This window comes from Oncorhynchus mykiss, chromosome 18, assembly GCF_057628025.1.
Source record: "Oncorhynchus mykiss isolate SJ-2025 chromosome 18, ASM5762802v1, whole genome shotgun sequence".
NCBI lineage: Eukaryota > Metazoa > Chordata > Actinopteri > Salmoniformes > Salmonidae > Oncorhynchus > Oncorhynchus mykiss.
In genome coordinates this window covers 40,693,233-40,823,814 of record NC_143039.1, presented here as the reverse complement: position 1 = coordinate 40,823,814, position 130,582 = coordinate 40,693,233, and the positions used below count along the sequence as shown (strand labels likewise).

Below are 130,582 nucleotides of genomic sequence, written 5' to 3'. Positions count from 1 at the left end.
CAGCTTGCTATGACAGATGATGTATGATGAGTTGCCATGGCAACCTTGTGTCTCGTTGAGAGCAGATTTGGCCATAGCTTGTCTCTTGCTGTGCTTGGCATTACATCAGCAGAAGTGAAAGGTGTTTTGGCCGAGCGTTTGTTTCCATGCCCTCTCTTGCCACCCACTCAAAGGGTTAATCGGGTTAGCGAACACTGTGATTGGAGGGCTGGGGGTATGGAGTGATGGGTTTAGTATTATGCAAAGAGTTATCATGTGTCTGTGTGAAATATTATACTGTGCCCGTTAACAATGTTAAAGGGCAAGTGGAATTGCATGGTGATGTAATACCAGAAAAAAACTGTGTTAGTGTGTATGTGTGTGTGTGTGTGTGTTCCAATTAGGGCACACCAGGACACAGAATGACTCAAGTGTTTGGTTGGTTGGTTGGACATTGGCTATGAGTAAGACATTTAGAAATGGAAAGTCTTTCATTTCTTTCTACCTCAGCCCCTACGTTAATACTATTCATGAGACATAGGCATAATGAAAATGCCTCTGTCTCATGAAGTCATGAAAATGCACACAATATTGTATACAAACAAGATACTGTTATTTTGCCATTAGCCAGAATTCTCCAATTAATGAGGCATGTACTACTATGTTTAAACAGCAGCTCTGACATCATGTGCTGATGCTTTAGATATGTGTGAATGTCTTATAGGACAACTCTGCCCTCTACTGGGGGAAATGCACATTTACAAGAAGACCAAATATCCTCAGTCAAATTTCAACTAATTAAATTATTTAATGAAATAATTATATTTGCAATGAATATTGCCTTGATTAATATCCTGCTTCTATTATTGGATACTTTTTATTTTTCATATTCTCACTGTGAGATTCCTCCTTCAAAAAAGTCTTCGAGCTACTTCAACATGCAAAACATGTCTGATGTTGATTGATGTAACACATGAAGTAATGTTCATATGATGAAGCATAGGCTGCAAAAAGTTTTACACAACCTTGCTGGATCATCGCATCAACATGTATTCGTTGATCGTTAGGTTGCAATTTTGTTACATTGGTTAGGCTTGTTGCAGACACTGGCGCACATAACTATTTGTGCGTGTTATGGTGCGTGAATGAGGACCCAAAAGCGAATTAACAAACAGAGTACTTTAATGACGAACATACGTGGGCTCAGATGGACAGGTAGATTCCGACAGGACAGGACAAGGTTGCAGCACACACGATGATAGTCTGGTTCAGGCATGAGACACACAAACAAACAAACAAGAATCCGACAAGGACAGGAGCAGAAACAGAGACAGATATAGGGACCTAATCAGAGGGAAAAAGGGAACAGGTGGGGAACGGGGTGACGAGGTAGTTAGGAGGAGACAGGGCACAGCTGGGGAAAAGAGGGGGAGAAAAGGTAACATAACAACGACCAGCAGAGGGAGACAGGGTGAAGGGAAAGGACAGAGACAAGACAACATGACAGTACATGACAGTACCCCCCCACTCACCGAGCGCCTCCTGGCGCACTCGAGGAGGAAACCTGGCGGCAACGGAGGAAATCATCAATCAGCGCACGGTCCAGCACGTCCCGAGAGGGAACCCAACTCCTCTCCTCAGGACCGTACCCCTCCCAGTCAACTAGGTACTGATGACCACGGCCCCGAGGACGCATGTCCAAGATTTTACGGACCCTGTAGATAGGTGCGCCCTCGACAAGGATGGGGGGGGGGGGGGGGAAGACGAGCGGGGGCGCGAAGAGCGGGCTTAACACAGGAGACATGGAAGACCGGGTGGACGCGACGAAGATATCGCGGAAGAAGAAGTCGCACTGCGACAGGATTAATGACCTGAGAGATACGGAATGGACCAATGAACCGCGGGGTCAACTTGCGAGAAGCCGTCTTAAGGGGAAGGTTCTGAGTGGAGAGCCAAACTCTCTGACCGCGACAATATCTAGGGCTCTTCGTTCTACGCTTATTAGCAGCTCTCACAGTCTGCGCCCTATAACGGCAAAGTGCAGACCTGACCCTCTTCCAGGTGCGCTCGCAACGTTGGACAAAAGCCTGAGCGGAGGGGACGCTGGACTCGGCGAACTGAGATGAGAACAACGGAGGCTGGTACCCGAGGCTACTCTGAAAAGGAGATAGCCCGGTCGCAGACGAAGGAAGCGAGTTGTGGGCGTATTCTGCCCAGGGGAGCTGTTCTGACCAAGACGCAGGGTTGCGAAAAGAAAGACTGCGTAAGATGCGACCAATAGTCTGATTGGCCCGTTCTGCTTGACCGTTAGACTGGGGGTGAAAGCCGGAAGAGAGACTGACGGAAGCCCCAATCAAACGGCAAAACTCCCTCCAAAATTGAGACGTGAATTGCGGACCTCTGTCCGAAACGACGTCTGACGGAAGGCCATGAATTCTGAAAACATTCTCGATGATGATTTGTGCCGTCTCTTTAGCAGAAGGAAGCTTAGCAAGGGGAATGAAATGAGCCGCCTTAGAGAACCTATCGACAACCGTAAGAATAACAGTCTTCCCCGCTGACGAAGGCAGTCCGGTGACAAAATCTAAGGCGATGTGAGACCACGGTCGAGAGGGAATAGGAAGCGGCCTGAGACGGCCGGCAGGAGGAGAGTTACCGGACTTAGTCTGCGCGCAGACCGAACAAGCAGCCACGAAACGACGCGTGTCATGCTCCCGGGTGGGCCACCAGAAACGCTGGCGAATGGAAGCAAGCGTACCCCGAACGCCAGGGTGGCCGGCTAACTTGGCAGAGTGAGCCCACTGAAGAACGGCCAGACGAGTAGGAACGGGAACGAAAAGAAGGTTCCTAGGACAAGCGCGCGGCGACGGAGTTTGAGTGAGTGCTTGCTTTACCTGCCTCTCAATTCCCCAGACAGTCAACCCGACAACACGCCCCTCAGGGAGAATCCCCTCGGGATCAGTGGAGGCTACTGAAGAACTGAAGAGACGAGACAAAGCATCAGGCTTGGTGTTCTTAGAGCCCGGACGATAAGAAATCACGAACTCGAAACGAGCGAAAAACAGCGCCCAACGCGCCTGACGCGCATTAAGTCGTTTGGCAGAACGGATGTACTCAAGGTTCCTATGGTCAGTCCAAACGACAAAAGGAACGGTCGCCCCCTCCAACCACTGTCGCCATTCGCCTAGGGCTAACCGGATGGCGAGCAGTTCGCGGTTACCCACATCATAGTTACGTTCCGACGGCGACAGGCGATGAGAAAAATACGCGCATGGGTGGACCTTGTCGTCAGAGAGGGAGCGCTGAGAAAGGATGGCTCCCACTCCCACCTCTGACGCGTCAACCTCGACAACGAACTGTCTAGAGACGTCAGGTGTAACAAGGATAGGAGCGGATGTAAAACGATTCTTGAGGAGATCAAAAGCTCCCTGGGCGGAAACGGACCACTTAAAGCACGTCTTGACAGAAGTAAGGGCTGTGAGAGGAGCTGCCACCTGACCGAAATTACGGATGAAACGACGATAGAAGTTCGCGAAGCCGAGAAAGCGCTGCAGCTCGACGCGTGACTTAGGGACGGGCCAATCAATGACAGCTTGGACCTTAGCGGGATCCATCTTAATGCCTTCAGCGGAAATAACAGAACCGAGAAATGTGACGGAGGAGGCATGAAAAGTGCACTTCTCAGCCTTCACGAAAAGACAATTCTCTAAAAGGCGCTGGAGGACACGTCGAACGTGCTGAACATGAACCTGGAGTGACGGTGAAAAAATCAGGATATCGTCAAGGTAAACGAAAACAAAGATGTTCAGCATGTCTCTCAGGACATCATTGACTAATGCCTGAAAGACAGCTGGAGCGTTAGCGAGGCCGAAAGGAAGAACCCGGTATTCAAAGTGCCCTAACGGAGTGTTAAACGCCGTCTTCCACTCGTCCCCCTCCCTGATGCGCACGAGATGGTAAGCGTTACGAAGGTCCAACTTAGTGAAAAACCTGGCTCCCTGCAGGATCTCGAAGGCTGAAGACATAAGAGGAAGCGGATAACGATTCTTCACTGTTATGTCATTCAGCCCTCGATAATCTATGCAGGGGCGCAGAGACCCGTCCTTCTTCTTGACAAAAAAAAACCCCGCTCCGGCGGGAGAGGAGGAGGGGACTATGGTACCGGCGTCAAGAGCTACAGACAAATAATCTTCGAGAGCCTTACGTTCGGGAGCCGACAGAGAGTATAGTCTACCCCGGGGGGGGGTGGTTCCCGGAAGGAGATCAATACTACAATCATACGACCGGTGTGGAGGAAGAGAGGTGGCCCTGGACCGACTGAACACCGTGCGCAGATCGTGATATTCCTCCGGCACCCCTGTCAAATCACCAGGCTCCTCCTGTGAAGAAGAGACAGAGGAAACAGGAGGGATAGCAGACATTAAACATTTCACATGACAAGAGACGTTCCAGGAGAGGATAGAATTACTAGACCAATTAATGGAAGGATTATGACAAACTAGCCAGGGATGGCCCAAAACAACAGGTGTAAAAGGTGAACGAAAAATTAAAAAAGAAATGGTTTCACTATGATTACCAGAAACAGTGAGGGTTAAAGGTAGCGTCTCACGCTGAATCCTGGGGAGAGGACTACCATCCAGGGCGAACAAGGCCGTGGGCTCCTTTAACTGTCTGAGAGGAATGTCATGTTCCCGAGCCCAGGTCTCGTCCATAAAACAGCCCTCCGCCCCAGAGTCTATTAAGGCACTGCAGGAAGCTGACGAACCGGTCCAGCGTAGATGGACCGACAAGGTAGTGCAGGATCTTGAAGGAGAGACAGGAGTAGTAGCGCTCACCAGTAGCCCTCCGCTTACTGACGAGCTCTGGCCTTTTACTGGACATGAAGTGGCAAAATGACCAGCGGAACCGCAATAGAGACAGAGGCGGTTGGTGATTCTCCGTTCCCTCTCCTTAGTCGAGATGCGGATACCTCCCAGCCGCATGGGCTCAGCACCCGAGCCGGCAGAGGAAGATGGTAGTGATGCGGAGAGGGAGGCGACGGAGAGCGCGAGCTCCTTTCCACGAGCTCGGTGACGAAGATCAACCCGTCGCTCAATGCGAATAGCGAGTTCAATCAAGGAATCCACGCTGGAAGGAACCTCCCGGGAGAGAATCTCATCCTTTACCTCTGCGCGGAAACCCTCCAGAAGACGAGCGAGCAAGGCCGGCTCGTTCCAGCCACTGGAGACAGCAAGAGTGCGAAACTCAATAGAGTAGTCTGTTATGGATCGATTGCCTTGACATAGGGAAGACAGGGCCCTGGAAGCCTCCTCCCCAAAAACAGATCGATCAAAAACCCGTATCATCTCCTCCTTAAAGTCTTGATACTGGTTAATACACTCAGCCCTTGCCTCCCAGATTGCCGTGCCCCACTCACGAGCCCGTCCAATAAGGAGAGATATGACGTAGGCGACACGAGCAGTGCTCCTGGAGTAAGTGTTGGGCTGGAGAGAAAACACAATATCACACTGGGTGAGGAACGAGCGGCATTCAGTGGGCTCCCCAGAGTAACACGGCGGGTTATTGATTCTGGGCTCCGGAGATTCGAAAGCCCTGGAAGTGACCGGTGGATCGAGGCGGAGATGGTGAACCTGTTCTGTGAGGTTGGAGACTTGGGTGGCCAGGGTCTCAACGGCATGTCGAGCAGCAGACAATTCCTGCTTGTGTCTGCCTAGCATCGCTCCCTGGATCTCGACGGCTGAGTGGAGAGGATCCGAAGTCGCTGGGTCCATTCTTGGTCGGATTCTTCTGTTATGGTGCGTGAATGAGGACCCAAAAGCGAATTAACAAACAGAGTACTTTAATGACGAACATACGTGGGCTCAGATGGACAGGTAGATTCCGACAGGACAGGACAAGGTTGCAGCACACACGATGATAGTCTGGTTCAGGCATGAGACACACAAACAAACAAACAAGAATCCGACAAGGACAGGAGCAGAAACAGAGACAGATATAGGGACCTAATCAGAGGGAAAAAGGGAACAGGTGGGGAACGGGGTGACGAGGTAGTTAGGAGGAGACAGGGCACAGCTGGGGAAAAGAGGGGGAGAAAAGGTAACATAACAACGACCAGCAGAGGGAGACAGGGTGAAGGGAAAGGACAGAGACAAGACAACATGACAGTACATGACAGTGCGTTCGGGGTGAATCTATTTCATCATCCCAAACCACACATATTACCCCCAATTATCCAGATGAACCCCGAAACTATGAAATATGACCATGAAGTGTTTAAAATATATATATACATACATTAGACTAGCTGTATTTTGCTTAAAATGACCATAATTTATTTTACACAGCTCTTAAAACAATAACATCCCGGGAGTTAAATAAAGTTTTTCAAAATATGTTAAACAAAATTCCCTTTGCATGTAACAACAGTTTCTCCCGTATTTTTTCGGCATTCCGGTAGGCTACATGTGTCGCTTAAAAAAAAACTATGCAAATTCGGTTAGTCACTCATTTTGGCATTTGACGTCACGCTATTGAAAATAAATGTTCTGTCCATAGATTTAGAATAGTTTAATAGGATCTCTATGGTTTGGTTACACATGCATTATTGTCATTAATTTTGCCCTATGACGTTACGCAATTTAAATAGGGCCTGAAACATTAGCTTTATGGGTGTTGTGACATGAGTATGAAATTGTAATTCTGGTTGTTTAATGTTTTAGGGACTCCTGAAACAACCAGCAAACCAGGCTGTCGTCTTGTGAAACAGTGGATGTAAAGAATCTAGCTAGCTAAAGCATTTACTGCAAATTCAATGTGCAATTTTGTAAGCTTTCTTTGCTGATATTTGCCATGCAATGCAGATAGATTAAATAACGTAGCTAGCTATGCTATTGCTTATTGTGCAGTGGAGGATTTAAAAAAAAAAAAAACTGTATGCCTATGGATGTGTAACTAGCTATCTCGCCAATCTGTGTATGGAACCAAACGTTCGGTATACTGTACATATTTGTTCAGAACCTAGCTATGAACCTCAGCTATCGTAGCCAGTTATATCAAATTCAAAACAGTCTGAATGATATTAATGAAGCCTATGGATTGAGTAGAATGTAATATAACTTTGTGCCAAGTATGCAAGTCCTATATAATGTAGTTATTTATTTTTATTTTTATTTTTTTAAGGGGTGGATCAGCTTAATATTGCGGAAAGAATATTGGTTCCATCAATGTAATTGTCTGCATCATTTCCAATCCCCCATATATTTTTTGGGTAAATATATCCATACACGCATGCATATATATACACATATATACATACACATACCTAAATAGACATTTTTTAATAATTAACCTTTATTATTATTCCCGCAAACCCTACCGCTTTTACCTTCAATTTATACATCTTATACATATTTTACATACACAGTCTATTTTACAATAGTTATTTTTTGTTTGTTTTTATTCCTTCCTCTATTTCTAATATCCATCCAGTTTGATTTCTATTTGTAACTGTGCTATTTCACAAAAGCTCTGAACATAAATACATTTTACAGATCTCTCAACATCATCCATTTTGGATTTCTATTTGCCATATATTTTTCAACTGTGCTGTGATGCTTCACAAACTAATTGAACCTTTCTATTATCATAGCTTCCACAGATTGTAAATTAAAAATAAACATTTTTGCTAAAATAATTATTATATAGCTGTAATCGCAGCAAAAGGTGGTGCTACAAAGTATTAACTTAAGGGGGCTGAATAATTTTGCACGCCCAATTTTTCAGTTTTTGATTTGTTAAAAAAGTTTGAAATATCCAATAAATGTCGTTCCACTTCATGATTGTGTCCCACTTGTTGTTGATTCTTCACAAAAAAATACATTTTTATATCTTTATGTTTGAAGCCTGAAATGTGGCAAAAGGTCGCAAAGTTCAAGGGGGCCGAATACTTTCGCAAGGCACTGTATATATGAACTCCAGTCATACTTTATCAAATGCCTTTTCAAAATCAGCTATGAAAACCAGGCCTGGTGTCCCCAATATTTCATAGTATTCTATTGTTTCCAGTACTTGTCTTATATTATCTCCAATGTATCGTCCATGTAAAAAACCTTTCTGATTAGGATGAATAATATCTGACAATACCTTTTAAATTCTATGCCCCAAGCATTTTGCTAGGATCTTTGCATCACAACACTGAAGTGTAAGAGGTCTCCAATTTTTTTAATGGACTGGATCTTTGTATATACCACTTGGGTCCTGTTTCAGTTATAATGATATCAGACCTTGTTGCGTGTCTGATAATCTACCATTTATATAGGAGTGGTTAAAACATGCTAATAATGGTCCTTTGAGTGTATCAAAAAAGGGTTTGGATACTTCCACTGGTATGCCATCCAGCCCTGGAGTTTTCCATCCTCAAAGGCCCCAATTGCATCAAGCAGTTCCTCCTCTGTAATTTGGACTTCACATGAGTCTTTCTGTACAGATGTTAATTTTACAATATTATTAGGAAGAAAATCCATACAATTAGTTTCAGTTAGTGGAGATGGAGGAGCCTGAAATGAAAACATATTCTTAAAGTACTTTACTTCCTCTTTCAAAATATCATTTGGTGAATCATGAGTGACTCCATCATTTGTAACAAGTTAATACATTTTTTTTGGTAGCATTTCTATATTGAAGATTGAAAATAATTTGGTGCATTTTTCCTCATATTCCATCCAGTTCACTTTATTTTTATAATATATTACACTGGATCTTTCTTGAATAAGTTCCTCCATTTCTTTTTGTTTTTCCTCTAACGTATTCAGTGCTTCTATGATACCGTTTTTAAGGCTATCTAACTGTACTGGTAGTCCTTCAATTTCCTTTGTTAATATGGACTCTTTTGATCTAAATTGCTTTTGTTTTATTGATGAGTACTGAATTGCATGGCCTCTAAAGGCACACTTAAAAGTGTCCCATACAATAAGGGGATCTGCTGTACCTATGTTATGTCTGAAAAAGTCTGTTATAAATTCTTCTGTCCTAGATCTAAACAATTTATCATCTAGTAGGCTTTGATTAAATTTCCAATATCCTCGCCAACGTGGAAATTCCGTAAGAGTAATATATATGCCAATTATGTGATGATCCGACCGCATTCTGTCCCCTATCAACACTTTTTAAACTTTTGGTGCCAGAGAGAATGGTATAAGAAAGTAGTCAAGCCTCCTCCATGTATATCTCACTAGGTCAGGGTATTTAAGTCTCCATATATCCACTAATTCCAATATATCCATGACATTCATGATTTCCTTAAGTGAGGGGGATAGTTTGTAGTGTGATTTCCTTTCCGGTCCATAGAGGTATTTAAGACCGTATTAAAATCTCCCACCATAATAATAGAGTCTAGTGTTGCTTGTAGAGTTGATACATTCTTATATATGTTTTAGCCAGGTAAATACTGATTGTTTTTTCTTATTATCTGCTAAGCCATTACAATTGTAGCTGGCTATACTTATTTCACCACTTACCATAATGAGACACAACTTTCAATTATATTTATCAAAATATATGTTTGTAAACGTACCATTAAAAATTAACATGATGATTGAGTGTCTATATAGCTGTACCATGATATTTGCATTGCTACTAAGTAAACCTCCAATTGGTCCCCACCATTCCACCCGCTAAAAGCCCTCCTCATCCCGAGCTGGGCCGTCATCCCAATGCCCGGCAGACCACCTCCGACCCCCCGCATCCCATTGCCCTGAACAGACTGGGATCCATCCTTCGAAAAGAGCACACAGTTCCATTTACCGAATTTAAGTAGATCAACTGACAAATGCACTTCCATCGCCCTCACCTCGATTTGTATTATATATACAGTAGCTGTGGATAATCCTCTATTGTCCCTAACATCTTTTACTCCTCCGCAACAGTTGCGGGATACACACTCAACCCTTTCCCCCCACACAACCATAAACTCCCATTCTCAACAGTTTCACCATCTGTCACGCCCTGGCAATAGAGAGGCTTTTATTCTCTATTTTGGTTAGGCCAGGGTGTGACTAGGGTGGGCATTCTATGTTTATTTTCTATGTTTTGGATTTCTGTGTTTCGCCGGGTGTGGTTCTCAATCAGAGGCAGCTGTCTATCGTTGTCTCTGATTGAGAACCATACTTAGGTAGCCGGTTTTCCAACTGTTAGTTGTGGGTGGTTATTTTCTGTTTAGTGTTGGTTGCACCTTGCAGAACTGTTTCAGCTATTCTTTTGTTATTTTGTATTCAGTGTTCAGTCAGTTGAGCTAATAAAGATGAACACGTACCCAGCTGCACAATGACTCCTCTTCTTCCGACGAAAGCCGTGACACCATCCCAGAGCCCAACTCAAGAAAGGTCCTGATTTACAAATGCACTTAAATGGGCAGAAATTGAGAGATTTTATTCACCATCGTCACATCCTAGATGATATACATGTAGTTATTACCATGCATGAGATCCCCACATTGTGGCCTGTACATTTAATGTATTCATTGATCATGTACTCTACCTTGGTAAATAAAGGTGCAGTTCAGGTATGAATGTCTTTGAGAGAATTTTTCAGTAATATCCATTACCAAGAGTATCAAATTCCAGTCTTTGAATGATGCTGTGTCTGCATGTATGTATTACAATTATACACATCCAACAGATTTTACCAATCTTGGTCCTGGGACATCAATGGTTACACAATTTAACTAATAGATTAGAAACAGGATTTAACAAGTTAAAGGCTGATTTGTAATTCATATATACAGAAATATAATTTTCAAAATGATACACTACACTTCCTATTGTCACGGTCGTCATATGGAGACCAAGGTGCAGCGTGATAAGCATGCATTCTTCTTTTAATGAAGAAAGAACACAGAACAAACTATACAAAACGAACCGTAAAGCTAATATGGCAAGTGCAGACAGGCAACTAAACATAGAATAAGAACCCACAAACTACCCAAGGAATATGGCTACCTAAATATGGTCCCCAATCAGAGACAACGATAAACAGCTGCCTCTGATTGAGAACCAATGTAGGCAACCACAGACATATAAACACCTAGACTTACAAAAACCCCTAGACATACAAAAACTAAACAAACCACCATTGTCACACCCTGACCTAGCCAAAATAATAAAGAAAACAAAGAGAACAAGGTGCGGACTCCCGGCCCCAAACCTAAACCTATATGGGAGGGTCTGGGTGGGCATCTAACTTCGGTGGTGGCTCTGGTTCTGGACGCCGCCCCCTTCTTTACACTGATCCCTCTGCCCTTGTAGCACTGACCCGTGGATCATCGCCGGAGGCTCTGGACTGCGGAGCCTCGCCGTAGGCCCCGGGCTGGGGACCCTCGCTGCGTGGATCATCTCCGGAGATTCTGGACTGGGGACCGTCGCTGGTGACCCGGGGCTGGGGACCGTCGCTGGAGACCCCGGGCTGGAGATCGTGGCTGGAGGCTCCGGACTGTGGCCCGTCGCCGGAGGCTCCGGACTGTGGCCCGTCGCCGGAGGCTCCGGACTGTGGCCCGTCGCCGGAGGCTCCGGACTGTGGCCCGTCGCCGGAGGCGCCGGACTGTGGCCCGTCGCCGGAGGCTCCGGACTGTGGCCCGTCGCCGGAGGCGCCGGACTGTGGCCCGTCGCCGGAGGCGCCGGACTGTGGCCCGTCGCCGGAGGCTCCGGACTGTGGCCCGTCGCCGGAGGCGCCGGACTGTGGCCCGTCGCCGGAGGCTCCGGACTGTGGCCCGTCGCCGGAGGCGCCGGACTGTGGCCCGTCGCCGGAGGCGCCGGACTGTGGCCCGTCGCCGGAGGCTCCGGACTGTAAACTGTCGCCGGACGCTCCGGACTGGGTACTGTCGCCGGACGCTCCGGACTGGGTACTGTCGCCGGACGCTCCGGACTGGGTACTGTCGCCGGACGCTCCGGACTGGGTACTGTCGCCGGACGCTCCGGACTGGGTACTGTCGCCGGACGCTCCGGACTGGGTACTGTCGCCGGACGCTCCGGACTGGGTACTGTCGCCGGACTCTCCGGACTGGGTACTGTCGCCGGACGCTCTGGACTGGGTACTGTCGCCGGACGCTCTGGACTGCCGAGGCGCACTGTAGGCCTGGTGCGTGGTGCCGGTACTGGTGGTACCAGGCTGGAGACCCGCACCTCAGGGCGAGTGCGAGGAGCAGGAGCAGGACGTACTGGACTGTGGAGGCGCACTGGAGGGAGAGTGTGAGGAGCAGGAACAGGACACACCTGACTGGGAAAGCGCACTTGAGGGAGAGTGCGAGGAGTTGGCACAGGACGCACTGGGTCTTGAAGGTACACTGGAGACCTGGTGTGTATAACCGGCATCAATTGTTCCGGAACTTTAACACATGTTTCAGGACGAGTACAGAGAGCTGACTCAGGTGGTACCAAACTGACAACACTTTCTTTTATTCCAAATCCGTGCGTCCTCCACCAACTCAACAACTCCCCCATTTCTCTCTCCTCTGACTCCTCCTTCTCCCAGACTGGCTCTGGTTTACTCCTCGGCTCCGCCGACTGCCCCATGTGCCCCCCCCCAAAAAAATGTTATTGGGGTTTCTGTGGTTGCCTTGACTCGTCATATCGTCACCTTTCCTCCCGTGCTATCTCCACCTGCTTCCATGGCAGGGTCTTGTCCCCTGCCATTACCTCCTCCCAGGTCCAGGATGTCCCCCACTCATCTTTCTCCCGGGCCCAGGATGTCCGCTCCTCATTCACACGCTGCTTGGTCCTTATTTGGTGGGTTCTTCTGTCACGGTCGTCATATGGAGGAGACCAAGGCGCAGCGTGATAAGCATAAATTATCCTTTTAATGAAGAAAGAACACAGAACAAACTATACAAAACAACAAAACGAACCGTGAAGCTAATATGGCTAGTGCAGACAGGCAACTAAACATAGAATAAGAACCCACAAACTACCCAAGGAATATGGCTACCTAAATATGGTCCCCAATCAGAGACAACGATAAACAGCTGCCTCTGATTGAGAACCAATCCAGGCAACCATAGACATATAAACACCTAGACTTACAAAAAACCCTAGACAATACAAAAACTAAACAAACCCCCCTTGTTACACCCTGACCTAACCAAAATAATAAAGAAAACAAAGATAACTAAGGTCAGGGCGTTACACCTATGCATCATGTAAATACTCTAAAAGCAGTTCATCTCAATATCTAATGCCCTTCATCTGCATTGATCTGATAAACACAGGATCGGTGTAGTATTTCATCAAATGAGAGACTTAATTAATTTCAACCAGTAGAGAATGTGAAACGCTTTATTGAAAGAAGTTAATTATCCAAGTGTTATAAATACATGCATTATAAATATACTTGTAATATTATAAATACAAGTTCAATCTGTACTTCAATGCACATCTGTGGTGCATTATAAAAACAGAAGAAGTAAGAGGTGGCGAGAGAGGTGTAAAAGACAGAAAGGGAAAGAGGTAAGAACGTAGGAGCAGGGATATGATTAATGAATCAGTGCTACCCAAATATTCTCTCAGTTCATCACAATTACATAAGTGTCTCTAGTCGGCCCGAAGGTTATCTTAAGAGCGGGTGAGGTTATCAATGATGGGACTGGGTGTTGTAATCCTCTCCCATCAAAACATGTCTGCAGATGAGAGAGAGAGAGAGAGAGAGAGAGAGAGAGAGAGAGAGAGAGAGAGAGAGAGAGAGAGCATGTTTCAGCCTTGTGTTTTTATTTTTTATTCTAACATTGTTAGTCATCATAATCATCAGGAGGTGAAGTGCAAAACTGACCTTCAAATCAAATGTATTTATATAGCCCTTCGTACATCAGCTGATATCTCAAAGTGCTGTACAGAAACCCAGCCTAAAACCACAAACAGCAGGCAATGCAGGTGTAGAAGCACGGTGACTAGGAAAAACTCCCTAGAAAGGCCAAAACCTAGAAAGAAACCTAGAGATGAACCAGGCTATGTGGGGTGGCCAGTCCTCTTCTGGCTGTGCCGGGTGGAGATTATAACAGAACATGGCCAAGATGTTTAAATGTTCATAAATGACCAGCATGGTCAAATAATAATAAGGAAGAACAGTTGAAACTGGAGCAGCAGCACGGCCAGGTGGACTGAGGACAGCAAGAGTCATCATGTAGGTAGTCCTGAGGCATGGTCCTAGGGCTCAGGTCCTCCGAGAGAGAGAAAGAAAGAGAGAAAAAGAGAATTAGAGAGAGCACACTTGAATTCACACAGTACACCGAATAGGACAAGAGAAGTACTCCAGATATAACAAACTGACCCTAGCCCCCCAACACATAAACTACTGCAGCATAAATACTGGAGGCTGAGACAGGAGGGGTCAGGAGACACTGTGGCCCCATCCGAGCACTGTAACGTTTATGGTAGTAATTTATTTAACTTTGTCTCCTCAGTAAGAAAAGCACCACTTATTTTTAAAATTAGGAATCCAATGTGCCATTTGTTTATTTCTGTGTTTACGTGACTAATGCTACTACTTTTTGGAAAATGTGTTGTATTATTACAGGAAAACAGGAAGGATATAACCCCACCCACTTTGCCAAAGCACAGCCCCCCACCTTGTATCATTATCTCTGGGACTACTGTATTTCTACGTGACGCTATAATATAATAGTACAGACAACTAGACATAGACAATAACCCACAAATTACCCAAAGAATATGGCTGCCTAAATATGGTTCCCAATCAGAGACAACAATAAACAGCTTCCTCTGATTGAGAACCAATCTAGGCAACCATAGACATACAAAACACCTAGATAGTAAACAACCCCATAAACATACAAAACCCCTAGACAGTACAAAAAAACACATACATCACCCATGTCACACCCTGACCTAACCAAAATAATAAAGAAAACAAAGAATACTAAGGTCAGGGCGTAACAAGAGGTCTGTAATTTTTTATCAAAGGTACATTTCAACTGTGAGAGACGGAATCTAAAACAAAAATCCAGAAAATCACATTGTATGATTTTCAAGTACTACTCGGGCCCAGAAGCTAAGATATGCATATTATTAGTAGATTTGGATAGAAAACACTCTGAAGTTTCAAAAACTTTTTGAATGATGTCTGTGAGAATAACAGAACTCATATGGCAGGCAAAAACCTGAGAAAAAATCCAACCAGGAAGTGGGAAATCTGACGTTTGTAGTTTTTCAAGTCTTTGCCTATTCAAGATACAGTGTCAATTTGGTCCAATTGCACTTCCTAAGGCTTTGACTAGATGTCAACAGTCGTTAGAACCTTGTTCGAGGCTTCTACTGTGAAGGGGAAGTGAATGAGAGCTGTTTCAACCAGGTGTCTGGCAGAATGCCATGAGCTAAGTCATGTGCGTGGTCATGAGAGTGAGCTGTGTTCCTTTTCATTTCTAAAGACAAAGGAATTGTCCGGTTGAAACATTATTGAAGATTTATGATAAAAACATCCTAAAGATTGATTCTAAACATTGTTTGACATGTTTCTACGAACTGTAATATAACTTTTTTGACTTTTCGTCTGAACTAAGCGATCGCGCATTGAGCATTTGGATTGCTGGGCTAAACGTGCAAACAAAAAGGAGGTATTTGGACATAAATGATGGACTTTATCGAACAAAACAAACATTTATTGTGGAACTGGGATTCCTGGGAGTGCATTCTGATGAAGATCATCAAAGGTAAGTGAATATTTATAATGCTATTTCTGCCTTCTGTTGACTCCACAACATGGCGGGTATCTGTATGGCTTGTTTTGGTGCCTGAGTGCTGTACTCAGATTATTGCATGGTGTGCTTTTTCCGTAAAGCTTTTTTAAAATCTGACACAGCGGTTGCATTAAGGAGAAGTTTATCTATAATTCCATGCATAACACTTGTATCTTTTATCAATGTTTATTATGAGTATTTCTGTAAATTGATGTGGCTCTCTACAAAATCACTGGATGTTTTGGAAGCAAAACATTACTGAACATAACGCGCCAATATAAACTGAGATTGTTGGATATAAATATAAACTTTATCGAACAAAACATACATGTATTGTGTAACATGAAGTCCTATGAATGCAATCTGATGAAGATCATCAAAGGTTAGTGATTAATTTAATCTCTATTTCTGCTTTTTGTGACTCCTCTCTTTGGCTGGAAAAATGGCTCTGTTTTTCTGTGACAAGGTGCTGACCTAACATAATCGCATGGTATGCTTTCGTCGTAAAGCCTTTTTGAAATCGGACACTGTGGTGGGATTAACAACAAGTTTATCTTTAAAATGGTGTATAATACTTGTATGTTTGAGGAATGTTAATTATGAGATTTCTGTTGTTTGAATTTGGCGCCCTGCACTTTCACTGGCTGTTGTCAAATCTATCCCGTTAACGGGATTTCAGCCATAAGAAGTTAATGATGGTTTTGGAGTTGTGCCTGGCCGTGCAGTCATGAGTGAACAGGGAGTACAGGAGGGAACTGAGCACGCACCCATGCGGAGCCCCCATGTTGAGGATCAGCGTGGCAGATGTGTTGTTATCTACCCTTACCACATGGAGGCGGCCCGTCAGGAAGTCCAGAATCCAGTTACAGAGGGAGGTGTTTAGTCCCAGGGTTCTTAGCTTAGTGGTGAGTTTGAGGGCACTATGGTGTTGAACGCTGAGCTGTAGTCAATGAACAGCATTCTCACATAGGTGTTCCTTTTGTCCAGGTGCGAAAGGGCAGTGTGGAGTGCAATAGAGATTGCATCATCTGGGGATCTGTTGGTGGGGTATGTAAATTGGAGTGGGTCTAGGGTTTCTGGGATAATGGTGTTGATGTGAGCCATGACCAGCCTTTCAAAGCATTTCATGGCTACAGAAGTGAGTGCTATGGGTCAGTAGTCATTTAGGCAGGTTACCTTAGTGTTCTTTGGCACAGGGACTATGGTGGTCTGCTTGAAACATGTTGGTATTACAGACTCAGTCAGGGAGAGTTTGAAAATGTCAATGAAGGCACTTGCCAGTTGGTCAACGCATGCTCGGAGTACACGTCCTGGTAATCCGTCTGGCCCTGCGGCATTGTGAATGCGGAGAGCGTGATCACACAGTCATCCGGAACAGCTGATGCTCTCATGCATGTTTCAGTTTTACTTGGTTCGAAGCGAGCACAGAAGTTATTTAGCTGGTCTGGTAGGCTCGTGTCACTGGGCAACTCTCGGCTGTGCTTCCCTTTGTAGTCTGTAATAGTTTGCAAGCCCTGCCACATCCGACGAGCGTCAGAGCTGGTGTAGTACAATTCGATCTTAGTCCTGTATTGATGCTTTGCCTGTTTGATGGTTCATCGGAGGGCATAGCGGGATTTCTTATAAGTTTCTGGGTTAGAGTCCCACTCCTTGAAAGTGGCAACTCTACCCTTTAGCTCAGCGTGAATGTTGCCTGTAATCCATGGCTTCTGGTTGGCGTATGTACATACAGTCACTGTGGGGACGACGTCCTCGATGCACTTATTGATAAAACCAGTGACTGATGTGGTGTACTCCTTAATGCCATCGGAAGAATCCCGGAACATATTCCAGGCTGTGCTAGCAAAACAGTCCTGTAGTTTCTCATCCGCTTCATCTGACCACTTTTTATAGACCGTGTCACTTGTGCTTCTTGCTTTAATTTTTGCTTGCAAGCAGGAATCAGGAGGATAGCATTATGGTAAGATTTTCCAAATGAAGGGCGAGGGAGAGCTTTGTACTCACTGTTCTCTGTGTGTGGTGTAAAGGTGGTCTAGAGTGTTTTCCCCTCTGTTTGCACATTTACCATGCTGATAGAAATGAGGCTAAACTGATTTAAGTCCCCGGGCCACTAGGAGCGCCACCTCTGAATGAGCGTTTTCCTGTTTTCTTATGGCGGTATACAGCTCATTGAGTGCGGTTTTAGTGCCAGCATCGGTCTGTGGTGGTATGTGGACTCACGATCGTCGTAAGAAGTGGACCAAAATGCAGCGTGGTATGTATTCATGATGATACTTTAATTAAAGAAAGCACTGAACACTGAATACAAAACAGTAAACGAATAACGACCGTGAAGCTATAATAAGAACTGTGCTGACACAAGCAACTAACATAGACAATCACCCACAACCCACAATGACAAAACATGCTACCTAAATATGGTTCCCAATCAGAGACAACGACTAACACCTGCCTCTGATTGAGAACCATATCAGGCCAAACACAGAATCAGACAAACTAGACATACAACATAGAATGCCCACTTAGATCACACCCTGACCAAACAAAACCTATTAACATACAAAGCAAACTATGGTCAGGGCGTGACATGGACAGCTACGAAAAATACAAATGAAAACTCTCTAGGTAGATAGTGTGGTTTACAGCTTATCATGAGATACTCTACCTCAGGCAATCAAAACCTCGAGACTTCCTTAGATATCGTGCACCAGCTGTTGTTTACAGGATGATGCTAAAGGCAGGTTAGTCACTCGTCGCCTGATCCTCACAAGGCACCCTGATCTTTTTCCGCAAAATCTCCATTTCCTTCTCCAACAAATGACGGGGATCTGGTTCTGGTTGGGTGTCTGTAGTAGTATATTCCTCCCGTCCGACTCTTTGAAGAAAAACTTGTTGTCTAATCTGAGGTGAGTAATCACAGTTCTGATGTCCAGAAGCTCTTTTCGGTCATAAGAGATGGTACAGCAACATTATGTACAAATCTAGTTACGAACAACGCGACAAAACAAACAAAATAGCATGGTTGTTTAAGACACGATAAGACGGCAGCCATCCCCTCTCGCGCCATCACAAAACTCCAGGCCCCAGGGAGTAAAAATTGTCCCAAAGCTCTGGGACCTATAGTGGCACCAGTCTGCTTGCATTTGTCAGTTATCGTCAGGTATGTGGATGATCAGGGCTTCATTTAGGAACGTTTCTTGGGATACTTTGATGTGTAAAGTGGGTGAGATGCGCAGTCTGTGTTTGACTTTGTGAATTTTGAGATGTTTGAGTTCATAGAGAAACTCATTGTCCAAACCTATGATGGTGCAGCTGTAATGGAATGTATCTGATATTTGTATTTTACAGCCAAGTCCTCTCCAGTTCCCTGAATAAGAGGTGATGACTACTCCACTCCACTACCTTTATCAACTTTCTCCTGACATGAACTGAAGCCACTTCTCATGTGCCCGCTCATCCACTGGCACATTGAATGCTTACCCTCCATGCACTGTGAGTACCCCTATACATTTTCTCTCATTCCTGTATGTAGTCAATCACATACACAATCACATTATTACAAATCAATGATTTTACTCCTTGCTTGGACTAAATCATTCTTAGCTCCTTTGTCTAACTGTGTAGTGTCTAGTGTTATAGTTTTTTGTCTTCCCAGTCAAATCCTGTCCTGCACTGGTCAAGTCTCTGAACACCTCAACTCATTCCTCATACCCTCATTCAATCACTGCCTGATCTCTTTCCCACACGGTGTAAGTAGCTCTCTCATTCCCATTCCCCATAATATTGTAAAATAAATGTCTTTATTAAATGCTTTAAGTTAAAATCATTCGTTTTTGCCGATTTTTGAAACACACTTTGTCATCTCTGTGCGTTACGTGCCTATAGCGTGGGTCTCCCAGCCTCCTCAATTTTTCAAGTCACCAGCCTCCACTGGTCCCCATGAGAGACAGAAAACTAAGGCAATCACGGCGCAACGCTCTGTATTTTCTGCTGGTTTGCCCCACCACCACAGAAAGCACTATGCTAAGCTGAAACACCTGCATTTTGGAGACTCAATGATATATTTATTTTTTACATTGGCTGCGAACTGATATGTTGACACGTATTAATAAAAAAAAGGCAAGCCCAAACATTTCTGGGATCTTTTTTTTGTTGCTAAAAATATGGGGCCCTGCCCTGAATGACGAGTCGCCACTGCCAGACAGTGTTTCTTGAGACTAGCAGAACAAAAATATAAACGCAACATGTAAAGTCACCAGACAAAGTGACAAATGTAAAGTCACCCTTACCTGTTCCACAATGGCCTTGGTCACACCTGTCGGTGGATTTCTTAACTGATCGTCCACCTTCACAGGGTAACACCACGATCCTGGTCGTTGTGGATCGTTTTTCTAAGTCCTGTTGTCTCCTCCCTTTGCCCGGTCTCCCTACGGCCTTACAAACTGCGGAGGCTCTGTTTACACACATCTTCTGGCACTATGGGGTGCCTGAGGATATAGTGTCTGACCGGGGTCCCCAGTTCACGCCAAGGGTCTGGAAGGTGTTCATGGAACGTCTGGGGGTCTTGGTCAGCCTTACCTCAGGTTTTCACCCCGAGAGTAATGGGCAGGTGGAGAGAGTTAACCAGGATGTGGGTATGTTTCTGCGGTCTTATTGCCAGGATCTGCCGGAGGAGTGGGCGAAATTTGTGCCCTGGGCAGAGATGGTCCAAAACTCACTACGCCACTCCTCCACTAACCTTTCTCCCTTTCAATGTGTATTAGGGTATCAGCCGGTTCTGGCTCCTTGGCATCAGAGTCAGACCGAGGCTCCTGCGGTGGACAATTGGTTCCGGCGTGTGGAGGAAACCTGGGAGGCAGCCCACGTCCACCTTCAGCGCGCCATACTGCGCCAGAAAGTTAGCGCAGACCGTCACCGCAGTGAGGCCCCGGTGTTCGCACCAGGGGACAGGGTCTGGCTCTCGACCCGAAACCTGCCCCTCCGCCTGTCCTGCCGGAAGCTGGGTACGCGGTTTGTGGGGCCGTTTAAAGTCCTGAGGAGAGTGAACGAGGTATGTTATAGGTTACAGCTACCCACTAATTACCGCACGCATTAACCCCTCGTTACATGTCTCTCCCCCCCCGTCCGGTGGTGGCTGGTCCGCTCCAAGAGTCTGAGGTGCGGGAGGTCCCGGCGTACTCCGTATGATCCATTTTGGATTCGAGACGTCGGGAGAGGGGCCTTCAGTACCTCGTGGACTGGGAGGGGTACGGTCCGGAGGAGAGATGCTGGGTTCCGGAGGAGGATGTATTAGATCCTTCCATGCTAAGAAAATTCCCCCGCCTCCATCCGGATCGCCCTGCGCCTCACCCTCCTAGAAATCGTGACAATATTGAAGTTAGAAGCAAAAGCCTACAACTATTTTATCACCGTTTCGCTCTGCTCTGACACAAGCATGGGGACTGGTCTTGATAAATCAAGACATTTTCACTTAATCTCCATTTGGGTATTGGTTAGACAATAATTTTAAAATTAGGGTGCAGAAATGTTATGCTCTTCGTGTAACCTTTATTTAACTAGGCAGGTCAGTTAAGAACACATTTTTATTTACAAGGACATCCTACTCCTTCCTCCCGTTGTTCAGCGCCATATTTTCCCAACCTAACGGAAACCCTGATGGTTTCATTTTTTGTTTATCTCTGAATAGAAACACCATAATTTTAATCAAATTAAGACAAATTTCTTAAACTCAATCCCATATTCTAAGTTTTTATAAAAAAGGTTATAAATTCTCTGCTAAATCCAATACGGAAGACTATCAAATGCTTCTCAAAGATGCCCTCTGGTGGTCAAACTAGCAATAACTTGCATTATCAGAACAAATTGCTGACAAATAGATAACGTGCCACAGAATGCTGCAGCAGCCCGCAAGGTGTACCACAGTATGACACAACTTTTAAAGAAGGAACCACTGTATGAACTTTATAACCACTGCATAACTCAGTAAAATTGTTGAAATTGTTGCATGTTGAATTTATATTTTTGTTCAGTATATGTCCATTGCGCTGCACCCAATTCAAACTTAGTCTTGAATGATGCATGCCAGAGGGATCGGTAGTGGCTAGTAGGACGGTGACGACGACCGCCGCGCACCGCCCGAACAGGCAGGGGAGCCAACTTCGGCGGAAGTCATGACACCTTAACTGTAGTCATAACCCTTATTTAAACCATCGGCCAGTTCCATACTTAAAATCATTTAAAAAGTGCCAGTGCAGAGTGAAATATTAAAGTGCTAAACAATAAAAGAGTAGACTTTAAATTGTATGGAATTAAATTAATATATATATATTTTTTAGCTCCTTTTTATGCTTTTTTTCTGATAATGTAAGGATCTGTCAGTTTTTGATTTGTTAAAAAAGTTTGAAATATCCAATAAATGTCAACTTGTTGTTGATTCTTCACAAAAAAATACAGTTTTATATCTTTATGTTTGAAGCCTGAAATATGGCAAAAGGTCGCAAAGTTCAAGGGGGCCGAATACTTTCGCAAGGCACTGTATGGTGGTTTTCGTGTATGTATTCTCTGGACTATTTTGGTCCTGTGTTTTGGGCTGGTCAATTGTATGCACCCTGTGTGTTGGCGTGACCGTTTTTTGTGCGCCGGAGAATAAATTGACACTCTACTGAACCCTGCTCTCTGCGCCTGATTCCACCCACCACTCCTAGTATCTCGTGACAGAATCCCGCACCCTCTGCAATGGAATCAGCAGCGTCTCCTCTCCCATCGATGGAGGAGAGGGTCCTCCATCACACCAGCGTGCTTCACAGGATTGGTTCGGCCATGGACCAAATGATGGAGAGGATGGATCGATGGGAGAGGAGTGGCTTTCCCACCTCATCTCCAGCACCCCCTCCTTCAGCACCTCCTGTTCCTGCAACCACATCTGGCTCCGGGGCTCTTCGGCTGACGCTCCCACGGGAGTATGACGGAACGGCGGCTGGGTGCCAGGGTTTCCTTCTCCAACTAGAACTGTACCTGGCTACCGTGCGTCCTGCTCCCTCCGGAGAGGAGAGCGTGAGCGCCCTCGTCTCCTGTTTGACTGGGCGAGCCCTCGAGTGGGCCAACGCAGTGTGGAATGGTCTGGACTCGGCGAGGGATAATTACCCAGAGTTCACGGCTGTTCCACCTGCGTCAGGAGACGAGGAGCGTACAGGATTTTGCCCTGGAGTTCAGGACCTTGGCCGCAGGAGCAGGGTGGAACGGCAGGGCCTTGATAGATCATTTCTGATGCAGTCTCAGGGAGGACGTCCGCAGGGAGCTGGCATGTCGGGACACCACCTTCACACTGGATGAACTCATTGACTTGGCTATCCGTCTCAACAACCTGCTGGCTGCCCGCGGGCGTTCGGATCAGGTCCTGTCGTTTCCACTTCCCAGCCCTCCTGCCCCTATCCCTATGGAATTAGGAGGGGCGGCTTCGAGGGGGACCGGAGGAGGAGTGTCGACCGGTGCTGGAGGAACTCGTCTGGGAGTCGGGAGGGCAGGCGGAGCACTACTCGATCACCCCAGGTGAGTAAGCACCAGACTCACCCAGAGCTTCCTGTCGGTCATATGTATGTGTTGACTTCTTTCGCTGTTTTTTCCCCTCTCTACAGCATAAGGCGCTAGTCGATTCAGGCGCAGCTGGGAATTTCATGGATTGTGGGCTCGCGTTAAGGCTAGGAATTCCCCTGGTGTCGTTAGACCTACCTTTCCCCGTGCACTCCTTAGATAGCCGACCATTAGGGTCAGGAGTAGTTAGGGAGGCTACGGTGCCGCTGGACATGGTAATGCAGGGGGATCATAAGGAGCAGATTAGTCTGTTCCTTATAGATTCACCTGCGTTTCCAGTGGTGTTGGGAATTCCCTGGCTAGCTTAACACAACCCGGTGATTTCCTGGCGACAGGAGCTCTTAAGGGGTGGTCAGAGGAGTGTTCAGGCAGGTGTATAGAAGTTGCCGTTGGTGCGACTACGGTGGGGAGTCCAGACCAGGTTTCCACCGTGCGCATTCCCTCTGAATATGCCGATTTGGCTATCGCCTTCAGTAAAAAGAGGGCGACCCAATTACCACCCCATCGTCGAGAGGACTGCGCGATAAACCTTCTGGAGAACGCTGCACTTCCTAGGAGTCACGTGTATCCATTGTCCCAGGAGGAGACGGTAGCGATGGAAACATAGGTTGCTGAATCGCTGGGACAGGGGTACATTCGGCCCTCCGCATCACCCGTCTCCTCAAGCTTCTTTTTTGTGAAGAAGAAGGATGGAGGTCTGCGTCCGTGCATTGATTATAGAGGTCTAAATTCCATCACAGTGGGGTTTAGTTACCCACTACCTCTCATCGCTACGGCGGTGGAATCATTTCACGGGGCGCGCTTCTTCACAAAACTGGACCTGAGGAGCGCGTATAATCTGGTGCGTATCCGGGGAGGAGATGAGTGGAAAACCGCATTTAGTACTACATCTGGTCATTATGAGTACCGCGTCATGCCATATGGGTTGAAGAATGCTCCAGCCGTCTTCCAATCCTTCGTAGATGAGATTCTCCGAGACCTGCTCGGGCAGGGAGTGGTAGTGTACATCGATGACATCTTGATCTATTCTGCCACACGCGCGGCGCCTGTGTCTCTGGTGCGTAAGGTACTTGGGCGACTGCTGGAGCATGACCTGTATTGCAAGGCGGAGAAATGTGAGTTTTTCAAACAGTCCGTTTCCTTCCTGGGGTATCGTATTTCCACCTCCGGGGTGGTGATGGAGGATGACCGCGTTACAGCCGTGCGTAATTGGCCAACTCCGACCACGGTGAAAGAAGTGCAGCGGTTTTTAGGGTTTGCCAATTACTACAGGAGGTTTATCCGGGGTTTTGGTCAGGTGGCTGCTCCCATCAGCTCACTGCTGAAGGGAGGACCGGTGCGCTTGCGTTGGTCAGCAGAGGCGGGCAGAGCTTTCAGTCGTTTGAAAGAGCTGTTCACCAATGCGCCCGTGTTGGCGCATCCGGACCCCTCTTTAGCTTTCATAGTGGAGGTGGATGCGTCTGAGGCGGGGGTCGGGGCCGTGCTTTCCCAGCGCTCGGGCGTTCCACCCAAGCTCCGCCCATGTGCTTTCTTTTCGAGCAAGCTCATTCCAACGGAGCGGAACTATGACGTGGGGGACCGGGAGTTGTTAGCTGTAGTCAAGGCTCTGAAGGTGTGGAGACATTGGCTTGAGGGGGCGAAACACCCTTTTCTCATCTGGACTGACCATCGTAATCTCGAGTATATCCGGGCAGCGAGGAGACTAAATCCACGTCAGGCTAGATGGGCCATGTTTTTCACCAGGTTTCGGTTTACCATCTCATACCGGCCAGGCTCCCAAAACACCAAAGCCGACGCGCTGTCCTGCCTCTATGATACCGAGGAGCGGTCCGTTGAGCCAACTCCTATCATTCCACCGTCATGTCTCGTGGCACCGGTGGTATGGGAGGTGGACGCGGAGATAGAGGAGGCCTCACGGTTAGAGCCGCCCCCCCCTAACTGTCCAGTGGGGACTCAGTACGTGCCGAGGGGGGTCCGGGATAAGCTGATCCGGTGGGCTCATACTCTCCCCTCCTCGGGTCATCCTGGCATCGAGAGGACAGTGCGGAGTCTTAGTGGCCCACGCTGGCTAAAGATGTGAGATTTTATGTCTCCTCCTGCTCAGTGTGTGCTCAGAGCAAGGCTCCTCGGCACCTGCCTAGAGGGAAGTTACAACCCCTCCCCGTTCCACAACGGCCGTGGACCCACTTATCGGTGGACTTTCTTATCGACCTTCCCCCGTCCCAGGGAAGTACTACGATCCTGGTCGTTGTGGATCGGTTTTCTAAGTCCTGTCGTCTCATCCCGTTGCCCGGTCTCCCTACGGCCCTGCAGACTGCGGAGGCCTTGTTTACCCATGTCTTCCGGCACTATGGGGTGCCTGAGGACATCGTTTCTGATCGGGGTCCCCAATTTGTCCAGAGTGTGGAGGGCATTTATGGAGAGACTGGGGGTCTCGGTCAGCTTAACCTCAGGTTTTCACCCCGAGAGTAATGGGCAGGTGGAGCGCGTAAACCAGGATGTGGGCAGGTTTCTGCGGTCCTATTGCCGGGACCGGCCTGGTGAGTGGGCACGGTATGTTCCTTGGGCTGAACTCGCTCAGAACTCCCTACGCCACTCCTCAACTAACTTGTCCCCTTTTGAGTGTGTGTTAGGTTACCAGCCGGTCCTTTAATTAGCGTCCTTATATAGTAGGTTATCCCACCCTTGTTTTGTGCGGGATTGTTTTTGTTACTCTGTTGTATGGTGGTTTTCGTGTATGTATTCTCCGGACTATTTTGGTCCTGTGTCCTGTGTTTTTGGGCTGGCCAATTGTGTGTTGTCGTGACCGTTTTTTGTGCGCCGGAGAATAAATTGACACTCTACTGAACCCTGCTCTCTGTGCCTGATTCCACCCACCACTCCTAGTATCTCGTGACATAAGGGGATGTTTGGACATAAATAGCTTGTAATTAACTAATTAATTAATTAATTAATTAATACTTTATTATCCCATAGGGAAATTTGTCTGCAACAACATATTCAAATTCCCCTATTCCCCTTCATAATTAAGTGCAAGCTATTTATGTCCAAGCATCCCCATAATTGTAACTCTTATTTAGTCTTTCAGCCAGTTGCACACTAAAAATAATCCAATCCCTATTATAAATACAGCATCAAACACCTTTGCTGCAGTAAAGGGAAGGCAGTTTGCCATAAAACATCTATCAACATAGTATCATGAAAAAGTACCCAGTTGTCATACTTGAGTAAAAGTAAAGATACCTTAATAGAAAATGACTCAAGTAAAAGTGAAAGTCACCCAGTAAAATAATACTGCAGTAAAAGTCTAAAAGTATTTGGTTCTAAAAAAGTAAATGTAAGGCTCGGCGCTGGAGACAGGAAGCAGTTACATGGAATAGACGTTTAATTTAACCAACGAACAGGAGGACAGCGTTAGGACAGGAACACACAACGACATTAATGCATACACGGGGAACACACAGAGGCAACAGACAGATAAGGGGAGGCAATCAAATAATGATAGGGTTCAGGTGAGCCCAATGATGCGCTGCTGCGCGTGATGGTGACGGGGGATGAAGCGCAGGATGCGCGTAACGATGGTGACAGTTGTGCGTAGTGAAGGCGGTCTGGCGCCCTTGAGTGCCAGAGAGGGAGAGCGGGAGCAAGCGGTAAAAGTAGAATATTTTATCATATATTACGCAAAGCATACGGCACCATTTTCTTGTTTTGAAAATGTACGGATAGCCAGGGATACATTCCAGCACTCAAAATATGTATTTGTGTTTAGTGAGTCTGCCAGATCGGAGGAAGCAGGGATGATGTTCTCTTGATAAGTGTGTGAATTGGACAATTTTCCTTCCTAAGCATTCAAAATGTAACAAGTACTTTTGGGTGTGAGGGAAAATGTATGGAGTAAAAAGTACATTATTTTCATTAAGAATGTAGTGAAGTAAAAGTAAAAGTAGTCAAAAATATAAATAGTAAAGGACAGATACCTAAAAAAAACTACCTAAGTAGTACTTTAACGTTTTTTAGTGAAGTACTTTAGCCACTGATAGATCCTATTCTCAGGGCAGCATGCCAAGTTTGAGATGTAGTCAGTAACAAGGCAGACATATGCAACAGGTTTTACTGACTCAAATAAGTCTTCATGTTGATGGACCAACACACATGGGTAAGATTATTTACTTCAGAAATAGACTGCATCCCAAAGGGCTCAGGTCAAAAGTAGTGCAGAATATAGGGAATAAGGTGCTATTTAGGATGCACACTGTCCGAAGGAGATGCTTAACATTATATATAACATATATTATGGCTGCCGGAGGGGATGGGTGCCATTTTATTGGCTCTTAACCAACCGTGCTATTTTGTTTGTTTTTTCACATTGTTTGTAACTCATTTTGTACATAATATTGCTGCTACCGTCTCTTATGACCGAAAAGAGCTGGACATCCGAACAGCAATTACTCACCTCAAACTGAACGAAGATCTTTTCTTTAATGAGTCTGATGTGAAGGATATACTGCTTTGTCAAGACAAGGCCCAAATTATTACGGACTACAAAGGGAAACGCCACCGCGAGCTTCCTAGTGACACGAGCCTACCAGACGAGCTAAATGCCTTTTATGCTCACTTTGAGGCAAGCAACACTGAAGCATGCATGAGAGCACTAGCTGTTCCGGACAACTGTGTGATCACGCTCTCTGTAGCCGACCTGAGTAAGACCTTTAAACAGGTCATCATTCACAAAGCTGCGGGGCCAGACGGATTACCAGTACGTGTACCCAAAGCATGCGCGGACCAACTGGCAAGTGTCTTCACTGACATTTTCAACCTCTCGATGACTGAGTCTGTAATACCTACATGTTTCAAACAGACCACCATAGTCCCTGTGCCCAAGAAAGCGAAGGTAACCTGCCTAAATTATTACTGCCCCATAGCACTCACGCTAGTAGCCATGAAGTGCTTTGAAAGGCTGGTCATGGCTCACATCAACACCATCAACGCCGGAAACCATAGATCCACTCCAATTTGCGTTGTTTTACTTTAATTTATTAAGTCAATATTTTGTTAACTCTATTTCTCTATAACTCTATTTCTTGAACTGTGTTGTTGGTTAAGGGCTTGTTAAGTAATCATTTCACAGTAAGGTTGTATTTGGTTGTATATACCTGTTGTATTTGGTGTATATAACAAATAAAATGTGATTTGATTTGAACAACTTTCCCAGAACTAGACATTGAGGGAGTATAACCGAACAGACTTATTCTGGGGATCCATGTCTGTTTTTCTCCCCAACCGAACAGACTTGTTCTGGGGATCCATGTCTGTTTTTCTCCCCAACCGAACAGACCTGTTCTGGGGAGCCATGTCTGTTTTTCTCCCCAACCGAACAGACTTGTTCTGGGGATCCATGTCTGTTTTTCTCCCCAACCGAACAGACTTGTTCTGGGGATCCATGTCTGTTTTTCTCCCCAACCGAACAGACTTGTTCTGGGGATCCATGTCTGTTTTTCTCCCCAACCGAACAGACTTGTTCTGGGGATCCATGTCTGTTTTTCTCCCCAACCGAACAGACTTGTTCTGGGGATCCATGTCTGTTTTTCTCCCCAACCGAACAGACTTGTTCTGGGGATCCATGTCTGTTTTTCTCCCCAACCGAACAGACTTGTTTTGGGGATCCATGCCAATACTCTGCTGTGGTAACGGGTAAAAGCATGTTTGGACCTGGTATCAAATCAGCGGGGAAAACATCCTCTTTAGTCTCTCAGTGGCTGACTGGTTTTTTTTAAGCTCCAGAGAGGATTGTGTTCACCTGCCTCAGTGCCTCTGCAGATTTAACATAGCATACATTCTTTTGATATTGAAAAATACATGCTTCTCTTATGTTTGGTTTCCTTCTGGCCCATTCTTAATGAAAAACAGTTCATCATTTGTCATCTGTGTATAGCCTCCAGCTTAGTCCAGACTCAATTTGTAATGTCTGTAGTTTAGCCCACACTGTGACAGTGCCAGGGGTGCTATATAACATTCACAGAAACACAGCCAATAAACAGAGGGTCCAGGGATAGAAATGCTCCTCTGAGACCCTCTTTCTCTGTAGCTGCTTAATCACTTGCATGACGTTGCCAACTGCATTTCCACTGAACACAGACATCAATTCAACCTCTATTCCATGTTGGTTATATACTGTATATATTTATACTCCAGAGTCCGACATTGCTCGTCCTTATATTTCTTTATTCCATTCTTTACTTTTTAGTTTGGTGTGTATTGTTGTGTTTTATTAGATATTACTGCACTGTTGGAGCTAGAAATACAAGCATTTCGCTACATCCGCAATACCATCGGCTAAATATGTGTATGCTACAAATAACATTTTATTTTAAACATTGATTCAACCAGTGTGTGCCCAGTGGGTTCATTTCACAGTTCAATGCATTCTTCAGTAGGCATTTTACTCTATTTTAGCCTGTATGCAAATGTATTTTGGAGGGAAAATTAAGCCTTTATTTGTATATCTTAAATGTAATACGACTGCACTTCAAAGCCACGAGTTCTCACCTGCCAATTTCTTATTGATAGCTTGAGAGCAGAGGCTTCTAACCTTGAATTTAGCAAGGCGACGGCTGCGAACAAACCCCACCCTCCGTCTCTTCATTGGTTCTGTAGCACAGAATTCACGTGCATTCCCCAATGAGAGATGATTTGTAGTGGAGTCCGGGCAGCGAGCTCCTTGTTGGCGGTTCGCGTCTTGGCAGGGGAGTGTGTTTTCCACCGTGTTGCTATGGAACACGGGAAACAGCAGATGTAGGTTAGGTTAGACCTGGGCAGCTGCTGCAGAGGCCCATGCAGAGACAGACCTGCACTGTCTGACGGAGACTATCGGCTGGGAATGGGATCAAAGGTCTGTCAACGCTAGGCAGGTTTCAGTGCTCTAAACCTGCTGAACCTCCCACCTCCATCTAACCTAACACCTCACAAACACTCACCAAGGAGTTATGGATGAGGATAAAGAACTGTCACACTGCCACAGTTTGGTTCTACAGAGGTGCAGACATTTGTTTTATATTAAGTGTAAGGTAATGTGAGTTAAATGGGGGATAAATCATGAATTGGAGGTCACCTGTGTTCATGTTTACTACTGTTAAAATGTGGTTTGGCAATATTCAAGTACCGACATACAACCTACAAAACATGTCCTGATATGACCTAAAGGTTGAGCCAAACTAAGTGAGCCTTGTGTTAGTCTGGTAGACCAGTGACAGCATTGGAAACTCTGACGATAGGAAATAGAACTCCACTTCAGAGTGGTAGTGAATGAACTAACATATTACTGTAATGCGGTTTGACTGAATATCCTGTCCGGCAGTAGTCCACACACTGTGAGCCTTCAACACTGTGGGTAGAGAGCAAGCTGAAGACACTGTAGCCATTTAGCCAAAAGAGAATGGACATGAGCTTCCTAAATTTATTCAATCCAACCGGAGACCTAAGGTCAGGTCAAGGTGAATAATAGACAGCAAGAAAAATAGAGTAGAATACTGAACGTCTTTAATTAAGGCTTTTAACATTATACATAGAGGGTTTTTTATAGAGATCTTTAATTGAGAAGGGATCAAGTTCCCTTCCTTGTCATTAAATATCAGCATTCCCCTGGGTTTATTTGTTGGGAATCATCTTCAATTTCATATCTTGGCCCTTTTCTCATACCGTGCTTCCAGGAATGAAACTTTCACCTTGGTTTTTGATATAGCTCCATCCTCCAGTCCCTTTAATCATTCAATGATGCCTTTAAAAATGTCAAAAAGTGCCAGTTGAAAACGGGTAAAAATTGTCAGTCCAAAACGGGTAAAAATTGTATTAGTGTATCAGTATTGACTGCTCTCTTCTTTTTCCAGATACAAATGGTACAGTACCCCTCTTTCCTATAATTGCACTGTATTGTCATCAAGAATATACAGTAACTGAATATACAGTACCAGTGAAAAGTTTGGACACACCTACTCATTCAAGGGTTTTTCTTAATTTTTTACTATTTTCTACATTGTAGAATAATATTGAAGACGTCAAAACTATGAAATAACACATATGGAATTATGTAGTAACCAAAAAAGTGTTAAACAAAATGCATTTTAGATTCTTCAAAGTAGCCAGGTCATCTGATGCAGCACTCCATCCCTCTCCTTCTTGGTAAAATAGCCCTCACACAGCCTGGAGGTGTGTTGGATCATTGTCCTGTTGAAAAACTAATGATAGTCCCACTGATCGCAAACTAAATGGGATGGCGTATAGCTGCAGAATGCTGTGGTAGCCATGCTGGTTAAGTGTGTCTTGAATTCTAAATAAATCACTGACAGTGTTACCAGCAAAGCACTCCCACACCTCCTCCATGCTTCACGGTGGGAAACAGACATGCGGAGATCATCCGTTCACCTACTCTGCGTCTCACAAAGACACGGTGGTTGGAACCAAAAATCTCAAAGCAAGTCTCTTCTTCTTATTGGTGTCCTTTAGTAGTGGTGTCTTTGTAGCAATTTGACCATGACAGCCTGATTCACACGGTCTCCTCTGAACAGTTGATGTTGAGATGTGTCTGTTACTTGAACTCTGAAGTATTTATTTGGGTTGCAATTTCTAAGGCTGGTAACTTATTCTCTGTAGCAGAGGTAACTCTGGGTCTTCCTTTCCTGTGGCGGTCCTCATGAGAGCCAGTTTCATCATAGCGCTTGATGTTTTTTGCAACTGCACTTGAATAAACTTTAAAAGTTCTTGAAAGACCTTCATGTCTTAAAGTAATGATGGACTGTCATTTGTCTTACTTATTTGAGCTGTTCTTGCCATAATATGGACTTGGTCTTTTACCAAATAGGGCTCTCTTCTGTATACCACCCCTACCTTGTTAGTTTGTGGAATTGCATTCCATCTTAACAAGGCACACCTGTTAATTGAAATGCATTCCAGGTGACTACCTCCATGAAGCTGGTTGAGAGAATGCCAAGAGTTTGCAAAGCTGTCATCAAGGCAAAGGGTGGCTACTTTGAAGAATCTCAAATATATTTTGATTTGTTTAACATTTTTGTGGTAACTACATGATTCCATATGTGTTAATTCATAGTTTTGATGTCTTCACTATTATTCTACAATGTAGAAAATAGTACAAATAAAGGAAAATCCTGGAATGAGTAGGTGTGTCAACTTTTGACTGGTACTGTACATCATTTGGTATGCATAGCTATTGATAAAGTGCGAACAGTATTTAGTTAAGAGGGCTTTATATTTTCACCAGTCCAGTCATGGCTTTAATCCGTCTTTGGAGAAAATGCTGTAAATATAAAAAATAAAAAAAGATAAATTCCTTGCTGATTGGATTGTTCAGTTTTGTTCCCTTTTACATCCATGACACACAACAGCCAATCTGTTTGTTCCTTGGAGTCACAAGCAGGACAAATAAACGGAGCATATACAAAGAGACTCTCCACTTAAATCTCTCTCAGCTGCTTGGTTGATTGTAGTTCTCAGCCTCCTCGACAGGGGCATTGTAGTTTCTGAGGCATACTTCCTTCTTCTCAATCTCTTCAAACTCCGTCACAGAGATGTCCTGGGGGATCTTCTCCTCTGAGTTGCTGCGTCCAGACAGCTTGTCTGGGTGCTCCATGTCATTGAAGCGTTCGGCCACACACTGTGCAGTCAGCCTGGCCTCGGGGTCGTGGTCCCAGCACTCGTCTATCGTGCCACACACCACCTGGATGCCCTGAGGGAGAAGCAGCGGAGCACAGAGACTTACAGTCAGTAGTGGTACACAGATACTCGAGTCGGAAGAGAGAGAGGTTGGCCCTAATAAAAAATTGCTTTTGTAAAAGATAAATAAAATGCCTAAGGAAATTATGCAATAATCCATCTGAGAATGTGTGCATTATGCATAATGAAAGCAGGCCTTGTTACTTACTGGGTGGTTGATCCAACTGCTGGGGATCTCTGGTCGTCCCCTGTCTCTGAGTACGCTGTCCTTCATACTCTCCACACACGGGTGCTCCCTCACCTTACCGAATGGGGGCTCGTAGTCCTTTACCTCTGTACACAAACACACACAGAGCCGAACATTTAAAACAGGAGCCAAAGAGATACAGAAGTCAAAAGATACGTTATAGGTTTATACAGTAGGTTCATAAACACACACACAGAGCCACAGAACATGGTACTGGTTTGTGAATATTCAAATGTAGCCCTGGCCTCACTAAATGATTTTCCATGAAAGTGGACAATTAAGTATCATATCATATTCTCAAACATGAACAGAGAGATACAGAGGTCAAAATATACATATGTTTTAGGTTTATAGGATCAGGGGCCAGGGAAACGCTGTCTGAGAGAAACGGTCAATATTATTGCATTAGATCTCAGTGAGAATGTGCTTGAAACAACTCACCAACTCAGCGTTGGCTCAGTGTCAGCTATCTTATAACGCGGCATCCAAGATGCTCGTCAAACCCCATGCACAAACAAAGTTTACTCAAGGCAGAATTTCAAAGAGTTGGCTTGGGATGATGCAGTCTGGAAACTTTAGTCAACGGTTTGCAGAGAACTATTTATCTTTACATTGATCTGATCTGTCCGTTTGGGTAGAGCAACAAATCAAACTCAAGTTCACTTTGAAGAGTGGAGTTCTCGTATAAAAACATTTGTTTCAGGAAGGCCAAATTTGGTACCTAAAGTAGTCTGACAAATTCTGTGTAAGAACCAAGCGCTAAATGAAACTAAAAGTCATTTTCCAGATTTCCGACGCAAAATAAATGGTATGCCAGTAAGTAAATTATCCTCAATAGCTCCATATTGCAAAAACATTATTGGAAAATAACATTAAACAGACATGAGATAGGGCCAACTGAAAACAACAGGGTTATTTGGGGGCAATGGCACTGTGGCATTCAGAAATACATCCACAATGAATAGCTGTACTGTACTGAGACGACTGCTTCACTTTTGCATTCGTTTAGTACTGCCATCGTGAATAGAATGAAGACATGGAAATAGTATATGGATCATAATGAAAACCTTTACCATCTCACAACACAATCAATCAAAACAATGATGAGTTGACCTGTTACGTAAGCGGAGTCAAAAGGCCCAGCAGTCAGAAATGTGATTTTCCTGTGTTATATGTATATTTTATGTATAACCAAGGTGAATTTGTGTAAGAGCTGCTTGAAACTTCAGCCTGTTGTGATGGGATGGAGTTTTGGCCTGCCTGAGGACATCACCAGGTGGTAAATTAGTTAATAGACCAATAAGAAAGAGTTCCAAATCTCTCTGCCAATAACAGCTAATGATCAGTTTTCCCCACCTCAGTCAGATGACTCCCAGACGGTCCTAGCTAAATTCTTGCTTGAGAAATTGCTTTTTTTTTTTTTTTTTTTTCTTCAAATTTTTGTTTATTTTTGACCATTTTAATTGAAGTAAGGTATTTAATGGGGCGGCAGGTAGCCTAGTGGTTAGAGTGTTGGACTAGTAACCGAAAGGTTGGAAGATCAAATCCCTGAGCTGATAAGTTAAAAATCTGTCGTTCTGCCCCCGAACAAGTCAGTTAACCCACTGTTCCTAATCTGTCATTGAAAATAAGAGTTTGTTCTTAACTGACTTCCCTAGTTAAATAAAGGTAAAATTTAAATTATTACCCAGAAATGATTTGATATTGAGATATAAAATGGCTGCATTGGAACTTTAAAGCTGATCAGTTATTTCCCTGTACGGTACTGTAATACTGTTCAACTGAATTCTGGCTGACAGATGAGAAACGCACAGTCCCTGCCCAGAAGAGAGGCCTCACAGGAAGTCCAGATGAACACAGACAGGAATCGGATGCTAGGTCACGGCTTGAGCCAACAGCTGACTCTACAGGCAAGAGCTTCCTGTTTTTGACAAGAAGATTTCCCTCGTTTCAGTGTTTTAGCAAAAGTACACCCACCCGCCCACCCATCTGTCATTATTCAAGCGAGTAACGGAATAGAGGTTCTTTCTTTTTTTGTCCCGTGTAGCTCAGTTGGTAGAGCATGGTGCTTGCAATGCCACGGTAGTGGGTTTGATTCCCACGGGGGAAAATGTATGCAATCACTACTGTAAGTCGCTCAGGATAAGAGCATCTGCTAAAATGTAAACAGTTTCAGGGTTGTGTAATGGGAGCCTATAAAAATAAAAAGTTTGTCTTATTTCGAAAACATATGCCATATGAACATTAGGCATATTTTGGGAGCTATTTTGGGAGCTATTGTTTTCGAATGAGACGATAAACAATTTAGTATTTTTTTTATAGGCTCCCATGCTAAGTCCACACTTAAGGTCATTTTGTGGTCTCCACACAAGCAGTGTTTTCTAAAAAGGAAGGAATGGTCAATATTGGTTTAAGAGAGAAACTTTTTTCAAGTCAACCAACCTAACCATTAAACTCTGCAATGGATGAGACGACAACAAAACAAAAGAATGTAGATAGTGGTTTGAGAAAAAAAAGTTTTAACACTGACTGGGTATATTTCTGAGAACTGCTCATGCAAAACAAGTGAGTTACAGTTGAAGAAGTCGGAAGTTTACATACACCTCAGCTAAATACTTTTAAACTCAGCAATCCACAATTCCAGATATTTAATCGTAGTAAAAATTCCCTGTCTTAGGTCAGTTAGGATCATCACTTTATTTGAAGAATGTGAAATGCCAGAATAATAGTAGAGAGAATGATTTATTTCAGCTTTTATTTAATTCATCACATTCCCAGTGGGTCAGAAGTTTACATACAGTGAGTGGGGCAAAAAAGTATTTAGTCAGCCACCAATTGTGCAAGTTCTCCAACTTAAAAAGATGAGAGGCCTGTCATTTTCACCATAGGTACACTTCAACTATGACAGATAAAATGACAAAAAAATGCAGAAAATCACATTGTAGGATTTTTTTATGAATTTATTTGCAAATTATGGTGGAAAATAAGTATTTGGTCAATAACAAAAGTTTATCTCAATACTTTGTTATATACCCTTTGTTGGCAATGACAGAGGTCAAACGTTTTCTGTAAGTCTTCACAAGGTTTTCACACACTGTTGCTGGTATTTTGGCCCATTTCTCCATGCAGATCTCCTCTAGAGCAGTGATGTTTTGGGGCTGTTGCTGGGCAACACGGACTTTCAACTCCCTCCAAAGATTTTCTATGGGGTTGAGATCTGGAGACTGGCTAGGCCACTCCAGGACCTTGAAATGCTTCTTATGAAGCCACTCCTTCGTTGCCCGGGCGGTGTGTTTGGGATCATTGTCATGCTGAAAGACCCAGCCACGTTTCATCTTCAATGCCCTTGCTGATGGAAGGAGGTTTTCACTCAAAATCTCACGATACATGGCCCCATTCGTCCTGGCCCCTTTGCAGAAAAACAGCCACAAAGCATGATGTTTCCACCCCCATGCTTCACAGTAGGTATGATGTTCTTTGGATGCAACTCAACATTCTTTGTCCTCCAAACACGACGAGTTGAGTTTTTACCAAAAAGTTATATTTAGGTTTCATCTGACCATATGCCATTCTCCCATTCTTCTTCTGGATCATCCAAATGCTCTCTAGCAAACTTCAGACGGGCCTGGACATGTACTGCCTTAAGCAGGGGGACACGTCTGGCACTGCAGGATTTGAGTCCCTGGCGGCGTAGTGTGTTACTGATGGTAGGCTTTGTTTTTTGGTCCCAGCTCTCTGCAGGTCATTCACTAGGTCCCCCTGTGTGGTTCTGGGATTTTTGCTCACTGTTCTTGTGATCATTTTGACCCCACGGGGTGAGATCTTGCGTGGAGCCCCAGATCGAGGGAGATTATCAGTGGTCTTGTATGTCTTCCATTTCCTAATAATTGCTCCCACAGTTGATTTCTTCAAACCAAGCTGCTTACCTATTGCAGATTCAGTCTTCCCAGCCTGGTGCAGGTCTACAATTTTGTTTCTGGTGTCCTTAGACAGCTCTTTGGTCTTGGCCATAGTGGAGTTTGGAGTGTGTTTGAGGTTGTGGACAGGTGTCTTTTATACTGATAACAAGTTCAAACAGGTGCCATTAATACAGGTAACGAGTGGAGGACAGAGGAGCCTCTTAAAGAAGAAGTTACAGGTCTGTGAGAGCCAGAAATCTTGCTTGTTTGTAGGTGACCAAATACTTATTTTCCACCATAATTTGCAAATAAATTCATTAAAAATCCTACAATGTGATTTTCTGGATTTTCTTTTCTCATTTTGTCTGTCATAGTTGAATTGTACCTATGATGAAAATTACAGGCCTCTCATATTTTTAAGTGGGAGAACTTGCACAATTAGTGGCTGACTAAATATTTTTTTGCCCCACTGTACACTCAATTAGTATTTGGTAGCATTGCCTTTAAATTGTTTAACTTGGGTCAAAATTCCCTCAATAAGCCCATTCCTCCGCACAGAGCTGGTGTAACTGAGTCAGGTTTGTAGGCCTCCTTGCTCGCACACGCTTTTTCAGTTCTGCCCACAAATTGTCTATGGGATTGAGGTCAGGGCATTGTGATGGCCACTCCAATACCCTGACTTTGTTGTCCTTAAGCCATTTTGCCACAACTTTGGCAGTATGCTTGGGGTCATTGTCCATTTGGAAGACCCATGTGCGACCAAGCTTTAACTTCCTGACTGATGTCTTGAGATGTTGCTTCAATATATCCACATAAGTTTCTTCCCTCATGATGCCATCTATTTTGTGAAGTGCACCAGTCCCTCCTGCAGCAAAGCATCCCCGACAACATGAAGCCGCCAACCCCGTGATTCACGGTTGGGATGGTGTTCTTCGTCTTGCAAGCCACCCCCTTTTTTGTGGCGGTTTTGGAGCAGTGGCTTCTTCCTTGCTGAGCTGCCTTTCAGGTTATGTCGATATAGGACTCGTTTTGCTGTGGATATAGATACTTTTGTACCTGTTTCCTCCAGCATCTTCACAAGGTCCTTTGCTGTTGTTCTGGGATTGATTTGCACTTTTCGCACCAAAGTATGTTCATCTCTAGGAGGCAGAACGCGTCTCCTTCCTGAGCGGTATGACGGCTGCGTGGTCCCATGGTGTTTATACTTGTGTACTATTGTTTGTACAGATGAACGTGGTACCTTCAGGCATTTGGAAATTGCTCCCAAGGATGAACCAGACTTGTGAACGTCTACAATTGTTTTTCTGAGGTCTTGGCTGATTTATTTTGATTTTCCCATGATGTCAAGCAAAGAGGCACTGCGTTTGAAGGTAGGCCTTGAAATACATCCACAGGTACTCCTCCAATTGACTCAAATGATCAATTAGCCCATCAGAAGCTTCTAAAGCCATGACATAATTTTCTGGAATTTCCCAAGCTGCTTAAAGGCACAGTCAACTTAGTGTGTGTAAAATTCTGACCCACTGGAATTGTGATACAGTGAATTATAAGTGAAATAATCTGTCTGTAAACAATTGTTGGAAAAATTACTTGTGTCATGCAAAGTAGATGTCCTAACCGGCTTGCCAAAATTATATTTTGTTAACAAGAAATTTGTGCAGGGATTGAAAAACGAGTTTTAACGACTCCAACCTAAGTGTATGCAAACTTCCGACTTCAACTGTAAATGAGGATGACCTGTTCAGTTGAGGTCAGTTAATAATGTTATAAAGTATTTTTAAAGTACATATCACTTTCCTATTGACTCACATATCTGTATTAGAACTGTTAATGAAGAAATCACCTTTTATGATAACTGACAAATTGACACAACGAGATACATCATACATCAGAGTGGTCAGATGACGCAGATGCTAAGCTACAGGACTGTTTTGCTAACACAGACTGGAATATGTTTCATGATTTTCATCCAATATCATTGAGGAGTATACCACATCAGTCACTGGCTTCATCAATAAGTGCATCGATGGTGTTGTCCCCATATTGACCGTACATACATGTTCCAACCAGAAGCCAAGGATTACAGGCAACATCTGCACTGAGATAAAAGGTAGAGTTGCCGCTTTCAATGAGGCGGACACTAATCCGGAAGCTTATAAGACATTCCGCTATGCCCTCCAACGAACCATCAAACAGGCAAAGTGTCAATACAAGACTAAGATTGTATCCTACTACAGATGTGGGAGGCTTGCAAACTATTATGGATTACAAAGGAAACACCAGCCGCGAGCTGCCCAGTGATTCAAGCCTACCAGACAAGCTAAATGACTTATATGTGTGCTTCAAGGCAAGTAACACTGAAGCATGCATGAGAGCACCAGCTGTTCCGGATGACTGTGTGATCACACTCTCCGTAGCCGATGTGAGTAAGACCTTTAAACAGGTCAACCTTCAAAAGGCCGGATTACCAGGATGTGTACTCAGAGCATGTGTTAACCAACTAGCAAGTATCTTCACTGATATTTTCAACCTGTTCCTGATCGAGACTGTAACACCTACATGTTTCAAGCAGACCACCATAGTCCCTGTGCCCAAGAATGCTAAAGTAACCTAAATGACTACCGACCTGTAGCACTCACGTCTGTAGCCGTGAAGTGCTTTGAAAGGCTGGTCATGGTTCACATCAACACCATCAATGCCAGAAACCCTAGACCCACTCCAATTCGCATACCGCCCCAACAGATCCCCAGATGATGCAATCTCTATTGCACTCTACACTGCCCTTTCCCACCTGGACAAAATTAACACCTAAGTGAGAATGCTGTTCATTGACTACAGCTCAGCGTTTAACACTATAGTGCCCTCAAAGCTCATCACTAAGCTAAGGACCCTGGGACTAAACACCTACCTCTGCAACTTGATCCTGGACCTCCTGACGGGCCGCCCCCAGGTGGTAAGGGTAGTCAACAACACATCTGCCACGCTGATCCTCAACACAGGGACCCTCAGGGGTGTGTGCTGATTCCCCTCCAGTACTCCCTGTTCACCCACGACTGTGTGGCCAAGCACGACTCCAACACCATCATTAAGTTAGCCGACGACACAACAGGGCCTGGTCACCGACAACAATGAGACAGCCTATAGGGAGGAGGTCAGAGACCTGGCAGTGTGGTGGCAGAACAACAACCTCTCCCTCAACGTGATCAAGATAAAGGAGCTGATCGTGGGCTACAGGAAAGGAGGGCCAAGCACACCCCTACTCACATCGACAGGGCTGTTGTGGAGTGGGTCGAGAGCTTCAAGTTTCTTGGTGTCCACATCAACAACAAACTATCAAGATCGAAACACATCAAGACAGTCATGAAGAGCGCACAACAACGCCTATTCCCCATCAGGAGAAAAGATTTGGCATGGGTCCTCAGATCCTCAAAGTTATTCTGCTACACCATCGAGAGCATCACCGCCTGATATGGCAACTACTCAGCATTTGACTGCAAGGTGCTACAGAGGGTAGTGCTTACGGCCCAGTACATCACTAGGGCCAGCTTCCTGTCATCCTGGGCCTCTATACCAGGCGGTGTCAGGGGAAGGCCCTAAAAATTGTCAGACTCCAGCTACCCGAGTCATAGAATGTTCTCTCTACTCCCGGCAAGCGGTACCGGAGCCTAGGTCCAAAATGCTCCTTAACGTATTTTACCCCCAAGCCATAAGAATGGTGAACAGTTCATCTGTACCCCGCACATTGATTCGGTACCGGTACCCCCTGTATACAGCCTTGTTATTTTAATGTTATTGTGTTACTTTGTTTTTGTTTAGTTTATTTAGTCAATCTTTTCTAAACGTGTATATTTCTTGAAAGTGCAATGTTGGTTAAGGGCTTGTAAGTAAGCATTTCACTGTAAGGTTGTATTCGGGGGCATTTGACAACTTCAGTTTGATTTGTTTTGAGCAAGTGAATCAAGAAAATGTCTCAACATTCCCACTCTGTAGTTCACCATCGACTTCCTCTTTCTGGTTTGTAATGTTGATACAGTACATTTTTGGCAGCTCAGACATGGGTTTCCATAGGTGTAGACTACATTGCCAGCCTCTCTCTCTCCCTCGTGCTATTAACCATTAGGTCTCAGTCTGGTTTCCTGGTTCAAAGCCTGACCTGTTTAAGTTACTGTGCTACCCCAGTCTTGTGTTTGTTACAATGACTCATTCTAGAGATTCCTGTTCAAACTGTACCCTGTGGTTGAGAAAGCATGCCACCACCTGAGTATATCTGAAGTCAAATCAGCTTTATTAGTCGTGTACACATATTTTGCAGATGTTATCACGGGTATAGCGAAATAAATGCTTATGTTCCTAGCTCCAACAGTACAGTAACACCTAACAATACGATAAGATAAATAAATGCTTATGTTCCTAGCTCCAACAGTACAGTAACACCTAACAATACAATTTGACCAATGTAAACCCACAGACATACAGTACCCCTCATGCACATAGGAATGTGGTATTACCTGTATTCATCATACAGTACTTTGTAATGATAATTTTCTAGTACACTATCGGCAGTATAGTAGATACTAGGATTTCAGTCAACTTAAATAATTCAAGAAAACAGATTCTCATAGAGCTAACAAAAGTTTGCTTCTGATCTGAGCCAAAAAAGTAACATGAATCTGTTTGAGATGCTGTAATCTCGACAAGTCACAGCTTGACAATCACACCTGACACTCTTTCCCTGCCTCTTGGAGAACGATAAACTATTCTACTTCTCTCCTCTGATGGTTTTGATTAAGCTGAGAGTTTGTGGCTCTGACCTTGTTTTATCTTCCTCACAGGTTGTTAAAGCCCTGGGTGACAGGCAGGCAGTCAGCCAGATAGGCAGCAAACCAGCCAGGAAGCCAGACACAGACAGCCAGGAAGTCATACCCGTATGAAAAAAACACATGAATTTCATGTAAAGTGTTCCAAAAACACATGTTTCCATGTGATCACGTGAAAAGAAAATGTCACCTTTATTTAACTAGGCAAGTCAGTTAAGAACAAATTCTTATTTACAATGATGGCCTACACCGGCTAAACCCAGACGACGCTGGGACAATTGTGCACCGCCCTATGGGACTCCCAATCACGGCCGGATGTGATATAGCCTGGATTCAAACCAGGTACTATAGTGGCACTGAGATGCAATGCCTTAGACCGCCTCTCGGGAGCCAAACAAATTAATGTTGTAACATGTAAATCAACATGTGATAACATGAAACTACACGTGAAAACTTGTGATCACATGTGAAGTGTTACAAAACACATGTTTTCACATGATTTCAAGTGAAATTTCATGTGAAATCATGTGATTTTACACATGTGAAACCATTTTCTGTAAGGGTACAGACAGACAGAAAAGACAGACAGAGAGCTTGCCAGACAGAATGCCAGACAGAATGCCAGACAGCTAGCCAGACAGACAGGCAAACAGACAGACAAGACAGACAGCACGGGGCCCATTCAGGCTTGAGGTGAGGCCATGACATCTGGATAGCAGCTGCCTTCCTCCACTCTACTCTAACCCTGTCTTCTCCCTCAGGGGAGTGAAGGAATTTATCCTACAGTGGGATGGTCAACACCACTGTTCTCCCATTCCTCCCTAAACCAGTGAACGCCCTCCTCTCTTTCCCGCTCCTAATTCCAGCCGTGCAAATTATATGGGAAAGACATTTCGGGAAAAGAGACGGCCCGGGACGATGTATTTATTACTTTCTCCCATATTTGATTATTTTTTACTTGTCCTTACTTTTACTTTGAGGATAAAGAATGCATAGTGATGGCTGCTGCTGCTTTCTCTGAGGTTGCGACTGGCCCTGTTGACAGACAGGCGCCTTCGTACCGCGTGACAGATCCCAGATCATAAGAAAGGCCCCGAAACTGTGACAAAGTGGCTGACTGACTGACTGCCTGTGTTATGTGGCGGTCTGCCAGGCAAGGCAGCGAGACAACGGGAGCTTCTGACATCTGTCTGCTGAGGCACTGAGGCAGGTGGCGGCTGAGACAGACAAGCCATGGCGGCTTCACCTACCCACTCATTATAATGATGCACTGAGATGTGTCAGTCTGACTGTGTTTGGGGAAGAGGGAAGTGTTTGTGTTTTCTAAGTTGAGAGGAGTTTTATGCCATCTGCTGTGCGTGTGTGTGTGTGTGTGTGTTCTCAGGTGAATAGAGATTTATGCCGTCAATATTGACTCACCGAGCTGGGATGATGCATGGGAAGTTTTTATTGAAAGGATGACAAGTGGTAAAAATACATGTACTGTATGTAGCTGTGTGAGTGCCAGTTTCGCAGACATAGATAGTAGCATTTGTTGAGTTAGTCATTCTAACTCTGCAAACATTTTACCCCCAAGGGAATATCCAAACAAACTGTCAGTGCAGCACAGTAACGTTATTACACAAAATAAGGCAGCTTCTTGCTGTATCAAGGTGGGAGACGAGCTACATTCCAACACATGGATTATCCCAATTGCTTCTCTCCCCACCGGTTCTATTCCCATCCAGGGGTAGGAAGGGGCCGGGCTTCCCCTCTCCCGTAAATCTATGCTATCCTGTCCTCTGACCACTGTCTGTCTACAGTGCCAGCTGGAATAGTCATGGATGGTGGATGTACGTAATGTCATGACATGGGGAGATATATACATATACACAGACAGGACAGACGGGACAGACGGGACAGACGGGACAGACGAGACAGACGAGACAGACGAGACAGACAGACAGAAGAGGGAGGAAGACAGGGAGACAGAGAGAGAAAGAAATCAAGAGAAAGAAAGAGAGAGGAAATTGACTATTTTCATTTCAGAGGTGTACCCAATGGGCACACATACAGTATTCTTTCACCCCATGCCATTGGAAGGAAAACCTGAGAGGGTATAACAGGCTGATCATTTGGCCATGTTTTCCTCTGTGACAGCGCTAAAGGGGCCCCTAGGTACCAAAGGGAAAACAGGAAATGGCTGCGCTGGAAGCAGGCGAGCACCAACACTAACATTCAATCAACATTCTGACACAATGGACAAACAGGATCACCCACAAGACAAAATGGACCACAGAGACAGAGGGAAGTGAACAACAAATTCCTCTATGTTATATCAAATATGTCCCTGTGGCTTGCCATAAGATGCCCATTGGATAATCACCCATTTGTATTATTTGCCCATATCCTGGCCTTGTTGTTCAGAGAGATGACAAACAGGAAGAATGGTACATTAGTGAATAGAAGGCTCTTATCTTTGAGAACTAACAGAGAATGAATTGTTTTTTGACACATTTTGGTTTCTCTGAAATGTTTCCCACACCACAGTAAGTAATGGTGATGTGAGACAGTGGCTGTGTGAAAGTGCACACTTCGGGAGAAGGGTGGAAAAACAGGACACACCCACTCCCTTTACTTCCTTTGAGTGAAGGGCATCATTGGAAAAGGTGACCAATGTGCATAATCGGTGGCCATTACACTATAAACACCTGAAAGCAGTACTACCCGCCCCTCTTAAGGTAAAAACTTGAGGGATGGGACTGGAGAAATCTAACCACTCCCAAATTCATTGAAAGAGCTATGGATGCAAGGATTGACCATCCATGATATCAAAATTATGGTTGTAACCATTTTTTTTTAGGCTATATAGAGTTTGTTTACATTGACTTTGTTTACAAGCATTGGAGTAAACCAAACTTAATGGAACTTTACAGAAAATTACACCTCATCACTTACACAAGGTCACTACTTCAAATCGAAATATTGCCTGTCAATTAGTTACTGTCTAATGCAACTCGGTCACGTGATTGGTCAGACATCATGTGGTGTTACTTTACCTCCAATGGCATTGCACCTGGAGGTGATCTCCCACAGTACCAGGGCCATGGAGTAGACGTCTGTCTGCTTGAACGACTCGATGTTCTCCAGGTTGATCCTGGACTCCAGCACCTCAGGGGCCATGTACCTGGCAGTGCCCACCTGTAGAGGGAGACTATTCTGTTGTATTCTGTTCTACTCCATTCTAATGCTGTTGATAGTAGAATATGCATGATTGCTTCCAGTACCATGTAACAGTACAATTCAACTGCAGTTTTAACTGACAGCGTGGGCTGTTTGTCTAATCACTGTAATAAAACAGAAATTGTCCAGAAGAGGAACCAGTAAGATAAAATGAGCCAGACACTAATGTGTCTGAAATGGCACCTTATTCCCAAAATAGTGCACTACTTTTCACCAGAGCCCTATAAGCCTTGGTCAAATAAAAGAGCTCCTTTTTCCTATATAGTGCCCTAATCATAGAGAATATGGTACCATTTTGGATGCAGCCTAAGTAGAAAGGAGACAGGAGAGAAGAATATATACCTGTCCACTGTTGGCCAGCTCGTCCACGGACAGCGAGTTGTCCAGACGCAGACCCAGGCCGAAGTCACACAGGACGCAGGTGAGGTCCCCTTTCACCAGGATGTTGGAGCTCTTGATGTCCCGGTGGACGATTGGCACCTTGTAGCGTCCGCACAACGTGTGGTCACTGTGCAGGTGGGCCACGCCCCTCGCCAGCGACCCGCCCAGCGCCCACAGGTCGTCCCAGCTGATGACGTGGCGCGTCAGGTACTCCTGGAGGTTGCCCCGGGGGTGGTAGGCCGTGATCAGCCAATACTGTTTCTCCACCTTACGTTCCTCCGCTGTCAGGAAGTGCAGGACGTTCTCGTGGCGCAGGTCAGCGTCCGAGAAGATGTCCTTCTCGTTCTTCCACGAGGCATACTCTTCATCTGCGAAAATCTTGACGGCGACGGTCTCGAAGGGCTCACCGGCTCCCGTGGCGCCCTGCTTCAGCTTGGCCTTGTAGACCTCGGCGAAGCGGCCCTTGCCCACCTGGGCGTCCAGCTCAATGGGGAGGAGCTCCGTGTTGTGGTTGAGGTTGTTGGCGTGCGTGGAGCTGCTGTCCGAGCCGTCGTCATCCATCATGATGGCGCGGGCGTCGCTGAAGTCGAGAGGCGTCTTCTTGCGCTTGGCACCGGCGTGGCGCTGGTGGTAGATGCGGTACCAATAGAAGGATGTGATGACCAGCATGGCCAGAACCAGCAGAGGAACCAGGCTGACCAGGATCACCGACACCACCTGGGGGTCAAGAGAGTCTGAGGTGGAGAGGAAAGACAAGAGAGAAAGAGAGAGACAAGGCAGATGTTATAGATTAGTTATACAATACATTGCATACTCAGTAAAAAATACTGTAGAATATACCTATTCTGTAACATAGAGTAGGCCTGCCCCCCACAATATTAGAACTTCTCAGTGCTCATACTATACTCTAAAAGTTTAGCATATTTTGGCAATAGCCTTTTCACTCTATGAGTAGCTGGACCGGCCACAAGGGTCAAAGAAGTCTGTCTGTTTATTGACCTTAAGTGCCCACTGCATAGAAAACAATGACCACAAAGGACTATGTGGGATACAATGTTTTATTTAACTAGGCAAGTCAGTTAAGAACAAATTATTATTTACAATGACGGCCTACCCCGGCCAAACCCGGACGACGCTGGGTCAATTTTTTGCCAATCACAGTCGGATGTGATACAGCCTGGATTCAAACCAGGGACTGCAGTCACGCCTCTTGCACTGGGATGCAGTGCCTTAGCCCACTGCGCCACTCGGGAGCCCTCAATACATGATGAGTGCAGTAGCCTACACTTGGACATTTGACATTTCAGTTGTGCTTGAACGTCATACACACTATACATCACACTCCAATTCCCTTCAGCGCTAGGAAATCAATAGGAAGTAGCCAAGTAGCTTTATTGTCTCAGAGCATCTTGCTACGCTCAACGTAGCCTGCTCCTTCCCAGCAAAGCAGAGGACCCTAACACTTCCATGAGGAATGTCAATAAGCATCTGTAAGCTACAAAGCCGAAGTTAGCTTGTTGGTCTGTTAAACACACAAATAGGCTGAACCATGCCCCAGTCAACCACATATTGTGTTCCCTTTATAGACCTAGTCTATGTCTGATTCTTATGCTCTTAAGGAGTGATGTCTGTGTCTGCTAGACAGAGTAATCTGGTGAAAGTTTATGCATATGCTATGTTTACAATCCTATTTCTGGGGCTGGCTGAAGTCTCGTAAAAACATAATAAAACACAACAATGAGTCATTAACACGTTGTCTGAACAGGCAGACTACTGTTGTATCAGTGCTGATGTGACTGCTGGTGTTCTATAATTACTGACAGAGATACTGTATTAGGAACATGTTTGGCAGCTAAGGATTGTGTGTGTTCCTGCGTACGTGCATGCATTTGTGTGTGCGTGTGTGTTTATGAACGTGTGTGTGCATACAGTACAGCAAGTGCCCGTCAAGCCCTCATTCGCTTGCTCCTTTTTTTCAGCCAGGAAACCACATGTCTGAAATGTTCAACGTGGCCTCAAGTGGAGTTTGTTTTGGTTTTTCGCAGAGTGAGAGAGAGAAGCGATCTGTCACGTCAAACCTGTCCCTGTGCCATCTCTCAGTGAATACGGGCCCACAGAGGAACGTTTCCTGGTCACTACTCCTGCTTGGGGCCAGGTTCGGGAACATTGGATCATATTAACACGGCGCACGCGCTGTTTTTCACCTGTTATTTCCGTGTGTTACACTACGTACATAATGCTTCAAGTGGGCAGTTGTCATATGTTATGTGGTGAGCATGAAGTTAGACAGTGTGCAGCAGAGCTATCCATCCTCCACGGTGAGGGGAAATGTTTTTCCATGACGTCGTTGATGGCCATGTGCAGATGCTTTCAATTTTGGGCTCTGGAAAGCCAAATGTACCTCTGTGTTGTTACTGCTTGGATGCTGTAGTCAAAATACATTTGATTCCATGGCCAAGATTAGAACGAGAGACTACGGCCAAAATGCCTCCACGATGCAAAATCTGTTTGCAATCTTGTATTTGGAGGGTGTACAACAGTACACACATGTTAACATTTAATACGTGACACCTTACATGACAACCTAATAAGGAATTGCATAAACGTTCATTACTTTTGAGTTACGTCAAAGGTGTTTGTAAACTATATCATCAATTGTAATGCCTAGCCTACATTACACAATCTTAGCCATGACATAACAGGTGACATAGCACCACATATGGACTCACAGAAGGTGAAGAAGTCATGGTCAATGCACTCGTATGACCAATCATAATGCCCACAAAAGGCTATCTTCAGCATGACATAACAGGTGACATAGCACTACATATGAGGTGACATAGCACTACATAGGGACTTACAGGGAGTGAAGAACACGTGGTTGTTGCACTCGTCCTCGGAGCAAGAGCAGATGAAGAACTGGGAGCCCATGCCATTCCTCTCCCTCATCTCACACTTGCTGTTGTTATAGTCCTCCAGCACCAGACCATGCAACTTATGGGCTGGGTTGTGGCATATCGTGTCTATGGTGACGTTGTCGTCTTTCTTCCTCCTGGAAACAAGACAACAGGAGCCATTAGTTCCACTACAATTAAGTTATGAATTACGTTATTGACAGTAATAAAAGGGAAAATAACTTGACGAATTAACAAATTGCAGTCTAAGCATTATGGTAATGATTTGATACAGAGGTAATCCTGAAGGTGCACAAATGAACCTACAAATGGGCTACTCAGGTCTCTTGCTGGGTGGTGTGTAGATTATGTAGTGAAACCCATTTTAAGAGGTGTTGGTCACATACGCATATTTAGCAGATGCTATTGCTGGTGTAGCGAATTGCTTGGGGTTCTAGCTACCAACATTTTTTCAACGAGAAACAGGAGGCCAAATCTAGTTCTCTACTTTTTTAACATTCACATTTCGCAACTATATTTGGGTTAGTGGGTGGGGCACTTTTGGGTTTGGCTACTTAGTTAAACCTTGTTGACAGCAAATGTAGTTTTTAAATGACAAATCACCGAGCAAGATTATGAATTTCCGCTCTGTCACTCACTAACATGGTCGTATTGTGTCACTGAACCCACTACTACTGCTCTCCTAAGGTCAAGTTTAAAGGTCATTCCAGCTCTCAACGAGAGATGATGAGGGGTGCTGTAGTCACTCACCAGATGCTGACACACACATCCTCTGGATGGGGGCAGATGGATGTGATGCTACAGTCGGCCATACAGCTCCCTGTGCCCGTGCAGCTGGTAGACTCCACGTCACAGAACTTACACAGACGCTTCAGCTTCAGCATGTTCATCGACGAGAGCCCTGGGGTGGAGACACAAAGAGATAGGGGGGAAAGACATGTTAGATTGATAGTTTACAAAAAGGGATATGGTTATTTGAGGCAGTCACTAGTTGGTTCATTTAGGTCACTCATGTGTCATCTCATCCAATACGTTCAATCTTTACTGCAGCACTTTGCTTCATGCCAGCAGCATACCACCCAACATCGCACTGCTGGATTGCCTCTGATGCTAAGCAGGGTTGGTCCTGGTTGTTCCCTGAATGGGAGACCAGATGCTACTGGAAGTGGTGTTGAAGGGCCAGTAGGATATACTCTTTCCTCGGGTCTAAAAAAATATCCCAATTCCCCAGGGCAGTGATTGGGGACATTGTCCTGTGTAGGGTGCTGTCTTTTGGATGGAACATTAAACGGGTGCCCTGACTCTCTGTGGTCACTAAAGAGCCCATGGCAATTATCGTAAGAATAGGAGTGTTAACCCTGGAGTCCTGGGAAAATGACCAATCTGGCCCTCATACCATCATGGCCACCTAATCATCCCCAGCTTCCAATTGGCTCATTCATTCCCCCTCCTCTCCCCTGTAACTATTCCCCAGGTCATTGCTGTAAATGAGAATGTGTTTTCAGTCAACTTACCTGGTAAAATAAGGGTTCAAAATAAGAAAACATTTCACTATTACAAATGAGCACAGTTCAATCTCTGAGGGTCTAAAACACAAGACTTTGACCGGGATTTAATTTGATCGTGGTAAATGTTGCAGATGTTGACTCAATTACCTTTAAATGTCAAGCGCACTATATAGCACAGTTTTGGATTGAACCCCGACCTTTGATTGTTGTTATATGGGCCTGAACTGTATTAACCTAACGAAGATGATAACTTTGCTCGACTTGGGAAACTGACATTTCCCTCCAATTACACAGACAAACAAAAAGGCTACAAACACCAGAAAGGTGAACTTTCCCATCTGATATATTAATATGGACATTTCCTACACTGGAAAAGTATGGTCTGTTGAACATCCGCGAGTACAGTGAAACCTTAACCTCATATCTCAGTCCAGACTACGTGAAGGAATGTATCATTACTGAGAGACTTGGCAATTTCACTTTGAAAATAATATGTGAAATAGACAAAACGAATGTTCCTTTCGGTACTATGTAGCTAAGTGTAGTTATTCCAAGAGACAGTTGTTTAAATAAGTGGTACATTATTTTAAAAAACATTCATTCTCCAATCCATTCATTTCAATTTAACATGTACATTCATTTTTCAACCATATGTAATCTATTTTCCCAGGGCCTAAATTCTGCTGTGAACAATCAGCACATTCCGCAGTGCCATCCGTCTACCATGGTCGTGTTCAGACTTAACTTCACACGGGGAGTCCGTGGTGGGATGTGTCCCTTTGTGTATGATAGTCATCTCTACTAAGACAACCGCCAGACAAGACAATAAAAACAAACAAAGGGAACATTGAACATCAGTAGATCTGTCAGTCAATTTGCAAATTTGTGTCTTACCAATACACTTTGTGAATATCAAAGACTGGGACATAATGTTGGAGTGTGTATTTGTGAGAGAGAGAGAGAGAGAGTACCACCACATCACTTCCTTCTTTCTCATTTGCTCTCCTTCCAGACCTTTACCGGCGTGTCTTTAGCATGAATAAAAACAGAACCTGACCGAAATCAGACGCTCTTAATAGCTAAAACAGAGATGAGGTGAAATGAAGCAAAAAGAGATGAAGGAGGGAGAGATCTCACAGACTGAATTGACGTCACTGCCACACAACCACACTAAATCTAAGTGTGACAGACTGCACACATAGGAAGAGAAAGTTCAACCTGTTACTTGCATCAGCAGTGTCCTCGTGACACAACCGATAGTGAAAGTGGGTTATTGGCCGTTAACTGGGCCTGTCTGCATGTGCAGCTCAAGGATTTCCTCTTGAAGAATTCCCGTCGCAGAGAGCCGAGTTCAGCCAAGCGAAATGGGGGGGGTGTGTCCCAAATGGAACCCTATTTCATAAATAGTAGTTTACTATATAGAGAATAGGGCGACATTTTAGATGCAGCCTGGGTCTCCAGGGTATTGGACCGGCTGGCGAGGGGGCGAACCTGATGAAGCCACTTTGTCAGGTCATGTGACCAGCCATGTCAAAACAATCACCCCTCTCTCTAACGTCGGCACAGGAGAGAGAGCAAATTAGGCTCTCTTCCCTCCAACTTACTCACAGTGCAGCAGTATACTCCTTGTTAGAGAATATCAAGGTTACTGATTTAGGAGAGAATGTTGTACTTCTGCTCCAGGACATAAAGCCTACTGTGGCTGCCTGTTCACAATCTGCAGGTTAGAGTAGAGCTGGGGCTTGAAGCAACAGAAATACAACCTGCAAGTCTGAAAACCAGAGTAACTGGAACAGATCTAGTGAAGCCACGTGCACTGCAGGTGGCAGCATTCACACAGCAGTATAGACAGTGAAGTATCCATGGTGTCAGGATATTGCAGACGGATATTAGGCTAAATTCTGTTATTCCTGTTTTTAGGGTGTACTGTACATGTCTGAGTTGATCCATTTGAAACAAACCAATAAAGACATTAAGATTAAGTACTGCAGAGGTGTACAATTTAGAATTTGGCCTGAGGTGAAGATTGTAGTCTTTTATAGAGTTATAACAGAATGGATAAGAATTATCTTGGGCTGAGAGCTGGTGGTAGAGAGAGAGAGAGGTTGTGGAGTGAAAAGTCATTATATCATTAGAAAAACTCCTCTCAAAATGTATGCCATTTAAGCCCAAGGAGACGGGCTATGGTGGGGATGAATGCTGTTAATTGTCACCCATGGCAAAATATAATTGCAGATGTGGGGGAGAGAGGATTATAAGAAACCAACGCTGCTTGGTGCCATTGGGACTGGGCTGGAGTTGGAGACAGGGGCAAATAGATGACAATTTATGATGTGTCTACCTTGCAAATGATAGACCAAATATAATACCCACTTCCAGTATCAACAATGTACATAAGAATGAAAAGTCCCATTGGAAGGACCACCATGCATGTTTTCTACTGCAACAGGTGGTGTAGCTAAACCTCCTCCCACTGTGTCAAGCACTTTAATACATAGGCCTACTTCCCCTTTGCAGAAACATCATGGCACACTCAAATTATTTTCTGATATGTTTTCCTCTTGGAAAACACTAAGTAGTTAGTCATTATGCTCATACAATCATTCCATCCCCACTTTATTAAAACATTTGGATTTGGGTATAAATGTACCACAGTTCCTGAGTTTCTGATATTGAACAACACTGACTGCGTAATTTGCATACATTAACTATTATGCATTCAAATTCGCATTACAAGCCAATCAATATATTTGCGAGTTTTAGCTCAAATGAGGTGAACATTTTGCCTTCCACCAAAATGTAGAGCTGGATTATGTTTGACCACCTGCTACAAAAAAACTGAATGGCAATTAGAAGTTATACTTTGGGGAAACAGAAACACGTGTCAATGTTACTAGCGGTCAATAACCCTCGTACATGTTTCAATAATGACTTCAAGCCAACGATAACACTATAGCCAACCACCAACATTCATAGGCTACTTGAAACAACGTTTTAACTCACCCATCTGTTCTAGCAGAACACTACCAAAGAGTATCGTTCCACACCAGAAAGCAGAAAACCGAAGTAGCTCCATTTAAAGACGGATTACAAACGACTCTTCTTTTCATTTACTAGCAGCTTGATTATAGTAAATATCCAGACTTTAATTCGAGACGTTCTTCGGATTTATTTTTCCGTCTGCCTGTTGCTCTCATGCGTCTCAAGGAACCCGGTGTTAAAGTAAATAGTGCAGTCAGAATTTGCCGCATATGAGTCAGACAGTATGTATGCACTTTCATGAAACAGGAAATCTTCAGAAAGGGCAGGACTCTTTTTTTCTTCTTCTTTAGGCTACTTCTGAACTGCTGGGCTTGTAGCTCACTGGTCTTGAAACATGTTATTATGAGCACAGAGTTTTTCAGAAGGCAAAACTTGAAATGACACGCTCCAAAATAGATGACAAGGATATCGAAAGAAGTGAGGAGAAGTATACATCCAAACAAAACATATGAATTTAACACTTCTCTACTTACAATTATGCAACATTTTGAATCATTCTTTACATTTTTACACACTTCACTGTGCCAGTACCATAGCACACACATTACTGATCAGACAAAATACAGCTGTGTCTGATGTCCACAAACATGAGAACAAATGACATAACTTCTTTACTTGCTTCATTAGCACTTTTTCACACGGACCTCTGAAACAATTTGTAAAAGACTCCTCACCCAAGTCATAGACTGTTCACTCTGCTACCACATACCGGAGCGCCAAGTCACTTTACCCCTACCTACAAGTACAAATTACCTAGACTAACCTGTACCCCCACACATTGACTCGGTACCGGTACCCCCATTGTTATTGTTATGTCAGTTTATTGTGTTCCTTTTTTACTTTTAACTTTAGTTTATTTAGTAAATATTTTCTTAACTCTATTTCTTGAACTGCATTTTTGATTAAGGGCTTGTAAGTAAGCATTTCACACCAGGGTCTACACCTGTTGTATTCGGTGCATGTGACAAATAAAATTTGATTTGATACATTGCATATGTCTCTTCCTGAGGAAAGCTATCATTCATCAGAGGGGGGTTAGTAAAGGTGGTGAGCGCTCCTTGATGTTCCTAGGTTTTGGTTTGATGGGTGGTACTCACGGGTTAAGTCTACTGTAACATAAATAACTGGTCTATTGCTGGGCTGCCAGCATATGTTTTTGCTTGGCATACTCAAACCATGATGTCAGGCTTCAGAACCTGGGGCGCAACTTTCACTGGGGACGGGGGGGGACATAACCCCACCACATTCTGAAATTGCATTTTTGTCTTCCCCCCAGTTTTATTAGTGCACTGTGATGCACTCCGGGCCCCACTTCCAAAATCCCGCGCCCCCCCTGTACACGCGTGCCACGTCTATTTCTATGGGCAATAGCACTGTTCATGACACAAACCATTGACACCCCTCTTCTTGGTGGAGAGAATTTAGCCATTTTAAAGCTTATTTCCTGCAATTCTACACATTTTGTCATTGAATGCAAAGAAAATTGTACAGTTTAAAGCTCATTTTCTTGCAATTATAATCATTTTGCCATGTCTAATGTGTATTCATGTGAGTGACGAAAAAATGAAACAATACTACCTGTGATAAAAACGTAAGTAATAAAACTAGCTGACATGGGGTAGTTCATCTGGACATTTCTGACAAGTTAGAAATAGCTCTCTAATGTATGCAATGACAAGAGGAACTGATTATGCATTACCGAATTTCGAAATTGCACCTTGTGCATTCCAGTATTACAACTTTAAAAATTAAGTATAAAGCTGGAGTGAGTTCCTTTAAAATACAAAAACTTTTCGCCAAAAAAAAAAATAGCGTTAGCTTATGTTTCATCCCCTCTTGACTGAAGTTCTGTCTGAAGTGAATGAACTAGCTAGATAGCTAGCTACCACAGCTGGTTCAGCTCTAGCCTCTAGCTACACTATATATACAAAAGTATGTAGACACCCTTCAAATGGGTGGATTCGGCTAATTAAGCCACACCCATTGCTGACAGGTGTATAAAATCGGAGCACACAGCCATGTAATCTCCAAACATTGGCAGTAGAATGGCCTTACTGAAGAGCTCAATGACTTTCAACGTGGCACCGTCACGGACCCCTAGGGGCAGGACGGGGCGATCCAGCTATGTTGTGTGCAAGATTAGGTCTATTATATGAATTAAAATCAAATATTATTAGTCACATGCGCAGAATACAACAGGCCTTACAGTGAAATGCTTATTTACAAGCCCCTAACCAGCAATGCAGCTAAAAAACAAGAATAAGAAATAAAAGGAACAAGTAATTAAAGAGCAGAGGTAAAATTACAATAGCGAGACTATTTACAGGAGGTACCGGTACAATAAGGGCACAGGGCGAGACCCAGATGTAGACACAGGAGGCAAATGGTTTGAGTCTTTGATATTTATTATATTCCAAGGGGCAGGCAAGAGCATGGTCATGGGCAGGCAAAAGATCATACCAAGGTCAGAGTCCAGGAGGTACAGGGTGGCAGGCATGCTCGAGGTCAGGGCAGGCACTATGGTCAGGCAGGCTGGTTCAGAGTCAAGGCAAGCAAGGGTCAAAACCGGGAGGAGTAGCAAAAACAGAGAAAAGGACAAAACAGGAGCAAGGAAATAACACGCTGGTTGACTTGACAAGACGAACTGGCAACACAGGAATAAGTACCCAGGGACTAATGAGGAAAACAGGTGACACCTGGAGGTGGGTGAAGACAATTACAAACACAGGTGAATCAGATAGGTACAGAGTCAATGTGCGGTGGCACCGGTTAGTTCGAGGTAATTGAGGTATAGTGCCTTGCAAAAGTATTCATCCCCCTTGGCATTTTTCCTATTTTGTTGCATTACAACCTGTAATTTAAATGGGTTTTTTATTTGGATTACATTTAATAGACACATACAAAATAGTCCAAATTGGTGAAGTGAAATGAAAAAAATAACTTGTTTCAAAAAATAAAAACAAAAAATAAAAATGTAAGAGTGGTGCGTGCATATGTATTCACTTTCCTACGAAGCCCTAAATTAGATCTGGTGCAACCAATTACCTTCAGAAGTCACATAATTAGTTAAATAAAGTCCACCAGTGTGCAATCTACGTGTCATGTGATCTCAGTATGTATACATACACCTGTTCTGAAAGGCAGCAGAGTCTGCAACACCACTAAGCAAAGGGCACCACCAAGCAAGTGCCACAATGAAGACCAATGAGCTCTCCAAACAGATCAGGGTTGGGTTATAAAAAAATATCCGAAACGTTGAACATACCACGGAGCACCATTAAACCCATTGTAAAAAAATTGAAAGAATATGGCACCACAACAAACCTGCAACGAGAGGGCCGCCCACCAAATCTCACAGACCAGGCAAGGGGGGCATTCATCAGAGGCAACAAAGAGACCAAAGATAACCCTGAAGGAGCTGTAAAGCTCCACAGTGGAGATCTGTCCATTGGACCAATTTAAGCCATACACTTCACAGAGCTGGGCTTTAGGGAAGAGTGGCCAGAAAAAAGCCATTGCTTAAAGAAAAAAATAAGCAAACACGTTTGGTGTTCGCCAAAAGGCATGTGGGAGACTCCCCAAACATACGGAAGAAGGTACTCACTCTGGTCAAATGAGACTGAAATTGAGCTTTTTGACCATCAAGTAAAACGCTATGTCTGGCGCAAACACAACACCTCTCATCACCCCGAGAACCTCATCCCGAGAACACCATCCCCACAGTGAAGCATGGTGGTGGCAGCATCATGCTGTGGGGATGTTCTTCACCGGCAGGGACTGGGAAACTGGTAAGAATTGAAGGAATGATGGATGTGAATAGGGGTGAATAGTTATGCACACTCAAGTTTTCTATTTTTTTGTCTTATTTCTTGTTTGTTTTACAAAAAAACTGGATAAAAAGTGATTGGCATGTTGTGTAAATCAAATTATACAACCCCCCCCAAAATCTATTTTAATTCCAGGTTGTAAGGCAACAAAATATGAAAAATGCCAAGGGGGTGAATACTTTCGCAAGTCACTGTGACATTTACATGTGGACAGAGTTATTAAGGTGACTATGCATAGATAATAACAGAGAGTAGCAGCGGCATAAAAGGGGGTTAGGGTGGGCAATGCAAATGAGCAAATAGTATGGGTAGCCATTTGATTAGATTCTCAGGAGTCTTATGGCCTGGGGTAGAAGCTGTTTAGAAGCCTCTTGGACCTAGACTTGGCACTCTGGTACCGCTTGCTGTGGGGTAGCATAGAAAACAGTCTATGACTAGGGTGGCTGGAGTCTTTTACAATTTTTAGGGCCTTCCTCTGACACTGCCTAGTGTAGAGGTCCTGGATGAAAGGAAACTTGGCCCCAGTGATGTACTGGGCCGTACGCACTACCCTCTGTAGTGCCTTGCGGTCGGAGGCCGAGCAGTTGCCATACCAGGCAGTGATGCAACCAATGCTCTCGATGGTGCAGCTGTAGAACATTTGAGGATCTGAGGACCAATGCCAAATCTTTTCAGTCTCCTGAGGGGGAATAGGTTTTGTCGTGCCCTCTTCATGACTGTCTTGGAATGCTTGGACCATGTTAGTTTGTTGATGTGGACACAAGGAAGGAACTTGAAGCTCTCAACCTGCTCCACTACAGCCGTCAATGAGAATGGGGGCATGCTCGGTCCTCCTTTATCAGTAGTCCACAATCATCTCCTTTGTCTTGTCTTTGTCTTGATCACGTTGAGGGAGAGGTTGTTGGCCAGGTCTCTTACCTCCTTCCTATAGGCTGTCTTGTTGTTATCGGTAATCATGCCTACCACTGTTGTGTCATCGGCAAACTTAATGATGGTGTTGGAGTCGTACCTGGCCGTGCAGTCATGAGTGAACAGGGAGTACAGGAGAGGACTGAGCATGTACCCCTGAGGGGCCCCTGTGTTGAGGATCAGCGTGGCGGATGTGTTGTTACCTACCATTACCACCTGGAGGCGGCCCGTCAGGATGTCCAGGATCCAGTTGCAGAGGGAGGTGTTTCGTCCCAGGGTCCTTATTGATGATCTTTTAGAGCACTGTGGTGTTGAACGCTGAGCTGCAGTCAATGAATAGCATTCTCACATAGGTGTTACTTTTGTCCAGGTGGGAAAGGGCTATGTGGAGTGCAATAGAGATTGCATCATCTGTGGATCTGGTAGGGCTGTATGCAAATTGGAGTGGGTCTAGGGTTTTTGGGATAATGGTGTTGATGTGAGCCATGACCAGCCTTTCAAAGCACGGGTCGGTAGTCTTTCAGGCAGGTCACCTTAATGTTCTTGGGCATGGGTGGTCTGCTTAAAAAAACATGTTGGTATTACAGACTCGGACAGGGAGAGGTTGAAAATGTTAGTGAAGACAGTTAATCAGCTCTTGCTCACAGTACACGTCCTGGTAATCACAATACACCTCCTTGTGAAAGTTGACCTGTTTAAAGTTCACATCGGCTGTGGAGAGAGTGATCACACAGTCGTCTGGAACAGCTGGTGCTCTCATGCATGTTTCAGTGTTATTTGCCTCTATGCTCGCTGAGAGGTAGTTTAGCTCGTCTGGTAGGCTCGTGTCACTGGGCAGTTCTCGGCTGCGCTTCCCTTTATAGTCTGTAATGGTTTGCAAGCCCTGCCACATCCGACGAGCGTCAGAGCCGGTGTAGTACAAGTGAATTACAGTGTCCTCTGTAATTATTTCGACAGTGAAGCATTTTTTCTTCTTTTGGCTCTATACTCCAAAAGTGTCACTCCCTGATCTGTTTCACCTGTCCTTGTGATTGTCTCCACCACCTCCAGGTGTCGCTTATTTTCCCTGGTTTATTTATCCCTGTGATTCCGGTCTCTCTGTGCCAGTTCGTCTTGTATGTTCAAGTCAACCAGCGTGTTTTTCCCATGCTCCTGCTTTTCTATTCTCTTTTACTAGTCCTCCCGTTTTAAACCTTTGCCTGTTTTTCATTCCCGCCTGCCTGACCATTCTGCCTACCTTGACCTCGAGCCTGCCTGCCTGCCTGCCTTCCATTCTGTACCTCTGGAACTCTGAACTGGTTTTGACCTTTTGCCTCTCCACAACCTTTCTCTTGCCTACCCCTTTTGGATTGTTAATAAACATCTTGGACTCTAACCATTTGCCCCCTGTGTCTGTGTAACGGATGTGAAACGGCTAGCTTAGTTAGCGTGGGCGCTAAATAGCGTTTCAATCAGTGACGTCACTTGCTCTGAGACCTTGAAGTAGTAGTTCCCCTTGCTCTGCAAGGGCCGCGGCTTTTGTGGAGCGATGGGTAACGATGCTTCGAGGGTGACTGTTGATGTGTGCAGAAGGTCCCTAGTTCGCGCCCGGGTATGGGCGAGGGGACGGTCTAAAATTATACTGTTACATTGATGCTGTTGACCCGAATTACTGGTTGCTGCGGAAAAAGGAGGAAGGTCAAAAGGGGGGTGAGTGTAACGGATGTGAAACGGCTAGCTTAGTTAGCGTGGGCGCTAAATAGCGTTTCAATCAGTGACGTCACTTGCTCTGAGACCTTGAAGTAGTAGTTCCCCTTGCTCTGCAAGGGCCGCGGCTTTTGTGGAGCGATGGGTAACGATGCTTCGAGGGTGACTGTTGATGTGTGCAGAAGGTCCCTAGTTCGCGCCCGGGTATGGGCGAGGGGACGGTCTAAAATTATACTGTTACATCTGCATCTGGGTCTCGCCTTGTGCCCTTACAGTACGAACTGGCCATGACAGAGGTAGCATACCTGGACCAGCTCCGCCACGCTGTCTCCCTGCAGGGAGCCACCATTGGGAGGCATGAGGAGCTACTTCAGGACCTTCTGGAAGGGCTTGGTTCACTGACGGAACCACGACCAGGGGTTTAATAGGGATCAAATCCCGTTAACGGGATCGTTTTGACAACATCCGGTGAAATGGCAGAGCGCCAAATTCAAATAAAATTCTTAGAAATATTTAACTTTCATACAATCACAGGTGCAATACACCAAATTAAAGCTTGACTTCTTGTTAATCGAGCCACCCTGTCAGATTTCAAAGGGGCATTACGGCGAAAGCAAACCATGCTATTATCTGAGGACAGCACCCCATCAAACAAACACATGACAATCATACTTCAACCCGCCAGGCGCGACACAAAACTCAGAAATAACAATATAATTAATGCCTTACCTTTGAAGAGCTTCTTCTGTTGGCACTCCAATATGTCCCATAAACATCACAAATGGTCCTTTTGTTCGATCAATTCCAACGTTATATCTCCAAAATGTCCATTTATTTGGTTCATTTGATTCAGAAAAACACAGGTTCCAACTTGCCCGACATGACTACACATTATCTAATAAGTTACCTGTAAACTTTGTCCAAACATTTCAAACAACTTTCCTAATCCAACTTTAGGTATTTAACGTGAATAATCAATCAAATTTAAGATAGGATAAACTGCGTTCAATAGCCGATAAAATTAAAGTGGAGCGAGCTTCAGGTCGCGCGCCCCAACCACAACAGTACACTTGGCTATCCACCCAGATAGGAAATGGCTACTACTTCATTACTCAAAGGAAAAACAAACCAATTTCTAAAGACTGTTGACATCTAGTGGAAGCAATATGAACTGCAACCAAGTGCCTTAGAAATCTTGATCCACATAGAAAACCCATTGAAAACACTGTCACCTCGAAAAAAAAATATTCCTGGATGGTTTGTCCTCGGGTTTTCGCCTGCCAAATAAGTTCTGTTAAACTCACAGACATTATTCAAACAGTTTTAGAAACTTCAGAATGTCTTCTATCCAAACGCAGGAGTGCGAGGAGGTCTGGCCTGGGTCACACTCGTTCATCCGCAGTGGCTCGCTCACCTTCTAAGGAATCTGGAGCCACCCGAGCTCCCTCGAGAATCATCAGCGACGGGTGAGTCAGATACTCCGGAACCTATGCAACTGGGCAGGGCTAGATTATCGCCTAAGGGACGTTCACATAGAATGAGTTCCAACAGCTGTCTGTACTGTGGGGCTGCAGGACATTATATTGCCACCTGACCAGGTAACTGGGCACAAGTACTCTGGTGAGCCAGACTGGGAATCTTCTTAATCCCATTAACCATACTCCCTGCTTTGTTATACTGCTGTGGGGAGACCAGTCTAAAACTCTACGGGTGCTAATTGACTCTGGGGCAGATGAGAGTTTTAATGTTTCTACTCTAGTTTCTGAATGAGGTATTCCCACTCAATTTCTCTCTGTTCCCATGGACACTAGAGCACTGGACGGACGCTCCATTGGTAGAGTCACCCACAGCACTGTTCCTATTAATCTATGGGTTTCAGGAAATCACAGTGAGGTAATACAGCTGCTTCTCATTAAGTCTACGCATGTTCCAGTTGTTTTGGGATTTTCCTGATTTAAAAAACACAACCCCGTTATTGATTGGACCACAAATTCAATCCTGGGTTGGATTCCGTTTTGCCATTCCCATTGCCTCAAAGCAGCGCAGCCTTCACCGAGACAGCCTTCTTTGGGCTTAAGTCAAATCTCAGATTTCCCTACCTTCCCCACAGAGTACCACGACCTCCTGGAGGTTTTCAGCAAAGCACAGGCTACTTCTCTTCCCCGGCATCATCCTTATGATTGTGCCATTGATCTCCTCCCAGGTGCCGGAGACCAAGGCCATGGAGGAGTGCATAGTGGAGTCTCTAGCTACTGGGTCTGTCCGTCCATCTGCTTCTCCTGCCGGCACAGGGTTTTTCTTTGTGGAGAAGAAGGACAAGTCCTTGCGTCTGTGGATTGACTACCGTGGTCTTAATGATATTACGATTAAGAATCGTTACCCCCTACCACACCACTCCTCTCCTCGGCTTTTGAACCTCTCCAGGGGGCCACCATTTTTTCCAAGATGGACCTTTGGAATGCCTACCACCTGGCTCGGATACGCGAAGGAGATGAGTGGAAGACAGCATTCAACACAGCCAGTGGATATTATGAGTACCAGGTCATGCCATTTGGACGCTGTCTTCCAGGCTCTGGTAAACGATGTGCTCCGGGATATGTTAAACCAGTTTGTGCTCGGATACCATGATGACATCCTGTATTTTTCCCGGTCTGCCCAAGAACATGTTCTGCAAGTCAGACAGGTCCTTCAGCGCCTCCTGGAGAACCAATTGTTTGTAAAAGACGAGACGTGTGAGTTCCACTGGTCTAGCTCTATCTCCTTTCTGGGATATGTCGTTGCTGAGGGAAATGTCCAGATGGATCCTGGAAAGGTGAAAGCAGTGGTGGATTGGCCTCAACCCACGTCCAGGGTGCAGTTGCAACGTTTCCTAGGTTTTGCTAACTTCTACTTCTGTTTCATTTGGGGTTACAGCACCCTGGCAGCCCTCCTCTCTGCACTCTGCACCTCTCTCAAAGTACAGTTTACATGGTCTCCTGCTGTCAACAAAGCCTTTGTGGACCTGAAGCATCGGTTCACAACAGCACCCATCCTCATCCATCCAGACCCGTCCCGTCAATTTGTGGTTGAGGTTGAAGCTTCTGAAGTTGGAGTGGGGGCCAACCTGTCTCAGCGATCTGCCCAGGACTAAAAGTTTCAACCCAGTGCCTTCCTGTTCCATCGACTCAACTCTGCAGAAAGAAACTACGATGTGGGTAACCAAGAACTCCTGGCAGTCAAGATGGCACTGGAGGAGTGGAGACACTGGCCTGAGGGAGCTGAACATTCGTTTTTGGTCTGGACCGACCACAAGAATCTGGAATATCTCCGCACAGCCAAGCGCCTTAATTCCAGGCAGGCCCGGTGGGCTCTGTTATTTACTAGGTTCAATTTTACCATCTCCTACCGCCCAGGGACCAAAAACGTGAAGCTGGACACTCTGTCCCTTCTATACAGATCCTCTGCCACTCCCTCTGAATCTGAGGCCATCCTCCCTGCCTCTTGTTTGATGGCTTCTGTTGTTTGGGGAATTGAGGCTCTGGTCCGCAAGGCTCAGCCTTCCCAGTCGGACCTTGGGCCCGGCTAACTGTCTGTGCCTGATGTGGTCCGGTTTAAGGTCCTGGAATGGGCTCACTCCTCCAGGCTTATCGGTCATCCTGGTACTCACAGGACCCTGGCTTTCCTACGTCAACACTTCCAATGGCCTGCTATGGTTCCTGATGTCTCAGCCTTGGTCGCCGCATGCATGGTATGCGCGCAAAGCAAGACTCCGTCTGGCCTCCTACTGCCACTTCCTGTTCCTCATCGCCCCTGGTCCCATATTTCTCTGTATTTCGTCACTGGGCTTCCCCCGTCAGATGGTAACACCACGATTCTGATGGTGGTGGATAGGTTTTCCAAAGCCACCCATTTCATCCCAAGTTACCTTCAGCCAAGGAGACGGCCCAGCTCATGGTGCAGCACGTATTCCGAATCCATGGACTCCCGGTCGACATGGTCTCGGATCGGGGTCCTCTGTTCTGGTCCCAATTCAGGAAGGCGTTCTGCATCCTTATCGGGTCGTCGGCCAGTCTGTCCTCCGGGTTTCATCCCCAATCCAACGGCCAGTCGGAGCGAGCCAATCAAGACATGGAGACGACACTTCGGTGTCTGGTTGCCAGTAACTCCACCACCTGGAGCCAGCAACTGATCTGGGTGGAATATGCTATCAACACTCTTCCCTGCTCGGCTACTGGACTCTCCCCCTTCAAATGCTCCATGGGGTATCAGCCTCCGCTCTTCCCAGAGCCAGAAGTTGAGGTCAACATACCCTCAGCCCAGATGTTCATCCGCCGCTGTCGGTGTACCTGGAAAAGAGCTTGGGCGGGTCTTCTCAAGACCACCTCCAGGTATCGTCGACAATCGGACCGCCAACAGACTCTGGCTCCCTGCTATCGGATCGGACAGAGGGTATGGTTGTCCACAACGGGACTTGCTCACTGTCACGCTCTGATCTGTTTCACCTGTCTCTGTGATTGTCTCCCCCCACCTCCAGGTGTCACCCGTTTTCCCAATTTGTCCCTGGGTATTTATTTGGGTGTTCCCTGTTGGTCTGTTGCTAGTTCATCTTGTCTTGTCAAGTCAACCAGCGTGTTTTTCAGTGCTCGTGCTTTTTCTTATCTCTTTTGCTAGTCCTCCTGGTTTTGACCCTTGCCTGCCTTGACTCTGAACCCGCCTGCCTGACCATTCTGCCTGCCCTGACCTCGAGCCTGCCTGCCATTCTGTACCTCCTGGACCCTGACTATGTTTATGATCTCTTGCCTGCCCGTTGGATTATAATAAATATCAGAGACTCGAATCATCTGCCTTCCGTGTCTGCATCTGGGTCTCCCCCTGTGCCCTCATAACTTTCTCACTCATCTTCATTCACGATTCATTCAGGATTATCCATAAACATGGTAGCATCCACATTCATGTAGAAGTGTTTCGAAACATATTATATTCTTTACAATACAAGTAACCCCAAAAGGACCCCAACGTTGTTTAGAAATGCATGAAATGAGCTTTAGATGCCCATCAACCAAAAAGTAGTACATTCGAGTGTAAACATTGTGAACATGAGAGTAAAAGGAGTATGCCCTACCCGTAGGGTTAGCGATCCTCCATATATCAAATAAGTTAGCATTTTTTATGTAGGTATTCAAGAATTCGCCTGAATAGGAGGTAGGGGTTCGCCGGGTAGAGGATCTATCTAAATATTGGTCTAGCACACGGTTAAGGTCCCCTCCAATGACCAGGTTAGTATGGGAGATATCAGGGCAAGGACTCTTTTGAAAAAAGAGGGGTTATCAATGTTTGGCCCATAGATATTTAGTAGAGTTACTGAAGTAGAGTGGATTTCTCCAATTACGATCACATACCGACCCTCTTTATCTGCAATAGTGGTTTTATGTAGAAAGGGAATTCCTTTCCGTACCAGAATCGCTGTGCCTCTCATTTTGGCAGAGAAGTTAGTGATACACTTGCCCCAACCACCTACAATTAAGTCTGCTATGAGAGTTATTTTTCAGATGGGTTTCTTGCAAAAATATAATATCAGACGAGAGTGCTTTCAAGTGGGCTAGGACCTTGCCTCTCTTAATTGGTTCATTTAAACCCTTGACATTCCAGGAAGTGAATGTAAGCTCCGCCCTCCTCTTGTTTGTAGTTCCTATGGTGGCCTGCATAACATGTAACTTGATAAAAAGGTAAGAAAGCGCACCAAGCCATCACGATCAGCATATGTAGCACCTACATCCGAGCAGTATCCAACCCACCCCTACCCCCTGCAAGCACCTTTACTTCCCACCCTATTCCCCAACACTTACACCCCCCCCCCCCCCCCCCCCCACCAACCCACATTTAACAGGTATGCACAAACAGGAGAGAAAAAAAAGGAACAATAAAAATAATAAACACATTGTCTGGCCGATGCCAAAGCAGCATGGCGCGACCTCGAACAAGAGGTAAAACAAAAATAAAATCCCAACTATACGTTCACCTCTCACTGTCCTAGAACTTCTACTAACATATGAACTGAGAAGGCTCCCGCAAATAAAGTGTTCAGTTAGCATCTAATAAACCTAAACAGAATAAGTTGCAACTTAAACATATTGCGCGCTTAAGCGTCATCCTGGGTCAATCCCAGAGATAAGCAAGATATAACCTCACAAGATTATATTGCTAAGCAATGCCGGTCAAAACATGAACCATCCACAACTGACATAGACAGCCGTACCTTTACATACTGTGGGTCAGGAGAACAAGGATTTTGCAAAATTAGATATACCCCCCCAATAAAAAAAAATATATATATATAAAAAAAGATATATATATATATATATATATACACATACACACACAGAAACATTTTTCCTTTTTAAGATTAATTAATATATATACATACATACATACACACACATATATACACATATACACATACATACATACATACATATATACACATACACATACACATACACACACACACATACACACATCTACACACCCACCCACACCCACACAAAAAAATGCATATATAAAAATACATATTTAAAAAATATGTATATACATCCATATGCACATATACACATACACACATACAAACATTCATACCCCAGAATAACAATCTACACTGATTTAAAATATACACATACATAATACTAAAATGCTAAGAGAAAATAGTAATAAAGTACAAATAGTAATTATATGTACGCACACCTACACAGACACAAGCACTACAGACGGCTGGTGGGAATCTAGTCCGGAGAGCGGCCCACTGCTAGACAAAGGCAGAACGGCACAAAACATCAACTTGCTAACCAGGTGTCTGCGTCTGCCCCTTCCCAACCATCACCCCTAGTCCCCTACAAGCAATAAATAAATGGTATGGTAATAAGAATAATGTAAGGATTGTAAAATAAATAACAAAACAAAACTGGGGGAATATAAGTATATCCATCCGAAGGTGTCAGTGATCAAACCTGGAAGTAAAACTATGCATCGCTCTGAGCACAGCCGGGATGAAAGTGAATTTAACGTTAAGTGAGAGCTCTGACCACCATCCATCAGCGTCTTACATGTTCGGTAGCCCTTGTTGAGCCCATTTAATAAGGTTTCACCCATTATGGTGTAGTATGGATTCGAGTCCATGAGCAGACCCTAACACACAATGACAAGGCACTCTAACCTGTACGGGGGATTGGCGTATATTCCCGGATAAACCTCTCTGCGTCCAAAACCGAGGGGAGCCAAATCTTCTCACTGGAAGGCGGGGTAACTCTTAGTCTTACAGGGAAGAGCAAGGCTGGGCGTAGATGGAGTAGTAGAGGAGTTTGTAGAGTTTGGTCATGACATCTTTGTAGTCGGCGCAAAGCATCGGGCGCATAATCCTCATAGACACGGAATGGGTGCCCTTTATGTGACAGGTTGCCTCTCATTCGAGCTTCACGCAGGATAAGATCCTTGGTCTTGAAACTGTGACAACAGATGATTACTGGGCGAGGATGTTGGCCCGGTCCAGGCACTGGGATAAGGGAGCGATGTGCACGGTCCAGCTGGGGATCCGAAGCCAAAACATCTGATCCCATTGCATCCTTCAATAGCTTGGCGAAGAAGTCGGTGGGGCGAGAGCCCGCCTCCACCCCCTCTGCAAGACCAACAACGCGAAGGTTATTACGTCTGGATCGGCCCTCCAGGTTCACCACTTTCACAGAAAGCCTCTGCACACTATCCTTCAATGACGTGCATAGCTTCTCTAACTCGTCGATCCTACCAGCGTTGAATTCAGAAGCCTTCTCAAGGTCCACAATACTCTGGCCATGCGAAGCGACCGTTCGAATGATGCTCTCGATTTTGGTGTCCAGTTCAGCAATAGTGGCCTTAAGATTGTCAGCTATAGCAACACGTAGCTCCCCCAAAGCCCGGGTAAGTTCTGTAAGTGTCACGTTGTTGCATGTGCCTCCCGCCATGTCTGTCTCGTTGTTTAGTGGGGAGTAGGCCTCCGCTGTGGATTTATTGTCCTTTGGTCGCTTATTACGCAGCATTTTCATATAAAAAGTTACAATCTTGTATTAGAAAGAAACGTTTGTTGTAATTAGTGCCAATATTTCGCAAAAAAAGTTGCAGGAGCCTCTCACACACAGCCGTTCACTCCAACATGCTAGCTCCGCCCCTCGGGTGTGTCAAATTTTCAGCACAGGAAGATGGCCAAGCCACAAGGTGGAGGCCACAGAGGCTGTGAAGTAAATCATAAACACAGTTCTAACTGACCTATGCACGTAGGACAACAAAACGGTCAACCCAGCCTCCTCACTCAACACGACGTGTAAACACAAACCTGTTCTATCTTTCTTTTAATAACTTTATCTACTTCACCTCAATAAATAAAAAAAAATACAACCATGTTCCTAAAGAAATCATACACATCTGTATTAATATTATGCCCTCACATGAGCTTTAAAGAGAAAGGCAGGCTTCAGTTTCAGTCACAGCTTACATTTGCAATGTTTTGTCAAATCAACAAGAAGTAGGCAAACATCCTGAGTGGAATTTTGTTCAATAGCAGGTGCTTGACATTCATGTAAACCTCTCAGGCCAAGTCTGCAAACCAAGAAACCGATGACATATCTCTGTATGCCTTCCTTACTAAAACACTGATGACAAACAACCACAACAAGCACATTTATAGACATTCTAAAATGTCAGCCTCTTTAACACCTCTCTGTCTTAGTTACTGAAGATACTAACTCTCTCCCACACGCATGCAAGCACATGCGTTCACGCAAAAAGTTGGACCCAAACCCAAATGTACCCGACGACAACCAGACCTAGACCCAATTGAACATTAGTTACAAAAAAAGTATGTTTATCAGCCAAGATGCTCTTCTAGTTAATAAATTCCTTAAGTAAAATAATACAAAAGTCGCCATCAAAATCCGCCAGTTTAAGCCAAAGATACGGCCTTCCACATCTGCAGTGGAAGGTGGCCGAGCTACCGTGATGTTTGTCAGACCATGAGAATCCCCTCCCCCAAAAGGCTTAGACTTTTAGAGTGTTTTTATGAATTGGTCTTTAAAATGTTGGCTAGGCCTTCTATAAGTCAATAAATTCACCTTATTAGCGTAAAATGAATATGCTATGCAAAGCCGTGGTCGGGTCCATCAGCTGTAGTTGTAACCTGATGACCCACCTGGGTCGGGTGGGCCGGTGAAGATCTCTAACACACACACACACACACACACACACACACTTATGTTCCCTCCCCTGTATGGCATTCACTGGAATTACGCCATATAGATTACAGGAACATTTAGAGAAACCACTAGACAGCCACCCTGATCCCAGTAGAGAACTATAAACAAAGCTAGATAATGAAGTGTCAGTTCTTGAGGTAGGGGAGCTGACTTACTGGTATGGTTTTATGTAGTTGTTGGAGAGTTCCCAATGAGTTAGCGTAACATGTAGGGCTGCTCCTCTTACCATCAAGATTAATCAACAGTATGGACGCATGCATTTATAGGTTATGAGACGATCAGGATTGAAGCATTTTTATTTGAAAAGCATGACACATCTGGAGAAAAGTACATTACATTGTTTGAAAAATGTCCCCAACTCTCTCTTTTGTGTTATTATTATGATTGGCAAAGAGGTTGTAACAAGGTAATGACACTCCCATAACCTCTTAGGTCTAAAACCTGCTTTAGGGACTGCATCCACACCCTAATATGAACTCCTTGGTGATAACACTCCTGCAGCAACTCAAGGGAAAGTGACTCACCAACACACTACCCTCAATCTACCTTATGTGTCATGCCAATGAGCACTACTTGCAGGGACATAACTCTGCAGAGTTCAACCAGTCAAACAGGAGACTGAAATGAGATATGATCCAGTCCCCTATTGCTGTGCAGTATGTTAAAGTTTGTTCCGTGGTGAAGTAGTTATGTATGAACAATGGTAGTCAATGATTAGGTCTGGTTAAAGATGTTGACTACACCAGCCTATCTTTAATTAGTAAAGCATAATGCAAGTGTGCTTTAGACAGAAACCAGCCATTCTCTCTTTACTGCCCCCATTGGATATCAAGTAGCAACAGCAGCAAGACTTGACCATACCAAGCTCAGTTTACTTATCAACACATCACACACACAACGAACAATATCCTACCTACATCATACATAACTGAGAAGTGTTGTTTATGCAACGCCTTGCCACGAATTGCCCCATGGATTTGCCGTGCATGGGAAGGATGGAGGAAGTAAAGTCTCAGAGAGGTCACGCTGACAACACACCCACTATCTTCTGTTACCTTCCTGAAATGCTTCGTCTTAACATTAGTCACACAGTAGGGCCCGTTTATCAGAGCCACTCCAAAACGCTGCCACCACATCACAACATATTTTTAGGCCATTGTTCTCCAGGGGAAAATTGAGCGGTGTCCAAGAAAGGTCTAGCTTTTGATGGGAAATGTATTTAGTGGAGACAAAACAAACAACTCAGGGCCTGTCGCTGATAGGGGTTTGAGTTTGGCAACATACTGTTGCTGGAAATATGTTGTTTCTCCCTCCGTTTTTATGGTTAGTGATCCAAACACCATGAATGCAGTCAAGAATGTTGTAAAATGTACACAGGTCTACACAGGTCTGTGTTAGAAAACTGTTCAAAACTCTGGCTAAATCGCAACGTCATGTTCCCATTGATAAGAAGTGCAATAATAGAACAAAAACGACAGAACACAAACATGAAAGAATGCGAACCTTGTATTTTCTGATTTCCAGGAAAGCATTTTATGTGAATATTTGTTTTATAGTGCCGAAATTAACAATAATTTTATAATTTTGTAAGAACCCATATCATCATTGTGATCACATCATCATCACTGGGATTATTATTATTTGACCCTGCTGGTCATTTATGAACATTTGAACATCTTGGCCATGTTCTGTTATAATCACCACCTGGCACAGCCAGAAGAGGACTGGCCACCCCACATAGCCTGGTTCCTCTCTAGGTTTCTTCCTATGTTCTGGCCTTTCTAGGGAGTATTTCCCGAGCCACTGTGCTTCTACACCTGCATTGCCTGCTGTTTGGGGTTTTAGGCTGGGTTTCTGTACAGCACTTTGAGATATCAGCTGATGTAAGAAGGGCTATATAAATAACTTGGATTTGATCATTCATCTTCCAACATCCTAGAGAACCACAAAGGCCCATAACCACCTCTCGTTATATCCCCAGGCAAGACAAGAATCAGTGGGGTGGTTTACAAGAAATCTGGATTAAAGAAGAAATCTGGTAGGGTCTAATTGCTTCAAGAGGATTATCTTTGTGTACATGGAGAGTTTGGTTGGACCCGGTCTTGGTATTTGTTCCCAGCCTGTCATTATGTGATGTCTGTGGGGAGAGGCAAATAGAGGGTGGTCATGCCACTCTCCAAACCCAGATTAAAGGGGACTGTTACAGCCAGAACGGTTGAGAGAGCCCCCTTCTTTTCTCTGGATGAAAACAATTCAATATTATGCATCACTGGTGTGAGTAAGGGAAAGAGAATACTTCTTACACAGGGAATGTGCATAGCATGACCTACATCAACAAATACTACAGTATACTATGGAATAAATACTATTGCATTCAATGTAGTGTTTTTTCTGACTTTACTGTAGTATTCACTGTTGTGTTTTTGCGGACTAAAGTCTGCAAAAACACTACAGTGAATACTGTACTATTTACTTGAGTATAATGTAGTATTTACAGTTGACTACAGCATAAATACTGTAGTAAAAGAAAACTGCAGTACTGTATATAAAATAATAATTAATGTGGTGTTTTTGCAGACTAGTATACTGTAATATTTACTGTAGTGCTTTTGTGGACATTACTGTAGCATTTACTATAGTGTTTTTGTTTTATTATCTTTGAAATACAAGTTGAGGCTTTTATATATATACGGAACACAATATGGTCAATAATTGGCATGAAGGTTTCTCAGTTAGAGGGTGGAACAAATTCTACAGTATAGACCTAAGTATTCTACAGTATACTACAACGTTCTGTAGTAAGTACTACACATGATCGAGGGATACTACAGTGTGTAGTATAGTATTCTACAGTATACTACAACGTTCTGTAGTAAGTACTACACATGATCGAGGGATACTACAGTGTGTAGTATAGTATTCTACAGTATACTACAACGTTCTGTAGTAAGTACTACACATGGTCGAGGGATACTACAGTGTGTAGTATAGTATTCTACAGTATACTACTTAAGAATTCTATAATGAGTAATGTAGTATTCTATAGTAAACTGTATAATTTTTTCATGTGGGATATGACCTGGGAAAATCTAATAGAATGATCAGGTCTTTAATCAAGCTGGTTTTCATCATTTGATAGTCGTTTGATAAGAACAAGAATTTCTTCCATTGCATTTAGATTAAAGAAAGGATGTCAAGCAGCACAGGGAACCACACTGTAACATAGAGCGTTCATACTTATAGTTAGATGACTGTTGCAACTAAGAAGTAATCAGGAATCTTGGTTTTATAGCACCAAAAGGACCACTTCCTCCGATCCATAGAACAAAAACGTAGGCCCTGATTCTGACCCGAGTTAAGCGTAATTGTTGCTGGCAATTTTTATTTGTATTTATGTAACCTTTATTTAACTAGGCAAGTCAGTTAAGAACAAATTCTTATTTACAATGACGGCCTACCCCGGCCAACCCCTAACCACGTTGGGCAAATTGTGCTCCGCTCTATGGGACTACCAAGCACGGCCGGTTGTGATACAGTCTGGAATCGAGCCAGGGTCTGTAGTGATGCCTCTAGCACTGAGATGCAGTGCCTTAGACCACTGCACCACTAGGGAGCCCTATAATCATTAGTAACAGTTGATAATATAAAAAAGACATGTAGGCTAATTAAATCGTTATGGAGCAGAGTGCCGACCAAGCCATAACAGTTTGAAACCAACGCATGGTGCAACACTTGGCTGTGTCATCACAATGGTTCCATGGTTAGTGCAGTTAAAATACAAGGGTATAGCCTACTATTGTACACTATTCTCCCTATTCTCCCAATTGTAATTAAAGGTACACCATATTTAAATGGATGGCTTTTGATAAATGTACTGAAACCCTATTTGAATGACAACTGTTGGCTAGCAAGTGGGAGGGTTTTCAGCGGTTGTATTACATTTATTCAGAGCGTGCAAGGGACCCACGCCTGCAAAGCCGGTTATGCCCCTTCATAACACAAGCCTGAATACCAACTACTGAGAAGTGCTTATGAAAGGTGTGTGTAAGAAAGGCACAATTTCCCAAGTTGGAATTGGGTCCTTAATGCCTATTGATTTCCACAGAGGATGCATTGTTAGATCAAGATGGGATGATATGGTGGGTATATGGCCGGTTGCTCTGAAAGTACATCTGTAATGGCATCCAAGAGGCCATGTTCCAAATATATGCAGTCCAGGCCTGTGATCTTGGTCTTCCGAAGAAGGCACTTCTAATAACATTCAACATCAGTTGCACCTGAAAGCATCTGAAAGCATCTGAAAGCATCTGAAAGCATCTGAAAGCTTCCATGGTCCCCGTCCCTCAACCAAATTCCTGGATACAATTCCCATGAGAAAGACCTCACAGATGAAACCAGATTCAGACCAAATAAGGCTCCTCGCCACAATAAAAATGGGACATACAGTCAGGTCCAAAATGATTGACACACTTGATAAAGATAATCAAAAAAGACTGTATGGAATAATTAATACCAGTACTGAGCTATATTGTAATTTTCCACCTTGAGGAATATATTTTCCTTTGTTAATGATTCAATGGAATCAACCAAAACAACACATTTCTAAAATTATATAAAATATAAAAAAAACAAGGGTCATATTTATTGACAGCCTGGTTTTCAACACTTTTTACACCCTCGGCACTGAGCTTTTTCTCTATAATATTGTATGAGATTGGAGAACACATTGAGAGGGACCATTCAGAGGGATTGGGTTAAATGTGGAAGACGCATTTCAGTTGAATGCATTCAGCTGACTAGGCATCCCCCTTTCATTCCCTTTCCTCTGTACAGAATCTTTCCATATCCTTGATATCATTCGGTCAGCACTTATGGACTGCTCTCTTCAATTTAGACCACATGTTTTCAATGGGGTTTAAGTCCGGAGACTGAAATGGCCATTCCAAAGTGTTGATTTTGTGGTCAATTAACCATTTCTTTGTGGACTTTGTTTTGTGCTTGGGTTTACTGTCTTGCTGGAAGATCCACTTGTGGCCAAGTTTCAGCCTCCTGGCAGAGGCAACCAGGTTTTTGGCTAAAATGTCCTGGTACTGGGTAGAGTTCACGATACCTTTGACCTTAACAAGGGCCCCAGGACCAGTGGAAGCAGAATAGCCCTATAAGATCAAATATCCACCACCATATTTCACAGTAGGTATGAAGTTCTTATCTGCGTATGCTTTTTTCTTTCAACGCCAAACCTACCACTGCTTTTCGGGGCCAAAATCTGCATTTTTTCTCATCTCACTGTAGCACCCAGTTCCAATCCAAGTGCCAATGCCGTTTAACAAACTCCAGGTTGTTTCCGTTTGATGTTTGCTCTCAATAAAACCTTTTATTCTGGCGACCCTTCCAAAGAGCCTGTTGGCATGGAGGTGGTGTTTTATTGTAGATTTAGAGACTTTCGGCTCGATTCAATCCGTATCGCGGAAGTTCAGTGTTAAGGTGTGATTGAAATATACAGAAACCCTGCACATGTCGGCTCAATCGGAAATGACCTTTAAGTGTCTATTGTGCAACCTGTAACACTTCAGTCATTTTTGCTCATCTTTATCAAGGGTGTCGATCATTTCGAACCTGACTGTATATTAAATGCTACTCATCGCTGTAGACCTCTGAAGAAGTCTAAGGAGACTTTTGCTTTGAAAATCAAAGGAGTCTTTTTGTAAGGTTGGGACACAAATGACGTAATTAAAAGTAAAAAAACGGTCCTGTACATGTGGTTTTTGAAAGGAACGCAGAAATGTGCTTCTCACACACTAGATTGAGTCTGCTCACTGCAATGTTGTGACTTGGGAGGAGGTTTGTCAAAGTGCAAAATATACATTATCCCTCTCGGTCTCTTCCTCTTTCTCGCTCTCTCTACCGCACCTGCTGTCTCCACCTCTAAATGCTCCTCAATGGAAAACCAACTGACATTAACTCCCGGGGTGCTGACCTCTTGCACCCACTACAACCTCTGTAATTATTATGTGACCCTGCTGGTCATCTATGAACGTTTGAACATCTTGAAGAACAATCTGGCCTTAATGGCCATGTACTCTTATAATCTCCACCCGGCACAGCCAGAAGAGGACTGGCCACCCCTCAGAGCCTGGTTCCTCTCTAGGTTTCTTCCTTGGTTCCTGCCTTTCTAGGGCGTTTTTCGTAGCCAGCATACTTCTACATTGCTTTCTGTTCGGGGGTTTGAGCCAGTGTTTCTGTGTAACCACTTCGTGGCATCCGCTGATGTAAAAAGGGCATTATAAATACATTTGGTTGATTGATGTATTTGTGGTGTAGCCCTTTGAAGATTCCTTGTCTTGAAGTGAAGCCACATTTTGAGAGAAAGTGTTACCACCACTCTCTGCCACCCTCACCCTCAAAGTCAATGATATTCTATCTGATGAAAGAGCAGCACAAAATGATACGGTTGCTCTTCCTCAGCATTGTCCATTGTTCCCTTTATTTTCTCTCTCTATCTCCCACCTCCCCTTTCAATTCAATTCAATTCAATTCAATGGGCTTTATTGGCATGGGAAACACATGTTCACATTGTCAAAGCAAGTGTAGTAGATAATATACAAAAGTGAAATAAACAATAAAAATGAACAGTAAACATTACACTCACAGACGTTCCAAAATAATAAAGACATTGCAAATGTCATGTTATGTATATATACAGTGTTGTAACGATGTACAAATGGTTAAATTACAAAAGGGAAAAGTATTTATCTCCTTTCCCTTATCCCTTCCCACATGAAGCCACCATTGGCTCTCTACAGCTGAAAAACACTAGTGTGCGACGTCTAAATGTGTCCTCTGTCTCTATCGGAGCGTGGTCAGTGTAGATGTGTGGATGCACCAGGGTGTGAGAGAGAGCCTGTTTGGTGGTGTTTTGGGGTGTTCCATACAAGGCAGGAAGCAGCACTCATCCTGTACCACCTTCTGCTCTTAGTTCGGGCAGGAAATACCATGGCAACCCACCGCTGATAAGACCAAGGAGCTGAGGGACGGCCACATGGTAAACAATAGAGAGAGAAACTATACACTGTGTGTGTGTGTGTGTGTGTGTGTGTGTGTGAGAGAGAGAGAGAGAGAGCAGGAATCTATGTACAGTATCTATAGAGTAGGAATAGAGTGCATGTTCGTGTGAGCAGAAAGTAAGAATACCATATCTGTTTGAGCAGGAATACAGGGTGCGTTTGTGTTTCTGTGGTCCATTTGTGTGAGTATGTGTGCGTTCGTGCATGCGTGTGTATGTGTGCACGTATCTGCAGAGTTTGTGGAACGCGTGCTTACGTGCTTTTTGCATTACTATGTGTTTGCGGCAGAATGGACCACATGTTATTGGGTGTGTACAAGTCTTGATCAATATCAGTATAACTACCCATACGGTCAGCCAGCAGAGCAGACGTGTTCTCTTGACTCAGTGGAAAGAGCGGATGCTGTTAAAATGGCTAATATCGGTGACGTCAATAGACCAAATGGAAATCATTTAACGCCTCATTCCTTGGGTTTTCCTCAAGTGGAGCAGCCATTTCCCCTCGCTGCTTAGCAAATTGACCGTGACTGTGAACATGCATTCACATAATATGCACATTCCTTCACCTTATGGAAACGGGTGCAGCTCTAAGTCTGTGCATTGCTTTGATTAGGAAGGGAAAACCGGCACCTTTCATTTCACCGCACGCAAGAGACATTTGCCTCTTAAATTACCAGACTGATTACCTCTAGCAAACATTTAAAGGTGAATGTGTTCAGTGAAAATGGAGGAAAACGCAACTTCTAGAGGACCTATCATCCTTCCACTTCCTCCTCTCTACCTTCTCTTCCTCTGTATCGCTGCTAAATATACTTTATCACACGAAAATGTCAATAACCTGCCTGTAACCCTAGGAAATTGTTTCCACCTTCTCCTCCCTCGCTTTGAAAAGAAGGTTTGACGATATCCACTCCTCATTCACTCAGCCCCACTGAGCCCACTGGTTCCACTCACACATAATTACCCTACGCCCTGATCTCTTTCTCCCTTCTCTCTCCACATGTGACTAGACCATGGTACTTGGCGATGGAGCTGCAAGAGGAACTGCCCCTCCCTATCTTTAGGCTCATACCTTACACCCCAACCCGAGCACTCTGTTCTGCCACCTCTCGTCTCTTGGCCCTTACACCCCTACTTACTATGACTGTGATATGTGGTTGTCCCACCTAGCTATCTTAAGATCAATGCACTAATTGTAAGTCACTCTGGATAATGACTAAAATGTAAATGTAATAATTGAAACCTGAAAAGTATTTTGGCGGAAAACAGCGTTTAATGCGCTAAAGCACTAACCACACAACTTCCTTAAATAATGTTTTCATTTGGACACAAGGGCATACATTTTATGTTACTCATCAATTCTAATGAAGGCTGAATTCAATATGCCTTAGGAGTCAGTGCTCTTTAGAGATTTCTACGGCATTATCCAAAGATGGCCTGCCAAGCTTTCTCGCTGTGAGGTATTTTCTCACTCAGAACACTCCCACCTATTCCCACCCTATTTCTCTGGACAGGGAGATGATTTGGATGTATTAGGAAATCTGACTTAGACAGCACGGTCCAGCTCAGCTCGATTGCCATGAAGACTGTGAGGTGCAGCACCAGTTCTTTGAGTTATATCTCAAGTTCAAAATCTGAATTATGGTTTGTCTCAAGTGAGTTATAATCATTTGGTTGAATGCTTTGACAAATTAACAGTTTGCTGTGTGTTTTCCCACCGTAGTCAGAGCTCATAAAAACAACATGAAGAAAAAATTGCTTGCAATCACATAGTACTAGTATTTCAAAATGTTGATATTAGAATAAGAGTAGGATTTACAGTAAAATGAAACAGATAGTCAAACAGACATAGCCAGGATTAAATGAAACAGAGAAACACACATCTTACCTGTCAGATAACTACCAATACTCAGCATTTTAAATTCAATTTCCTGTCAATGTATCCAAGTCCTTCTGAATGTGATTACACCCACCCTTATATGGATGAAGGAAAAGAGATGAGGTATAAGGAATTAGTGATGGGAGGGAGAAACACTGTTCATCACATGCTAACAAATGGGCCTCAGATGTTAGCAGCTGCCGGGGGAACAATAGTAATATTGTTTGTGATGTGTTGCCTTGTCCCTTTAGTTGGAATAAAAACAGGCTTCGGCCTGATGTAGGCCTCAAATAAAATATTGTATTTGTCACATGCCAAATTCAACGGGTATAGCCCTTCCCAACGATGTAGAGTTAACAAATAATAATACAAAGAAAAATAGTAAAACAAGAAGAATAAAATACACTAGAATGGAGCTAAAACAGGAAGTACTAGTACCAGATCAATGTGAGGCTATATACAGGGAGTACCAATACCAGATCAATGTGGAGCTATATACAGGGAGTACCAGTACTAGATCAATGTGGAGCTATATACAGGGAGTACCAGTACCAGATCAATGTGGAGCTATATACAGGGAGTGCCAGATCAATATGGAGCTATATACAGGGAGTACCAGATCAACGTGGAGCTATATAGAGGGAGTACCAGTACCAGATCAATGTGGAGCTATATACAGGGAGTACCAGATCAATATGGAGCTATATGCAGGGAGTACCAGATCAACGTGGAGCTATATAGAGGGAGTACCAGTACCAGATCAATGTGGAGCTATATACAGGGAGTACCAGATCAATATGGAGCTATATACAGGGAGTACCAGATCAATGTGGAGCTATATACAGGGAGTACCAGATCAATATGGAGCATATAGGTTCTTAAATTATACTTTTAAAAAATTATAATAATTTGCACGATTAAACTGTGCTATAAGGTTAGCAAGTGTTGTATAGGCTCACTTTTTAAAGTATTCCAGGTCTCAATTTTTTTTTATTTTTAAGAACTAACTTGATGGTTTATTGACTTTATTGTATATAACAGGGAGTACCAGTACCAGATCAATGTGGAGCTATATACAGGGAGTACCAGATCAATGTGAGGCTATATACAGGGAGTACCAGTACCAGATCAATGTGGAGCTATATACAGGGAGTACCAGATCAATGTGGAGCTATATACAGGGAGAACCAGATCAATGTGGCGCTATATACAGGGAGTACCAGTACCAGATCAATGTGGAGCTATATACAGGGAGTACCAGATCAATGTGAAGCTATATACAAGGAGTACTAGTACCAGATCAATGTGGAGCTATATACAGGGAGTACCAATACCAGATCAATGTGGAGCTATATACAGGGAGTACCAGTACCAGATCAATGTGGAGCTATATACAGGGAGTACCAGATCAACGTGGAGCTATATACAGGGAGTACCAGTACCAGATCAATGTGCAGCTATATACAGGGAGTACCAGATCAATATGGTATATACTAGTATTTTGTCCCCAATAGAAATGAATGGTAAATAATGTATTGTGTCATTTTGGAGTCACTTGTATTGTAAATAAGAATATAATATGTTTCTAAATAGTTATACTGTAATGTGGATGCTACAATGATTACAGATAGTCCTGAATTAATCGTGAATAATGATGAGTGAGAAAATTACAGATGAACAAATATCATCCCTCCAAGACATGCTAACCTCTCACCATACATTAACAGGGGAGGTTAGCATCCCTCCAAGACATGCTAACCTCTCACCATACATTAACAGGGGAGGTTAGCATCCCTCCAAGACATGCTAACCTCTCACCATACATTAACAGGGGAGGTTAGCATCCCTCCAAGACATGCTAACCTCTCACCATACATTAACAGGGGAGGTTAGCATCCCTCCAAGACATGCTAACCTCTCACCATACATTAACAGGGGAGGTTAGCATCCCTCCAAGACATGCTAACCTCTCACCATACATTAACAGGGGAGGTTAGCATCCCTCCAAGACATGCTAACCTCTCACCATACATTAACAGGGGAGGTTAGCATACCCCCAAGACATGCTAACCTCTCACCATACATTAACAGGGGAGGTTAGCATCCCTCCAAGACATGCTAACCTCTCACCATACATTAACAGGGGAGGTTTACATTTTGTGGGGAGTAGGATATTTGTGCATCTTTAACTTTGACTGTATGGCCTCTCTCGGGCGGGGCAACAAGTGCTGTAATTTCTAAACGGTTCACTCAATATGGATGAAAATAACCTCAAATTTAAGCTGACAGTCTGCACTTTAACCTCATAGTCAAATCCAAAGTGCTAGAGTACAGGGCCAATATTACAAAGAACGTGTCACTGTCCCAATATTTTTGAAGCACACTGTACATGAAGGCAGGACAGGTAATAATACGAGTAAAATAAATAACAGAGTAGCTCTGGTCTCTCTAAAGGGTATTTATTTCTGTCATCCACTAACAAAAATAGTGTGGCTTTATCTATATGTTATTGTTAATCCAAGATGATAATTATATCCAGTTTTTGCACTAAATCGTAACTCTATTAATTTACTTCAGGCCTACTTTCCTTTGAAACAATTTCACTCCTTATAGGCTTAAAGCTTTCTTTGTACTCCATCCATCCATCCATTGTACTCCATCCGACTTTAAGTTGCCCTCCTAAAATGTACTTAAAAAAAAAACAATATTCAAGTTTTAGAGGGGCTTTTAGCACAGATCACAGTTAATATATCTATTCAGCATATTTATTCTGTCTAGGCCATTGTGTGTTCCACTAAAAAGCCCTTTTTTTATCACAGCAGTCAATTTTTATTTGCCCCGCCTGAGAGAGGCCATGTCCTGAACATCTGCACAGGAAATGGACCACACTGCATCTATTTCCAGGAGCTCTGGCATAACCTTATGGTCCAGTCTCGTTAAAACCCACTGCCATTACGGCTCGCTCTCTGGCGCTCCACCAGCCCCAGTTGCAGCCCAGGCCCTTTGTTTTTAGTGCATCTGGTGGATCAGATGACTTTCCTCTCCTCCAGGCTGACCTCGGCGCAGAGGTATTGTTTGAGGTGAATGGGGCGAACGTGTTATATCTGATAAGATGGATTCGAGTGCGAGTAAGCGTCGGCCCATCTGGGCTTATCACGCTGAGATTTTCCAACTGACCCGTCTCGAGCCATGTGATTCGACCACTGGGCAAGCTCCTAGAACAATGATAATAGTTGCTGTGTGCTCGTGGATTGTTTCATTGTATTCACAGGAAGAATGCAGCAGCTCTCCAATGGAAAGTGAATGTGTGGTCAACCCAAAATAAGCCCCACCATTACAGGGCCTGCACTTTACACATTATGGTATTGTACTGGTCCAACGGCACGCTGTGGTGGGAGGAAGGCGAGCTAAACCTCTAAAGACTAAGCTATAGAGCTAAGAATGCACACATATTTCACTAATTTCAAAGAATGTCAGATTAGAATCAGACCTTAATTAAAACTTGGCTTTAAGAGCTTTGACAGGTTGATGCTGCTGTACATGCATGCTAATGGGGTTCCTGTACTTACTTTAGGGAGATGGTAGACTACAGTTTCATATGAGAATCAGATTCCAGTATATACAACAGCTGTCAAAAAAAGACAAATAACTTGGGTCCTCGCCCTCAAATCGCAAAATATCTTACTCTAGGCTAAAGTACCACTGCCTAAGGACACACATATCCCAAAAACAAAAGAGTTTGATTTGAAATAGGAACAACTCCAACCCATCCCCTCTCCTGATGAGTTTTAAACCCCCAGGTGTGTTGACCAATGCAGTTGCAGCAGCAGTATCACCACCAGCCATATTCAACCTCCTCTCCCAGTCATTCCTACGTGGCTGGATTGAGTGGATGTGCGGAATGTTCTGGCGACGTCATTAGCCGCAGCTCTCTTCGCCTCCTCCGTGTTGGCCCTCGCCTGCTGTACGTGTTAATGTTTACCACTGTGTACTCTTGTTGTCGAGAGGGGTGCCATGGCAACCGGGCCCCAATTCGCAGGCCTATGGTGTCTGGAGACACAGTCAGACAGAGGGAAAAGCTATAAGTGTTAAAACGCCAGGCCAGGCAGCCAGCCGAAAGTAGTCCAGGGAAGTGAAATACGAGAGCCAACACTGATGGAGAGTGGGCAAGCCGTTACCATAGCGCACTGTTGATCTTGGCTGGTGCTTCTCCTTGCTGTGACGGAGTTAAGGCCAGGCTTAAGAGCCCATCATTAGCGCTTTACTTTGAGCCGCAACAGAATGTTTCTTGCAAGGCAGAATTAGCTCAAACTGACATAGACTTTATTAATGAAATGTAAGGACACATTTCATTCACTGTAGTGTAATGAAAAACACAGCTCATCAGTCATAGCAACCCATAGATGTTTCAAATAGTGTTGAACAGATGTGCCTGGCTCTGGCTCCATCCCTGGAGCGGGCAGCAGAGAGAATGCAACATGGCTGGGTTCAGATGGCTTTCCCTTCACCACCTGTGAGATCATTGTGTAATGTTTAGATTGTCGTAAGGCACAATGTGTTAGGCCCTTACCAATACAACATAGCACAACCCACTTATCCCTGTGGTACAGTGGGTCTGGGCCCCTTTGTCAACCCTAGATGTGAGCCTCAGCCTCACAATGTGGAAAGCACTAAAAACAGGACTGAGAGTCTGTGCGCCTAGTGTACTATACAGATCCCATGTCAGTTTGTGAGAGGGTCCTGCGACGTGTTGCAGCATCTCCAGGCTAATCTCCTCTGACGGTTGTTTTGCAGCGTTGTGTCGTCGCCCGTAGCCGCGCAGAACCTCTGCTTCCCTGGCACTACCTCCACATGTGGGAACATTTAAGTCCCAGGCCCCCCTCCTGCCCCACCCCGGCAGGCAGATCCAGGCCCCAGTCACCTATGTCTGCCGGGTTCCTTTGCAGTTCAACCACGGGTTAGCCTACCGTAGCCATAACATGTGTAATGTACCGTGACACCGGGAGGAAGAAAAAAAAGAGGGGGAAATGCTGCTGGACTGAATTCAAGGAGGCACAATATCAAGATGGTCCAGACTATAAGTGTTTGCATACGTCTCAGTCTTCCCAGGAAGTGGCCACCGTTGACCCAGAATAAACAACAGTCATTCTCCTCTGCCCTCTAGCCCACAGAGTCAGTTCCCCCCTGGGGACTCTTAATTCAAAGGGCCAGGGGTCTCACTCAGCCACTGCAGATCTTTAAAAGGGACTGCCGGAGCGGTTCCACAGTATTTTTTTGCATGGCATTTCACCCCATGGCCAGTCCCCATCCACCGTACATTGTTACTGTTACTGGCGAGGGCATGACATTTACCGTATACGCAGCACTCTTTCACTACGTTCCCACAACACACGTCTTAATGAGGGCACAAGGTTAGAACTGGCAGAAGACAAGCTGGAAAACAGACGCTGTGAGCCCTGAATTGGAGCTGAGAAATAGGAGGTGAAGAGTGCAGGTACTGTAGCTACAGTGGAAGAAAAAGTGACCCTCAACAATGCAGCATAGCTCCTGAGTTGTTTTGTTTTGTCTTTCAGAGCATTCACTATGCACTATTTTCATCCTGTAATAAACCTTTATACATTTTTTGGGGGGAGGGGGGTTGTGTGAACGCAGACTACCTTATTTAACGTGTTAAAGTATCTTAACGCATCTGAGCCACATAATAATACAATATCTGCAAAGTTCTAATTCTTCGGCACGTCCTTCCCTCAAACAGTGGGAAGCAGTGGTGTGAAGCCTTCAGGGAGCTCTCTCAAATAACAATAACAACACTCAAAAAACAATCCTGCAAATCTTAAGGGGCCACACTTCGGCCCCTCCAGCCAGTGTGGTCCTCTGTCCGTTCTCAGATCTGTGTTCCTGCACCTATAGACTGTTACTCAGATGGCCTAGCTACAGTATATCACTGAGGTCTGTGTAGCCATGTCTATATCTGCGAGTTCTAATGTTTCAAAATGACTGAGGATAAATTCATAAATCTCTAAGCTGTATATCTCTGGGTAAACTGCTTGTTTGAGCATAAATGCTGTCCTACCCCTCTTCTCCTCCCTTTCTCCTCCTTTTCCCTCTTTATTGCGGAGGCTCGCGTGGGATGAGGATGGTTTACATGCTGCTAGGAAGAGAGTGGATAAGAGGATCTGAGGGTTGTTATTAAAAAAATCGCTGTGTTTGTTCCTGCTGCCAACTAGAGGATCCTGGTGCGTACAGTGCCTTCAGAAAGTATTCACACCCCTTGAATTTTTCCACATTTAGTTGTGGTATAGCCTGAATTCAAAATGTATTAAATTGCGATTTTGTGTCACTGGCCCACACACAATACCCCATAATGTCCAAGTGGAATTATGTTTTTAGAAATGTTGAGTCATTAAGTATTCAACCCCTTGTTATGGCAGGCATAAATAAGTTCAGGAGGGAAAAAATGCTTAACAAGTCACATAATAAGTTGCACGGACTCACTCTGTGTTCAATAATAGTGTTTAACATCATTTTTGAATGACTACCTCATCTCTGTACCCCACACATAAGGTTCCTCAGTCGAGCAATGCATTTCAAACACAGATTCAACCACAAAGACCAGGGAGGTTTTCCAATGCCTCGCAAAGAAGGGCACCTGTCGGTAAGAAAAGCAGACATTGAATGTCCGTCCATTTGATCAAGGTGAAGTTATTAATGACACTTTGGATGGTGTATAAATACACACAGTCGCTACAACGATACAGGCGTCCTTCCTAACTCAGTTGCCGGAGAGGAAGGAAACCACTCAGGGATTTCACCATGAGGCCAACGGTGACTTTATAATGGCTGTGATAGGAGAAAACTGAGGATGGACCAACAACATTGTAGTTACTCCACAATACTAACCTAAATGACAGAGGGAAAAGAAGAAAGCCTGTACAGAATAACACATATCCCAAACATGCATCCTGTTTGCAATAAGGCACTAAAGTAAAACAGGAAAATATGTGGCAAAGAAATTAACTTCATGTTCTGAATCCAAAGTATTATGTTTGGGGCATATCGAACACAACACATCACTGAGCACCACTCTTTGTATTTTCAAGCATTGTGGTGGTGGCATCATGTTATGGATATGTTAGTCATCGGCAAGGACTAAGGAGCTTTTTAGGATGAAAATAAATGGAATGGATCTAAGCAAAGGCAAACTCATAGAGGAAAACCTGGTCGTCTGCTTCCAGTTGACACTGGAAGACAAATTCACCTTTCAGCAGGACATTAACCTCAAACACAAGGCCAGATATACACTGGAGTTGCTTACCAAGATGACATTGAAGTGGAGTCAGTCAAAGTGTGAGAATAGCTATTGGATGTCCATTGGGTGACTAGTTGGCCAGAGAACCCAAGCTCTCTGCCTGCCTGCTTGCCTGCCTGCCCTCAATGCCAGTTAATGTTGGCAGTCAGGTCTCCTCTGCTCTGGGACAGGGAGTGATGAGGAAGCCCAAACTACACCACGGAGACCAGAACATCTGAGCATAATGGAGCAGATAACTGTTCTCTTAACAAGGTTAATAAGGGCAATAGCCTTAAAGATTTGAGGTCAATGGCAAATAAGTATTGTGGACTTGCGAGCATAATAGTACTATGGTTTACTTTAAGACCTTAATTCAGACGTCCAAAGTGATCAATGAGTCCAGTGATGTGTACACTCTCTAGGAGGAAGATGGTGGAGTTGTTTAGCAGTCCATACATTCAGACTGTATTGGCAAAACAAAGAACTGACAGTTTGAGTTCCTTCTTGTGCAGATTCAGACGCTTGCCATCAACCCCTGAGCAACGGCGAACGACAGTAATTCTTTCCCCATTTCTCTGCACCAGCGGAGGGCAACTAGCCTTTGCTAAGGGAAACACCACAAGGGGACGCTAACGTAAACGCAACAAGCAACATTGGCTCGTATTTAATCATTCATTTGTGTCTATTTCACAATGAAATGTGATAGTGTGTTGAGTGTTCACATCCTCAATAATCACCTATTGCCATCTGTGTATTGAGAGCAGCAAAAGGCCCTTGGCGCACAGTACAACCTCGGGACTAGAAAAGCCTTGTGTGCAGCATGGCTCCCACGAGATTCAATTGTTCCACTAATGTCATTGTGAACTTCAATGTGGCTGGCCCTGCTCCCAATTCCTGCGATACAATGATAGCAATTCATCACGGGAATATTGAAACTGAGAGAGCTGTCTGATTTAAAGCCACGGGCAGCGTGAGTTATTTGGCGCTGTTGAAGGGGGCCTCGTATTTTCATTGTTCGACGTTGGCGTGACAGCGTGTTATTTATTTGTCCTCCTGTCTTGTCCTTCGGTCTCGGTGGCAGCGTTCGTTCTCACCCTGTTTATCAATTAGACCCCACCGCAGTCCTTTGACAAGGCTCATTCTGTGGGCAGAACAATGCGCAGTCAGACTCGAGCCCTATTGTCTAATTGTTTAAGCTAGCAGCGTGTCTAGACAAGGTTATTTACGCGATACTGCCTCACCAATAGAGGTTAATATGACACAACTAAATTCTGCACTAATTCAATCCATTGAATTAAAATTAGCATAGCGCTGTGTACTGTATATGCAAGCTTGGTTGGCTACACTGCACCTACTCCTAAACACAAGAAAATAGCTGCTAACACAATGAGAGCCAAACCCCATATCATCCTGTGTCTCTTGTGGTGGTCTGTTAGTTTTGGTTGTGGCATTAGATTCCCTCGTAATTTGCTCTCTTACTGGAAAATCAGCTTATTTGGGAGCACCGGGTGCAAGTCAGTTGTGTGCTGAGTAATCACAGATTCTTGATTGAATTTCCACTGATGTGCACCTGGAAGACTAGGGTCATTAGATTCCCGTCTGAACCCAATTGTACAGCTTCCCTTATTCCATTAAGCTGTGTGTAAATCAATTGTGCTCAACTAGCCGCAACACAAAAACAGCAAAACAAGAATCCCCTATTCCCCTAGCTTGCCCCATTCTCCATTGAACAGAAGACCATAGGCAGGCACAGACAGAATGCCAAGCTTGTAGAATAGGTTCTGGAAGGCTATTGACGCTGGCTCACTATTTGGGCTGAGAAGTATCCCAGTTTTAAAGTGCAGTAGTTACTACTTTGTACAGCAGAAGGCACTGTTCTGCACACATAAGGACTCAAGAGAACAGCTGTGTTCATCATGATCATATACACATAGCTGGTACGTATTCCTAGAAGTCAGGAGTAGTTTTTGACTTTCTTTTTCCCTCACAAACGACTACCAAACCATGGTAGGCTTATCACATGAAGGCAATCCCCCCAAAACAAGGTCATCTAACAGTTTCATAGTGACACGTACCTTTAATTATTCAGGAGATGAATGGTAAGTCACGTCATTCTCGCTCAGTGGCGATTTCCTTTCAGTTGATTCCAGTCCCTCCCCTGATGCATCCTCCTCAGCGAGATAACATCTGTGTTTGTCTGCTGCACCCTTGTGGTGTTTGGCTGGAAGGAACATCCCTCCTGTGCACCAGACAAGAGTAGACTACACCGCAGGGCAATTTTGATATTTTTGCCAGTGTTGGTCTTGCGACCAATCAGATCAGACCTTTTGCCAATAATTGGGCAAAAGATCAGAATTGTGTAAACACAGCCAGTATCTAACAAATGCAAACTAATATATAGAGTAAAATGGACTGTAAACTATAAGTATCTCACCTTATATTTTGAGTTTACACATAAACAAAGCGGATTGGAACATCTGTGAATGCAGGCCCAAAGGAGGGCGCCACACTCCCATTCTCTTTCTCTATTATCTAACACATATCAGCCAATTCTTCTCTATCAAGACATCCTTTGTCTTGAGAGGCCTTGAGCTATTAGACATCTTGGCTCAAAACTCCTTGATGAAAAAGGAAACTTGCCTACAATGCTCGTGTCTTTGGCAGTGTATGTCCCTAGGAGGTGACTAGGACAGACATCAATTGGCCTTAATGAGAGTGAAGAGCCTGATTGGCCGGCATTGATTCCTTTCCCTGAAGCCGGCTTCTCTGCCTTTGATTATGACCACTTCACGCCCAGTCAGGCAGGTGCTCTTTTCTATGGGGAAAATCATTGATACTGTAAGTGTTAACTCCATTTCTGAGGCCTGTAATTATGGGAAGATGTGTTGGCTGGAGGTCACCTGACATGGTAGGTGGCAGACTTGGGGCTCCCGAGTGGTGCAGCGGTCTAAGACACTGCATCTCAGTGCTAGAGGTGTCACTACAGACAACCTAGTTTGAATCCAGACTGTATCACAACCGGCAGTGATTGGGAGTCCCATAGGGCGGCGCACAATTGGCCCAGCGTCGTCCGGGTTTGGCCGGTGTAGGCCATCATTGTAAGTAAGAATTAGTTCTTATCTGAGTTGCCTGGTTAAATAAAGGTTAAATAAAAAATACAATTAAAAATTAGAAGGAAGTGATTTAGATGTAGGCAATGTATTTAATACTTCAATCGGACCACACCGCATTGCACACAATTCTATATGGAATACTAGTATTGGGGCTAAGAAGCAGGTGTATTGGTATGGGAGGGGTGAGGTTTTATTACAGGAGATTGGGTAGAGTTAGTAGTTGACAATATGGTGTCTACCACTAGCACTAAAAGAGGCATGTGTATTGGTATGGGAGGGGAGGGGTTTTATTACAGGAGATGGGGTAGAGTAAGTAATTGACAATATGGTGTCTACCACTAGCACTAAAAGAGGCAGGTGTATTGGTATGGGAGGGGAGGGGTTTTATTACAGGAGATGGGGTAGAGTTAGGAGTTGACAATATGGTGTCTACCACTAGCACTAAAAGAGGCAGGTGTATTGGTATGGGAGGGGTTTTATTACAGGAGATGGAGTAGAGTTAATAGTTGACAATTTGGTGTCTACCACTATCACTAAAAGAGGCAGGTGTATTGGTATGGGAGGGGAGGGGTGGGGTTTTATTACAGGAGATGGGGTAGAGTTAGTAGTTGACAATATGGTGTATACCACTAGCACTAAAAGAGGCAGGTGTATTGGTATGGGAAGGGAGGGGTGGGGTTTTATTACATGAGATGGGGTAGAGTTAGTATTTGACGACATGGTGTCTACCACTAGCACTAAAAGAAGCAGGTGTATTGGTATGGGAGGGGAGGGGTTTTATTACAGGAGATGGGGTAGAGTTAGTAGTTGACAATATGGTGTCTACCACTAGCACTAAAAGAGGCAGGTGTATTGGTATGGGAGAGGTATTATTACAGGAGATGGGGTAGAGTTAGTAGTTGACAATATGGTGTCTACCACTAGCACTAAAAGAGGCAGGTGTATTGGTATGGGAGGGGAGGGGTTTTATTACAGGAGATGGGGTAGAGTTAGTAGTTGACAATATGGTGTCTACCACTATCACTAAAAGAGGCAGCTGTAATTGGTATGGGAGGGGTTTTTATTACAGGAGATGGGGTAGAGTTAGTAGTTGACAATATGGTGTCTACCACTAGCACTAAAAGAGGCAGGTGTATTGGCATGGGAGGGGAGGGGTTTTATTACAGGAGATGGGGTAGGGTTAGTAGTTGACAATATGGTGTCTACCACTAGCACTAAAAGAGGCAGGTGTATTGGTATGGGAGGGGAGGGGTTTTATTACAGGAGATGGGGTAGGGTTAATAGTTGACAATTTGGTGTCTACCACTAGCACTAAAAGAGGCAGGTGTATTGGTATGGGAGGGGAGGGGTGGGGTTTTATTACAGGAGATGGGGTAGAGTTAGTAGTTGACAATATGGTGTATACCACTAGCACTAAAAGAGGCAGGTGTATTGGTATGGGAAGGGAGGGGTGGGGTTTTATTACATGAGATGGGGTAGAGTTAGTATTTGACAACATGGTGTCTACCACTAGCACTAAAAGAAGCAGGTGTATTGGTATGGGAGGGGAGGGGTTTTATTACAGGAGATGGGGTAGAGTTAGTAGTTGACAATATGGTGTCTACCACTAGCACTAAAAGAGGCAGGTGTATTGGTATGGGAGAGGTATTATTACAGGAGATGGGGTAGAGTTAGTAGTTGACAATATGTTGTCTACCACGAGCACTAAAAGAGGCAGGTGTATTGGTATGGGAGGGGAGGGGTTTTATTACAGGAGATGGGGTAGAGTTAGTAGTTGACAATATGGTGTCTACCACTATCACTAAAAGAGGCAGCTGTAATTGGTATGGGAGGGGTTTTTATTACAGGAGATGGGGTAGAGTTAGTAGTTGACAATATGGTGTCTACCACTAGCACTAAAAGAGGCAGGTGTATTGGTATGGGAGGGGAGGGGTTTTATTACAGGAGATGGGGTAGGGTTAGTAGTTGACAATATGGTGTCTACCACTAGCACTAAAAGAGGCAGGTGTATTGGTATGGGAGGGGAGGGGTTTTATTACAGGAGATGGGGTAGAGTTAGTAGTTGACAATATGGTGTCTACCACTATCACTAAAAGAGGCAGCTGTATTGGTATGGGAGGGGTTTTTATTACAGGAGATGGGGTAGAGTTAGTAGTTGACAATATGGTGTCTACCACTAGCACTAAAAGAGGCAGGTGTATTGGCATGGGAGGGGAGGGGTTTTATTACAGGAGATGGGGTAGGGTTAGTAGTTGACAATATGGTGTCTACCACTAGCACTAAAAGAGGCAGGTGTATTGGTATGGGAGGGGAGGGGTTTTATTACAGGAGATAGGGTAGAGTTAGGAGTTGACAACATGGGGTCTACCACGAGCACTTAAATAGGCACGTGTTTTGGTATGGGAGGGGAGGGGTTTTATTACAGGAGATGGGGTAGAGTTAGTATTTGACAATATGGTGTCTACCACTAGCACTAAAACAGGCTGGTGTATTGGTATGGGAGGGGTTTTATTACGGGAGATGGGGTAGAGTTAGTAGTTGACAATATGGTTTCTACCACTAGCACTAAAAGAGGCAATTGTATTGGTATGGGAGGGGAGGGTTTTTATTACAGGAGATGGGGTAGAGTTAGTAGTTGACAATATGGTGTCTACCACTAGCACTAAAACAGGCAGGTGTATTGGTATGGGAGGGGTGGGGTTTTATTACAGGAGATGGGGTAGAGTTAGTAGTTGACAATATGGCGTCTACCACTGGCCCTAAAAGAGTTAGGTGTATTGGTATGGGAGGGGAGGGGTTTTATTACAGGAGAAGGGGTAGAGTTAGTAGTTGACAATATGGTGTCTTCCACTAGCACTAAAAGAGTTAGGTGTATTGGTATGGGAGGGGAGGGTTTTTTATTACAGGAGATGAGGTAGAGTTAGTAGTTGACAATATGGTGTCTACCACTAAAAGAGGCAGGTGTATTGGTATGGGAGGGGAGGGTTTTTTATTACAGGAGATGAGGTAGAGTTAGTCGTTGACGATATGGTGTCTACCACTAAAAGAGGCAGGTGTATTGGTATGGGAGGGGAGGGGTTTTATTACAGGAGATGGGGTAGAGTTAGTAGTTGACAATATGGTGTCTACCACTAGCACTAAAAGAGGCAGGTGTATTGGTATGGGAGAGTTTTTATTACAGGAGATGGGGTAGAGTTAGTAGTTGACAATATGTTGTCTACCACTAGCACTAAAAGAGGCAGGTGTATTGGTATGGGAGGGGAGGGGTTTTATTACAGGAGATGGGGTAGGGTTAGTAGTTGACAATATGGTGTCTACCACTAGCACTAAAAGAGGCAGGTGTATTGGTATGGGAGGGGAGGGGTTTTATTACAGGAGATAGGGTAGAGTTAGGAGTTGACAACATGGGGTCTACCACGAGCACTTAAATAGACACGTGTTTTGGTATGGGAGGGGAGGGGTTTTATTACAGGAGATGGGGTAGAGTTAGTATTTGACAATATGGTGTCTACCACTAGCACTAAAAGAGGCTGGTGTATTGGTATGGGAGGGGTTTTATTACGGGAGATGGGGTAGAGTTAGTAGTTGACAATATGGTTTCTACCACTAGCACTAAAAGAGGCAATTGTATTGGTATGGGAGGGGTGGGGTTTTATTACAGGAGATGGGGTAGAGTTAGTAGTTGACAATATGGTGTCTACCACTAGCACTAAAAGAGGCAGGTGTATTGGTTTGGTATGGGAGGGGTTTTTATTACAGGAGATGGGGTAGAGTTAGTAGTTGACAATATGGCATCTACCACTGGCCCTAAAAGAGTTAGGTGTATTGGTATGGGAGGGGAGGGGTTTTATTACAGGAGATGGGGTAGAGTTAGTAGTTGACAATATGTTGTCTACCCCTAGCACTAAAATAGGCAGTAGTATCGGTATGGGAGGTGAGGGGTGGGGTTTTATTACAGGAGAAGGGGTAGAGTTAGTAGTTGACAATATGGTGTCTCCCACTAGCACTAAAATAGTTAGGTGTATTGGTATGGGAGGGGAGGGTTTTTTATTAAAGGAGATGAGGTAGAGTTAGTAGTTGACAATATGGTGTCTACCACTGGCCCTAAAAGAGGCAGCTGTATTGGTATGGGAGGGGAGGGGTTTTATTTCAGGAGATGGGGTAGGGTTAATAGTTGACAATATGGTGTCTACCACTAGCACTAAAAGAGGCAGGTGTATTGGTATGGTATGGGAGGGGTTTTTATTACAGGAGATGGGGTAGAGTTAGTAATTGACAATATGGTGTCTACCACTAGCACTAAAAGAGTCAGGTGTATGGGAGGGGAGGGTTTTTATTACAGGAGATGGGGTAGAGTTAGTAGTTGACAATATGGTGTCTACCACTAGCACTAAAACAGGCAGGTGTATTGGTATGGGAGGGGTGGGGTTTTATTACAGGAGATGGGGTAGAGTTAGTAGTTGACAATATGGCGTCTACCACTGGCCCTAAAAGAGTTAGGTGTATTGGTATGGGAGGGGAGGGGTTTTATTACAGGAGAAGGGGTAGAGTTAGTAGTTGACAATATGGTGTCTCCCACTAGCACTAAAATAGTTAGGTGTATTGGTATGGGAGGGGAGGGTTTTTTATTACAGGAGATGAGGTAGAGTTAGTAGTTGACAATATGGTGTCTACCACTAAAAGAGGCAGGTGTATTGGTATGGGAGGGGAGGGTTTTTTATTACAGGAGATGAGGTAGAGTTAGTAGTTGACAATATGGTGTCTACCACTAAAAGAGGCAGGTGTATTGGTATGGGAGGGGAGGGGTTTTATTACAGGAGATGGGGTAGAGTTAGTAGTTGACAATATGGTGTCTACCACTAGCACTAAAAGAGGCAGGTGTATTGTTATGGGAGAGTTTTTATTACAGGAGATGGGGTAGAGTTAGTAGTTGACAATATGTTGTCTACCACTAGCACTAAAAGAGGCAGGTGTATTGGTATGGGAGGGGAGGGGTTTTATTACAGGAGATGGGGTAGAGTTAGTAGTTGACAATATGGTGTCTACCACTATCACTAAAAGAGGCAGCTGTATTGGTATGGGAGGGGTTTTTATTACAGGAGATGGGGTAGAGTTAGTAGTTGACAATATGGTGTCTACCACTAGCACTAAAAGAGGCAGGTGTATTGGTATGGGAGGGGAGGGGTTTTATTACAGGAGATGGGGTAGGGTTAGTAGTTGACAATATGGTGTCTACCACTAGCACTAAAAGAGGCAGGTGTATTGGTATGGGAGGGGAGGGGTTTTATTACAGGAGATGGGGTAGAGTTAGTAGTTGACAATATGGTGTCTACCACTATCACTAAAAGAGGCAGCTGTATTGGTATGGGAGGGGTTTTTATTACAGGAGATGGGGTAGAGTTAGTAGTTGACAATATGGTGTCTACCACTAGCACTAAAAGAGGCTGGTGTATTGGTATGGGAGGGGAGGGGTTTTATTACAGGAGATGGGGTAGGGTTAGTAGTTGACAATATGGTGTCTACCACTAGCACTAAAAGAGGCAGGTGTATTGGTATGGGAGGGGAGGGGTTTTATTACAGGAGATAGGGTAGAGTTAGGAGTTGACAACATGGGGTCTACCACGAGCACTTAAATAGGCACGTGTTTTGGTATGGGAGGGGAGGGGTTTTATTACAGGAGATGGGGTAGAGTTAGTATTTGACAATATGGTGTCTACCACTAGCACTAAAAGAGGCTGGTGTATTGGTATGGGAGGGGTTTTAGTACGGGAGATGGGGTAGAGTTAGTAGTTGACAATATGGTTTCTACCACTAGCACTAAAAGAGGCAATTGTATTGGTATGGGAGGGGTGGGGTTTTATTACAGGAGATGGGGTAGAGTTAGTAGTTGACAATATGGTGTCTACCACTAGCACTAAAAGAGGCAGGTGTATTGGTTTGGTATGGGAGGGGTTTTTATTACAGGAGATGGGGTAGAGTTAGTAGTTGACAATATGGCGTCTACCACTGGCCCTAAAAGAGTTAGGTGTATTGGTATGGGAGGGGAGGGGTTTTATTACAGGAGATGGGGTAGAGTTAGTAGTTGACAATATGTTGTCTACCCCTAGCACTAAAATAGGCAGTAGTATTGGTATGGGAGGTGAGGGGTGGGGTTTTATTACAGGAGAAGGGGTAGAGTTAGTAGTTGACAATATGGTGTCTCCCACTAGCACTAAAATAGTTAGGTGTATTGGTATGGGAGGGGAGTTTTTTTTTTACAGGAGATGGGGTAGTGTTAGTACTTGACAATATGGTGTCTACCACTAGCACTAAAAGAGGCTGGTGTATTGGTATAGGAGGGGTTTTATTACGAGAGATGGGGTAGAGTTAGTAGTTGACAATATGGTTTCTACCACTAGCACTAAAAGAGGCAATTGTATTGGTATGGGAGGGGTGGGGTTTTATTACAGGAGATGGGGTAGAGTTAGTAGTTGACAATATGGTGTCTACCACTAGCACTAAAAGAGTTAGGTGTATTGGTATGGTATGGGAGGGGTTTTTATTACAGGAGATGGGGTAGAGTTAGTAGTTGACAATATGTTGTCTACCCCTAGCACTAAAATAGGCAGTAGTATTGGTATGGGAGGGGAGGGGTGGGGTTTTATTACAGGAGAAGGGGTAGAGTTAGTAGTTGACAATATGGTGTCTCCCACTAGCACTAAATGAGTTAGGTGTATTGGTATGGGAGGGGAGGGTTTTTTATTACAGGAGATGGGGTAGAGTTAGTAGTTGACAATATGGTGTCTACCACTAAAAGAGGCAGGTGTATTGGTATGGGAGGAGAGGGGTTTTATTACAGGAGATGGGGTAGAGTTAGTAGTTGACAATATGGTGTCTACCACTAAAAGATGCAGATGTATTGGTATGGGAGGGGAGGGGTTTTATTACAGGAGATGGGGTACAGTTAGGAGTTGACAATATGGGGTCTACCACGAGCACTTAAATAGGCAGGTGTATTGGTAGGGGAGGGGAGGGGTTTTATTACAGGAGATGGGGTAGAGTTAGTAGTTGACAATATGGTGTCTACCACTAGCACTAAAAGAGGCAGGTGTATTGGTATGGAAGAGGAGGGGTGGGGTTTTATTACAGGAGATGGGGTAGAGTTAGTATTTGACAATATGGTGTCTACCACTAAAAGAGGCAGATGTATTGGTATGGGAGGGGAGGGGTTTTATTACAGGAGATGGGGTACAGTTAGGAGTTGACAATATGGGGTCTACCACGAGCACTTAAATAGGCAGGTGTATTGGTAGGGGAGGGGAGGGGTTTTATTACAGGAGATGGGGTAGAGTTAGTAGTTGACAATATGGTGTCTACCACTAGCACTAAAAGAGGCAGGTGTATTGGTATGGAAGAGGAGGGGTGGGGTTTTATTACAGGAGATGGGGTAGAGTTAGTATTTGACAATATGGTTTCTACCACTAGCACTAAAAGAGGCAATTGTATTGGTATGGGAGGGGATTTATTACAGGTGATGGGGTAGAGTTAGTAGTTGACAATATGGTTTCTACCACTAGCACTAAAAGAGGCAATTGTATTGGTATGGGAGGGGATTTATTACAGGTGATGGGGTAGAGTTAGTAGTTGACAACATGGTGTCTACCACCAGCTCTAAAAGAGGCAGGTGTATTGGTATGGGAGGGGAGGGGTTTTATTACAGGAGATGGGGTACAGTTAGGAGTTGACAATATGGGGTCTACCACGAGCACTTAAATAGGCAGGTGTATTGGTATGGGAGGGGAGGGGTTTTATTACAGGAGATGGGGTAGAGTTAGTAGTTGACAATATGGTGTCTACCACTAGCACTAAAAGAGGCAGGTGTATTGGTATGGGAGGGGAGGGGTTTTATTACAGGAGATGGGGTAGAGTTAGTAGTTGACAATATGGTGTCTACCACTATCACTAAAAGAGGCAGCTGTATTGGTATGGGAGGGGTTTTTATTACAGGAGATGGGGTAGAGTTAGTAGTTGACAATATGGTGTCTACCACTAGCACTAAAAGAGGCAGGTGTATTGGTATGGGAGGGGAGGGGTTTTATTACAGGAGATGGGGTAGGGTTAGTAGTTGACAATATGGTGTCTACCACTAGCACTAAAAGAGGCAGGTGTTTTGGTATGGGAGGGGAGGGGTTTTATTACAGGAGATGGGGTAGAGTTAGGAGTTGACAACATGGGGTCTACCACTAGCACTAAAAATGCAGGTGTATTGGTATGGGAGGGGAGGGGTTTTATTACAGGAGATGGAGTAGAGTTAGTAGTTGACAATATGGTGTCCGTTTATTTTTTATTGCAACAAAGACCATGTTTTGAAGTTACAAAGATTGAGACATTAGAGTCAAATAACGAGGCACATTCGTGATTTTTTTTCCACATTTTTTTATTGAAAGCATCAGAGAAAAAAACAACTCATTAAAACCGAAGTTTAATCCTAACATCCACAGATGTACAGATATTTATCAAGGATCGTACACACTGAGTGGCGTGCATAAGGCATGACCACATCCTCCTCTGCGCTGACCCAAAGCAAAAATAGAAAAACAACAAAGAACAGAACTAAACAAAAAAATATCTAAGAACCGCTTTGCTGTCCTAATAAATATTCCTCTTTTTTTTTTATTGTATAATAATCCTGACGCTTAATGAAAGTTCTGGAGGTTTCTTCAGCAAATTTGGTTGGCCATTTCTAATGATAGTTACTCAATAGTGTTTGACGTCTCTGGGAGCCATTTCATTCTGAGGAAGGTGTGTGTTAGGTTAGCCAGTTGGCTGAGCTCCTGGGGATGTGCGGCCAATCGATGCCTCCCGTCAAAGGTGAACCGGAGCATCAATTAAAAAGCGTGGGACACATTTTTTTTGGGGGGGGGGGCAATTTCCCCACTGAATTACGTGGTGGTAAGAGCTGAAAGAGTGTTGAGTTATATCGAGCCCGGCGCTCTCCTGTCACACTGCGGGAGTCCCAACTCTGAGGCACTGTCTGTCATAATACAGTCCAGTTGTGCATTGTATGGAGAATAGGGTGCCAATATAGGACACAGTATCCCCTATATAGACATAGGGTCCATTTTGGACACAGGGCCAGTCTTCTCTAAACCACTGTCTAGTCACAACGTGGGAAATCACAAGAAGCCTATGACAATGGGGTATGACATTGATCAACTTGGAATGCCATTGTGGTGAATACGCTCCTAAGGACTTGATAGAAATATGGTAGCTAGATATGACCGACTGGCTTGCTATCTGGACGGAGGCAGTGAGACAGACACAACATGGGACGGATTGGAGGAGTGGACGGCGTTAAAAGGGCAGGGAACTGAAGCAGCTCTGTGCCCCAGCCTGGATAGATACAGTAGACTGAGACGGAACACGGCTGCTCTGGAGATACCAAAGACATCGGGGCGAATCCTAACTTCCACTAAAGTCAATGTTTAAGTTAGTGAATGCATTGATGTCAATGGGAGAGAACGTGAACATTTTACTCACGTGGAAGTTGGCCCCATAGAGCCTAAGTAACTGAGACTATGATGGTAAGCAATGAAGAGCAGAGTGATAACCGTACTCTGATGAAGAGATAATGAGAAGACTAACACACTGACTGAAACACTGTGTGTGTGTGTGTGTGTAATACTCAGAAATGTCTGGCAATAGTGAGTATGTGTGTGTGTCAGCGAATGTAGTAGAGCCAATGACCCTCTCTGGCTGGTTTGTTCTGACACATAGGCTAGCGAGCTAGATCTTTAACTGCAGCTCCCTAAAACGCAGTGAGAATCACTGTACATGTTTAGCAGGCATCTTGCCCGGCCATTGTGCTACAACTAGCCTAGAATAAGAGAGGAGTTCAGTCAGTCTTGATACTGCTATTTCAACCACGTAATGACCTCATCGATATCGCTCTTACCCCATTGAGGGAAACCTCTCCTCACTTCAATGTTTTCTCTTTCTTGAATCTCTGGTAGCAATTTGGAGCGTATACAGTTCTGTTGTGTGCTTTTTTTTGGTCATTTCTATTTGTCACCTAATTTTCCTTGTATGTCATTGCTATTGTATCTTAGACGGTGACAATATGTGTAGCGCGTTGACCTTTGTGATCAAAGGTGAGTGCGGTCAGATTCCTACGGTTAATCAATGGTTTCTTCTTTAGTCTGTCTCTTAAAGTAGCAGCTGTAAGAGTGGTCTATGATGTAGAGCACATCGTTTCAGGTACAGTTTGAACACCATGGAGGTTGAGGAGCAAACGTCGACCCCGACCAATGGTCTAGCTTAAGATCTGGACACCTCCTACTGTAGCAGCTCGCCTGCTCACGAAAAAACCATGCAGCAAAAATCAATGTTATTACCTGGAGAGACGTGCAGAAATGTACACAGGTTGTTGTCACTGGAGTGAAAATGGCACAGACGTTTTGGGTTTGTTTGTCTGTTGGAATTGTAAAGTGGGTGACTTTGCGCATATATCCTGTGATCTCAAAGTTTTCTGTACTCGGAAAGTAAAAGCAGAAGATGAGGGGAAGTGACAGGGTGAGTGAAAAGAGGAAAGAGAGAGGTGTTTGGGGACAGTGGGCAGCTGAGTAGCTCTGGTGTTGGTAGATTGGTGCAGTAAATTTGATCATTGACTTGTCATTGGGATGGAAGACATGTGGGTCGAATGTTTTACGGGACAACAGATTGCCGAATGGTTATATTTTCTCCGATTGCATTGCCTGTGTTACGGTGGTTATGATGGCAGCTCACGATGTAGACCACGTAGTTCACGATGGGCCCGTTTTCTATTGGTTGTGAAAAGCACAACCCAATGGGATGAGCCACTGTAGTAAATGAATGTTGATCGACAATAGCCAGTGCGTCACAGACCAACAGACACAAAGCAGGCACATGCCCAAGACAGCTTTCACTGTAGCACCTTAGAGTAGGTTGTACATTTGTACTAGTTTAGCACAACTCCTTCAAAAATGTACGGTTCCCTTATATAAGATAGCTTTTCCGTGTGCTTTTTTTCTATCCTGTAGATATTGGAATCATTTGGAAGCTTCGTTAAAGGCACTCGATGAACAATTACATTGTTACAGACATTTCTGTGTGCGATGTCATAGCTGACCCATGATGTCACTGCCATCTTTCCCGGAACGCAATGCACAGCCTGCCTTTGAGTCACATGAACTGCTGGATCTCAAAACGTGCAATTGTTAACGGAAAAAAAGAACACCAAAAATCCCTCTTTTTCTCTAAAAAATAGGCTTTGGGGGACACTGGAGCGGATCCCAATGCCCTGAGGGGAGACAAATTGGGCCCTGTCAAGGCTCATTGAGAATGTGACTAAAATTGGTTTTGTGGTTCAGCTCCTGCACTATCCAATAAAGAGGGAAAACCTCACCGAGGAAGAGTGAGAGAAGAGAGAGAGTGAAGCCTGGTCAGATTAGTGGTGCCTTTTTATGGCTCTAGCACCACAGTGAGCAGGCAGGCAGGGACCCAGAGGTGTTGTCCGGAATGGAACCCTATTCTTAACATGGAGCCCTATTTTATGACCAGAGCCCTATTTATTTAATTTTATTTAACCTTTATTTAACTAGATAGGTCAGTTAAGAACAAATTCTTACTTACAATGACGGCCTACACCGGACGACGCTGGGACAATTGTGTGCCGCCCTATGGGACTCCCAATCATGGCCGGATGTGATGTAGCCTGGATTCGACCCAGGGACTGTAGTGATGCCTTTTGCACTGAGATGCAGTGCCTGGTCAAATGTAGTGCACTATATAGGGAATAAGGTCCCATTTCAGACACAGGGTACTGTAATGGGGATAGAGACACACAGCGCTCCAGACACAGGGTACTGTAATGGGGATAAAGACACACAGCGCTCCAGACACAGGGTACTGTAATGGGGATAGAGACACACAGCGCTCCAGACGCAGGGTACTGTAATGGGGATAGAGACACACAGCGCTCCAGACACAGGGTACTGTAATGGGGATAGAGACACACAGCGCTCCAGTCACAGGGTACTGTAATGGGGATAGAGACACACAGCGCTCCAGACACAGGGTACTGTAATGGGGATAGAGACACACAGCGCTCCAGACACAGGGTACTGTAATGAGGATAGAGACACACAGCACTCCAGACACAGGGTACTGTAATGGAGATAGAGACACACAGCGCTCCAGTCACAGGGTACTGTAATGAGGATAGAGACACACAGCACTCCAGACACAGGGTACTGTAATGGGGATAGAGACACACAGCGCTCCAGTCACAGGGTACTGTAATGAGGATAGAGACACACAGCACTCCAGACACAGGGTACTGTAATGGGGATAGAGACACACAGCGCTCCAGACGCAGGGTACTGTAATGGGGATAGAGACACACAGCGCTCCAGACACAGGGTACTGTAATGGGGATAGAGACACACAGCGCTCCAGTCACAGGGTACTGTAATGGGGATAGAGACACACAGCGCTCCAGACACAGGGTACTGTAATGGGGATAGAGACACACAGCGCTCCAGACACAGGGTACTGTAATGAGGATAGAGACACACAGCACTCCAGACACAGGGTACTGTAATGGAGATAGAGACACACAGCGCTCCAGTCACAGGGTACTGTAATGAGGATAGAGACACACAGCACTCCAGACACAGGGTACTGTAATGGGGATAGAGACACACAGCGCTCCAGTCACAGGGTACTGTAATGAGGATAGAGACACACAGCACTCCAGACACAGGGTACTGTAATGGGGATAGAGACACACAGCGCTCCAGACACAGGGTACTGTAATGGGGATAGAGACACACAGCACTCCAGACACAGGGTACTGTAATGGGGATAGAGACACACAGCGCTCCAGTCACAGGGTACTGTAATGAGGATAGAGACACACAGCACTCCAGACACAGGGTACTGTAATGGGGATAGAGACACACAGCGCTCCAGACACAGGGTACTGTAATGGGGATAGAGACACACAGCACTCCAGACACAGGGTACTGTAATGGGGATAGAGACACACAGCGCTCCAGACACAGGGTACTGTAATGGGGATAGAGACACACAGCGCTCCAGACGCAGGGTACTGTAATGGTGATAGAGACACACAGCGCTCCAGACACAGGGTACTGTAATGGGGATAGAGACATACAGCACTCCAGACACAGGGTACTGTAATGGGGATAGAGACACACAGCGCTCCAGACGCAGGGTACTGTAATGGGGATAGAGACACACAGCGCTCCAGACACAGGGTACTGTAATGGGGATAGAGACACACAGCGCTCCAGACACAGGGTACTGTAATGGGGATAGAGACACACAGCGCTCCAGACACAGGGTACTGTGTACAATGGATAGGGGTTTGATGAAAGGCTGAAAGGAGTGGGGCAGAGATATTTACAGGCTACTGAGTCTAGAGGCGGAGAAGACAGGCTTTTAGGCTTGGCTGAAAGGTTACTGTCAACATTATTGTAGTGCACTATTCTGGAAAATAACCCCTTAGGTCTGAGTACAGTAGTGTTTATCCAACCCATAAAAATGGATATCCAAGAGAGATAATGTTTGCTAAAGCAGATAACACTACTATGCTTCCATGTGTTCGTTTTGTTTGTTTGGAGTTCAGAGACATATTAAACACCGAAGCACACCAGGTGGTTAACGTGTCAATGCTAGTCTTGAATTAAGTCCCTGTCCTCCTAAGTACATCGTGCCTGGGATAGCAGGACATGTTTGACTTCCATGCAGACAAACGAGAGAGTGCCGGAGAGTTTTGCTATGTGTTGTCTGGATGACTGGAGAGGGGGGGAAAACGCAGGGTAACGTTGATGAGACTCCCGGGGAGGGGAGAAAACGCGGGGTAACGTTGATGAGACTCCCGGGGAGGGGAGAAAATGCAGGGTAACGTTGATGAGACTCCCGGGGAGGGGAGAAAATGCAGGGTAACGTTGATGAGACTCCCGGGGAGGGGAGAAAACGCAGGGTAACGTTGATGAGACTCCCGGGGAGGGGAGAAAACGCAGGGTAACGTTGATGAGACTCCCGGGGAGGGGAGAAAATGCAGGGTAACGTTGATGAGACTCCCGGGGAGGGGAGAAAATGCAGGGTAACGTTGATGAGACTCCCGGGGAGGGGAGAAAACGCAGGGTAACGTTGATGAGACTCCCGGGGAGGGGAGAAAATGCAGGGTAACGTTGATGAGACTCCCGGGGAGGGGAGAAAATGCAGGGTAACGTTGATGAGACTCCCGGGGAGGGGAGAAAACGCAGGGTAACGTTGATGAGACTCCCGGGGAGGGGAGAAAACGCAGGGTAACGTTGATGAGACTCCCGGGGAGGGGAGAAAATGCAGGGTAACGTTGATGAGACTCCCGGGGAGGGGAGAAAATGCAGGGTAACGTTGATGAGACTCCCGGGGAGGGGAGAAAATGCAGGGTAACGTTGATGAGACTCCCGGGGAGGGGAGAAAATGTATCCGTTTTGTTCAGTTGTCATTGATTCAATGAGATGAAGCGACAGCGTCGAGGCAGAGATCAGGGGGCCAACAAAGCCAGAAGCGAAGCATTAATGACCGAGGAGCGAGCTGCAACATTACCCAATATTTCCTATAGTGTTTACTGTTGACTGGTGGAATGCCCCCATAGTTGGCGAAAGAGTGGAACACGACAGATGAGAGGCGGAAAGACAATTTAAGTGGCAGAGAGGGACATTAGGTCGAACTGCCACTAGTTGCATCACATGTTCAAATACTGTTTGACGTCAGTGTGATAGTTTCGACAACCGTGGAAGGTAGCTTTAGCCAAAACGTGTAATTGTAATGAAAGGAAAAGTACGGACTGGTCCGGCCATCAAGGTCAAATTAAAAACAACAATGACAACAGCAACAACAACAATATCAACAATAACATCAACAGCATCAACAACAAAATCTAACTGAAAAACAACAAAACTCTGGATCAGAGTGTCTCTTCATCTTTGGTATAAAAATGGCCATCCTTGGGCTGCATTTGATCCACAACTAGGAAAGACTACAGAAATTGTCAACAATTTCTTCTATTGCTTTTGCACTGATTGGTTTAAACCGTAAGCTCCTACTCAATCTACGAAGTTTATCACTGCGCACATTTTTTTTCCTACCGTTTTATGTTTGTTTTAGATTTTTTTTTCTTTCTTTTCTTTGTTCTTTTTTTTTTTTTATAGTGTGACAAGCAAAGCGGGCTAAAAACACCATCAAGCTCATAAAAAAAGGTCAAATGTAGCAGATAAAAGCACTAATGTCATCAACAGCAATCTCGCCATGTAAAATAATAATTATGATAATAAAAACAAGTTCAGCATTTGCAACCGACTGCATTTTCTACAATGCAGTGTCTTTTTTCCCCCTCCTCATTGTGAAAAATCTCCTGAAAGCTTTTCTCTTTTCCCACTCTTTTCCTTAGCAGACATCTACTTTTTTCTCTTAGATTTAGTAACCTCTGACATAATGATTTATCAAAGTTTTCTTCTAACGAAGAAAAGAAAAAGAAACTGTTGTCTATTAAATCTGTACAGCTTATGTGATAGACTTTGTTTTAATGTCTCTAGCTCAACCCCTGCAGTATCATGTACCATCAAAGTGGTCCAAGAGACTGATTTAGATCGCTTTTTATTTTCAACGAGACGCCAGACTTTACTCTCTGTAAAAAGTCATCCGACGCCCTTAAAATTAAGGCCATGAAGATTCAAGAAAGAAAAACACTTATTTTCGATTTATATCTAGAAAACTCAAATTTAACAAGAGAAAAAAAAAGTGAAAAGAAATCATAGCTTAATATCTAAGGAAGACAATCTCTGTGTATCTCAAACTTTGACTTCCCCTTTTCTAATTACAAAATAAAACTCATCACCTACCTACCTGCGCATTGAACATTTCCCTATTTATGTTTTATTTTTTTCAGTTGAGTAAGTCAAGCTGAAGCCCAGCCCACCAGGCAGGTTGCCAGACTAAACATTTTCAACTCTTTGCACTGTGCCCAGCGACTTCACCCCCCCCCCCCCCCCCCAACCCACCCTCCCTCCTCTCTTTCTCTCTCTCTCTTCTCTCTCTGTAACTCTCTTAGGCCAGGTAGGAAATGAAAAAGTGTCTCTTTTTTGGTGCCTGGGCAATCTGGAAGCAATCTCTCTTCTCTCCACATTCTCAGTGCAGCCAACCCCCCTGTCTCAAGGCAACACTGTCACAGGAATATTCTCCTCGTCTGTCGCTATCTAAGGAGGAAGAGAAGAACCACAACGAGAGAGAATCAAAGGCAAGGTAATCATCATAATGCACAGACTCTAAAACGGACAATAAAGGGATAGTTCACTCAAATGACAAAATGACATATTGGTTTCCATACCGTGTAGTGTTAACAGTCTACGGACACGGTATGACAGCATTTGAAAACAGTGTCCAGGTGAACAAAACCAAAGCACGGATTGTCGTCATACCCTGTCCATAGACTGCTTACAGAGTAAGGAAACTATATATCATATATTATTTGGGTAAAAATATCCCTTTTAATTAGTCAACAAGCCCAAAAAACTCAATGTCAAAGAACAAAGCAGCAAAGAGTCAGCTACGATACGGCATAACGATAGACAATGACAGGTCTTAGTCATCGTAATGTGTTGTTGATATGTACAGTGAGAAGATGGCAGCAGTACTCACTTGGACTGGTATGAGTAAGCAACATGGTCGCTGGGCCCGTCCACCTGGATCTGATGCTGCTGCCCACTCACGTCATGCGACGAGGGGGCCACTGACTGAGGAGAGGCATCCGTGACCACTCCCTACGGGAAAAGGAAGTGGGTGTGAGACAACAGGAAGTGACATCATCCTCCATGTAACGCAATATAACCGTCTAGTAATATATTGTATCACATCACATTCTATGTGTGTCTCTGCATAATTATGTACCAATCTGTTTAAATACATCTAAACCTAATACCACAGTAGCCTTAAAAAGAAAAACTGCTTTTACAGTCACAAGGCTACATGTGAGAGGGTAAGGGTTTCATTACTGTAAGGTTTAACGTCCTAACCTCACTGAACGTCAGCCATCGTGGTCTCATTTCCCCCATCACCTTAACACGATGTCAAGGACGCTCTCAACACCATGTTTACACATCGTCCTCCGAGACACTCCTTGTCTGCAGCTCATCTCAACACCATGTTTACACATCGTCCTCCGAGACACTCCTTGTCTACAGCTCATCTCAACACCATGTTTACACATCGTCCTCCGAGACACTCCTTGTCTACAGCTCATCTCAACACCATGTTTACACATCGTCCTCCGAGACACTCCTTGTCTGCGACTCATCTCAACACCATGTTTACACATCGTCCTCCGAGACACTCCTTGTCTACAGCTCATCTCAACACCATGTTTACACATCGTCCTCCGAGACACTCCTTGTCTACAGCTCATCTCAACACCATGTTTACACATCGTCCTCAGAGACACTCCTTGTCTACAGCTCATCTCAACACCATGTTTACACATCGTCCTCCGAGACACTCCTTGTCTGCGACTCATCTCAACACCATGTTTACACATCGTCCTCCGAGACACTCCTTGCCTACAGCTCATCTCAACACCATGTTTACACATCGTCCTCCGAGACACTCCTTGTCTGCAGCTCATCTCAACACCATGTTTACACATCGTCCTCCGAGACACTCCTTGTCTGCAGCTCATCTCAACACCATGTTTACACATCGTCTTCCGAGGCACTCCTTGTCTGCAGCTCATCTCAACACCATGTTTACACATCGTCCTCCGAGGCACTCCTTGTCTGCAGCTCATCTCAACACCATGTTTACACATCGTCCTCCGAGGCACTCCTTGTCTGCAGCTCATCTCAACACCATGTTTACACATCGTCCTCCGAGACACTCCTTGTCTACAGCTCATCTCAACACCATGTTTACACATCGTCCTCCGAGGCACTCCTTGTCTGCGACTCATCTCAACACCATGTTTACACATCGTCCTCCGAGGCACTCCTTGTCTGCGACTCATCTCAACACCATGTTTACACATCGTCCTCCGAGACACTCCTTGTCTACAGCTCATCTCAACACCATGTTTACACATCGTCCTCCGAGACACTCCTTGTCTGCAGCTCATCTCAACAGCACTGATATATAGAACCTCACTGATGGTGGCATCCACCATGTGTGGCATTGAGAACGGTATAGGTGAGAGAGACAACAAGAGAACCCTTGGGCTAACGCTCTGTCTCCGAGTCTCTCTCTCCAGCCGGTGACTTTATGAAGGGTGGCTATCTCCTGATTATCATCTCCTCTATGGAGCTGTAGAGATGGATGGTGGTGTCAGGGCGTTGTCAGCTGGGCAGCCGTTTGCTAACCAGGGGCCTGGGGCTGAAGGATGTGTGTGTTGAGCACACGGCCATCCGGGAGAGGGACAGCTCCGCCGGCAGTGTGTCTCAATTCAGCACCTGTCATCTGATACAGGCTGATGCTCCATCTGAATGGGCCGGCGCCATCAGCCCTCCAGACAGCCTTCCACACTCATCATTTCTCAGCGTGTGCCCGCCTGCTCTGAGCTGCACACTCGGCACGCTCAACAGTAGCAAGCCGTGGCAACACGTGTGCTTGGCCGTTCTTATTGAGTGTTTGTGCGTGTGTGTATCTATGTCTATCTGTGTGTGTGAGAGAGTGTGTATGCATTTCTGTCCTTAGGAGTGTTTGTGTGTGTGTGCATCCAGTGTGTGCATGCATCTGTGTATGAGTGTGTATCCATGTGTGTGTGTTTTTTGGTTTTACTATCCTTGTGGGTACCAGAAACCCTCACAAGGATAGTAAAACAAGGAAAAAGTGGAGACATTTCACTGGTCCTCACAAGGAAAAAGGCTATTTTAGGCTTAGGGTTAAGGTTTAAGAGTTAGGGTTACGTTTAAGGTTAGGGAGAATAGGATTTTGAATGGGCATAAATTGTTTGGTCCCCACAAGGATAGTAAAACAAAGGTGTGTGTGTCTGTGGCTGACTTACTTCAACGGGGACGGCTGTCTGAGGCACAGGCGTGTACTGAGGAATGTAGGTCCCTTGCATAGACGCCCCGGCAGCCGCAGCAGTCATGTACTAGAACACACACATCAACAACCTGTCATGTACTGGAACACACACACACATTAACAACCTGTCATGTACTGGAACATACACACATCAACAACCTGTCATGTACTGGAACACACACATCAACAACCTGTCATGTACTGGAACACACACACATCAACAACCTGTCATGTACTGGAACACACACATCAACAACCTGTCATGTACTGGAACACACACATCAACAATCTGTCATGTACTGGAACACACACACATCAACAACCTGTCATGTACTGGAACACACACATCAACAACCTGTCATGTACTGGAACACACACACATCAACAACCTGTCATGTACTGGAACACACACATCAACAACCTGTCATGTACTGGAACACACACACATCAACAACCTGTCATGTACTGGAACACACACATCAACAACCTGTCATGTACTGGAACACACACACATCAACAACCTGTCATGTACTGGAACACACACATCAACAACCTGTCATGTACTGGAACACACACATCAACAACCTGTCATGTACTGGAACACACACACATCAACAACCTGTCATGTACTGGAACACACACATCAACAACCTGTCATGTACTGGAACACACACATCAACAACCTGTCATGTACTGGAACACACACATCAACAACCTGTCTTTTCTAACTTCAACAACAATTAATTGATCACAGGAAACAGAAACAATATGTTAGTTCATTATTACCAATCATATCAAACTGTTGTGACCCAAGTGATTGAACATTATGGTTAAAACAACATCCCACCACATATTCAATTTACATGGGATCCACTCTGCAGGTCAAACACACCCGTTACTAATCTGCTGTTTACACTGAGTGGACAAAACATTAGGAACGCCTTTCCATGACATAGACTGACCAGGTGAACTCAGGTGAAAGATATGATCCCTTATTGTCACCTGTTAAATCCACTTCAATCCGTGTAGATGAAGGGGAGGAGACAGGCTAAAGGATGTTTACGCCTTGAGACAATTGAGACATGGATTGTGTATGTGTGGGATTCAGAGGGTGGTTGGGCAAGACACAAGATTAAAGTGCCTTTGAACCGGTCTGGTAGTAGGTGCCAGGTGCATCCGGTTTGAGTGTGTCAAGAACGGCAACGCTGCTGGGTTTCACACTCAACAGTTTCCCGTGTGTATCAAGAATGGTTCACCACCCAAATGACATCCAGTGAACTTGACAAAACTGTGGGAAGCCTTGGAGTCAACATGGGCCAGCCTCCCTGTGGAACGCTTTCCACACCTCTTAGAGTCCATGTCCTGATGAATTGAGGGCAAAAGGGGGTGCAACTCAATATTAGGAATGTGTTCCTAATGTTTTGTATACTCAGTGTGTGTGTGTGTGTGTGTATATATATATATACACTGATTTTGTTTTATAAACGCAACATCCAAAGTGTTGGTCCCATGTTTCATGAGCTGAAATAAAAGATCCCAGAAATGTTCCTTAAGCACAAAAATCTTCCTTCTCTCAAAATGTGTTTACATCCATGTTAGTGAGGATTTCTCATTTGCCAAGATAATCCATCCACCTGACAGGTACAGCATACCAAGAAGCTGATTAAACAGTATGATAATTACACAGGTGCACCTTGTACTGGGGACAATAAAAGGCAACTCTAAAATGTGAAGTTTTGTCACACAACACAATGACACAAACTCAAGTTTTGAGGGAGCATGCAATTGGCAATGTCCGACAGCACTGTCGCCAGAAAACGTAATGTTCATTTCTCTACCATAAGCTGCCTCCAACGTTGTTTTACGTCAAACGTCAAACCGACCTCACAACCGCAGACCACGTGTAACCACGCCAGCCCAGGACCTCCACATCCTGCTTCTTCAGCTGCGGGATCGTCTGAGACCAGCCACCCAGACAGCTGATGAAACTGAGGAGTATTTATGTCTGTAATACAGCCCTATTTTGGGTGAAAACTCATTCTGCATGGCTGTCTAGTCATGTGAAATCCATAGATTAGGGCCTAATGAATTTACTTAAATTGTCTGATTTCCTTATATGAACTGTAAATCAGCTAAATCTTTGAAATTGTCGCATGTTGCGTTTACATTTTTGTTCTTGTAGTTCCCTTTCCGTCCTCGGGGGGGCGCTGTGAGGCAGACATGTGCTTTTAACATAGCTGTCTGACTATGGGAGGCCAGTGATAGAGGAACAGAGAGGAGGAAGCAGAGGCCCCCTGCTGGTTCTGAACTTCACAGGGAGGCAGATGCCCCCTCCTAAGAGGGAGAGAGAACGGAAACCAGAGGAGTGCAAAACAGAGCACTCAGATCACCCTGAGCTGCTTCAGTGGTTGTGTGTGTCCGCCGCAAGTGTGTGTGTTTTGGTGTGTGCATAAGTGTGTGTGTGTGTACATGCGTGTGTGTGTGTGCACCCATGGCCTATATTTCATACCAGGTCTTTTAACAGAGCTGCAGAATAGCCATTTTACAGACACGCTACTCCTGAGTGGCGCAGCGGTCTAAGGCACTGCATCTCAGTGCAAGAGGTGTCACTACAGTCCCTGGTTCGAATCCAGGCTGTATCACATCCGGCCGCGATTGGGAGTCCCATAGGGCGGTGCACAATTGGCCCAGTGTCGTCCGGGGTAGGCCGTCATTGTAAATAAGAATTTGTTCTTAACTGACTTGCCAAGTTAAATAAATGTATGCTTTTTCATCAGCACATGCTTGTGCGTAGAATGTCTACATAATGTGTAGATCAGTCTATGCCCTCCCACCACCAGTGTACAATATACAGGGTATGTGTGTTTGTGTGAGAGAGAGGCTTTCAGCTATAAGGCCTGATAATAAAAACCCAGCTGGGTTGCCTCTCCTCTTCCTGCTCCTTTTTTTTAGCAGGAACAGGAAGGACGATCCTTCCTCCCTCCTTTCCCTCCTTTCCCAGTAATGAAAAGTGTGACGGTGGCCCATTCTCTTGGCCTGGCGCCCGACGCTTGTGGAGTGTCATTACCGGCATTGGCGCTAATGGATCGGGTACGGCTCCGCCGCACAGCACTAATGAGAGGAGCTAAAGGCCATGGACGTGGGTGATTAACTTACCCCCCTTCTCTCCCTGCTGCGGAGGGCCACCAACACCCTGGGAGGATGGGTGGGGAGGGAGATGTCACACTTCGGATGGGGTGAGGTGGCGTGTCTGACTTCCTGGCTTTGCAACGCTCTCTTTTGGTTCTCCCTCTCTCTCTCTCACTCGCCATCTCTCTCACGCCCACTCTTTCTCTATCGCCCTCCTTCTCGTTCTCTTTCCCTTTCGGCCCACAATCCGCTAGAAGAGTGCTGTCAAATTCACGGTGTGACCTTCTCTGCCCTGGCGAGCGGCGACCGTTTGCATACCAATTCCTCAGGACCTTTTGTCCCCTCCCGCTATCCATTAGCTCACTCTGCTAACTCACCTGTGTCGACGGCATGAAAGCAAATGGAGGGGAGCAGAACTTAATTAGTGATATCAAAACCGATGTGTCAAAAGAGAGACAGTCTTTTGAAATGTTATATCTCTCCGTGGCTTGAAGAGGGGCTTAATAAGGAACTTCTTCAGCTTCTCTGTCCCATTTACATGACCATGACTTTACAGTCACCAGGGAACTGACGTGTCAGGAAGTCGACAGGGACGGGCTGATATCATAGATCATTTTGGACAGTGTTTAGGGCAACACCCTGTTTCGGCCAAACGAAGCTCCTTAAATACACCAGCAACACCTTCCTAATGTTGAGTTGACTCCAATGCTTCACACAGTCGTGTCAAGTTGGCTGGGTGTTCTTTGGGTGGTGGACCATTCTTGATACACACGGGAAACTGTTGAGCGTGAAAAACCCAACAGCGTTGCAGTTCTTGACACAAACCGGTGCGCCTGGCACCTACTACCGTACCCCGTTCAAAGGCACTTCAATCTTTTGTCTTGCCCAACCACCCTCTGAATGGCACACATACACAGTCCATGTCTCAAGGCTTAAAAATCCTTCTTTAACCTGTCTCCTCCCCTTCATCTACACTGATTGAAGAGGGTTTAACAGGTGACATCAGGTGACATCAATAAGACCTGGTCAGTCTATGTCATGGAAAGAGCAGGTGTTCCTAATGATTTGTATACTCAGTGTATATGGGAAAATTGTACACATGTGTTACACGAATGTGTGCACACAAGCGTGCACACACGCACACCAAGCCTCGAGCAGATGGCATAGGTTTGATGAGCGCGAGGCGGCCTCAGTGTGGGTCCTTAATGAGGGTGGTGTGAGTGGACTTCTTAAGGTCCCTCTCTCTGTACTGTCCACACAGCCAAAAGCACCAGCGGGGTGCAGGAAAGACAACTCCTTCCCTCTCTGTCCGTCTGTCTGTCTGCAGAACGTAACGGGCACCAACTCACTGTCGGTAACTACTGGTGGCACAGCATCAGAATGGATCCTAATGAGTTCCACTTTAGAGATAGTCACAAGATGTTCCTCTTCCTCTGCAGGGCATCACTAGCCCGGTGGAACCAGCCTGCTTGCTCTGTTGACCATTCTATTTCACTTCACATATCACCCTGGGCTTAATCCAATAGACAGGCATTTGGACGCAGAGAGAGAGAGAAGCATGTGGTAATCCATCAGAAATGGATATGTCATTGAAGATTAAAGAAGGCATGCTATTGAAATGTCTTGCTGTGCCCTCACATGGTATTCCCAGAACACCATGTAAGGCCCTTCGAGACCAGGTGAAAAATAGACCATTACTAACCCAATCCATTACTACCCAGTCATACTGTACACCAGCATGTCCACTCTATCCATGGAAATGAGGGATGTGGGCTCAGAGTAGTCTTGGTCCATCACTGTTATCCACATAGACTTAGAATTACTGGAACGGGAATCCGTCTCCATGCTCATTTACATTTATTCAGAGCGACTTAGTGCATTCATCTTAAGACAGCTAGATGAGACAACCACATCTCAGTCATGGTAAGTAAGCTGCTATCCACAGAATCAGTGCTAGTAAGAAAAGGACGTGTGGAGGATTGGTACTAGCAGCAACCTATCTGCTTTTCCAGTCTGATCCAGTGTTAACCTGTAGGAGTGGGAGTGTTAGATCCTTTGCCCGCAGGAGCATGGCTGCTCTCAGGGAGAATAAAGGGACAAAGTGATGCGCTAATAGGCAGAGTTGTAAAGAACAAGCCATCTCTCAGACCGGCCAATAAGAAAAAAAGATTAAGATGGGCAAAAGAACACAGACACTGGACAGAGGAACTCTGCCCAGAAGGCCAGCATCCCGGAGTCACCTCTTCACTGTTGACGTTGAGACTGGTGTTTTGCGGGTACTATTGTATGAACCTGCCAGCTGTTTCTCAAACTAAACACTCTAATGTACTTATCCTCTTGCTCAGTTGTGCACCAGGCCTCCCACTCCTCTTTCTATTCTGGTTAGGGCTAGTTTGTGCTGTTCTGTGAAGGGAGTAGTACACAGCGTTGTATCAGATCTTAAGTTTCTTGGCAATTTCTCGCATGGAATAGCCTTAATTTCTCTGAACAAGAATAGACTGACGAGTTTCAGAAGAAAGTTATTTGTTTCTGGCCAATTTGAGCATGTAATTAAACCCACAAATGCTGATGCTCCAGATACTCAACTAGTCTAAAGAAGGCCAGTTTTATTGCTTCTTTAAGCAGGACAACAATTTTCAGCTGTGCTAACATAATTGCAAAAGGATTTTCTAATGATCAATTGGCCTTTTAAAATTATAAACTTGGATTAGCTAACACAATGTGCCATTGGAATACAGAAGTGATGGTTGCTGATAATGGGCTTCTGTACGCCTATGTACAGTCGTGGCCAAAAGTTTTGAGAATGACACAAATATACATTTTCAGAAAGTCTGCTGCCTCAGTTTGTATGATGGAAATTTGCTTATACTCCAGAATGTTATGAAGAGTGATCAGATGAGTTGCAATTATTTGCAATGTCCCTCTTTACCATGCAAATGAACTGATTCCCCAAAAAACATTTCCACTGCATTTCAGCCCTGCCACAAAAGGACCAGCTGACATCATGTCAGTGATTCTCTTGTTAACACATGTGTGAGTGTTGATGAGGACAAGGCTGGAGATCACTCTGTCATGCTGATTGAGTTCAAACAACAGACTGGAAGCTTCAAAAGGAGGGTGGTGCTTGGAATCATTGTTCTTCCTCTGTCAACCATGGTTACCTAAAAGGAAACACGTGCCGTCATCATTGCTTTGCACAAAAATGGCTTCACAGGCAAGGATATTGCTGCCAGTAAGATTGCACCTAAATCAACCATTTATCGGAACATTAAGAACTTCAAGGAGAGCGGTTCAATTGTTGTGAAGAAGGCTTCAGGGCGCCCAAGAAAGTCCAGCAAGCGCCAGGACCGTCTCCTAAAGTTGATTCAGCTGCGGGATCGGGGCACCACCAGTACAGAGCTTGCTCAGGAATGGCAGCAGGCAGGTAGTGTATCTGCACGCACAGTGAGGCGAAGACTTTTGGAGGATGGCCTGGTGTCAAGAAGGCAGCAAAGAAGCCACTTCTTTCCAGGAAAAACATCAGGGACAGACTGATATTCTACAAAATGTACAGGGATTGGACTGCTGAGGACTGGGGTAAAGTCATTTTCTCTGATGAATCCCCTTTCCGATTGTTTGGGGCATCCGGAAAAAGCTTGTCAGGACTGATGCACTACCATCAGTCCTGCATCATGCCAACGGTAAAGCATCCTGAGACCATTCATGTGTGGGGTTGCTTCTTTGTGTCATTCTCAAAACTTTTGGCCAGGACTGCAGATATTCCATTAAAAATCAGCCGTTTCCAGCTACAATAGTCATTTACAACATTAACAATGTCTACAATGTATTTCAGATGAATTTGATGTTATTTTAATGGTCCAAAAAATTTGATTTTCTTTCAAAAACAAGGACATTTCTAAGTGACCCCAAACTTTTGAACGGTAGTGTACATGAAATGTAGCAATGTCATGCATGTGAAACACTATCAAGGAACGCCAACTGAAAAACAAGAACAGTGATTTAGACAATGACATTGTCAAAGTGACTGATGTTACCAACACATTTTGACGGCAGAGTAGAACAGAGTTGACCTTCAAAACCAGCTCTGTGTTTTCGCAACGAGGAACTTTCTTCACCACCGTTTAACGGGGGCCGACATTCCTATACACATTCTTTACCGTAAAAACACGGCTGTATTCTCGGAAGCCTACGATCGCCGTTGCTGGGGCAGAACGGGAACATTCCGTTATTTCCTTTGGGAGAGAAAAAAAAAAAAAAAAACCCAGCCATGTAGCCACAGGGACAACGGGAACAGCCAAAAAGTATTCTGAGGTGTGGTGGCCATTTTAGTTGTTGACTCTGAGGACAGACACTGCCGAATGGCAGGTGCTGAAACTGAGCCTTTCGTAAGACAGAGCAGGCTGAACGGCATGACGTGAAACAGCGTACCATGTGTAAACACTCCATCTTAAAGAACGTAAACATACCTAGTTATATAGGCGATCGCAAGATCCCACTGAAACCTATTTCCACAGGTTTCTCCTATGAAGTAACCATAAAGGGGCTTTCACATCTGGCTCCAGACCACATAATAAGAGGACACATGGCTTCTTTCTCGTAGATTATTAGGACATTGCATGCAATATGGAGCACATATAGTCTACATACAGTACAGCGCCTCAGGGCTGTACTAGGGCAGAAAGGAGTTTTTTATTAATACTTCATACTTTTCCCCCCTTCATCACACATCAAAACCCATCAACGCAGATTAACCCGCTCTAATCCTGCGTGTTAGCACAGCTGGGAGAGATTAGAGACATTCTTTCATCCCAGAGCCAACATGGCGTCGCAGTCGCTGACAGCTCACCTGGAAACACATGGGGCCGGCGGTAACTGTACAATACAGCACTGTTTCAATCCCACATTCCACCCAAGACACAGTGCTGGAGCAAACTAAGCCCCCACTGCCTCTGGAGCCATAGTGTTAGAGCAGGAAATGGGAGACTGGATAGTGTGCGACACCTCTAAATCGGCTTGATCCTGACATGAGGGGGAGTTCCTTTTTGGGGGGGGGGGTATGCAGGAATCTGGATTGAGTGATATGGTTGATGTGTGATTTAGTGGGTTAGAGGCGTCATAATATCGCCTGGTCTTCACATAGAGGCCTGTTGTTCTAGTCACCAGGAAATGTGTTCAACTTTAGGGTACTGTATAAAGGAGATATGCTATTCAAACATCTTGCTTTTCACACACAGTATTACCATCGTGGATGTGGAGAGGGATATATGCAGAAGGAATGTAATTCTCTGCTGTAGATACTGTATTGACCATAGAATCCTGTACTATTTGACAAGGACCCTGACAGTGAACCATATCTGGTACTGATACTGTTCAGTACAGATTTGACAGTGATACTATGTGGCTGGAGTCAATTAAAAGATATGGCTGTGCTCCGGATACAGTCCGTAAAATATACTTTTTTTCCTTGAGTAGATGTAGGCTTTCAGAGAAATATGATTTTAGGCAGAATCTACCGTACACCCTGATCTGATTAGTTAAGGTGTTGGAGGCAGAATCTACCGTACACCCAGAGCTGATTAGTTAAGGTGTTGGAGGCAGAATCTACCGTACACCCAGAGCTGATTAGTTAAGGTGTTGGAGGCACAATCTACCGTACACCCTGATCTGATTAGTTAAGGTGTTGGAGGCAGAATCTACCGTACACCCAGAGCTGATTAGTTAAGGTGTTGGAGGCACAATCTACCGTACACCCAGAGCTGATTAGTTAAGGTGTTGGAGGCAGAATCTACCGTACACCCAGAGCTGATTAGTTAAGGTGTTGGAGGCACAATCTACCGTACACCCTGATCTGATTAGTTAAGGTGTTGGAGGCAGAATCTACCGTACACCCAGAGCTGATTAGTTAAGGTGTTGGAGGCAGAATCTACCGTACACCCTGATCTGATTAGTTAAGGTGTTGGAGGCACAATCTACCGTACACCCTGATCTGATTAGTTAAGGTGTTGGAGGCAGAATCTACCGTACACCCAGAGCTGATTAGTTAAGGTGTTGGAGGCAGAATCTACCGTACACCCAGATCTGATTAGTTAAGGTGTTGGAGGCTAAATGCAAAACTGGGGGACACAGGAAAAAGTCTCCACAAACTTCCAGTCAGATGCACATTTACTTCATTGTGGCCGAGCATTCCCACTATTGTTCGTGGAGATGTGCTATGATGAAGGTCGACTGACCGAAAGCTCAGCAAAAAAAAAAAAAAACTGCCTCTGACTGGAAGTGTGCGGAGAGTTTTTCCTGTGTCTCCATAGAAATATGATTTTACCTTAGTAGATACGGTCTTATGTGACTCAGTCGGGAGAGCATGACTCTTCCCGAAACCAAAGGTCGTGGGTTGGATTGCCGCTGGGGCCTCCCATATGAAAAATGTATGCACACCTGTCTAAGATGCTTAGGCAGAAACCATACACTATGTATATATCAGATACAGGAGGCATGGTACTACAGATACAGTAGCTGCAGTCTCAGAGTGATAGCACATGATGTGAGTAGGATATATGGGGTGTACAACGGTACATTCTCAGAGGCTTATGATTAGGCTCCAGTAGATCCAGTATGGAGGGGTCCATGGGTGGTACAGTACTCACACTTCCTGTAGTGCCCAGGGACAGATGGTTCATCTGCTGGGAGAGCGGGCCCATCATGTTGGCAGGCTGCATTGACATGGTGTGGTCCATGGCTGGGGTGATCACTGCACCCTGAGGGAGAGGAGAGAGGAGAGAGGGGAGAGGAGAGAGAGGAGAGGGGGGAGAGGAGTGAGGGGATAGGAGAGAGGAGAGGAGAAGAGAGAGGAGTGAGGGGAGAGGAGAGAGGAGTGAGGGGAGAGGGGAGAGGAGAGAGGAGTGAGGGGAGAGGAGAAAGGGGAGAGGGGATAGGAGAGAGGGGAGAGGGGAAAGTGGAGAGGAGAAAGTGGAGAGGAGAGAGAATAGAGGTCATGTTAATTCATTGGTGCCAATGGGTGGGCAAAGAATAAAGTAGCATTTTATGCATCAGTGGGTTGTTGAGCATTGGAGCAGCAGAGCATCAGAGAGTCAATACACCGACATATGAGGATGTTTCATTGATTGTCTGGAGTCAACACACATCTCTTCCCCTCATGCTACTGCGATGCGTGTAACCCTAATGGGCGGATCAGTAGTGGTCGAGGATTATTTTTCATAAAGCGCTCTGGACGGAACCAGAGGGAATGTGATGAATTCATTGCTGCTCTTTCATCGCTTTGTCACGAAACGAGTCACTTCTCGTTTTTCTCTACCAGCCAAACCTCTGGAGTAAGGGGTTCAGAAACGAAGCCTTGTTCCTCGGCTAGGCTCCGACTCTTTCCCCTTCACTCGCTTGCCCTCGTTCATTTGTCTAGTGCGTCTGTCTTCCTGTGTGTGTGTGCTGCGTGTGTGTACACCCTGCTGGTGACCGTGTGGGCCGATTGGAGAGCCAACTGAGCAGACACGGCCTGTCAGAATCGCTCAGGCTGTCTCCTCCCTGGCGTTCAGAACACTGGTGCTGTGCGGCATACAGCTTTCTCTCTGTTTCTCCCCTTTCAATTCAATACCTTTAAATTCAAATGGCTTTATTGGCAGGGGAAACAAATGTTTACATTGCCCGAAGCAAGTGAAATAGATAATAAAAAAAGTGAAATAAACAAAAAATGAACAGTAAACATGACACGTACAAAAGTTACATTTCAAAATTCATATTATGTCTATATACAGCGTTGTAACAATGTGCAAATAGGGTAAATATATAAATAAATATGGGTTGTATTTACAGTGGTGTTTGTTCTTCACTAGTTGACCTTTTCTTGTGGCAACAGGTCACAAATCGTCCTGCTGTGATGTCACACTGGGGTATTTCACCCAGTAGATAGTTTATCAAAATTGGATTTGTTCAAATTCCTTGTGGGTCTGTGTAATCTGAGGGAAATATGTGTCTCTAATATGGTCCTACATTTGGCAGGAGGTTTGGAAGTGCAGCTCAGTTTCCACCTCATATTGTGGGCAGTCTGGACATAGCCTGTCTTCTCTTGAGAGCCAGATCAGCCTACGGCAGCCTCTCTCAATGGCACGGCTATGCTCACCAGCTTGCTTAGGGGACTCTTCTCCAGATTTATCTCACTGTAGGTAATGGCTTTATTATTGAAGGTTTGGGAATCGGCTGTAGAATTTAAATATTTTCTGGATTTTGATAATTAGCCTATATCTGCTCTGCATGCATTATTTGGTGTTTTACATTCTACACAAAGGATATTTTTTGCAGAATTCTGCATGCAGAGTCTCAATTTGGTGTTTGTCCCATTTTGTGAATTCTTGGTTGGTGACCTCCCAACCATAATGGGCAATGAGTTCCATAACTGATTTAAGTATTTTTAGCCAGATCCTAATCGGTATGTTGAATTTTATGTTCCTCTTGATAGCATAGAAAGCCCTTCTTGCCTTGTCTCTCAGATTGTTCACAGCTTTCTGGAAGTTACCTGTGGCTCTGATGTTTAGGCAAAGGTATGTATAGTTTTTTGTGTGCTTGAGGGCAACAGTATCAAGATGTAATTTGTATTTGTGGTCCTGTCAACTGGACCTGTTTTGGAACACCATTATTTTTTGTCTTACGGAGATGTACTGTCAGGGCCCAGGCCTAACAGAATCTGTGCAGAAGATCTAGGTGCCGCTGTAGGCCCTGCTTGGTTGGGGACAGAAGCACCAGATCATCAGCAAACAGTAGACATTTGACTTCAGATTCTAGTAGGGTGAGGCCGGATGCTGCAGACTGTTCTAGTGCCCGTGCCAATTCGTTGATATATATGTTGAAGAGGGTGGGGCTCAAGCTGCGTCCCTGTCTTACCCCACGTCCATGTGGAAAGAAATGTGTTTGTTTTTTGCCAATTTTAACTGCACACTTGTTGTTTGTGTACATTTTAGAATGCTTTCCATCAATGTGTATAGCAGACCCTCATGCCAAATTGAGTCAAAAGCTTTTTTGAAATCAACAAAGAATGAGATGACTTTGGCTTTGTATTGGTTCGTCTGTTTGTCAATTAGGGTGTGCAGGTTGAATACGTGGTCTGTCGTACTGTAATTTGGTAAAAATGTGACATTTTCTCAGTACATTGTTTTCACTGAGGAAATGTACGAGTCTGCTGTTAATGATAATGCAGAGGATTTTCCCAAGGTTACTGTTCACCCATATCCCACAGTAGTTAGTCTCCACTTTTGTGGATTGGGGTGATCAGTCCTAGATTCCAAATATTGAGGAAGATGCCAGGGTTGAGGATACCGTTAAAAAGTTTAAGTTCAGGCAATTGTAATTTGTGGTCTGTATATTTTATAATTTAATTTAGGATACCATCAACACCACTGGCCCTTTTGGGTTTCTGATTTCTGACGTGCTGTTCCTTCCTTTTCCGTTGTGTATTTCTCTATTGTTTTAGTGATTCACCCTAGTGAAGGCGCAGGCTCAGGTTTTCTGTGTCTCTATGTTTTTGGTTGGATAGGTTTCTCAGTTTCTTTCTTAGGTTTTTGCATTCTTCATCAAATCATATTTTGCATTGTTGTTAATTTTCTTAAGTTGTCTGCTTTACATTTTTAGATTTGATGAGCTGAGAGGTCAAATATACTGTTCAGGTTTTCTACCTGTTCAGGTTTTCTGCCAAGTCTACACCTATTACAGTGAACTGTTTTGTCTAGGAAGTCTAGAAGGGATTGAATTAGTTGTTGCCTGATTGTTTTTTTTGGTAGGTTTCTACACTACTTTCCTTCCATCTATAGCATGTATTAATGGTATGCAGTTCCTTTGGTTTTGACTGAGTATTACTTCGTTCAAGTAGATTGTGATTTTGCTGTGATCTGATACGGGTGTCAGTGGGCTGACTGTGAACGCTCTGAAAGAAACAGTGTGTTCCTCTCTCCCCTCCTTAAGTTCTCTCCTCCCAGACCGGGGTGCAGCCAGCTCTCTCAGACAGGGGGGGGGGGGGGTTGTGCTGGTCTGTTTTGTGTGTCTGTGCTGTCTGGAGTGTGTGGACTAGCTCTCTGAGCTCCACCATGTCTCTCTCCAGCTCTGTGAATTTATCCCTCTCAATGATGCAGGAGCAGAGCAGTTGTTGGACCTGGGTATGTGCTGGGAGGGTGACTATCCTCGTCTTCAGGACAGCTTGAGGTGTGATCAGACTCACTCGAGGTGGGGGAGTCGTCACCAAGAGAAAGCTTCTCCTGCCGTGCTCTCTCTTTGATTCTGTGGAAGTCCTTTTGGAAATGTATGAAGTTGCCCTCCTCCACCACTGTTCCGTTGTTGTACAGGTTGACAGAAGGTGTCTCAGTCTCAGGGTCCTCGTTTTACACTATTCTGATTTTCCACCCTCCGCCTGTACCCTCTCTCTTAAAAGAGGGGTAGAGTGCTCTAATCGCCGTGTGCCATGCCCAGGGAAGGTCTGTGTGGAAGATTAGGTTGCTTACCTTTGTGGCTTTTTTGTAGCAGTCAACAAAAAGTGTCTTTGGATTGTCCATGAGGAGCTTCTCTTTGTACTCTTTCCGTGCCTTGTCACTTTTCATATCTAAGGGGTGCTGTACTGTGGTGACCTCTGCACAGAGGGAGGAGCAGGGGGCCAAAGAGGGCTCTGCATTTCGGTGGGAGAGGAACTCTGCTGCCATTGTTGGGCTCAGGGGCTTCAATACCGCTCACTTCTCTCTTCAGTGCTAATTAATGTTGCAGCCGGGTTCTTTATGAAGTTAAATATCTAGAGATTATTGTTATGCTCTTTTCATTCTAGGCTTTCGAGGTAGCTTCAGACTGAACAGTAAGAATCCTTCCAGGTCATTTTGTCCAAAATCAGGATGTAGGGTTGGAGTTTTGATTTGGAGTGAAGGTTATGTTGTGGAGGGTATTATCATGTATATATCCTTGTAAAAAAATCCAAGTTTATACAACCCTAAATCTATCTTTCTGTAAAAACATGCACCTATCCCACTCTCTCTTTCTTGCTTCCTCTGGCTCTCTTCCATCACTCTCTCGCTCTCTTCCATCACTCTCTCGCTCTCTCTCCTCTTGCTTTTCTCTCTCTTTCTGTTTCTTTCATTTTCCCTTTCTCTTTTCTATCTCACCTATCTTTCTCCCTTCAGGAGTTTCATCTCAACAAGAAATAACGAGGGCGGGCTGGAGAGAGGAGGGGGGTGGGCAGTGTAGGGTAATGGGAAAGAGGGTGACAGGAGGAGAGGAGAGAGAGATTGGGAGAGGGGGGGTAGAGAGACAGAGACAGAGACAGAGAGAGAGAGAGAGAGAGAGATTGGGAGAGGGGGAAAAGAGAGAGAGAGAGAGACAGATAGAGAGAGTGAGATTGGGAGAGAGAGAGAGAGAGATTGGGAGTGAGATTGGGAGAGGGGGAAGAAAGAGAGAGACAGAGAGAGTGAGAGATAGTGAGATTGTGAGAGTGAGATTGGGAGAGGGGGAAGAGAGACAGAGAGAGAGACATAGAGAGAGTGAGTGAGAGAGAGAGTGAGATTGGGAGAGTGAGATTGGGAGAGGGGGGAGAGACAGAGAGAGACAGATAGAGAGAGTGAGAGAGAGAGTGTGAGATTGGGAGAGGGGGGAGAGACAGAGAGAGACAGAGAGAGAGTGAGAGAGAGAGAGTGTGAGATTGGGAGAGGGGGGGAAGAGACAGAGAGAGAGACAGATAGAGAGACAGATAGAGAGTGAGAGAGAAGACAGGCTATGTGCTCACTGCCCACAAAATGAGGTGGAAACTGAGCTGCACTTCCTAACCTCTTGCCCAATGTATGACCATATTAGAGAGACATATTTCCCTCAGATTACAGAGATCCACAAAGATTTTGAAAATCCAATTTTGAAAAACTCCCATATCTACTGGGTGAAATTCCACAGTGTGCCATCACAGCAGCAAGATTTGTGACCTGTTACCACAAGAAAAGGGCAACCAGTGAAGAACACACACCATTGTAAATACAACCCATATCTATGCTTATTTATTTTATCTTGTGTCCTTTACCATTTGTACATTGTTAAAACACTGTATATATATATAATATGACATTTGTAATGTCTTTATTGTTTTGAAACTTCTGTATGTGTGATGTTTACTGTTAATTTGTATTGTTTATTTCACTTTATATATTCACTTTATATATTATCTACCTCACTTGCTTTGGCAATGTTAACACATGTTTCCCATGCCAATAAAGCCCTTGAATTGAATTGAATTGAGAGAGTGTGAGATTGGGAGAGGGGGGGAAGAGACAGAGAGAGAGACAGAGAGAGAGACAGATAGAGAGAGGGAGAGGGAGAGACAGATAGAGAGACAGAGACGGGGACAGATAGAGAGAGGGAGAGAGAGACAGAGAGTGAGAGAGACAGAGAGATTGGGAGAGGGGGGAGAAGAGAGACAGATAGACAGAGAGAGAGACAGAGAGAGACAGAGAAAGGGAGGGAGAGACAGAGACAGATAAATAGAGAGACAGAGATAGACAGAGACAGATAGAGACAGATAGAGACAGACAGAGAGAGAAAGAGACAGATAGAGAGAGAGAGAGAGAGACAGAGACAGATAGAGAGACAGTGAGAGACAGAGAAAGAGATGACAGAGAGAGAGAGAGACAGAGAGAGAGAGACAGAGAGAGATACAGAGAGAGAGAGACAGAGAGAGATACAGAGAGAGAGAGAGACAGAGAGAAATACTTGAATCAGTCATAGAGCCCATTGCCCTTTATGGTTGTGAGGTCTGGGGTCCGCTCACCAACCAATACTTCACAAAATGGGACAAACACCAAATTGAGACTCTGCACGCAGAATTCTGCAAAAATATCCTCCGTGTACAACGTAGAACACCAAATAATGCATGCAGAGCAGAATTAGGCCGATACCCACTAATTATCAAAATCCAGAAAAGAGCCGTTAAATTCTACAACCACCTAAAAGGAAGTGATTCACAAACCTTCCATAACAAAGCCATCACCTACAGAGAGATGAACCTGGAGAAGAGTCCCCTAAGCAAGCTGGTCCTGGGGCTCTGTTCACAAACACAAACACACCCTACAGAGCCCCAGGACAACAGCACAATTAGACCCAACCAAATCATGAGAAAACAAAAAGATAATTACTTGACACATTGGAAAGAATTAACAAAAAAAACAGAGCAAACTAGAATGCTATTTGGCCCTAAACAGAGAGTACACAGCGGCAGAATACCTGACCACTGTGACTGACCCAAAATTAAGGAAAGCTTTGACTATGTACAGACTCAGTGAGCATAGCCTTGCTATTGAGAAAGGCCGCCGTAGGCAGACATGGCTCTCAAGAGAAGACAGGCTATGTGCTCACTGCCCACAAAATGAGGTGGAAACTGAGCTGCACTTCCTAACCTCCTGCCCAATGTATGACCATATTAGAGAGACATATTTCCCTCAGATTACACAGATCCACAAAGAATTCGAAAACAAATCCAAATTTGAAAAACTCCCATATCTACTGGGTGAAATTCCACAGTGTGCCATCACAGCAGCAAGATTTGTGACCTGTTGCCACGAGAAAAGGGCAACCAGTGAAGAACACACACCATTGTAAATACAACCCATATTTATGCTTATTTATTTTATCTTGTGTCCTTTAACCATTTGTACATTGTTAAAATACTGTATATATATATAATATGACATTTGTAATGTCTTTACTGTTTTGAAACCTCTGTATGTGTAATGTTTACTGTTCATTTTTGTTGTTTTTCACTTTATATATTCACTTTGTATGTTGTCTACCTCACTTGCTTTGGCAATGTTAACATATGTTTCCCATGCCAATAAAGCCCTTGAATGGAATTGAATTGAGAGAGACAGAGAGAGATACAGAGAGAGAGAGAGACAGAGAAAGAGATGGACAGAGAGAGAGAGAGACAGAGAGAGAGAGACAGAGAGACATACAGAGAGAGAGAGACAGAGAGAGATACAGAGAGAGAGAGAGACAGAGAGAGAGACAGAGAGAGATACACAGAGAGAGAGAGAGAGACAGAGAGAGAGACAGAGATAGAGAGCGAGAGAGAGAGAGAGACAGAGAGTGAGAGAGAGTAGTGATAGATAGAGGAGTTAGATGAATAGAGGAGTTAGATGGATGTGGGGACACTGAGAAAAGGGGGCGAGAGATGGATTGAGGGAGAGACAGGACAGAGCTAAGGGTACCTGTAACCAATTCAGCGGCTGACAATGCTTTTAAAATGGGAAACAGAGAGTAACGGAAGGGCTTAATTCACAGACGTGTTAAGCCGATTTGTGATTTCGATTTTCTGTGTTTGCGAGAGTGTGTGTGTATAGGAGTGTGTCTGTCTGTCTCTGTCTGTCTCTGTGTGAGTGTGTGCGTGCGTTTAAGAAAGATATACTAGATTGTATATATTCATGAGAATCTTATATGTATGAGAATGTGTTTTTGGATCTATATTCAATTAATGTTTGTGTCAGCGTGTGTATGTCATACTGAGTGTGTGTGTGTGTGTGTGTGTGTGTCATACTGAGTGTGTGTGTGTGTATGTCATACTGAGTGTGTGTGTGTGTGTGTCATACTGAGTGTGTGTGTGTGTATGTCATACTGAGTGTGTGTGTGTGTGTGTGTCATACTGAGTGTGTGTGTGTGTGTGTGTGTGTGTGAGCTGCTAACAGGAGAAGAGGATAAAGTGCAGCTAGTTAAAGATGGCATTGATCCTCATCTAGAGAGGAGAGATGTCAGACATCAAGGTTGTTAGATGAGCTGTAAAGCCCTCACTCTGTTGTTAAGCAGCCTTTACAGACTAACTCATGATTGAGCTAGGTAACTGTAGAGGCCCCGGGGCCCCTAATAGCAGGATTGCCCACCTTCAGGGCATACTGTAGGTATTGTGCACTGCCACCAAAGCACCTGCAGAGGAAAAAAAGGTTAGGCTACTGGTATTGCATAAGTCATTCAGTGCTAGTGTGTGTGTGTGTGTGTGTGTGTGTGTGTGTGTGTGTGTGTGTGTGTGTGTGTGTGTGTGTGTGTGTGTGTGTGTGTGTGTGTGTGTGTGTGTGTGTGTGTGTTGAGCAGAAAATGCTAGTTCAGAGAGTCTTTGTGTGCTGCCTGCCATGGCGGCAGCAGGTTCCAGGGCCTCGCGGGCTCCTTTCCAGGCTCGTAAACCCTAAGAAGAGAGGCTGGATTGTGGAGTGTATTTCACTAATCCACAGCACAAATCCCACCTAGGGCTATCAGACAGGCAGGGCTGCCCTCTCTTTGCAGCAGCCACGTGGCAAAGGCTAAGACACAAGTCTGAGGTACAGACTACCTGATAGCCTACCCGAAACACCACAATGTACACTTTGACTATACCTAGAGAGCCCCTATCACCAAGATTGAACAAACAGAAACCAACGAAAGAAAAAATGGACACACATTCTGAGACGAACGTAGAGACTTTGAGCATTTCTAAAACATCGTCACAAAATATACTACAGCAAGCGGGGGAGTATCAGACTAACTGATATGTGAGGGTACACATCGGTGACCGCGCAAATCAACAAGAAATCCAGTTAAGCCGATTAGGCCGACCCTGTGGCTGTGATATGCTCTGGTGAGACTGCTTCACCGCCCCAGATGTGCGTTGGCTGAAGCCACCTTGACCGTTACACGGCACGGTTACGACATGTCTGTCAACGGTCTCACTGTCCCGTGTGAGTGCCTGGAAACTCTGGCGCGGTGAATTCCAAGGTCTGTGATGGCTTGTGGTTGCCGTGGTAACGGGGCACCAAAACAAACGCCGGCGCGGCGTTCCCTGAAGCGGCCGTGGAATCGTTGTGGGACAGAGAGAGTGTGTGTGTGTGTGTGTGAGCAGTCTGTGTCTCAGGGGGAGATAGATGGGACATGGGGCTCTGGTATTTGACTTGTCTTCATGGGAGGTCTAGTCTCCAGGGATGGGCTAATTATTTATCAACTGTCCTCTGACTGACTTAGAGAATGAATAAACTCACCAGAAAGAGTAACAATCAAAGCTGAGGACAGGATCTGTATCAGAGTCAGAGGAAACGCTGGAATTGCTGTTTTATCGAGGCAATGAATTAATTTCTCCAAATTGTGCTAGTAGAAACAAATTGAAATGTATTGTAAGCAACTCTGACAAACATGCTGCATTCAATACCGCTATAACACTACAAGCCAGTAAAACATCACTATCAATATCACTAATAACATCAATACTAACCTGGTCCCAGATCTGGTTGTGCTTTTCATCACTATCAATATCACTAATAACATCAATACAAACCTGGTCCCAGATCTGTTTGTGCTTTTCATCCCTATCAATATCACTAATAACATCAATACTAACCTGGTCCCAGATCTGTTTGTGCTTTTCATCACTATCACTAATAACATCAATACTAACCTGGTCCCAGATCTGTTTGTGCTTTTCATCACTATCAATATCACTAATAACATCAATACTAACCTGGTCCCAGATCTGTTTGTGCTTCTACCTACACACCATTGTCATTGTCAAGCCAAATGTTTTGCATGACTGTTCCATAAAGAGTTGGCAAGAGAGCAGAAACAGACTGGCACCCAGGCTACACCAATACATCTCCTACTGACCAAACCAACGGTCTAGAACACAGAACAGACTGGCACCCAGGCTACACCAATACATCTCCTACTGACCAAACCAACGGTCTAGAACACAGAACAGACTGGCACCCAGGCTACACCAATACATCTCCTACTGACCAAACCAACGGTCTAGAACACAGAACAGACTGGCACCCAGGCTACACCAATACATCTCCTACTGACCAAACCAACGGTCTAGAACACAGAACAGACTGGCACCCAGGCTACACCAATACATCTCCTACTGACCAAACCAACGGTCTAGAACACAGAACAGACTGGCACCCAGGCTACACCAATACATCTCCTACTAACCAAACCAACGGTCTAGAACACAGAACAGACTGGCACCCAGGCTAAACCAATACATCTCCTACTGACCAAACCAACGGTCCAGAACACAGAACAGACTGGCACCCAGGCTACACCAATACATCTCCTACTGACCAAACCAACGGTCTAGAACACAGAACAGACTGGCACCCAGGCTACACCAATACATCTCCTACTGACCAAACCAACGGTCTAGAACACAGAACAGACTGGCACCCAGGCTACACCAATACATCCCCTACTAACCAAACCAACGGTCTAGAACACAGAACAGACTGGCACCCAGGCTACACCAATACATCTCCTACTGACCAAACCAACGGTCCAGAACACAGAACAGACTGGCACCCAGGCTACACCAATACATCTCCTACTGACCAAACCAACGGTCTAGAACACAGAACAGACTGGCACCCAGGCTACACCAATACATCTCCTACTGACCAAACCAACGGTCTAGAACACAGAACAGACTGGCACCCAGGCTACACCAATACATCTCCTACTGACCAAACCAACGGTCTAGAACACAGAACAGACTGGCACCCAGGCTACACCAATACATCTCCTACTGACCAAACCAACGGTCTAGAACACAGAACAGACTGGCACCCAGGCTACACCAATACATCTCCTACTGACCAAACCAACGGTCTAGAACACAGAACAGACTGGCACCCAGGCTACACCAATACATCTCCTACTGACCAAACCAACGGTCTAGAACACAGAACAGACTGGCACCCAGGCTACACCAATACATCTCCTACTGACCAAACCAACGGTCTAGAACACAGAACAGACTGGCACCCAGGCTACACCAATACATCTCCTACTGACCAAACCAACGGTCTAGAACACAGAACAGACTGGCACCCAGGCTACACCAATACATCTCCTACTGAACAAACCAACGGTCCAGAACACAGAACAGACTGGCACCCAGGCTACACCAATACATCTCCTACTGACCAAACCAACGGTCTAGAACACAGAACAGACTGGCACCCTGGCTACACCAATACATCTCCTACTGACCAAACCAACGGTCTAGAACACAGAACAGACTGGCACCCAGGCTACACCAATACATCTCCTACTGACCAAACCAACGGTCTAGAACACAGAACAGACTGGCACCCAGGCTACACCAATACATCTCCTACTGACCAAACCAACGGTCTAGAACACAGAACAGACTGGCACCCAGGCTACACCAATACATCTCCTACTGACCAAACGAACGGTCTAGAACACAGAACAGACTGGCACCCAGGCTACACCAATACATCTCCTACTGACCAAACCAACGGTCTAGAACACAGAACAGACTGGCACCCAGGCTACACCAATACATCTCCTACTGACCAAACCAACGGTCTAGAACACAGAACAGACTGGCACCCAGGCTACACCAATACATCTCCTACTGACCAAACCAACGGTCTAGAACACAGAACAGACTGGCACCCAGGCTACACCAATACATCTCCTACTGACCAAACCAACGGTCTAGAACACAGAACAGACTGGCACCCAGGCTACACCAATACATCTCCTACTGACCAAACCAACGCGCTAGAACACAGTACAGACTGGCATCCAGGCTACACCAATACATCTCCTACTGACCAAACCAACGGTCTAGAACACAGAACAGACTGGCACCCAGGCTACACCAATACATCTCCTACTGACCAAACCAACGGTCTAGAACACAGAACAGACTGGCACCCAGGCTGCACCAATACATCTCCTACTTACCAAACCAACGGTCTAGAACACAGAACAGACTGGCACCCAGGCTACACCAATACATCTCCTACTGACCAAACCAACGGTCTAGAACACAGAACAGACTGGCACCCAGGCTGCACCAATACATCTCCTACTGACCAAACCAACGGTCTAGAACACAGAACAGACTGGCACCCAGGCTACACCAATACATCTCCTACTGACCAAACCAACGGTCTAGAACACAGAACAGACTGGCACCCAGGCTACACCAATACATCTCCTACTGACCAAACCAACGGTCTAGAACACAGAACAGACTGGCACCCAGGCTGCACCAATACATCTCCTACTGACCAAACCAACGGTCTAGAACACAGAACAGACTGGCACCCAGGCTGCACCAATACATCTCCTACTGACCAAACCAACGGTCTAAAACACAGAACAGACTGGCACCCAGGCTACACCAATACATCTCCTACTGACCAAACCAATGGTCTAGAACACAGAACAGACTGGCACCCAGGCTGCACCAATACATCTCCTACTGACCAAACCAACGGTCTAGAACACAGAACAGACTGGCACCCAGGCTGCACCAATACATCTCCCACTGACCAAACCAACGGTCTAGAACACAGAACAGACTGGCACCCAGGCTACACCAATACATCTCCTACTGACCAAACCAACGGTCTAGAACACAGAATAGACTGGCACCCAGGCTACACCAATACATCTCCTACTGACCAAACCAACAGTCTAGAACACAGTCTAGAACACAGACTGGCATCCAGGCTACACCAATACATCTCCTACTGACCAAACCAACGGTCTAGAACACAGAACAGACTGGCACCCAGGCTACACCAATACATCTCCTACTGACCAAACCAACGGTCTAGAACACAGAACAGACTGGCACCCAGGCTACACCAATACATCTCCTACTGACCAAACCAACGGTCTAGAACACAGAACAGACTGGCACCCAGGCTACACCAATACATCTCCTACTGACCAAACCAACGGTCTAGAACACAGAACAGACTGGCACCCAGGCTGCACCAATACATCTCCTACTGACCAAACCAACGGTCTAGAACACAGAACAGACTGGCACCCAGGCTACACCAATACATCTCCTACTGACCAAACGAACGGTCTAGAACACAGAACAGACTGGCACCCAGGCTACACCAATACATCTCCTACTGACCAAACCAACGGTCTAGAACACAGAACAGACTGGCACCCAGGCTACACCAATACATCTCCTACTGACCAAACCAACGGTCTAGAACACAGAACAGACTGGCACCCAGGCTACACCAATACATCTCCTACTGACCAAACCAACGGTCTAGAACACAGAACAGACTGGCACCCAGGCTACACCAATACATCTCCTACTGACCAAACCAACGGTCTAGAACACAGAACAGACTGGCACCCAGGCTACACCAATACATCTCCTACTGACCAAACCAACGCGCTAGAACACAGTACAGACTGGCATCCAGGCTACACCAATACATCTCCTACTGACCAAACCAACGGTCTAGAACACAGAACAGA

At 44.7% G+C, this 130,582-nt stretch overlaps 2 protein-coding genes across 9 annotated transcripts in view; both read right to left on the bottom strand.

The window, feature by feature from the left end:
* Positions 1–30,824: 30,824 nt before the first annotated feature.
* On the bottom strand, positions 30,825–87,111 carry LOC110496033 (TGF-beta receptor type-2). Of its 2 annotated transcripts, none has more exons than XM_021571664.3 (7): positions 87,038–87,111; positions 49,260–49,410; positions 48,456–48,646; positions 45,556–46,328; positions 45,030–45,171; positions 33,237–33,361; positions 30,825–33,041 (listed from the first exon to the last, which is right to left on the bottom strand). In XM_021571664.3, the coding sequence occupies exons 2-7, from the start codon at positions 49,397–49,399 to the stop codon at positions 32,781–32,783; spliced, it is 1,632 nt and encodes a 543-aa protein (XP_021427339.3). In that variant the 5' UTR covers positions 49,400–49,410; positions 87,038–87,111; the 3' UTR covers positions 30,825–32,780. The 2 variants fall into 2 exon arrangements, with proteins under 2 accessions (XP_021427339.3, XP_021427338.3); XM_021571663.3 differs by lacking the exon at positions 87,038–87,111 and adding an exon at positions 53,021–54,293.
* A 16,127-nt stretch (positions 87,112–103,238) lies between these two features.
* The window catches only part of LOC110496032 (RNA binding motif, single stranded interacting protein), a 276,061-nt gene continuing 248,717 nt past the window's right edge, over positions 103,239–130,582 (bottom strand). For 6 of the 7 annotated variants that reach the window (XM_090208428.1, XM_090208424.1, XM_090208427.1 and 3 more), the window contains 4 exons: positions 116,929–117,039; positions 107,136–107,225; positions 104,786–104,907; positions 103,239–104,343 (listed from right to left, as the gene is read on the bottom strand). In XM_090208428.1, coding sequence (XP_090064554.1) covers positions 104,340–104,343; positions 104,786–104,907; positions 107,136–107,225; positions 116,929–117,039 — 327 coding nt within the window. In that variant the 3' untranslated portion in view covers positions 103,239–104,339. Of the gene's footprint in view, positions 104,344–104,781; positions 104,908–107,135; positions 107,226–116,928; positions 117,040–130,582 lie in introns of those variants that run through there. The other variant, XM_090208425.1, reaches the window with a different exon arrangement.

What these genes read in the sequence shown, in the direction of transcription:
- LOC110496033 (XM_021571663.3), bottom strand. Translation starts at nt 53,093, where the DNA reads ATGGAGCTACTTCGGTTTTCTGCTTTCTGGTGTGGAACGATACTCTTT. An exon ending in TGTTCTGCTAGAACAGATGG is followed by an intron (nt 49,411 to 53,020) that starts GTGAGTTAAAAC and finishes TCTCCACCCCAG; the next exon opens with GGCTCTCGTCGATGAACATG. An exon ending in GATGTGTGTGTCAGCATCTG is followed by an intron (nt 48,647 to 49,259) that starts GTGAGTGACTAC and finishes TCTTGTTTCCAG; the next exon opens with GAGGAAGAAAGACGACAACG.